The sequence below is a fragment of the Neodiprion fabricii genome, chromosome 7 (assembly GCF_021155785.1).
Source record: "Neodiprion fabricii isolate iyNeoFabr1 chromosome 7, iyNeoFabr1.1, whole genome shotgun sequence".
Lineage (NCBI taxonomy): Eukaryota > Metazoa > Arthropoda > Insecta > Hymenoptera > Diprionidae > Neodiprion > Neodiprion fabricii.
In genome coordinates this window covers 15,563,404-15,685,328 of record NC_060245.1, presented here as the reverse complement: position 1 = coordinate 15,685,328, position 121,925 = coordinate 15,563,404, and the positions used below count along the sequence as shown (strand labels likewise).

The 121,925-nt window shown below is 35.4% G+C and overlaps 8 protein-coding genes and 1 long non-coding RNA gene across 16 annotated transcripts; 4 read left to right on the top strand and 5 right to left on the bottom strand.

Moving 5' to 3' along the window:
* Positions 1-178: 178 nt before the first annotated feature.
* LOC124186328 lies at positions 179-1,856 on the bottom strand. The gene is made up of 3 exons (XM_046577942.1): positions 1,667-1,856; positions 991-1,584; positions 179-891 (listed from the first exon to the last, which is right to left on the bottom strand). The coding sequence occupies exons 1-3, from the start codon at positions 1,729-1,731 to the stop codon at positions 636-638; spliced, it is 915 nt and encodes a 304-aa protein (XP_046433898.1). The 5' UTR covers positions 1,732-1,856; the 3' UTR covers positions 179-635.
* A 6,495-nt stretch (positions 1,857-8,351) lies between these two features.
* LOC124186312 (oxysterol-binding protein-related protein 9) lies at positions 8,352-27,307 on the bottom strand. Of its 3 annotated transcripts, none has more exons than XM_046577898.1 (13): positions 26,859-27,307; positions 20,582-20,797; positions 17,919-18,149; positions 17,740-17,815; positions 17,591-17,680; positions 16,145-16,262; positions 15,590-15,744; positions 14,232-14,261; positions 13,999-14,161; positions 12,383-12,657; positions 11,910-12,304; positions 11,555-11,782; positions 8,352-8,472 (listed from the first exon to the last, which is right to left on the bottom strand). In XM_046577898.1, exons 1-13 carry the CDS (start codon positions 26,964-26,966, stop codon positions 8,380-8,382), a joined length of 2,178 nt encoding a protein of 725 aa, XP_046433854.1. In that variant the 5' UTR covers positions 26,967-27,307; the 3' UTR covers positions 8,352-8,379. The 3 variants fall into 3 exon arrangements, with proteins under 3 accessions (XP_046433854.1, XP_046433855.1, XP_046433856.1); XM_046577899.1 differs by having other exon boundaries at positions 15,635-15,744; XM_046577900.1 differs by having other exon boundaries at positions 26,767-26,894.
* Positions 22,218-24,840, top strand: LOC124186336 (elongation of very long chain fatty acids protein AAEL008004-like). Its single transcript, XM_046577967.1, has 4 exons — positions 22,218-22,403; positions 22,533-22,804; positions 23,519-23,821; positions 24,605-24,840. The coding sequence occupies exons 1-4, from the start codon at positions 22,358-22,360 to the stop codon at positions 24,767-24,769; spliced, it is 786 nt and encodes a 261-aa protein (XP_046433923.1). The 5' UTR covers positions 22,218-22,357; the 3' UTR covers positions 24,770-24,840.
* A 3,276-nt stretch (positions 27,308-30,583) lies between the features above and the next one.
* Positions 30,584-33,673, top strand: LOC124186335. 4 transcript variants are annotated; one of them, XM_046577963.1, is made up of 2 exons: positions 30,584-31,195; positions 31,692-33,673. In XM_046577963.1, the coding sequence occupies exon 2, from the start codon at positions 31,713-31,715 to the stop codon at positions 32,508-32,510; it is 798 nt and encodes a 265-aa protein (XP_046433919.1). In that variant the 5' UTR covers positions 30,584-31,195; positions 31,692-31,712; the 3' UTR covers positions 32,511-33,673. The 4 variants fall into 4 exon arrangements, with proteins under 4 accessions (XP_046433919.1, XP_046433921.1, XP_046433922.1 ...); XM_046577965.1 differs by having other exon boundaries at positions 30,585-31,232; positions 31,731-33,673; XM_046577966.1 differs by having other exon boundaries at positions 30,585-31,233; positions 31,720-33,673.
* On the bottom strand, positions 33,458-36,589 carry LOC124186323 (proline-rich protein PRCC). The gene is made up of 3 exons (XM_046577935.1): positions 36,103-36,589; positions 35,798-35,857; positions 33,458-34,677 (listed from the first exon to the last, which is right to left on the bottom strand). Exons 1-3 carry the CDS (start codon positions 36,502-36,504, stop codon positions 33,703-33,705), a joined length of 1,437 nt encoding a protein of 478 aa, XP_046433891.1. The 5' UTR covers positions 36,505-36,589; the 3' UTR covers positions 33,458-33,702.
* Positions 36,590-39,434: 2,845 nt separating this feature from the next.
* On the top strand, positions 39,435-81,544 carry LOC124186316 (probable ATP-dependent RNA helicase DHX35). 3 transcript variants are annotated; one of them, XM_046577903.1, is made up of 12 exons: positions 39,435-39,602; positions 41,759-41,973; positions 69,946-70,125; positions 71,145-71,285; positions 71,401-71,563; positions 72,666-72,827; positions 75,380-75,526; positions 75,972-76,113; positions 79,445-79,731; positions 79,845-80,150; positions 80,237-80,390; positions 81,064-81,544. In XM_046577903.1, exons 1-12 carry the CDS (start codon positions 39,572-39,574, stop codon positions 81,188-81,190), a joined length of 2,055 nt encoding a protein of 684 aa, XP_046433859.1. In that variant the 5' UTR covers positions 39,435-39,571; the 3' UTR covers positions 81,191-81,544. The 3 variants fall into 3 exon arrangements, with proteins under 3 accessions (XP_046433859.1, XP_046433861.1, XP_046433860.1); XM_046577905.1 differs by lacking the exons at positions 39,435-39,602; positions 41,759-41,973 and adding an exon at positions 67,632-67,651; XM_046577904.1 differs by lacking the exons at positions 39,435-39,602; positions 41,759-41,973 and adding an exon at positions 67,977-67,996.
* On the top strand, positions 48,248-51,607 carry LOC124186325 (ceramide phosphoethanolamine synthase). Its single transcript, XM_046577938.1, has one exon. It carries the CDS (start codon positions 49,101-49,103, stop codon positions 50,247-50,249), a length of 1,149 nt encoding a protein of 382 aa, XP_046433894.1. The 5' UTR covers positions 48,248-49,100; the 3' UTR covers positions 50,250-51,607.
* Positions 81,545-83,885: 2,341 nt separating the features above from the next.
* Positions 83,886-111,072, bottom strand: LOC124186309 (calpain-A-like). Its single transcript, XM_046577891.1, has 16 exons — positions 110,974-111,072; positions 110,718-110,838; positions 101,928-102,104; positions 99,454-99,641; positions 97,077-97,380; positions 96,828-97,009; positions 95,652-95,902; positions 95,132-95,289; positions 94,817-95,034; positions 94,651-94,693; positions 93,686-93,730; positions 93,322-93,451; positions 89,225-89,359; positions 84,524-84,651; positions 84,233-84,428; positions 83,886-83,978 (listed from the first exon to the last, which is right to left on the bottom strand). The coding sequence occupies exons 1-16, from the start codon at positions 110,979-110,981 to the stop codon at positions 83,893-83,895; spliced, it is 2,370 nt and encodes a 789-aa protein (XP_046433847.1). The 5' UTR covers positions 110,982-111,072; the 3' UTR covers positions 83,886-83,892.
* LOC124186347 lies at positions 106,973-107,998 on the bottom strand. Its single transcript, XR_006871637.1, has 2 exons — positions 107,747-107,998; positions 106,973-107,046 (listed from the first exon to the last, which is right to left on the bottom strand). It is a non-coding gene; the product is annotated as an uncharacterized LOC124186347 (long non-coding RNA).
* Positions 111,073-121,925: the final 10,853 nt, after the last annotated feature.

The following is a 121,925-nucleotide window of genomic DNA, read 5'->3' as shown; positions in this document are numbered from 1 at the left end:
TACATTATTGATAGTTTTTTTCAGATATATCTGGCTTGTACTCCTTTGCATATGTCCAACTGTTAAGCGTTTGGACACAAGGTAGACATTTTAAAAAACTTCGTCTAACAAATACATACGCAGCCGGAGACTGGAAGTGAAGAGTACAGGTGAAGGTATTCAGTTTTTTAGAAAAAGGTACTGTAGATTTTCGTTCTTCCATACACGTTATTAGCTCTTTCATATGTGATGGCAGAACCTATCAAAAAGCCAAAAAACCAAAACGGATACTGTTAATCATATTGAAGTTAGTAACGTCATTGTAACGATTCATGCTGAAAAAACACCGTTACTTCGCGATTTTAGACATGTCCGAAATTCAGTAGATCATAATAAAAAAAAAAACACTCATATTTTGAAATCTTAGTTCCTTAAACATCATTATGGTTTTTTCTCCAATGTTTCGTTTCGATAACATTACTAGCTTCAACCTCGTTACTTTTATTTTTGTATATTCACTATTATATGTACAATTCATTATAACATTTTTATTATTATATAATATACTATATGATGAAATCATAGCAAAAATATATAAATATGTACAATTTTTTTCCTTAGATACAATTAAATGAATATTATTAAAATCTCACCTTTCAACATTCAACAGCATCAAATTGTTCTCCTTTATCCAAAGTTTCTATCACATCAATCAAATCTTGCATTTTCCTTTCTTTGCGCGAGTTTCTATTATGAGCAGCTGCAATTCTAGACCTTTGATAAGCTACATAAGTTAGAAATCGATTCCAAGCGTCTTTGTTAACAAAGTCTTCTTGACATATATAATCTGTCTTAAAACCATTCATGAAACGCACTCTTTTCGCTGTTTTGATGTCATTGAATGAACGTTTCCTAAAATTATAATTTATACTACATATTATAATGAAAAAAAGAAATTCAATTGTTATGCATCAATAATGCATTTTTATTATTGTTGTGAAAGAGAATTACCTTTTCTTACTATTTGACTTAATACTTGAGATACTACCATTCAACGTTTCAGAATTATCGGAAGGCGGTTCTTGAATATACGTTTCAGTCGCTTTTTTAGTATTTGATTGTAAACAAATATCTTTTGACACATCACTTTCTCGGGAGTTGATAGATGTTATTGAGGAAACTTTATTTGGGCACATTTTAACGTCTTTATTCAGATGTGACTGTGCACTTACATTTTCAAGGGCATTACTTTTATGAAACTTAAGAGAATTTGTTAAAGTGACCTCATCTGTACACATTTCAGTTTCATTTGTATTTGCTTCGAAACTTATGTGTTCTGGTATATCATTTACTTCACAATAATTAATATCAATTATTGCATTCTCTTTTGTTTCATTTTCTCTTGGCAGATTAAGTAAATTAATATTTTTCTGTCTAGGAACAGCTTCTTTGCATAGCCGCTTTCTTTGTCTGAATTCATCAGAATAAAAAAATGATTCTGCATGAAAGTGATCACTGCATATGCTTGCAGTTTTAAAATTTGGAGTTTTTGATACATCTATAGCATCGAGCCATTTTTGCTTTATTGATTCATTTTTGGGAAACCTGCAATCACAATAGGTATCAATGTATATAGTGAGTAAGAAATTTTTAGGTTAGGACTATAAACTACAAATACAATACTTACATGTGAAAACTACGTTCACATCTTGGAATTTGTTCTGCTTTACATATCAGGCATGTTCTTGTCATTTTGCTTAGTATTTTCCGCTAGTTTCATACACGATATCACATTAAAGAACATTTCTTAACAACATCGATATGATAAATTCAACGGACGCGCAAATTTTTACTGACCATAATAATAACTGACGTCTCGCAGTTACATATAGGTATATGGAAAAACCGGGAGGTATGACGCTCGTCTATTTACTTAGATTAAGATGAGAAAAAAAGGGAAGGACCTGTAGTCGTATTTTATGCTTTATTTAATTTTCCTTGAATTGTCAAACGTTTTTAGTTTTGATTGTATAGGAAGAAGATGTGGGGAATTCCATTCTAGTGCCCAAGAATATAATACACATTTTCGATCATTTTTTCTTTTTTTTTGGGAAAACATTTTTTTCAATTTCCAAATTTCCTTAAGTTTTTGGTATTCAAATCGATTCTTAACAATTTTGCGCACAGGTGGGATTTCTTGAATTATTTTTCCCCTAATCCCAAGGATATTACTTATCTGAGACCACTGTCAATAGGCGAGATTCCGAAAATCATAAAATTAACTTTTTTTCTAATTAAAAAGAAAATCACTGACCAATAAGGCCACTAAGAGCTCGAAATGAAAATCTGAAAAAATTAGAGATGGTTTTTTATATTCGAATCCATTAACGTAAAAAATCTATTTAACGACCATCCTAATGGATATACATTGTATATGGGGCATTCCACGTCAAATTTGCAACCTATGTACATCACCCTCTTCGATTTTGATAATTGCTTAGTATGATGTTGCAACCACGGTTTCAATCGACTTAAAACTGTGTCGGAATTTTTTGCAGTTTTCTTTAGCCACCACTGAAATAGAAAAAAATTGAAAAACCAATTCCGAAAACGCTTCTTTTAAAATTCTGAAAAAATTCACACTGTTTTTACAATTAAAAACATGATTTTTAAGCACGACACGATAATGGGATCTCTATATTTACTATTGTTTTCGCAAGTTTTTAGTTTCATAACCTTATTCTTTTGAAAGACATAAGAGGTTTATAAACGTCTTTGATCTATGATGACTACTAGATCATTAAAAAGGGGGCAAAACGGGTGATTTCACTCTTTGTAACTGTACTATATGATATATAGGGTAAGGGGTTTAATTAGTAAAGGTATAATACGTAGGGTGAAGGGTTAAATCTTCACGGATATATGCATATGGTAGAGGGTTGAATATTCATGGCTATAAGAGCATATACTTAGAGTAAAGGGTTCAGTCTTCACAGGTATAACGGTATATTCGTGGAATAAAAGGTTAAATCTTCATAGCCATATGGGCATGAACGTAGAATAAAGGGTTGAATCTGCATAGGTATGCATAAGGGCGTAAACGTTGCAAAGGTAGAAGGTCGATCAATGATCGAAATTCGAAGGACGATCAACGGTCGAAGGTCGATCGAAGGTCGAAGATCAAACATCGAAGGTCGGAGGTCGAAGATTCTTTACACGGCGGCGGCGGTGATATCTTTATACCTATAATACGATATACCGTTACACCAATTCTCTTACGATACTGCAAATGCTAATTTAAATCCAAGATGATTTCAGCACACTAACAAGAGTTTTCTCACTTGTTCTAACTTTTCTGTATTCCCCATCGTTGTACGAATAAAAATTCGGGAAAAATTTTAGAATCATATTCAAAATATGAATGGATTGAAAAGAATACCTTCAGACTCCCCACCCTCTTCACCACCGCCGTCATCGACATTCAAACTGTTGCGCGGGGAGGAGGACCGTTTTGATGATGATGTGGAGGAGGAGGAGCTGCGGGGATCCATAGTGACGCTCATACGTTGATCATCGATCAAGAACAGCGTTTTCCGGATGAGGAGTAGGACAGTGATGAGGATACAATTATTATCGATCCTGAGATGGGAAATAATATGGTTCGCGAGTATCTCCTCGAACCAGCATCGACGGATAAGGAGGATGCTGAGAATGATGGAGATGCGGAGTGAGTGGAGGAGGATGTTGCGGAAGCGGAGGAGAATGTGGAGGTTGAAAAGGGTTTTTTGATGACTATGAAGCCGCCTACAGGCGCATCGGCATGTTCTTCAACAAAGTTAATCGCATCCGCGAACAGTTGGAAAATTTCAGCAGAGCCGACGATGAGGGATATTTTTCAGAGCACAGGATCGGTGTGTAGCACTACATTAAAATAAAATTCTAGTTTCTTCCTCACTTTCTCTGTATCCATCACTTGAATAGGTGAAAACTTTTTTTCGGGTTACAGATTTATAAAATATTGTTACAAAGGGTGAAATCACCCGTTTTGCCCCCTTTTTAATGATCTAGTAGTCATCATAGATAAAAGACGTTTATAAACCTCTGAAGTTGAAACATGCAATTCAAGTATACATAGACAAAAAGTGGCATTGATAAGTACAAAGTATATGCTAATAAGGTTTCACCGATTTAAAGTAAATCAAAATTGAACGTGATATGATGCACGTCTATCCCTTGTTCCACTCGCGAAACTAGTCCGAAAATTGATTTGAATTGATTATAATTCTAAATTGGATATAAGAAACTAACGACTGATATCACCTAAAGAAGGATTTTCTGGAATCAAAATTTTCAGTTTTAGAATAGATTTGTATGACCCTTTCGGGACTGATTAGATCCCCAGAAACGCAGAAAAGACATCAAAAAGAGAGTGGGATCAGCAGCAGAGAAATTCCGAAAGACAACTTCTGTTTTTCGGTTGTAACTCTTGATCCGTTGCTCGCAGCGTATTCGGACCGAGGGAAGCCGATTCCTGTCGCAAAGTTACGCCGACATAAGGCATTAAAGGATCAAAGAAGCAAAAATCCAAATGGGTGTCACCTGTTAGCCTTACTTGTTTAAACAAAAAATGGTCAGTCTCTAATTCGCTATGCGGGGAATCGACGGTTAGAAAAAGAATTAATATCGAAAGGAAAAACTAGTTTAAATTCATATCAATGATTTATTTTTGACGTTCAAGAAAACACTGTTGAGTGTGAAATTGTTATTCATAGAAATCAGATTCTGATATTTTATGAATGGTAGAATCGATACTTCCAGAGTAATTATAACTTTGAAAATAAAAGGAGTTGAACTTGATCGAAAATGAGTTATCAATTGGCTTATTGTAATGTGGAATAAAAGTATACTTGTGAGAGGTGACATACATCCACATAATCTTGGAGAACGTTGGTGAAAATATATATATTCAGTCAAGCTCCTCGCTAAAATTCGAAAACTCCAAAACTGATTACAGCGAGTAGAGCAATGCGATCGACTATTACGGGTAACTGAATTAAATATCAGTTTCAATTTCTTTGTAAATTTGGACTATAGTTTTTGATCTTTCTTCACCAGTTCATAAAATCATGTATTTACACCTCAAAACTCCTGGAAGCTAAGTCTTTCGAGATTTTTCAAAATTTTAAATTGCATTAGTTAAAGTAATATTTAAAGTGCAGGGTTCTGATGTTTCTAAGATTTTTCGGATAGTTCAGCAAAAAAAAAATAAACATCTATGCAGTTCACACATGGTAGAATTGAAACTTTCAGAAACCAAACTGCGAGAGAATGAGGATAATGCAGTATCAGGAGTGGAATAATAATAGGGTTTATTTATTATTTCGTTTCATCAAGTTTCAAATGACTACCGTGCCGAAGAAGTTTTGTTACATTTAGTTACATCGATAGTCGTTTCGTTTCGTTTCATTGAGTTTCAAATCACTCCCGTGTTAAAGAAGTTTTCACTTCAAAAAACACGTTTCCGACATGTCGATTGTAATAGCTAAAGTTGATAATTTTTCTTAAAGATGATAATAATAATAACCCTTTATTAATCAAAAATATGTTTGCAATACATGAGAGTAATAATAGAATAGAGCAGGGGGTTGGCAGTGGTAGTAGAAACACCCGCATTTACACTAGGGACAAGGGAAACTGCCGAAAACACAAAGTTCAATCTCACTGAAAATAAATGGGCACTTCATATTTTTATTTTCAATAACAGTTTATTTATATAATATTCAAGATTTTTGTAAAATTCATTATTAAAGATAGGAATTTCCACAGAGGAAGGAAAGTGTTTATAACGTACAGCAAAATGCGGAATTTTGTAACTATTTCATGAAACGTCAATTAATTGAAATTTTAAACGCTAGCATCGGTGTTAGCAAAAAAATGCTTCTGATACAAGTTGTGAGAAATAACTGTTAAGCAATTTTTCCGTTAAAAAATTTAATCTCCAAATTACAAAAATTATTAATTATATGTATCGCAAATGTAAGAAAGGGCTTAACCACTGCGATTCTGAATCTTATTTGTAAAACAAAAGTATTATATTGAACCAAGCAGAAATAAGTAAAAATTAGAAAAACGTGCACAAAGAAATTTCAAAAAAAAAGAGATTAATCAACTGTACCTATGACGGTTGGAAGCCTGGACTTAAAACTGCGTTTTTTTTTTGTAGGCTTCTTAATAATATACGATGAACGAGAATAACGTAAATTCCGATTCATTTCAGAATAACCCAATTTGATGCAAAATATCATAATGTGAACATAATGATCGTGCATACGTGTATAAGTACAAGAAAAGCATGAATTTTGGATTAATCGATAAGACCTCAAGGCTTTTTTCAGAGCTGAAAATCACAACTTTAGGGGTGTGGCAAAGAATTTTCTGTACTTACACGGGTACCCGCAAGTTTTTCACACTCGGCCATAACGATTTTATCCCACTGGACAAGCACCCAGTATAATAGGTGTAAACCATGTACTCCGAAATTATATCTATAAATTTTTCGAAATGCATTAGTTTCTAATCACACTAGTCAGTGAATGGTCACTTTTCGAATATTTGAAGTCACTTTGTCTCATCAAGGAGGCCGCTATGAGCCCAACGAAAAATATGTTTCTAATTAATTTTGCGATAAAATATTCAAAATAAATTGGCATTTCTTGGTTGAGAACTGCAGGAGATACAGATTTGAAAGATTAAGTTCACCGGCTCTCGACGAATACCATCAGCTCAGGAAAAAGGGAAAGAAACCAGATTCTGGGTAACAAAAAATGTCAACGCAGATTATAAAATAATCTATGAATATTCGTATGATACATACGTACGGATATACTTATATGTATATGTACATTACAATAATATTGTACTAAATTAATTACACATGCCTTAAGTTAAAACGTACGTAGTTTAACTGTTATACAACAGTTCAATGTTGCATAAAGCTGCTAACTGTTATAACCGAAGAAAGCACCGCGTAGGGCTCAAATGAAGTCTATGTTATGTTTATGATAGCAAACTTAATGATCTTCTGCAGTACAATTAATGTGTTGAATTTCAATAATGGTATTATAAGCTCTACAATAATTGAATAGAACAAATATTACAGTGGTAAATTACTCTTTTTACTCTTGTATAGCTATATTTCTTTCGCCCTAATTCAATTAGACATGAATTATTGCATAATAAACACAAAAACGCCTGATTACTCGACACAAAATCAAAAATATCTCTGATTCACGTTTCAAACGTACACACAAATATTAACAGTGACTCACAAGGCATTGGTACACGTTTCTGAAGTACACCTTAAAATAAATAACGTCTTACGTCCTGTTACACGTGCAATGAACACAGGAAAATTATTTGAGAATCAGCAGAATCTTGATTAATAATTTTGTACCCTATAGCGAATTCCACTTGCAATAAAGTGCGCACTCGGTATGATTTCTCTGGTTTTCTCGTTTCTCACACCAATTGACATTCACGGAATTTGTACTCGGTCTGCACTTTTTCTAAGCCAAAGTCACCATTAAAAATGTGTACCAAAGCCTTGTTCAGAGTTGGTGCATACCTTCCTTCAAATATTTTCATTATATGACATCTTACTTCTTAGCGATCGTAGAATACAATTCCTACTTTCAAAAATTATGTAATTGAAGCGATTGGCCATCTTATTGAAAAAACTATACATAGTATCCAAACCCAGGCAGGCTGTTTGGCCGGAAGAAGCTTATTCAGTCGCTGAAAGTTTCGTTTGACCAATTATGAAACGTAAAACCTCATTCTTTCGGCAATCGAGGGTATAATAAAAAAAAATTAGTTCTCTCACTATTACAATTAATAAATCGAAATTTCCGAACCGGAATGACCTTTTCAATCTACACATAACATTAACACGTTGCTTTGAGATCACTAAATAACTTTTGGTTTGGAAACTACAAAATACTTAGCATGGCATTGTTTAAAAGACAATCATGACACTTTAGGCGTGATCAGTATACATATTTGCATTATATTCCATCTACTCCGTCTTCTTCAGCTGCTAACAATAAGTCTGAATTAGCCCTCAAGTAATCCATGTCTTAAACTGCATTTCAAATACCAGCACCTAATTTACCTTGTTAATTATTGTGCTTTTCAAAATATATCTAATCATTTCAATCATGTCTGTTTTCTTCTTTCATTCGATAAACTATATAGCAAGGCATTTTAATTCTATCCCTTCAATTTACACATACTACAACGGTCATTTGAGACCTTAGGCATCACATCTTACGACATCATCGTCAAATTGAAAATCTATAATTAATATTGTTTTCTAAATTTCGTGAAGCATCTTCGGGTCCCTTACGCATCGTTGGTTTCCTTTGTAGTGACGGGCAGTCTGTCCGAAAGTGGTGATACATATGCCCAACCTCCATCCTTAGTTTCCTTAAAAAGCTGTTCCACAAAGTAATAAACACCTGAGTAAATCTGAGTCGAGAATTCTTATTAACAGATTGAGACTTAGGCATAGTCTCCAATGACCTGCATTTTGTCTCTTTACCCCCTTCATTTCGAACTTGAGGATAAATTGTTCTCAAGAATGGTTTTCTGATATGCTTTGAGAAAGATGGGACTATATTTTAAGGGAGTTCAAACCATACGAGAATTAAGGTTCAGTTTTTGCTAAAATTTGGCAATTCAATAGATTTATATAATTCAATCACCAGATTAAAATTTTGTATCGATTCACGGGATTGTTTATAAGATATTAGCAAATATGTCTTCGCTCATTTTACACCTATGCTTATGGAGGAATGGACGAGAATTGAAGTTATCAATTAAATTAGTAATGAAGTGACATTGAAATTGCGCTGACATTTTTTTAGGCAGTCGAAGCAAGTCCAATAATAATTCATAAAGGTATTTCAGAATTATTGACCACTTCCATGACATTGGATAAAATTATTTGAAAAAATGTATCCAGCTGTGCAGGCCATGACATGTTGTGACATGGCAACAGCGCATGACATGCGTAAAAGACGAAATTACTGTATTAGAGTTACTTTTTGCTTATACATTAAAAAAGTGGACACCATGCACGACAGATCTTGGAAGTATATAGAATGAGTATGCGAAGCTTTCACAATAACAGGACGCGACATTGCCAAACTCTGAAAAACTTAATACGCTTAATATGCTAGTCAGACACGCAGCTCAACCGAATTTTGTCTAGCTACGTAATGCCGTTAAAACTTCCTTAATCCTTACTTGACACACTGGGGTACAATCCCATATGAAATCTATGTAATTCCAGAGAAGTGTGTCAACTAAGGGTTAAGTGAAATAAAGCCATAATTTTTCCTCTTTCCATCACTTATGGAATTTATCATTTATATGTATAGTATATGTATAAGTCAATCCACGTCAAACCAAACGAAATTTACCAAAAATTTTCATCGATCTTTTCAATTGCTGTGAATTTTTTTTAACTACTAACGATGTTCTTTATAAACAGTAGCCTTTATGAACTTTTTTGCTTTCGAATATCTTTTTGTAATTAATCCCGATTTTGAAATAGACTGTATATAATACATGTAATATACAGCCGCATACACAATGTAATATACAGGTTATTTCAAAATCAGAATTAATTGGAAAAAGATATTCGAAAGCAAAAAAGTTCGTAAAGACTATTGTTTATAAAGAAGATCGTTAGTAGATATCACATATTTTAACTATTATAAAAACGACCATTTTCTTCCAATCCAGTTATGACCTATCATATCATATCGAGACGAAGAATAACCATAATGATACTGTATAATATAAATATAATCATATAGTTACAACATTTATATAAATTTAGAATAAATAGTAGTTTAGATGTAAGTTTGATATAGTATTAAGAATTCGTATCGTGTAGTTATATAATACAAAGAGTTTAATAAACAATTCAAACCAATCTGTTGGATTTCAATAAACATTATTTCCATTTTATGTGTGCTTGGTATAAGATTGATCCACGCCGCTTGCCAAATAACTCGATTGTCGGCGCGCGCGCGCGCCTCCGCTCGATTATTAATATTTAAAAAATACTCTCCGTTAATTCTCCAATTTGAAACTCACCTATCTGATAGTAAATTGATCAAGGAATATGCCTATATTTTTTTTTTTTGGAATTTTACAGCGCGGTTTCGATGATAAAAATCGTGTTTGAAAATTAATTGTTTATAATAATCTTCAATTGTTGCTATTATAAAATTTGTAGTAGCATGAAATGGAAGCCAAATTCCAGCTCTTTCAAATGAGCCCATGAACGAGTCGATCAGACAAATAGAACCTGAGATACGAAGATTTGAAGGAGAGCGTGTGTGGCAGTTTTTCGCATTTTGGGCAATTTTCAACCTGGAATAACTTTTCAAATAATAAAGGTAAAAAAAATAAAATAAAAAATTGTTCGATGAATTTATTTCACCCATGTAATCCGTTAAAAAAAAATTCACAACAATCGACAAGATCAATCGAAAAAAGGTGTTCGGTTTGACGTGGACTGACTCATATGTATCACACTATAGGGACATTTATTCACCATCAATTAAATCACCATTTTTCGTACCCTTTCAGATATTGCTCTAAGTATTACTTGACAGTAGTTTCTGAATTATTTTCAGACTTGTAAAAATGTTGTTTTCAGTTAACTTGTAATGCAATAGGTCTTGTATTTTCATTTTTACTGCAAAGACTGTTTCGAGGAAAATAAAATTGAAACGAATTCTTATGCACTCACATGTTATCACTTTTAGTTTTATACAGGGTGTCCCTAAATTGCCTCCCACGGACTAGCCAGCATAATACCTCGTTAAAATCCAACCGAGAATTTCTTTTCCGGAAGCTTGTCCGACGCATAGTTTTTGAATTATAAGCGATGGCGCTAGGCCAATCAGAGTGCACCATTTCATCTAGATTTGCCGCCACGGAAATTGCTGTTTTTTTCGTCTGGGTGAATTATTATTATTCGCATACGAATTAAATATCGGCACCTCCCCTCTCTCGCTGCTGTATCCCTTATTCTTGAGGATGCGCTTCTGTTTACACACACAAGTGTGCGCCCATGGATGTGCGGCCGGCAGCGTGTGCCGCGGCAACAATACCGAGGTCAGCGCTCGAGAAGGGGTACAACAGCGAGTGAGGGGAGGTGCCGATATTTACTTTGTAACCGAATAATAATAATTCACCCAGACGAACAAAACAGCAATTTCCGTGGCGGCAAATCTAGATGAAATGGTGCACTCTGATTGGCCTAGCGCTATCGCTTATAATTCAAAAACTATGCGTCGGACGAGCTTCCGGAAAAGAAATTCTCGGTTGGATTTTAACAAGGTATCATGCTGGCTAGTCCGTGGGAGGCAATTTAGGGACACCCTGTATAATCTACAAGGATATGTAAGAAACATATGGAAATATCAACATAGTTATCAACTTTTTTTCCTGTGTGAATTGACCATGGCATGAATATGAATCACGTGAAAGAATTTACCTTAGTCTGCCAGGGAACATTACTTTCCTTTCGCAGGCGAGCTTCGTCTCTTTGTCGTTGTTCGATCGAACACTTAGCAGCAGTAGCTCGATCCATATCATTTAATCTGAGTCCTGCAGTTACCTCACGCCATACTTTTCTCGATTCGCATTCTTCTTGTTCGCTAACAGGTATCACTCTTTTTTTTTCAGCCTTCAGTTCTCTCACGTCCGCAAAGAGCTCTGTTTTCTGTTTTTTTTTTTTTTTTTTTTTTTTTTTTTATTCCACAAGGAGGAAAAACGTTTTTAGAAACGGGCAACAAAAGTAATGAGATTTTGCTCTATTAATGTTCTCTGCATAACAGCTGAGCGCTTACCCCGTCAGACCATTTCAACTCCATAGTCCCACTCCACTCGCCATTGATAACGAGGAAAGGTTTTTTGTCGGCTGGCTGAAAGACCTGGCAAGTAACGCGATTGCGTTTTCCGCCATAAAAGGGTTTGGTAAGGAAATCAATGGTGGCATGATATCCAGTTTGGGCACAGGTTATTGTAACTGCACCTCCCAATTCAATCCATGGAACAGTAAGAATAGATCTTCCGTATCCATTAGGGAAAGTAAGAACATACTCTTCGCCGTGTTCTAGAACGCTGACCCATCCTTTACCAACGTTGTGCACACCGATGCTAAGGCCCAAAAATTTACTCTTGGTCCAAACATGGGCACTGAAGCTAATTTTCTTGGCGTAATGTTCAGCATAAAAAGCACTGACTGAAATTCAATTAGAGCAAGTTATTTTAGATATAAAAACTGTACAGATGTTCGACAGTTTCGTTAAACAAATTTTACCCGGAGGATGATGAGAAACTTGTTCAGAAACGAAGGTTAGTTGATTTTCTCGGCACCAAGGTACCGGCCCATCATTTACAGTATTAGTACTGGCCTTTGAAAGTGTGTCTGATTCAGTATCCTTTGGAAGGTCCCAATGACATCGAAACACTTCACCAAGGATCGGGTTGTACGGTTTTTTAGCAACTCCTGATTTACGTCCTGCATGGAAGCTGCAGAGATACCATCGTACCGTTTGCACCATTCTCTCTCTTGGAGTGGGCATGTCTGCTATGCTAAAACGCATGAATTCCATTGACAAGATCTATTGGCCATTCATCTGCAGGATTGATACTAAGAAGAAGTGATTCTTTCTACTTGAAGAATTGACTTAAAACTCATGATTTAATACAAATGAGTTGCACAACTTTGTTACTTGTGAAGCAACAAAAAAAAGAAAACTAGGTAATGAGGTGAGAATTGCCAAGTAGATCTCAAAGTAACTGGGCATGTTTAGATTAAATTTATTTCGAGTACAGGAAACTATTAATTTTTCCTAATTACAAAGTTTTTGTAGATCTAGAAACAATGGCATGATAATTGTATTTATAATCATGTCTGATCTAGCTTTTTTTCCGCGACAAAATTTAAACAATTCCCAGTGTGAGGTCCCAACTGAAAATTGGACCTGAAAATCCCTGGCGTTTTCAAGTTTTTCAGGGTGGCCACTCAAATTGGATTTGAAAGTCCTCTAACTTTTCCTGATCGAAATCTCAGACTTCTTGCTTTGACATATTCCATTTGCAACACTTCCTCTGCATTTTAGAAAGTATTGGAATTAGGTTGATCAAAAATAAAAAACTGAAGGTTGTAAATACCAGTAAATGGGAAATGTAGACCTTATCCATACATACTCACATCGTTATTAATATCATCATTATCAAATTTAGGAATTTAGGATGAAGGATAATCGAGAGAGTACAACAAGTGAAATAAGAATTAACAAAATAATCGAGTGAGCATAGCGGAACAAATTATCAGCTATTTTAAAATATTAGTAACAGTTGAAAAATTTAGAGATCGAATTGAACATCATATTTCGAGGAATTTCTTGGAATAACTGCAAGTATTTACTGAAATTCCCTGACACTTCAAAATTTTGTAGCTCTTCCAGACGAGTAGTCACCCTATTTTTTATACTTCAGAATCTGATTGTTTCTACATTATAATCAATAGAAATTCGAAACCGATAGATAAAAAAGTAAAGTTGTGCAAATATGACACCTTTGCATGTCGGGATCGAATTTTTCACGAATACATGTGACATTCTTCAAACTGCAGGTTTTTTTCTTCACCTTAAGAAAAGCACAATTGTTTAGAAAGATTAATTATTCTATTGTTTTGTATTCGTCATGAAAAATTAATGAGAGTACGTTTGATTTTTCCTTGAACTTCTTGCTCAAAAAAATTCTTTTAATAATTTAAGTCATGTACAGAAATAGCATAGTAGTAATTCTGTGCAAAAAACAAAGTAATTTGCTACAAGCCTTGTCTTTCAGCGTTATTTGTGGACTCCAAGTTTTGTATAAAAATGAAAATTATCATAAACAGAAATTATTCATAAGCAAAATACGTACCTAACAAAGAAATCTGGATGTGCAAAATAGTCTGCATACATTTCTAAGAGCGACCGGCGCTCTAAAATAAATGTGGGCAGAGCAACTTTGGTTAAATCCATACCAATCTTTACTTGCGACAACAAGTGTGCAACCACGGAGCCGTGACTTTCCATTGAATCCACTGTTAAATATCATGTTAAGTAGTAAGAATGATACATCAGTAGCATTGACGCATAAATCAAAGCATTTACCTTCTGGCTCACTTTCTTCATCATACAGAGCTGCAAAAAAAAAAGTAAAGTCTTTGGCGGACGTGTGATAGTTTTGTTGAGACACAGAGTTGACATGCACTGAGGCCTTTGAGAATCTATTACTCGAGAACCAGGCAAAACGCTACCTTAATTTTAATCCTCAAGCTTTAATGTACTGCAAAGTGCATACCACATTTTTTTCAGATTTGTGGGACATGGAGATCAGTGTTCAAAAAAATCTTCGAAAAATGAATTGTCAAATAAACCAATGGAAACTCAACTTTTGTCAACTTTCACCTCTTTTTTTTTTTTTTTATAAACCTACAAGATTTTCTACGCAATGTTTAAAAAAAAATTTGCTCACATATTAATGGTTAGCGACATGTCGATATGTCAATAAAAACTTGATAAATTTCTAATTGCAAATATCTTAATGTAATTTGCAATATTGGGTTTATGCTTTCATGAAAAATTGCCAAGTATCCTATGACTTATCTGCTTCATGTAGATTGGCCCTTATACTTTTGGCCATGTTGAAATCGAATTATTCAAAAAATCAAAAACCTCGTTCAAACTTGTCAATACTTGAATCATCTATAATATCATAGAAATTGCTTGGTTTTTATTCTCTGACATGTCGTACATCTGGAAGCATAGGTGTGAGAACCAGTAGTGCCATAATAAAGACTCTCGATTCAGGATTTATATCCATGAGCAGTATTAAAGTTTTTTTTCCCCAAAATTAAGCAATACACGTTTCTTTAATTATTTGACGAGGTGCAAAATACTTCGATGGATACGTGAATTTTTTGTTTATAGTCTATTCATACACGGTATTTATTCTACAAAATTAATGTGCAAGGACCATAGCGCCTCTACAACTTGGGTTTCGCAAAATGTTTCGAGTGTTGTTTCTTCAGATGGAGGAAGTTGGTGAGTCAAAAATAAATCCTTTTTCATTATTTTATTATGAGATAGTCGCACATAGAGGATTTATCAAATTAATGTATTTGCAGACTATGAAGATTTGCCCATGAATTCAAGAAAAAGAAATACTAAAATTTTAAATAAGATCTTAAATGTCAATTTCTGATTTTCAATCACTTTAAAACTATTAAGAATCTAGTATATTCGTTCGATTGCTCTTTGAAATGACTCATTGTGTACAGAAAACTATTCTCTAGAATCGTGAAAATACACTTTTTACTTAATGCCGTTAGTGTCATTGTTTGTCAATTTTTTGAGAATACCCTGCTATTAATTTTGTTATACAAAAAGTGACTATATTGCATTGGTTACGGGGGGGAAGAAATCTGTTCATGTAATTCGATGAAAAATAATACCGATTTTTGACTCACCGACCCCTTTAAGGTGGCATAAACTTCCATCAACCTTCAACTCACCATCGTAGTCCAAGGATCCATCACCTTTTGTGGGGGGTGGAGGAGGCTGTTTTCGGTTATCGCCTGAACTGCTTTCTTGTGTTTGTTGTAATCTATCATTTACCCGCCGCCTGTTGGATGATTTGGCGGTTAAGTATGTAAAATCCAAATTAAATAAAACACTTGTCGATAATAACAAATTTTTGCTGTGTCAATTTTTCTTGCAACATGCTTGCATCACTCGAATGGCACTCAGCGTGAAAAAAGGAACGAGTGCTTCTATTTGTGGTCTGCTAATGTTGTATTACTGACATGGTAGTTGAGCGATCAATTTGGTTTAGTTTAAGAATATAACTGAAAAATGTCTTGTCAATCTGTAATTAAAAGTATTGAAACTGACCATATAATATAATGTTCGGTTTGTTTCATGTGTAACTTCCATAAGATTTCAATATAGTAGATGTAAGTGCGTCATGATAAAATAACAATACTTTGTTGAATTTGAACATTCCAGGCATTACTGATACTTACAGAGGCAAATGATTGTGCGCCGAAGACGGGGATGAAATAATATCTTCTGTTGCATCAAAGTAATCGTCATCTTCGTCTGATGACGAGTACGAAAATTCTGGGACTAGAAGGTTCATAGCTAAAATAAAAACAAAAACAATGTGTTAGTATTATACAGAAATTACATTAACCCAATTACATAACCGTGAAATATGAATTTGAATGTTTATGATTTGTCTGGCAAGAATCTATAAAAAGTATTGTTGATTTAATTAGTCTGAAAGCATGTTTTCATCCATGAATCATATAACAATTTGCATGTTACAGAATAACACTTGCTCATATGTATGTTGATTCGAACCTGTAATAGTTTTTCCAACATTTTACCATCATAGTATACATGTTTTTTCAAAATTTGATCAATTTCTGTAGCAAGCGGCATTTTATTAGCTACGAATGGTTGAATGCTAGACGAAAATCAAGCATAATACGAGTATAGCATTCCCTGAAGGGTATCAAGCTCATCATCGGTCAGTAAGAAATATTATCAACTGAGAGTGTAACTGAAATTGATTTTTATACCGAGAATATTTCTACCAACCGTACCCTACACGCCACCTGCTGAAAGCCAGCGCCAACACACGCATTAGTTTTTGTTCGCAGCATTTGTCTGGCTACGCTCAGCTCAAGTAAAAGTTGTACATGTGTTGTGACTAGCTCTCAGGGGGTGGCGTGTAGGGTGCGATTTGTATTAATATTCTCGGTATAAACATATATCTCATTAACATAGAAGATTAGAGAACCGTGAAATCAAGTAAAGAAAGTCTCAGCAACTAATGATTTTAGAAATAAAATACACTTGTTCAGTTTTAATAATTCAAAAATCGTATTGTTTGCCCAATTTTAGTGAATTAGGGTTCCTTTCGATTGTAAATTAATTTTTAATGACGTGAACATGTTATTTAATAAAGTATAACTTTATAATTACAGTCGATAATTATTGTACTTGAAACGTTTGTGTAAATAACTACCGAACTGAAGATGAGATCTATTACAGGCATTCTGCCAAGAATTCATTTATAAATAAAACAGTCAATTTAATTGAACGAACCGTACATTTTTGGCATTTAAGAAATGATGTAATAATATAATTGCTCCGTATATTGATAATCTGTGTTACTTTTTATGAATTAAAATTTGCGGGTTAGACATTCTTTTTTTTATGTTAGAGAAATTTAATCGTACTATTTATATTCAACCTGACTGAGTTTCATTATGCATTTTGAATTAAATTAAAATTAAAGTAATAGATAATCATTTTTCAGAAACAATTTTACTTGGGACAATTATATTGCGGTAATATTTTAACAGATTCACAACCAAAATAATTCATGAAATTAAGAGTCATGCTGAGATTCTTGATGAGTTGAAAAGGCAAAACAGCAGAACAGTGAATTTCGAACTTACCATTTGGCAAGATTGGTACCCGTGGCTCAACACATTCAGAGCCTAACTCAATACCAGCCTGTACAGTGGCTTCGGGATTTCCTGCTGGAACTAGAAAAATTGAAATCTGTTATCAGCACTAAAACAGAAAATTGGAAAGAGATACTTACCATGTGTGAGCGTAGGCAAAATGTGGACAGGTTCGGCAGGACCTCGGTATATCCCATTCACTGGTATGGCTGTATTCTGAATAAATGTTTAGTGAATAAATACGATCAAAACTGAGCCCTGTCATTTCTGTATTGTAGTAAATTGAGATTTGGGAGAAACTTCGCAGAATTTCATATACCTTTGCAATTTGTAATTGAACAATGGTGTGCTTTACTGAATTCAGCATAGCATTCGCTTGAGTTAAAACTGCAGCATAAACTTCTTGCTTTTCATCTACTCCTTCCGCAGAGTTATGTATTTTTCCTTCGATCAACTTAATCTGATCAATCAACAACTGAAGATAAGCATCTGCTTCTGCAACTTTGCGATCAAAGTCCTGCTTAGGCGGTGGCTTCAAGGGATCCCAACGCTGTAAGCAAGTGTACTTATTTTTAATTGTTGTTTATATTTTGATTTTTATACATAGTCCTTAAGTATAGCAACGAATCAAGTCATTTATTAACTTCACTGCACAGTGTTTGTACACAAAATCTCGAGCAAAATAAAAAACGGAGCTATTGCGACTGTGTAGTGATGACTACCAAACTAAAAATAATCCATGGATGGAACAATCGAGTCCAAAATACTAATCGGACACGACCGAATTGAATCAGTAAAAATTAATCGATTGATCGATTGTTTCGAATTTTTTTTGAAACTGTGCATACGAAACCAGTTTCGTAAATTTCAGCATGTAGGCTTAGTATCTGAAAAGTTTTTTGATGATTTATAGTTTCATTCAAAACATTTTTCAATATCAGGTGAAAATGTTCATTTATATTTCACTTATTATATCAAATAGGTACTTAATAAGTAAGACAATGATAATAATTGATATTCTAATCACAGAAATTGATATTGTATTGCGTCGTTCATGGGTGTAAAAAACGGAACCAATTGTGAGGAAAAACAATCGATTATTTTTGAGGATTCTTACTACCACGTAGAACTAGCATTCAATGGATTAGGGTCGATAAGACTGGCTTTTGGGTCCACCACTTTATTAGTATCAAGATATGTCGGTTTACTCGTCTGAGAAGACCTCATTATAACATTCTAAAAGGGCTTTGCGTTGAAGCGATGAGATTCACAGGTATAGACACTTGTATTACCTCAATTGACATAACATTTCATAGTCTAAGTTAGATGAAAGAAGACTTCACGTAGTTGATATTAAACACACACGATCATACTTCTCCAAAAACTGTACATATGTATGTGCCAATAATATATTTTCACTTGGTGCAGAAATAAAGAAATGGCATGAATTCTACGAATTTACTATTGCAATGTCGTAGAATCTGTTCCATTTCTTTATTTCTGTGTCAAATGAAAATGTGTTGGAGTGATTTTGTTCAGAATTGTGTTTAGAATGGGGCTGTTAAGACGTTTTTTGCATTTGAGATACGTGAACTTCAGTCTCCAAGGGGGTACCCTGTTCGATTTTGACGTTGGCGTACATTTTGAACAAAAACACTACATTAAATTTTCATTTGTGGTTCATTTGAAGTAATTCAATGTTTTTGGGTATTTCAGGTGAATATTTACTTCTGAAAGCATGTGTATTAAGTATTTTTGAGGTCAAGGAATCCAATTATGACCATAAACAGTTATTTTTCCTTGCATTAATACAGTTTTGAGCCCTGGAAGTTGATGAATTTTTGATTATTTTCTCAAATGGCGTTACGGAACAAACTATTATCTTCTTTTTTTGGGATGAATTTTTCTTTTCAAAAACACTGAATAATAATATCTTTGAGACCAAATACACAATTTCAAGAATTACCGAGTCAATGTGATTTATTTTACAGTATAACTATAGCTTATATCATGGTTGGTTAATGTCGATAAAAACAAGGATGTGTGATACAAGCATGTTAACAAGGGCAGTACGGTCCCTTTACTCTCACATCGGGCCATCGTAGAGGTAATACTAAAACTGAGAATTGATCAAAATTGCAGATGTAGTGGCTGAATTAGAGACGGCAAGATTCTATGTAGATAATGCATTAAAGAGATTCGATGAACGGGTAATGACATCAAAAATCACCAAAATGTTAAATAATTTTTGAGGCAGTGTGAACTGTACATACGAACTGTAGATAAGTGAAAAGACAAACACTCTAGCCAGCAGTTTTGGCTTTTTGTATATTGTTTTGATATTTATTTTTCTTTATTAGTGAGCAAACTCTTGTCTAAATTGACAATACACAAGTGCCTATTTTTATGAATCCGATTCCTCCAACGCGAAACTCTTGTAGCAAGTTACAATAGATTCTCAGAGGAGTAAAATGATACTTTGTTACTAATTGGTGGTTGGCCCGAAAACGGGCTTTTTTACCCTAATCATTTATTGAGGAGTTTTGATTGCCACTGATCAGATTTTTCAAATATCTAATAAAATACCGTTTATTGTGTTTGAAATGGAATTTTAGAAAATAAAATCAGCAACATTCGATTGTTTTAAAACATTAAAGAAGTTGTATTGCATGTAGATCTTTTATACAGTCCGCTCCCAAATTGGTGAAGTGGCACTATTGGCAGAGTGCACTGTACATTGAAAACTGCCATGTAATACAGTCTCGAGTTTGGTATTTGTTCCTAATTATTATTCCAGTGATAAGTAATGCTGCTTCGCAGGGGTCACTGGAATGAACTCTTGACCAGTATTGTATGATAATTATGGCGAAGCATATTGTCAGGACTTAATCTTTTAAAATTATCTACTTTTTTTTACATTCATTGAATATTTTTTTAAACACAATGTTTTCACACATATCTGAAATATATAAGAGACTGTACCGCATATGAGTGTCGGAGTATAGTGTCTTCTAGAGCTCTGACCCAACGCTCTCGTTCGTCACCATCTCTTGTTTGGAAATGAAACGTTTTTGAATCATCTTTGGACGAGGAAGTTGTTATAGTGAAAGTACTGTCATCCTCGTCATCGATTCCAATCACAGCCCCTCGTAGTCTGACGCACCCACGTCGAGCACCTCGCATCATCTTCTCCTTGCTCTAAAAATAAATTTCAAATTCGCCGTCACAATATCGACATCATATCTTTATTTAATAAGTACCTAGAAAATGCTACCACCGGGTTCAAAGGTTGCCGATTGTTAATACCGCGTGACATCAATTAGAATACCATTATCATAATAAATACAGCTTTAGAAAATTTAGCATTTAATTTTGCACATTCGAAATATGAAACTGCAAATTCTATTCTTGGTGAGATTTGAAATAATTGAAAATGAAGCATATAACACTTTGTACCATTATTATTTGTGGATATAACAATGAATACAAACTATGTTTTAGGCATGCAAATATTTTATGAAGTTTGCAAAGGATTCTTTCCTCAAAACTGCACAGGGGTATCTGCTTTGCTTCGGAAGCTATCAAGCGGATTTTTGTTGCCAACTGAGCATTGGCCACACTGTCTTATGTATGTAAATAAATAAATGTTCTGCAACCAATGCACTCTCATTCAAGGTTGAATTTTGCAATATTAATGTAACAAAGCGTGTGCAAAAAGTAATGCTATTTTATAACTTGGGAGTGATCCAAAGCGCAATAAACCATAAACTAGGATGCACATAAAGTAAAACACACTTATTTAGCAACCACAAACCCTGCAGAGTATTATTAAAGTTATAAAATAGGGATTCTGGTCAATGTTTCGTTATAGCATTACACCGTGGCAAAACTTTTGCTGAAATAAAATTCCCTGACTTTTCAAGTAAAAAATGTCAGTATTCCCTGACGTTTGGCGGGTTTCACAATCAACGATGCACTAAATTGTGTACCAGGGAGTGAAAACATAGAAATGGAACAATATTGTTTCCGGCTCAACTGAATTCATAAAACGTAGTTGAAGCTTCTAAATGATTGAGTAAAAAAGAATAGAGAAAAGTAGTATAATATAATTCCCTGACTATTTATGGTCTGTTACTACCCAGAACAACCTAACAAATTTGAATCGCGTATTCTACATACGTGTGAAGCCAATGACTCGTAGAAAATAATAGAACAAATACTTAATTAATGGGTATTCGAAATGTTAATTTTACGTCCGATACAATTTGCCAACTGTTTCCGATCCAAAAGGAATATAACTGAGATTGTGAAAATCACGGAATTGCATACTTGTGAATTGAACGATTATTCGTATAAACAAGTGCAGAATATTTGTTAATTCCAAAGATGGTTTCTGAAACTCATCTACTTAAAAGTGGTTGCGTGCTCCTTGCATGATTATAGAGAATACGAAAAAAGCATTTTAGATTCAAAGGTTTGAAGGTGAATAAATATATACCAACTCATTCAAGTGTACGGATGTTACATATCATTAGAATAGAATGACGTACATTATAATGATACAGGTAAAGAAGGGGGGCATTTGCGAAGGCATATATGAAGCAACGTCTTGGGATTGATTAGGTTTACGTATTGTTCATTCATTATGATTGGATCGTAGCATGGAAAAGATTTCATACTTTATTGTTGCATGTAGTCCTTACAGTAAGATAAATAAATTTCATTGGTTGGTTGGCTGGGTTAAAACAATTCACAATTATGGGGCTAGCAGAGACATATTACTACTACAATGACGAAATAGCGGGTGAGTTGACTGAACTTCTTATAATACTAAATCAGTGATATTCAAAAGGCTTTTTACATGTATATATAATAACAAATTTAACATTTGCAATAAATATGTCAGTTCGAAATGAGGTTCAATTGATTTCAGATTCTCGGACCAACGACTGGTGGTTGATATCAACACCTTTGCCTGTGATGATAATAATAGCAAGTTATCTCTACTTTGTGTTATCCTGTGGACCACGCTACATGCGAAATACGAAACCTTATTTTTTAAGAACATTCCTTACATGGTACAATATTTTTCAAATCATTTACAACACATGGATAATCTATAAATTAATAACTGCTGGATGGCTAACACATCTCACCGTGGGTTGCGAGCCCATAGATTATTCGCTGGATCCAATGGCTGTACAAGTAAGATAGGATCCGAATCAAATCTGTGTATTCATATGTCCCAGTTAAATTTCATGAACGAAGTATGTAATTCCAAATTCGTCAGACGTGAATCAGGACTAGCGATCTTCCGATCTGATATTATTTGATCCCAAATATTCATGTAGAAAGATTTATTGTTTTAAATCTTTATATTCGAGGAAAAGTTTATGAGGTTGAAGTTAGTATCATTCATCTAACGATGCAAGTTTTATAAAAACCTTTATTTTCCAACATTAATTCCCAACTCTGACACCTGAGTCAGAGGTCAGACTGACCGTGATATTGAATGATCGAAACTCTGAATGGTCATCATTCGTATTGGTCGAAATGTTGAACGGTCAAAACTCTGCACATTACCAACCTTTACATATGCCGTTAATCATTTGGAATTTTTGTTCATTCGAATTTTCAACCTTTTGGATTTGCGATATTTGATGTAACGGTCAATGCGAACTGTGATAATTTGAAATTTTGACACGCAGCTGATTGGACTTGTTTGGAATTCAATAAACAGAAATAAATCTTGACTTACTTATATTCTGGAAACTCAAAAGCTTGAAAGTCATTGTAAAAATTGTATAATAGCGATTCCTGTACCAAAGTTTCGTTACATTAATGGTGTCAACTTCAATTTTGTGAAAGTTTGGTATGTCTGGGCATGTGCTCGATTATATCTTGACATTTCTCTTTTAGCAAGCAGAGGTAACCTGGTGGACCATGATTTTGAAAATAATTGATCTATCAGAAACAGCAGTGTTCGTTTTAAGGAAAAAAGATAGACAAATATCTTTTCTGCATCTTTATCATCATGTTACAACGGTGTTGATAATATGGATTTCAGTCAAGTACTTTGCAGGAGGCATGTGCACCTTTCCCATAATGGTGAACAGTATGGTTCATGTCATTATGTATACTTACTATATGTTGACAGCGAGAGGTCCAAGATTACGAAAAATCATGAGCTTTATCAAGCCCTACATTACCATTATTCAAATGGTGAGTTTACACCTTGCTTCGTAAGAGTTGAGAATTTATTACCAAAGTTACTTAAATCTGGAAATAAAATTTTCTGGCACTTGAAAATGTCTACAGGTATAATGAGAAATAGATTTTTATTCGAAAACTGCCGAAGCTGCTGTGAAAATTTTTTTTTTCTTACCACAATGTGAACTACAGAAAATTTTCATGACAAGGTTTCAAACAAAGAGAGTATTCTTAAAATTTTCAAGCCTAATGTTGTAGTACAGTATTCAAAAATATTACCATAAAACTTGAACTTGAAGCAATTAATACCGTGCAAGTTGTTTGGCAAATTTGGTTACAAATTACATTACGAATATTTATTAGTTTGTACTAGATTCGGGGAAAACTCTTGCGCGCGGCACATGAAAATTTTGCAAAACAATTCGTATAGAATGAATGTCTCTATATTTTTGTTTAAACGATCTAAAATTCAAACATAACTGTTTGGAATGTTTGAAACCTTTGAAACTCTTTTCTGGGGAAATAATTTTTTTAAATATCAATGATTCATATGTTCAAATTTACTTTCGGTTTTTCAGTGAAAGAGTTCATGAAAAATTTTTGTCTCAAAGACAAGTACAAATAAAGAAAACTTTCCACAATTTTATTTCTCGATTCTAAGAGCCAACTCTTTTTTGAATAAAACTTTGCATCTGATCCAGGCAAAACTCAACTTCTGAGAAATATAGAGATAGAAAAATTGAATGTTGATCTAACTCTCTATGTTTTATAAACTAACAGTGGTTCTTTGCACAGATTCAATTTTGTGTACTACTGGTCCATGCCAGCCAAGCATTGTCATCTTCGTGCGATGTTTCAACAACAGCAGCGATGGTCTACATAACAAATCTCTTCATAAATCTTTTCTTGTTTATTCATTTTTATAGAAAGAATTATACGTCGCAAAAAAAGACTGTTTGATCTAAAAAATGTATCAGCTTTTAATGTAAATTTAAAAAAAAATAATAATAATTATAATAATAAATTACGAACACTACATATTTTTAGGTTCTCAGAGCATAGCCTGGGGATACCCATTTCGCCTGAAACGATGTTTAATTTTTACTAGTTCATTTTCTCATTTTCCACTGTAATAGTGATTTGTCGATTTCTATTCAAAATGAAAAAATGAGTTGATATCATGTTTTTGACGGGATTTCCATGATGTTGAAGTTCGTAACAAATTATACATTTCTAGTAAAACTCCTAACTTCAATCTAGTTACAATTAATGATAGCATAATTAATACTGCAAAAAATCATACAGTAAGTTTTCGTAAACGCGGAACGATCCCGCACTCGAGGCTGGCAACTGGAGTTACAGCTCATGTTCAGGTTGAGCAACGTACCCTGCAACGGCCATCGCAAACCTTGCCCAAACATATGAGCTGTAACTCCGATTACCTGCCTTGGGTGATGGATCGTTTCATATTCGGCATAACTCACGGTATACATGATGATGTATAAAGGATATATTATCGATATTCGTTTACTTTGACTTCATTTCGGAGGATTTCAATTTACATTGCAAATCACTTGCAGAAGTCTCAATAATCGCCAATCAACAAAAACTTTTCTTCTTGTGTTTGAGTTGAGTTGATTATTTTTTTCATTTGTCATACATGAAAACAATGGAAAAATATATACATTCGCCCCAAAGTTTGCTTTCATAGACTTGGAAGAAATAATGACGATTTTATAGTATTGATAGCACGAGTCTACACGGATTTCGTGAAAATCGACCACGGTATCAAAAAAAAGACAATTATCAAACTCTAATAATTAATAACAAATGAGGGAGACCGCGTCTCACGGCAGTTATTTATTGGATTCTCCATGATGAATAAGTAATATCGTGCAAGTCAAATGAAAATCGAACTGTGCTATCGACCGCACTGATCTAATGAACGCACAGGGTGCTCAAGCCCTGTTTCGGCCCTGGCTAAGAGCCTCTGGGCTGCTAATGCTTGCTGCTAGTTTCAACCACATTTTGGTGTCTGGGATTCGCGTATGTCATTATTATAGATTGAATGATACTAGACACTGAAAAATTACTATTTGTCGAAAAAGTTCTATTTTACCGCCAAGAGAATGCTATTTCAAAATTAAAGAAAATCTATGATTTGAATCCTTCAGCTGATAGAAATCATAATTTATTTATTTTTTGAAATAGCATTCTCTTAGCCGCAAAAGCAAACTTTTTCAACAGATAGTAATTTTCCTCTGTTCAGTATTACTAAATGTATAATAATCACGTATACAAATTCCAGGCACAAAATCTGTGTAAAGTAACATAATTTAATTTGGCTAGATACTGAACATAAAATACTGTTGTTTTCTGATTAATTATATTTGTGTTTGAGTTGCTGAGGATAAAAAAATTCAAGAGATTTTTGTTTTCTCATAAATAGGCTTTCTTGAAGTTGGAGATGTATATGACCTAAACAGATCGATGCGTTACAGAAATTGGAAGCGTCCTAATGATGATGTCAGCGAATATGATGTATAAGAGTCGATATAGAAGACGGCAGATGAAGCAATTTTGTCAAGCTTTGTAAAATATACCCAAGATTGATCTCAACCTACAACGTATTCAACGTCCACTCAATTAAATTGAAGATATGTACGTGAGGGCACAAGTTTGTTAGCTGCACCTGAACTTTTCATTAATATATAAAAAGCATAGAATACGAATGTATTAAAAATGACATTAGTTTGCATACATATATAAACGTTAAAAACAACAAGCCATTTTGAAAAATGTGTGGGTGTGCAAAATATCGTGAACTTTTTAACAGCGATATAAAGCAATAACCGCAGATTTGTCAACCACAAAGCTGTATGTGCGTAGGGAAATAGTAATACACGTTCCAATCGTACATATAATTATTAGCTACTTGACGAAAAAATGGGTGTAACCTGTCATTGTTGTGTCGTTGGGTTAATACTGCTGATGTACAAGCTTCGGAATGACATTAATTCTCGGTTTATTAGGCAAAATAAATACTCGCCGTATAATAGGACAGAAGACCGGCATTGTCGTCGAGTACAAACCACCGATACTGCCATCCATTTACAACGTTGGTCCACTTGCTGAGCGAACCCTCCATCGTCGACATGTTTCTGAGGCTGCTATGTGCCCGCCTGCCCTATGATCCCGGAAAAAACAGGTGGGATCGAGGTCCAAAATTTTGGTGATTTTTGAACAAACTTGCAATCCAATTCCAAAGCTGCCGCTACGTAAGCGCTAGTGTTGCCTTTAGGGTCAAAGTTGGGACAAATTTAACATATCGTTTATGCGTTTTCTTTAACTACGTTCAATTATAATTGCTACGTTTGATTATAATGTTTCCACGTGCATCAAGCATTTCCAGAGTGCTTTAAAGCAAATATTGTCACTAACTAACACGAAGTGCCTTGATAATCGTCTGCTACCTTAAAAGCCATAACCAAATTTACGAATAGTGCACGGTCTATTGTCTAGCACCTATGAGTATGTAGATCAGTAATATTCGATGTGTTTTATATACCACCTTTCAGAAACGAAAAAACTGAAGGACTTATATGATTGGTCAATATTTGAAAATCTACTAATCGGCACCTTCTTCCAGACCTTTCGGAAAAGAAAGGTAGTAAATAAAACGCGCCCATTCTTAATGCCTTATTTTTCCGGCTAACTTGTTTTCGATCTAAAACAAAATGCAAGGTCGATTCTATACGAATTTTGTGACGACTGACGCCGCAGCCGACCCTTAAGCTAGATTTTCACGTGCAGCAAACAGTTGAACGCAACATACTGTGATTAGTCCTTTGACCTAAATCACCATTTGGTGACGTTTCACGCTTGGTGGTGTGGTCGATTGACCAATCAGAGCATGCTGTGTTCAGTTGTTTGCTGCACGTGAAACTCCAACCTTATATAACTTGATGGTCTATGGGTGCGTTCCAATATTAGCTCTCAACTCAGTATTATCAACAATCTTTATCTCTTTTGCGCTACCGAGTTTATGAATAGCTCTGCCTCATTTGGTGTCACTATGACAAATGATTAATCGAAAAAAAAAAGAAATAGGCGTTCTTCACGAAAACGAGAAACCTATAACCTCAAAAGAGAAAAATAAGCCGCGAGAAATGTAAACGTAGAATCCGATTCTTAAAGTGAAATGAGCTAGTTCAAGTTTATTAACCTTTAGCTTTCAAATTTTACTGACAATAATGTCGAAAATTAATTACATTATAATCGTAGGGAACTGACGTGAAAGGATTGATAAGTTATTGCCAATGGAATTAGCATAAGCTGTAACAAAACAAATAATCATAGCAAAGGTTTTTTTTTGCATTGTCTCTTCAACATGTCTTACCCGAAATATACACCTGCGGAAAGACTTGAAATGATTCGGAGATATTACGGCGGGCTTAGTTTCCAAGGTGTTCGTGATCACTTTGCTGCGGAACATCCAGATCGGCCCATTCCATCTGTTCATACAATTAGGTCCACTGTACTTCGACTTGAAAAAACATATTGCCTTGCCAATGGTCATAAAAAAATACCTCGCCCTCGGAGAGCTCTTAGTGAGAATGTGTGTCTTCTCATTTGTGCTGCGGTAACACAAAATCCAGCTGCTAGCAGTTCAGAAATATCTCGTCAGGTTGGGACTTCAAGATCTTCTGTTATCAAGGTCCTCCACAAAAATGGATATCACTATTCCGTGCAGTCACACAACAGCGGTATTTGGATCCATAGAAGGAATCAATCACGCAAACGAAAAGAGACTGGAGAAACTGGAGGAGCAGAAGAATCAGAAGAGACAGATGACTCGGAACACATGGATGACACAGAAGAGATTGAAGAATCAGAAGAAAGGGAAGCAACAAAATTAATGTTGGAGGCAAGAAACGAAGAAAAGAACGAGCAAGGTGATCTCATACAAGTAGTGAAGCAAGAACTTCAGCCTGAGGAATACAAAGATGAACCACAAGACCCATTGTTCATTGATATTGAGTGCTTTAAAGCAGATCCTGGATAATACATTATCATATGAGGTTGTGACTTTATTAAATAAGATTTTTAGATGATATCCATTTTGTCACTTTTATTACCAGATTTCTAGTTACCAAATAGATATCAGTGATATAAACATTAGGACAGATATTTGTGTTACGCGCAGTGATAAATACAGGAACTAAATTAAGGATATATTTTGCCTGATGAGCCCAAATTCTACAGAATGATTGATAGCTCGAATATTTTATAACTCACTCTTTTGTCACGAACCAGTGAGAAGTCACATTTTTCTGCCCGATCACAATGATGTAGATTTTTTTTAGTACCTTTATCCACTTTATCGGAGTGAAGCGATAAAGCGAAATTTTTTAAAATCAATATGATTGGGTGTGGAAAAGTTGTGGGTACATGTGTAAGTACACATACAAATACATAAAAGTACACGTAAATTCTCTTCTCTTCCCTTTTTCTGCCTCCACATCTTCTCATTGTACTCTAAACATCTTTCACACTGAATCAATTGTACATTCGAAGATCGTACAAGAAAGATTTTCAAAGGTTTGAATGTTATTTTGAATGTATTAAGAAATTAATTTTTTTTACTCCATCAAAACCTCTGTTGTCCGTGGTAATGTGGGAGGGTGTACCTCGGATAAGCGAAAACTCGGATAATACGGAAGAAATGAAAATTACGAAAATTTTAGTCATTTTACATATATTTGAAATGGTAAAATGAAATTTAATCACAAAAGTATGTAAAAGTAAAACTCTAACGAACGTAGATTAATCCTTGGGGTACAAAGCATTGTTACTACACATAAGCAACGAAATAACAGTCGCAAAATATTTCGCGCGTTCACCATAGATATAGCGGCTTCATTCATCTTATTCAAGTTTTTCCGTATCATCCGAGTACTCGGATAAGTCCGTTGCCTTGGGTAACACGGAGATTCGGTTGATCGAAGGTCACATAAACGAGGTTTTTCTGTACATTTTTCAGTTCGTCTTCAAGCCCACAATTAACCGGTCATAGTCTAATGTAAGTCGTGGACTCCTCATTACAAGCGAACGAGCGAGAACGGTTCAGGTTGTGAAACTTGAAACTCACTCGGAAACTCGCGAAAGAAAACTTATTCATTTATTTTTTTTATTATAGCTTTTTAAATTAATTTATTTCTGATCAAAATTTATTCAATGTCACTGTGTCGACTATTTTACAATATTTTTTATATTTGATTAAAAAATACTTAACCTTTTTGAGCATAATTTTACACAACTTTATTTCTATACATTTTTCTACAGTCTACGCAAATTTTTATTGTTTCCTGATATTTTTACATTCATATGTTACTAATTTTTGATCTACTTTTACGTATATGTCTCAAGTACACAACTTGATTTTTATGTATTTATCGACAGTTTACTGTACATAGTCTCTCGAAATTTTGCACTAAAATTCACAATATGTATATCTGTTATTCAATATTTACTATGTATTTAATACAATTTTATACGTAAATGCATAAATATAAGGTTCTCGATTTATTTTAAAAAATTTCGATAAGAAACATTGGCATAAAGATGGTATCGTATGGTATGGAATTAATTTCGCCGGAACGTAGGTCAGTAGATATACGTTTCAAAATTATTGTACGTTTTTATTATTACTTTGATTTGATTGTATAATGTTTATTTTTCATCGAAACAGCTATATGCTATTAGTAATGTAAGGTATGAATTCCGCATCATGTGAACCCACCAAAAGTGATATTTCTCAATTTTTAATTTCGCGGTTAATTTATCCCAAATATGGCGTCTGCCACACTGTTCCTGACCCTATAGGTATGTAACGATGTAGCTCTGCTATGTAGTACAAACTTAGAGCATATCATGTCTGTGGACCAGTCCCCTGACACACGCTGTTAAAAGTGGTTCGCAAAATGTCCCTCGATTCTGCCGCCAATCTCCACCACTAGTGGCGCTAGTACTTGTCTGACGAGCTAGCGCGCGGTCAGCGAGGGCAGCGAGCGTGTCAGAAATCTACTAGAGCCAAGTAGAGGAACTAAAGAACAGGGACAAAACGCGTACAATTTTTTAGTATACGAGTAGTGGTGAGTGTCAGGGGGCTGGACTTTACTATCTCTGACTAAACACTTTAAACGATAATTCACTCTGGCATCACTGTTCACAGCTGTTATGTCTTTCGGATCGTGGAGTTGGCTCGACTGGTTCAAGTGGACTCATGACATTTAAAACATGACAGTCAACGGTCCTCCCAAATAGTTGCAAAAAGCCATACGGAGAAAAGGAGAAAAAGGAGAAAAAGATCGGTTCTTCCTGTCTGTTAGTACACTGTTTAATAATAGAAAATTAGAACTAGGTAAAAAAAATCATTGTCACCCATTTAACCCGTCAAGTCCTCTTTATACACTAAAACCTAATATGAATAGGAATAGGAAAAGGGATCGGAAATAATTATTTTTCAGTCAACTATATACAGGTACTTTTCTTGTGAAATTTTTGCGAAGCTGCTTTTCATATTCCTATTTCTTTCTTTCAAAGTGTAAATGAGCTTTAATTTAACTGGCAACTATATTTTATCCATTTTAATCTGCTGTCCCAATGTATTCTTTTGATGTGTCACAGCCATGATTACTGATTAAAATCAAAAAAGCGCGATCACTTTACTTGCTGATGACAATCATTGAGAAAAAAAGGGTATACTGTTACAAATCATTTTGCTTGATTGGTATGTGAACTATGCTTAAGTTTAATATTCGAAATTTGATATGAGTAGAAATAGAAAATAATATTTCAAATGCCAAATTTTTTGCTTTAGATTCTTTAGTATTTTAGCCTGATGAATACGTTGGTACAGGTTTTGAAAGTGTCCAGGCACAAGGATATGGATACCAATTATATGTCAGCTAAAAATACAACATTGGAAAAGACTACGGATCAAGAAAATGAACATCTAAATCTATCTCAACTTAGGAAAGCAATTGATGAAACGGAAGCTGAGGACACGGTGCTTGGCAATGAGATATTGGAGCTACTAAAAGAGATTGAGATACGGCCTGAAACTTTTCCTGAGTATGTTAAAGAGAGTCTGAAAGATGTTTCAATGATACTAAAAGAATATGGATTATCTGATGTCGATGAAACCTCATTGTTGATAGCTATGGAACGTAAAACCATTCATGATAAAAAACGGCAGTTGTTAGAGCGAGAATCACGAACTAAATATAGGCAGTTATTAGACAAACACTCTATTCTTCAGAAGGAGCTGTGTGATTTAAAAGGCAATGTCAGCTGTATAGTAAATTCAATTGCAGAAATGAAAGATGAAATCAAGAATGATGATATTAGTTGCAAATCACAAACAACTAAGTTGGACGAGTATAATGAGTTGGCTTGTAAAATGGAAACTGGTCATGACAATTTAGATATGAAGAAATTTGAACCAAAAAAATTGTTGGACAAATACAGAAGGTTCATTACATTGAATGACCGCTTGGTAGAACTTGAGCAGACTTTAGCACCATACAGTGATTTACCTCCGAACTTATTACAGGCCCGGGCTCTCCTTAACAGTAAAGAGATGGAGTATAAACAAATATCAGAACAGTTTCTTTCGGCATCTTTGAGTAATATATAATAATTATCATCTTTTGTGTCAAAATACTACATTTTTTCTTCGATTCGTTCCTTCTAATGAAAAATTGGCTACTCGTTGTTTTCTGTCTCACTGGCTCCGATTTATAAATGAAAGGATGTAATAGTGATTGCAATCATATTGTTTGTTGCCATTAAATGCAAAAATAATCCAGAGCTTATGAAAAAAAATCTCGTAAGTAATTGTGAACAATTTATTGAAGATTTTATACATGTATAATGTCCTGACCGTATTTTCCATTCTTTCAAATCAATTGCTTTAACTTTATCATTTTTACTTATACTATTTCTTCTATACAGTACCATTACTATGGAATCATCAAAGAAATATTTTAATTTAATTTGTGTTTGCATTATTGCAACCACGTGATTTTAGCTCATTTATTTTGAGTTCAATTTGTATAAAAGGATTGAAAATGATTGAAGAAATACTTAGTAACTCTGTACAGAACCTATTTCTTTAATCCAAATTTTTTACATCAGAAGAGATGAGATAATTATGGTATCAGTAGACTTCGAACTATTAAGTATGTTTTCTATTGTCTTAATTTGTAACAAACCCCAGGTTTTTAAACAAGTCTTCACATTTACATCTAGCTATCTATAGTTTACAGAGTTTAACGTTTGTATACATTTTTTACATTTTGTCTAATTTACTTTTCTTGAATGTACAACTATTGATAGGTATGCAAAATAGGACAATAGTATAAACTATAGAACTGTATGTACCAGAAGTAGATTGGTAAACTGGGTTTAATTATCAATTATTGGTCGACATTTTTATAACTTTTATTTGTTTGTGATTACGAAAATTTTGGTATGAAGCCATATAACCATCTTTGAGGACACACCATCGTGATTCACCTATGTTAAAAATAGGACTCAGTTTGCAATACGGAAAGGGCTTTATAAATAAAAGTCACGTAATGGTTACAGCAATTAGAAACTCATTTTAATGGTGATTTATTCAAAGTCTGTATATGTTGGCCGACTCTAGATTAATAACTAAAAACATGATTAAAAGCCTGGTCATTTTATCATTTTATGCCTTACCGACCAATGTAGACATCCCTACCAAAGCTGATAAGAATTGAGAGCAATCTTTTGATTCAATTATCAAACGTTTGATCACACACTTTCTGTAGATCGTGGAGAAAAAAACCAAACAACACAGTCTAAAATCCGTACTTCGATTGAGTTTGTTTTCTCGTAACCCTATTCTGGGCCCACTGATTTTTCAATTCAACTTCCATAGCCTTAGCTTGATGAGCGAGGTAGGTAATTTGATGTTTTTTCTTCGATTGTGTGCTTGGGCCTGCTCCTTCCATAGAAACTGGTCTCTCAGCTGGTTCTTCGGTCAAAGCTTTGACGAGCCATTCCCTCTCATCCGGCTTAATATCTTCCCCGTTTATCTCAATGATGTTTGCTTCATCAAAGTCTTTATTTTTTCGTTTCATACCTCTTCTTCCACACAAATATTGAATAGCCTTATCATCGAATGCTACATTGCCCTGCGAATCAACGTTATATTCTTGCTCTGGTACCGGTAACTTGGGACCAACCTCTGTTTTGTTTTTCATTATTATCTCTTCCTTAGGAAGATTAATTACGTTACTTGTTAAAACTTTATCTGTAAATTCAACCGCTTTTGTGCCTTCATCTTTACATTCTATCAAAGAAGGAACGGTATTTCCCATTTTCGGTATTTCATTGTGCAAGTTATGTCCTTTCACTGCGAGGGTGTGAGTGAGAGTTTCAAAGATTGTATTACTTGTGCACGACTCAAGAGAAACTTCTTGCGGTTCTTTTAAAAGATCTGAAAGTTTCTTTTCAGAGTCATCAATGCATGGATGTATTTTTCCGCTATCCGCTAATGAAAAAAAGTCCACTGTATTCTTTTGAATTTTGTCTTTGACATTTCTCGTACCAATATCTTCTTCATCAGAATCTGAGTCATGAGTTATAGAAGTAAGATTAGGCTTAGTTTCTCCACTTGAAATCGTAGTTGACACTTGTTCAACTCTTTCTGACCGTAACACCGGCCAGGGCTTTGATACTTTTTTAACGGCATCAGGGATCAAACTTCTAATAGTGGCTTTCGTTTTTGATCCTTTTGGCGGAGGCAGAATGGCAAAGAGTCCTGTTCCTTTCTGTAAACCCATTAAATGTCTGCGTTTAGAGTTTAAACCAGTAACATTATAAATGTAGTATGAAAAAGTGTTTAAATTACGAATTTTTCAAGTTTATATGATTATTATGAGGCATCTCGCCAATCATTGAGAATTGGTTTTATTCTCATTCTGAAATAGTATAGAGTTGTGTACTTGAAGTTTCGATCAATCAAGCTTTATCGAAAGAAAGCAACAATGGATAGTTCATTACAACATTAAGCTGTAATTTTTACGATTATATACCCTCAAATAGCAATTTAAGGTTCACTGCTCAAAACTTTATCATCGGTATTCGATGTTAGTGAAGACTCAAATCTATTCAAACTGAATTGATTAGAAGTTTGGGTCCATACGGTGAATCTTTCATGAAACGGGTTCTTCCAAGCTGCGTGGTCATCTCCTGCACCAACACATGCACAATTCTTGCCTGAGAGTATTTGTCTGCAACGTACGTATCAGGTCAAATGTGCATGCAGTGGCAGTGTGGTTGGAAGCAGCCTGTATCAAGACAGATTCTTGGTACAGTGTTTCTAATTCATTAGATATAAGAAATTGTGGAAATAGACACTTGATATTATTCATCAACTTCATGAATTTAAGGGGTAGTTGAGATGACCCAAGTGCATAGTGCCTAGAATTATTGCTTCTCCTTGCACTGATAGATCCCTAGTTGAAAAATCAATAATTGTGAGAAGTGGCTTTCTAGAAAAAATTGAGTTTGAAGAATTTTGTTAAATAACTGGGAAAAAGTTATGAAGGTGCATTTTTAATGTGTATACAATGATAAAACTAACCAAGCAGATTATCGTTGTATTTTATAGACAACATTTATATGCCAAGACTTACATAAACAACACAGCGTAGAGACATCATATCCTATACGAGTAAGATATCCGTATAGATTTGATGTGTCTTGCGCAATCATTCATTTCATATGTTTGTACTACAATAACTCGAAAATATTTAACAATTTGATTGAAGATCGTGTCTCTTGAATTTTTTATGGTAATTCAGATTGCATGGGAAAAGCAACAGGTGCCAATAACTGTGCAAATACAAATTTTTAAAATAATTTTCTAATATGTTTCTATCCAGTTACCTCTGAAGGTTTTATTCTGTGCCTCTTCTTCTCCTCTTTTTCTTCTTCAACATCTTTGAACTGGCCAAAAAAGAAACAAAAGAGTAAATAAGAATGAATACATGATCATGAAGAATAATCGGCAAATTTGGAGTAAACACAGCACATGAATTGTAAAATAATAATGCAACATCATTGAAAAGAAAACTGCATACATAGAATAAAAGATCAACCCTCACATAGACGTGAATAAGGGATCAACTAATTGCCCAAATTGATTTAAAACTGCGAACAAAGTGAACAAGCTGGAAAAAAAATTACATTACCTCAGACAGCGAGGGTAGAGATATTTTAACTGGTGCACGAATTTTTTTCACCAACTTTTCCTGGGATATGTTTGTTTTGTTCAACGAAGATGTTACATTCTCCTCCACTTCGTCAGTGGGACCAATTTCAATTTGTTTGGGTTTTGGTAAATTTTTGAAAAGCGTTAGCTTTTCGGTTGTTGTTAATCTAGGGATCTCTGACACTTTCAATTCACAATTCTTATCATTGTCATCATCCAGTGAAGAATTTGTTATGCCAGTGACGTCGTTTGGAGCTGGTAGGTTCATAACCGTTCTAGAATTTTTAACCAACTTTTCAGCATTACTTTCAACAGATTTAATGGATATTTCGTCATCGTCAGCATCCTCATCGCTACTGTTATCGTAAGCGACCAAACTCATATTTAAAAATTTCCGAGATATATTTATAACCTATTTTGACATTTCTCGTATTTCTCACAGTTTTCTGCAGGGGCGAGTATAGAAATCGGAAAGTATCGTAGAAAGGAAACTTATCGTTGTGTAAGCACGACGTACACGAAGGTACAACAGAATTCTGCAAATACCGACCAACGTTACCAGAATGAAATTAGGATTCTCACTGCCTTTTGCTCCCGCAGAGGAAAGCTACTTTGTGCAGTTTTTCGTCAAAATTTCAACATGACGATACATTACTTCCAGGATCTCCAGGATATTACTGTCTGGCAAAGTGCTGCGGCGCCGCGCTGCAACAGCAAAAAGCTCCGAAAATGTGTCCGTAGTGACATTCAACTCAGAATCTGCGGTGATAATAAATATATATACATATTACAAGCTAATGTTGTAATATGTTCATCATATAACATTAACGTTTCTACCTACTTATATGTGTTTGAGACTTCCGATAATATCATTTTGTCAAAGAATTACGACTAAAGTAATGAGTTAAAGGATGAGGGAACCTGTAAAATGGTTTACAATCCATGTTGTGAGCGATAGCTACAGTATAGGTTTTCCTACTGTTCAACTTTTTACTGAAGTGGTTATGGAAACGTTGATGTAAAATTGCAAAACATGAATGTGAGACTCACAATAACACCGGTTCACACGAATTTTGAGTCTGGGTTCCAGATGTCAAATTTTGATTTCTTCTATGTAACTAATGAAAGAAAAAAAAAGGTTTTATTATATAAAGTTTGCTTTTGTAATAACCAGAACGAAATTTCGTATTGTAAGAAAAATGGTCTATTTTCCCAAACATTAATTGTAAATAACAATTGAACAAGCTTCAGTTTCGCATTGAGATGAATTTTATTCAAAAATAGTAATTAATAATAAACCATAAATGTAAAAGAAATGGTAATCAATGTTCAAAAATGAACATTTTTCTTACTTCTTCTATGTTTGTATGGGCTTTCCCGTATCAAACCCCAAACGTAATTTGCGATCATGCTTTTATTGATCTGTACCAGATAACATCGTTGGAAGTCCATCACATCTTGGTGTAAACTTTCTCCTTGTTCTTCTGAACAGTTACCCATATAAAGCTTGAATTGGCCCAAGTGAATATGTAACGTATGCACTTTAAGGGACATTCTGCAGTCCATGATTTTGAAGCCTTCAAATAATTTCAATCAATTTTTTATAATTTTCAGCTCTGTTCTTTCTGAGAAAACCATGAACTACTGCTACAAGGCTGTTCCAGGCTTGTTTGTCGCGAGTATTGAGTAACTGTGTAAATTCGTCACTGGCCATTACGTTCTTTATTTGTGTTCCGACGATAATACCCACCTTCACTTTGGCTTCGGATAATTTCGGGAAAAATTCTGCAAATATTGTAAAGCTTCACAATTTTCATATATATACAACAGAGGCATCAATACATCCATGGACTCTACAACTGGTTCTCATTTAACATTATGACAACCAAAAACTTCAGGACATATTTATTAACATAAAAAAGATGAAAGCAAACTTTATAAGTAATAAATGAAAATTTTGGTTATTATTCAATGTATAAAATCAAAATTTATTTATTCAAATATAAACTTATAAAAACAATATTTTTATGTCGACCAACGTAATTTTTTATGCATTCGAGTTTTTATGTGGTCTATCTGGGGTTTGTTCATTTGGGGTTGTTACGAACGGCACCTTTGACACACGCGACACGCGTTAACGTCAAGCTGCTTGCCCAGCGCATTCCTGCGAGGGTCGCTGCCCCGTATACAACTATATAAGTCAGGGAGTGCATTAACACTGAAAAAGTGACGCGATGGCTACTCTGCAGAATAACGGCCCCCACCGACGAAACCGAGCCGTAATTTGTAATCCATCGACACCTTCGTGTCAGTCGAAATTGAGGAGTGTGAGACCAACGGGATCTCAGCCTGGAGATAAATGAGTGGCGCACCCCATCGATCGAACCGGCCACTGGAAAGGACCTTCCATCACGCATAAAGGCAACGTGAGACTCAGAATTTCCTAACGGAACGGCTCGGCGAATCGGTGGTGTGTCCTAAGAGTCACCCTCGCGTTACCCAAGGTGGCCCACTCCTCGACTCAACTTCCCTAAATCGTAACGTAGTACCAAGTTGTCTTAAATCTCTTTGTCATTTGTAATAGTTTAATTGATTACCCTCTAGTGGTCCTAAATCTCTGTTTGTCATTTGCACAAATGTACTTAATTTATTTCATTAAACAAAATATAAACCATTTTTCGTTACAAGTTTTGCAGATAATTGGGAGATTATTAAAGGTTGGAGAAGTGCTTATAAACACCTACGATCCATCTATAAACGATTCCGCACAAGCAGAACTAATTTCAATTACGAATTGCAGGTGTTGTCAGGGAGTAACGTCTCGTGAACTCCCTAGACGAGTTTGTTTTATCAACGATGACTGAACTATTGATTCACAAACGACGTGAAATCACTTACAATCACCTACAAACGACCTGCAAATTATTCCGTACAAGCAGAACTGAATTCGATCGCAAATTGCAACTGTGAGGGACTAACAGCACGCGAATTCCCTAACCAAATTTGTTTTATCAATCACAACTGAACTATTGACTTACAAACGACAGGGAATCACTTAAAAACACCTACAAACGATTAAAAAAAGAATCAACTCATTCGGTTGTTAATGAGGGGCTAATAAGTATTTTAATGAGGCGGCCGGGGTGTGCACGGTGTGCAACAGAGAGGAATATATACAGGCCTCCCCCTCACTAGCGCCATCTTCCCAGACCCTGTGTAGAAGGTTGTGGTTAAAGAAGGGTTCAAGCATTAGCGATTCGTGCTCCAGGAGTGTGTGGTCTAAGATCACCATAGTTCGCGGTTGCATTCTGGTGACCGGTGTTGTGTATGAATCGTTTATCCTATCAATATCTTTCAATTCGTACAACATAAAGTGTCGAACCCAAACCATAGTGTGTCACCGCAGTAAAAGACTTGTAATATTAGCGCCATATCAGCTACTAAAAAAAATGAATATGAAACCAAAATTTTTAAGCCCAGGTAGGCGCGTTACGCATTAAATAGCTACTGGTATTTTTGAGGTTATGATCCCAGACATTACGTGAACGAACGATAATATTTTCATGTTAATTACAATTAAAATATAGTATAACTAGGGGCTTCGCCTCTGCGCGCTTTGCGCGCCAACCCCACCTCGGTGCTACGCGCCTCACTATTTCCTTATACAGTGTCTGTTAGACAGGTGAATTTATTTGTACTGATTTGATGACAGGTCCGCAACTGTTGATGGGTTGTTTCCGATCAACCCGACATTGCTCTTGGCTCCCTATGCAGGTCTGCTCAGATTGTTTTCGTAAACGAATCCACTCACATGTACAAAACCCCCGATGCCATGCATTCCCAATTGCATTTGGCGACTTATTTTGCTATAGTTATTATTTTCCCCATAGTAGAATTTCTATGGCTTCAGACCAATTAAAAACTCGTTATGATATTTGAGCCAGGGATATAAAATTTAATCCCGGAGATTCTGTCTGGCTCTTTCAACCTCGAAGACAGAAAGGGCGATGTCCGAAACTACAAAGAAATTGGGAAGGCCCTTACTTAGCGGTTCACCGGATCAAGGATTTACAGGATCCGAAAAAACCTATTTCTTCTTTGATATAACTCTCCTCGAGTTCTGTTTCATTACTTCTGCTGACATGTTTGCCAGTATGATACATTTGAAACGATACTCAGTCTCACCTCTGCGTGTCAATCTTGAGTGCCGTATACACAATACGTCAGCGCGCGAAAAAGACAATTCCCGTCGGGAATCATCTTGATAATTCTCGTTTGCATGTTTATTTTTTGCGTGTCAGAAACAGATACCTATAAAAATATATGTCAAAGACTGTCATAAACAGCCGATGACAGCTGTCAAAGGAAGTTTTGTTTGCTAGATTCTTTTTGTTTTGTTTTCGGCATCTCACCCCACCGCCAACTTCATGCGTATATTATTGTTATTATAATCTTTTTTATACTATTGTTATTATAATCTTTATACTATTGTTATTATAATCTTTTTTACCTGTTCATTTGTTCAGAACTTTTTTATTAGATAGAGAGATACTTGTAGTGTTGCAAGTACTTTAGCTGCTATTGTTGACACATAAAATTAATTAAAAGCGCATTACTAACTGACTTCAAGTCTTTCATTGTTTATCATTTGGGTGGCCTAAAATTAATCTACACATTTATTATTAAAATTTAATGATATGTCTTCTTTTGCAAATACTTTTGTGTCTAATTGGTTGCTTATTCGTGATAATCGAGATGAAAGTAACACCATGTTAATCATAAATGTAATCACAGTGATTTGTTATATGATTTATTATTTGACATGATCGTAAAACATCTGGTCTCTAGGAATTTTTTTTGAACTTCATCTTTATTTAAACATGTTTAAGACAGTGGATGTAGAAAAACGGTTGATAAATAAACGAAAACGTTAAACTAATTGGCAGTTGAAGGACTTATCTTGAAAGTTCAAAATTAATAATGATCGCCATTCCTCTGGTGAAAATTAGGAAGTGTCTGTAGATTGTCTAGTCTTACCTGACTTTTTACCTATGAGCCACCAAATGGGCAGTCTTCAAAAGTACTAAACCTTGTGTTAAAATTTCATACAAATCGGCTCGGTAATTTCTGAAATTATCGACAAAAAGCAAAGAAAAAATCTCTTTACAAAAGTGGTTTTTTATGAGCTCGTAATGTCTTAAGCTATACATATATTTGCCAGTGTAGCGAGTGAGGGTTAATAGATACTGACGTGAATGATCATTCAACAATCATTTTATAATGGGCTTTTCAGTATACATTTGATGTTTGTTAATGAAAATACCACTAAAAAGTGACTTCATGCTGAAACTACACCAAAATATCAACACTGAGCGTACTGCCACTTAACACGTACCTATTCTGGACATAGTGAATCCATTCATTTAAACGGGACAGATACAGTTACCGTTAAATGCCGAAAGAGGGCTTGCATTAGGATCAGAGTCGGATTGCTTTTGGTCCTGTAAAAAACTAATCATTCCATAATAAAATTTTTACTTTTTTTCATTCTGTTTTAATCTAAGTACTTACAAATAATTATTTCTTACAGTCGTGAAATTAAGATCTACAGCATTGCAATTTGATATAATTTTCAGGCGAGAGTACTTGGAAAGAGGACAAAGCAGACGTAGATGTGAATTCGGGGACACAATTCGTTTACAATGCTCATCGTTCGTTAGCTATAGATATGCAACGTCAACGTTTACCAATATTCAAGAACAGACATCACATAATATATTTACTAGAAAAGTATCAAACACTGGTTCTAGTCGGTGAAACCGGTTGCGGTAAAAGCACCCAGGTACCTCAGGTAAGCTTTATAATGTTATTAAATTTAACACATACTTTACATATACAGGGTGTCATAAAGGTTCAGGGACAACAGAATAACTTGAAAACTTCGAGTTGTAGGAAAACGTTGGGTACTAATGTAGTAGTTTTCCCTGACTATTCGGTTGTGACCTTGGATTTGATCTTGAAAATAATCTTCAAGGTCATTTCAAAGTCAGGCCCATTTGCTCAAGTGGGTCCCCATGGTTTTAACCTCGAAAATTAAAAAAGCAGAAATTTCCATGTTCAGCTATGTTGGGCACTGTAAATTTTGATGTATGAAGGTCATCTCAAGATTGAACGCTAGATTTAAACCGAGGACGTGAATTTCCCAAAAATGTGCTTGCCAGACTACAATGTTACTTGTAAAAGTTACAGAGGTCAGAGGGATACATCCAGCAATAAAGGTGGCCTTGATCTAAAGGTCAACGTCAACTCGTACAATGATTTCTATGATTTGCAATGCCTGTCACACGATGTCTTTGCCGCTACCATGAGATTTCAAGTGGTTGCAAATGATTTCTAATGATTCAAATTATCTTGATTGATTCCTCATTATCTTAAAGAATATTCCAGTTTTCTGTAAGTTTCTTCTGATTTTCATACAACTTCATTTCCGAAAGTTATCGAGTTTTCCAGACACGAAAGTCATTTCAAGGCCAACTTGAAAATTTTAAACCGAAACACTTGAACCACTCAGGTCACTCATTCCTGCACCATTTCCACTAACTGAAAGTGCATTTGTGCATGATTAGAGAATGAAGGTTCTCATGACACTGTCTATCACCTGATGTTCCTTTCCAAGTTCTGGAACCAGTGTCAGTTCTAATACCTCATTACTGTTCACAGTGTAAAAGGTAGCTTCGTTTCCATTTGAGGAAAATTATTGTTTTGGTCGATAAATTCTCCAGATGAGCCCTACCCCTCTCGTTGGTTTCCACACTGCCCCACACCCCGTGGTGAACATTAGCATCACATCCAACCAAGAATGGCCAGGGTCTCTCCTGCAGTAATCGATCAGTGCTCTAACTTCTGATCTTGGAACATCCCTATCGTGTGGAAAGTAATCCGTGTCTACTACCAGCTTTTGCTCCCTGTTTTTCAGACAGATGCTGGTAACTATTGCAACTAGGTTCATTGTGCTGTGGGTTGTAAGGGGGATAGTTACCACTCAACATTTGAAGTGCCCAATGTGATATCCGGTGGTAGAATTTTTCGCTCTTATTATTTCTGAGGTTAAAAGGATAGGGTCCCATTTAATAAAATTAGCTTGAAATTAAAGTGACCTTGAAAGTTATTCTCAAGGTCAAATCCAAGGTTACGAGTGGATAGCCAGCGAAAAATCCGATAATCACAGTATCCAACGTTTTTTCTACGACTCGAGATTGTCAAGTTATGACGCCCGATGCGGGACTTTTGGGATATGCTGTATAGTGAATTACCTCGCAGTGTTCGGTTATCAGAAAATACAAGGAAAGTTACAGTAAAAGTCAAAAATAGGATTTCTTCAGTCCTCCACAAATCAGACTCTAACGGGAACAGAATTTTGATAGCAGATTTCGTGACTTACCTCTACAAAGGACCCCATAGAATTCTTATGAAAATTGGATCCCGGTCGAATCGGCTGGATTTTCAGTATGTTATAGTACATGTCCTCCCGATCAATAGTTCCTGTGGACATAAGTCCCAAAAATCAGTAGTTTCCGAGGTACAAGCTTCGAACGAAAGATGTCCAAATGTTTTGATATAATATCTAGATTTCATGATTTTCATGAATTATTAAGCTCTAAGCGGACTTAATATCAAAAAAGTCATTGAAAAACTGCACGGTTGATTCTCAAAGATAGACAGGAAGCTGTGATTGACTCCATCAGTGCATTGATTCTATCCATGAACTCACTGGTTTACTGGATGGACGTGCAACGTCAGATTTCGCGTGCAGAACGAGACGCTCCGACACTTGCAATGATCGACTTGTCCTATTTTTCACGAGTGTACAGAGTCTACGAATCGACTGTGCAGTTTTTTAGTAATATGTTTCATTTCAAGTCCCCCTTGAAGTTTTGAAATTCATAAAAATCGCGTAATCCATAGATATCGCAAAATTCATATACTCCCCTTAGGAAGCCTGTCTCTGGGAAACTACTGATTTTTGGAATTTGTATCAAGGAGAATTTTTGATCGGGAAGATATGTGCTAGAACATACTGAAAATCCAGCCAATTCGACCGGGAACCAATTTCTATAAGGCTTCTGCGGGGTCCTTAACGGTCAAATAATCGTCTATTTTGTAGTGTAACATCTTGTCTGAATGAACAGAAAACAAATCAATTTCCTTCCCTAATTAAATATTTGGTAGCACGTAATGTTGGCACCGACATTGTACTTAACATTTATATCAAGTCTGTGATCAAAAATTGAACCCACGTGCCACATTGACATACCGACCGTATTAGCTCAGGTGCTAGCACTCGTGGCTGCGCATCAGGAGGACTCGGGTTCAAATCCTTGGCCTGTCAATTCGGTCCTGAGTGGCATCTTGCAAAAACGTAAGACGGGTCAAGCCGTTCAGGCGCCAGATTACTAGTCGGCGATTTTTCCGTAAATAGAATCATATATCGAACCGTCCGGTCAAACTTGAACCCCGAACCTCCTCTCTTGTCACTCAAATTTACTGTTATATCAGAGACAACTCTGTATCGGTCGTTGAACTTTCTGAGTCTGTTATTAACCCACAGCTCTTTGTATTTGGCGATCAAGGATGTACATTAAAACCTGAAAATAATTTTTCTGACTTTTCTTGAATCCCCAATTGAAAGAATTCCTTTTTTGGCTGATTTTTCTTGCGCTGATCAGATTCCAATTTGTACAATTGTTACGTCCTGCATACTCTAGATTCTTTTCCGACACTATTATGGCCATCTTAAACCCTGCATCTTTTTCCTATCGTCACCTTACTGCCTCAGTTTGCATACCGCATCAGCAGAATGCTTCCTCAACTCCTGCACTGCAACTAGACAGTCATTCGCATCCTACCACCCATATACGCCACTCTCAAGTCATCCTTGATGCGGCCAACATCTAAATCATCACTGTCGAAATCTTTGACCATAAATTAATTGTACTCTCTAAATTTAACTCCTCAATGCAAGTTCTCTCATTTTCTCTGATTCTTCGTACGTGCGCGTAGTCGACGGGCTACGAACCCGAAATAGGCCGTAATAACATCGCGGCTGGGTGTGGATGCGGTCATCGATAGCCGCTCGTCGTGATCACTATCATCCACCCCGTAACGCAATTATCGTTTCATTTTTCATACTTATGCGATAAATTTTTTTTTTAAAAGCGTCATTTTACAAATTTACTTTACCAGTTTCATACTCTTATGTATTATTTAGTATATTATATGCCGTGCGCATTCAGTGAACTGCCATAATCCGACCGAGCGCTGCGTCTACAATAGGCAACTGAAGTTAGATCTGATTTGTTCGTATCTCATACGAAAGTAAGAGGTGAAATCCTTTTGAACACCAAAAATAATCGAAAGCTCTATCTGACACGAGATTTAATGGATACAAATCAACTGGACACCGAGATTCCTTGTACACAGTCCGATTGGATACCAAGATTTATTGGACACAGTCCGAATGGACATCAGCGGTGTTGCGAGCACCGCCCCATCGGGCCTCAAAGATTAAATATTTAGACGCTCGATTAAAACCGAAATTGTCGGACGTAGAAAAGTAATGCTGAAGTCCCATTTACAAACTGATTATGTCGAATGAATCTTGGTGTCCGATCAAGGCTGTGCCCAATGAATCGCGGTGTCCAATCGGTCTGTTTCCATTGAATCTCGTGTCCAATACAGCTTCCGATTATTTTTCGTGTCCAATAACGCTGGTATCCAAACACGCTTTTCCCATGGTAACTACGGGACCCGTAAGTGCTGAGCAGAGGGAATTGTGGTCATACATATATTATAGATAGAGTAGCCAAGACTTGGGCGCCTCCGCCTTAAGTGGAAGTATGTGGCGAAAAGAAAGAGAGAGATCTCTTATTGTTAGTGCTTTTTTTAATACACACACGTCCTTTTTTGGTACATTTGTTACGTCATTAGAGAGCACAAAAATATTTTTCTTACATTTTTTTGGAACCTGGTGAGGCCGCCCAGCGTATGGACGAAAATTGGGTAAAATTCGATTTCACCACAATTCGTGGTGAACGGAAAGAGCTATATGATGTATCCAACGATGTTCCTGTCAATTAGGCCCTCCTGTATTGACTATCCCTCCATATACGATCAAATTGTCTAGGGCCGTTCATGAAACACGTAACGCTGATTTTTGGAATATTCGACCCATCCTCACTTCTGTGTCACGCCGCGACGTTCATACGACTCATCCTTCTGAAAATCACGTGACACAAATGGACCCCCCACCCCCACTCCCACCCGAACCCATTTGAATTTTACGGTTGAGTGAACGTGCCATAAAAATTTGAAATTTATTGAGGTTGCTAGACGAAAACTAGGAGTTGCAATAATTTCGTAAATAAAAGTGGCTCTCACGCCTACGATTACAATCACGATCATGAGCCTCTTTTATTTACGAAATTATTTGAATTCCTAGTCTTCGTCTAGCGACCTCAATATTGCATTGCAAAACAGTCTCACAGTGGCTCATTTTACTACTAATTATTTCCGCAATTGTGCAAAAGTTGCTTCAGTCTTTGGGGCAACGTAAGAGGAATTGTCAAGGTGCGATTTAAGCGCCTCCTGCGGTGTAAGCACGTATAGCGTTCTCCCCCCTCATCCCTATGATCTTACGATTCGCCGATGCCACCTTTTTCTCGGATTTAATGTCGGTTGAGGTTGGAAACGCAAAAACTCGGTTTTCACTCACTTCAAATGCGTGTTTTGCGAATTTACGGAATCTAATGTTTATAGCATGGAGGTTTATAGGTTACGATCGCCGCCCTTTTCTTTTCACATTTTGAAGCGAGAATTTCACTTTTTCCGGAATAGACGCTCAAATTGCTTTCAGACGATTCTTCTTACGTTACCTCAAAACTGGGGACAAGTTTTATCGCTGAGTGTTGTCTCCTTCCTACTACTCCGTGCATGCATCGTCGAAGTTTGAACCCTTTCCGATCATTTGTTCATTTGATATAGGAAGAAAACGAGTGAGTTTGTTCGGTCGGTAAAGATAGGACTGCTATATGAGCTTAAATATTGGGATTGTCATTTTATTGTGGCTCGTCTGGTGAAAAAAATCAAACTAATGCAACCAAGCTAACAACTGACAGTTGACTGTGTTTTTTTTGCTTGTGGATAGTAGAACAGGTATATTACTGATTACGTTTCATTAATTTATGTGACATGCGTCATTTGAAACCCCAATAATTACGATTTGCTTCCATTAAAATTAAAAACTCAGGTTATGTGATCATAAAATAGTGCCGAAAACCAGACTTGGACGTCATAAGTACATTTTCCGATAAAAGAAGAGAATCGGGAATGCTTTAGGGATTCGCCGCACTGATCCGTTTGGCTGGGGACCGTCGCATAGCTACTTGCGATCGGCCGGCCACGTATCACTCCACGTTTTCCGATGGCCACAATTTTTGGAATTTCTTATACCCTTACTTTACTTCTGTATAGAAAAAGTGCAGTGAAATCACAAATATTATACTTACATTTATTGCATATAGTAACAACCATACTTACAACCATGTGAACATCTGTGTACACCAATCTGGCAGTCGCAGGTCTAGAGTCTTACAATTAGTGTGAAAGGGATCTAGCTGAGAAAAGTGAAGCAAGTAATGAATCATGTTTGGCAAAGCGCGCGCTTTCAGGTACATACCTGCCTACTGCTGTAGTTACACAATCATGTATTTCAACTTTGAATTAAGCTTAGAAAATTATAAACCGTATTTTTGAGATATTTAACGAACACTTCGGGTAGTAATTTTGTTTTCGTTCTCTTGACCCGTTACATCAAGGTATCCTCTAAAGTAAATGCAGATTAACCGCCCCATATTCTTTCTAAGCAAGTATGCAACTATACATTTCTATAACCTGTAACGTGCTATAATTAATATAAATTCATTACTGAAGCTGGGTATTGAAGATACTATCATGCATGACGATAATGTGATACAATATCGCGGTATCATATCAAGATTATTGATAAAAAAAAGTTCGAATACGAAGACCTGTTAGGACATGTCACACCTGTAGAAGTACGCGTAGCGCAGACGCGCCTTGTTCCACGCTGACGCCTACAAGGCTGAGAGGCACTGGCTCATACATTTATTATCTAGCCACAACACTGTCAACCGTTGAACGATGAAGTGCGCGAATTTTACGTGTTCGAATATATGATGCTTTCCTCGGTCACAGATTCATCCCAGCACATACATAACTATTTATTATATACAGTGTGGAAAAAGTTTATATAGTTTAATTTATTTATTGCAGAGTGTAAATATAATGACCAGTTTGCATTTAAGTGGGATGTCATGTTAAACAAGGTAGAAAAATAAAAATAGAATTTTAACAACAACGTATCAAATGAAGACGTTTTATAGTCGAGATTGTTTTTCTTTTATGTCTCTCTGTTCAGAGTTTGATTTATAAGTACCAGAGAATAAGTGATTGCCATACAACCGAGCAACAGTTTATGATGACGATTTACACAGAAACGGTTCAAATTGTGCACCTGCGTGGAATGTTAAATCTTGCTTGTTCTAATCTTGTTAAATCATTAAAACCTGTAACGTGTTTGAAGTGACGTCAGTCGTATGCTTTAAATAGTGGTTTATACAAAACAAGGCTGAAAGCATTACAATAAACTGTAAGAGACTGACGGTTTAAGCAAAACAAGATTAGATACGAACGAGGAAAAATTAACGAGTTATTTTCGCATGTAGAGCGCGACGCTATAATTGAAAACACCGCGTTTGACATTAAAACTGTGAGATGTAATAATGTTTTGCGCGAGTTATGTATTCACCTTCAACGAATGGGAACTCCAGACTAATTATTCCTCTTTGTTACATATTGGTACAATTCTCGCGCGACACGCGCATTTAACGCGTTGAATGAATGCCCAAAACTACAATGCTCGGTCCGAACGCAGCTTGCAGTCGCCTCTTCTTGGCGCTCTTAATTTTAACTCTGAGCTACTTTGTGTACATGAACTATCTCCTCTTCGTCAGAGTCCGCGACTTCGCAATTCACCGAGATTTGGACGCGATCCCAGCTGATCCCTCCTACTACAACTCGTACATATCCTGCGACGTAAATCCGATCTGTGACGTAACGGTGAAGAGTTTGATGCTCGACAATCCGAATCACTACTTGCTGAGTCCTCTGGCCGTGATCGTTGACCGCGTGTTAAAGATCAGTGATCAATCTTGGATATCACCAAACAAAATCAGCGCTTTCCATGTGCTGGTGGCGATCGCTGCAGGAAAATGTGTGTCGAGTGACTCTCTCTCTCAACGCCGGTTTGGTGTTGTTCTATTTATGGTAAGATCGTGGCTAGACGACCTCGACGGACACGTGGCGAGGCGGAGGAAGAACATCCGAGGCGAGTATTCGGAGGTTGGGAGCAACGGTTACTGGGTCGATGGGATCTGCGACTCGCTAGGGGTATTAAGCCTCATCATCGGGGTGTATTACTTCATCAGAGTCAACCCCCCGAGGCGCAGCTACGAGAAGCTGCTTCCGGTCATCGAGTCAAAGGAATTGGGGTCCGGAATGCTGTACAAAAAGAAGTCGCCTCTGGGGCGAGCGGCGCCGAAGGTGCTGCTTCTCTTCGTTGGTCAGCTGTTGCTCAGTAGCGCCGGATGGAACCGGTACATCGCCCTGTATCAGGACCTGCTCGAAGGGCAGTCGTCGCAAGGACATCAGAACAGCGTTACCGGATCCTCGTTTCTGTTCACTCAGGAGGACATTCAGCTGACGGTTTTCCGAAGCGGCCCCTTTTGGGCGATCACTTTGTCCTGGACCCTTGTCAATGTTCATGCCCTGACGGATTACCTCCTCCTGGCCATATTTACCGACCGTCTCTGGGAATACGTCAGCTCCATTCGGTACCTGGGTTATGTGGTTTTGTTCACCGTATTGGGACTCACGGAGTATCATTACAGGAACCTTTATCAGGAGTTTTTCAACTCCGCGACGTCGGCCTACCTAAAAAGCGGGCAATCTTTGACGCCTGTTGAGAATATCAGTTACAGACTCACTTGACACCAGTCAGACGGAACGATCACGTCACCTAATTGTTCCAGGAAATCTTCGAGCGACAAGTTTTATGCACAGCATTCCTAGGATTTGATTTATCTTTTGAACGAACTTCGGTACTTTGTTTAACAACTCAAGTGCCCTATTTTAAACTAGTCTACGATGCCCGTTATAAATATTGTATCATTCTTGTTGCAGAAAATATTGTATAGATCTTAACAGCAAAATATTGATTGTGACAAAGGAATTTGATTACATACACTTATGTATGGGATCTATTCAATATTTTATTCATCAAAAACATTTTTAGTTTAAATACAACAATTTTCACAGTCTATACTGCAGTGTATATGGAAGTTACATAATTTTCATGGATTTATTATCGTTTGCTCAACAGTTAAGAAACTGCAGTTACCTACCTACTTCTGATATCGCGACCAAAAAAAAAAATACCACAAAGAATGTGATACCGACTTTATAGCTATACAAGTTGTGGTTTATAACGAACGCTACGTTTCAGTTCTGTATAGGACATTCTCCCAAATTTAGCCTCTTTTTCTTGGACGTTTATGAATTGCAATATTTTAACGCTACTCTAAAGTAGCTTTATGAATTTTTCCAGATTTTTATATCAATTCTTTTGGGAGATGAATTTTTTTTTGTACAATTCGCATAACATGGTTTTAGTAGGTCTGGTAATAAATTTGATAGTAGGAAAAAAAATAATTTTTTGCACCGAATTGTGCAATGCAATGGAAAAAAATAAGACTAATATTTTTACCCTTATTGTGAGGACGGTTTTGAGAAAAAATGATTGCAATGAATTTGTTTTACCTAATGAGCTACCTTTGATATACTTTTTAATTTCATATAAAGTACAATAAAAACAAATCAAAGAGAAAAATCGACATAGGGGGAATCGGTCATTAATGAATTTTTTATTTTGTTCGATAGTCTGATATAATTTTGTGCTTAGACTTCCGGCAAAATATTTCCAACACCATTCAATAGCTGATGCTCACCTTGCTGATTTTTTTGTAGGTTTTTTTTTATGTATCCCTGTAGATGACCCGTATTGCATAAATGCATAAATGTTATACCACATATGGAAAGAAAAATATTCTAGATCTTACGTATCCCGTGGTGAATGTATGGACAGCACTTTTTTGGAGTTAAATCTGCAGCAATTGTAGCAAGATTTACAAATCCGGTAACAAGAGTTACAAAAGCATAGTAAGAATTACAATATGCTTGGGTAGATCTATCACAATTAATGTAGATTTGATTCCAGAAGTGCGTAAGTGCTGACCATATGTTCACCGCACGGATGTAAGATCTGCATTAGACTTTTTCCATAGGGAAAGAGGGGGGGGGGGGGGGCAAAACGGCGTACTTAAGGAAATACTAAAATTTTGTGAGCGCCAATGTGTTAAATTTTCTTTTTTTTTTAGTTGCAAACAACGTAAATAATGTCAATTTTCAATTTCCAGTAAGAAAAAAATTTTTATTTTTGCGGGCAAAATGGGGTACCCCTAAAAAAAGTGATTTTTTTTTTTTTTTCAAGTAAATGAAATATGTGTAATAATTACTTTTTAAATTAACGTTAGTAATAAAATTTACTCTCAACATAATTTTAAAAAAGTTTTTTCTTGTTATTTCCATTTCTTTTATTTGTATTTTTTCGCAAAAAGTATACAAATGTTTTTTGTTTTAGCTTTTTAGTGTAAAATGATGCTAGATGTCATTTTTGACCATTTACGAAATTTGTTCGAAAAAAAAAAATTTTTACGAATTTTTTGGGGTACCCCATTTTGCCCACCTACCCCGTTTTGCCCCCCCTTCCCTTATATGTTAAATTATTCATGGAACACGATTACGGAGTTTGCTGTTACATACTTACTTCCGGCTTGACGAACACGTGTCATTTGTGGTTTCAACATCCTGGGAGTTACATCATCGACATTGGACCGTTAGATGTTCATAACGCCACTTGGGCGTCAAATCTCCGCCTGCAGAATTCACGTAGACAGATTGTACGTCATCCGTTTTAAGAGACGTAGGTACTACTGTCGAAACTTAGATGTAAGAATCGCAGTAAGAGTGGTCGCCTTCGTTGATAGCAAAGCAAAGGTAAACGAAATTGAAAAAATCATGGCAATTGAGAAAAGGTTTCAATTTTTGTAGACGTTCTTGAAAGTTTTCCGTGATCTGTGGTGGCATAAAAAATGATTTATGGGGAAGTGGTTGCCGTGTCGTCGAGGAAGTACACGGAATAAAATAAACTGTACTCAAAAAATGTGTGACATTTGTTTCTCCAAAAAACGTCGACAAACATAGACTGTGATATTTATCCAAATTGAATAAAATTATCTATTGTAACGTGGCGCTTTAGATCAGTCCGTCACAAGGGCATACAAGTGAAAGAAATATCGGAAAACATGTCCCTGGCAGGGTACTGCAAGCGAACTCGATACAAAGTAACTAATAAATTACTAGTCACTGATTCTTTCTTTCTAAATTCTGTATTTCGCGCTTCGGTGCAAGCAAACAAGCTATCGACGACAAAAACGATCCCGACCACCGATGGACCAACAGGACCCCTGATGACCTCAATTATTCTCCCGATGATCTCATCTACCGACTGTCCGATGTGCAAGCCTCGTTGTGCCTTGGAAAGCACAACCTCTCGTACCGCTTTGAGTACCGGGGTTAAAGGATATTGCGAAGAGCGCACACAAATCCTCCGGACAGCCGAGCGAAGAAGAAGCTTCTCTTGAAGAAACCAGCTGGCCACTTTCCCGGATGTAGCGAAGACAGCGTACGGCTACGTTTTCACGGGTAGCAAAATGCTGCCCGACAAGCGCCCTCGTGAGTTGATCACGTGGTTCATCAGTGGATCTCATTTCTGTTGATATTCGCATGCGATTCGTGAGTTCCGCCATGTTGGATGCCCCATTTTGAATTTTCAAATTTTGAGTTCAGATGCGTAATCAACGACCCAAGAAACGCCCGTATACCAAATTTTATCGAAATCTGTTTTCAGTGGGGAAATCCACCCTCTTGCGGGTACGGGTTAGAGTTGAGATGAAATTCTGAAAAAATAAGGGAATTATTTTTGAACAATTTGAAGCCGATTTAAGGGGTGAGCCGGTCGAAATTCAAAACTCACTTTTTCAAGGACCAAGCTAGTGCTCACCTACGACTCGCACCGCAAACTTACGCTTCTCCCGAAAGGACCGAGTTTGCTTTCTTGCTACACAATATGTATACTATGGCCGGGAGGGCATCACGCGTGTCTTCGCCAAAGCGTCCCCAACGACAGGCAACCAGCTGGTCAGTGAAGTGCCGCGACTGCAACCCCGTAAGAGCAGCTGTCAACGTCGAAGTCAAAGGGCGAATGATTACCCAACTGTCTGTAATCTGTGTAACCGCGTGGCATATTCATGACCGATATTCGCCATTAGAGGGATGACCTAATTATGGTAGGGAACAAACGGTCAATAAACTCGAAGAAGGATCACCTGACCGGCGAGCCGAACTCCGATCACCGTCCATTCATCGTCAACCCTCGATCTTGTAGATCTAGTTCCTCATTTAAATTCTTCCTCCCTTTTTCTTCTATCGGTATCGTTTGTATTCCCTACTGTTCTTTAACACTAGAACTACCGCGCTGGTCAAAATGACAGGTCTTGAAAAAATCGTTATAATAAAAAATGGTTATATCAACGTGATATGACATTTCTCTATTGTTAGGTATCTATTGAAGACCAGTTATTTTGCCTGGTTTTGGCAGAAATAGCTTCGTGTTAATTTCGCTAGTTCTAGTGTTCATACTTTTTATCATTTTGCTCTCTAGTTAACTTCTCTTCCTTTTTCTCCCGGTTACCTTTCCCGATTATTTTTCTTTTATAATACCGCTAATTTTATCTCAAAATAAAATTAGCGTCTGCATGCCCGATTACTGGTTATAGTAAGTCAGGGTTTTGCCTTCGTATCGTATCGTTACGAAGTTGTCCATATCTTTCCTTCTCTCGTATCTTAATTATCTTTTTGTTTGCATCGTGTGATGCCGGTATCTTTGTGAATCATAGTCCGCAGCTCTGAGTTAAGCCGTCGTGTGACTGCATGATTTCGTTAATTGATTCCGTATCTCTGAACGGCCTCGCAGCTACCGAATAGATAACTCTCTTATATCTTAATTTCTATAATTTTTTTAAATAATATTTTCGCAAGCGGCTTCTGTAATCTCTATCGTATTTCGAGCCGTCTGTTGTCTTTCCTTTTCTGAATATTTGTACCAGTAGTGCTTATTATGTTTTATTTGCTATTTTGCATGAATTTTTATCGTAAATCGAGTTCCTTGCAGTACATCTGAGCGTAGATTAAACCACCGAATAATAAAATTGGTTCTAATTAACAGCCAAATAATCAGTACCGTAGTGTCGTTCTTGGAAGAGTGGGTAAAACCACGTCGCCCAGTGACGCGTAGCTTTAAGTATATTTTTGCACATTATATCGCTTACACCGACCTACGTCTAATTTTCTCTGTCCATTGTCATCTTTTGTTAAAAGCTATCACTTCACTTTATTCTTTCAAAAATCACGCCAGCCACTATTTTTCGATTTATCAATCGTTGTTGACCTGTCAAGTAGAACCTAGAGAATTATTGTTAACTCTTGTAAGCTCTACTTGACTGACTCGAAACTTATAATTTCAATCGATAATACAACTGATTGACTGTTAATTTCCTTTGATTTGAGTTTATTTATTTATTTATTTATTTATCACCAGTTGCCTTAGATGACAGCAGTTTAACGTTACAATATATATAGACTGAAGGTTAGGCTAATCGTGTAGTATAATCCAATACTCCTCTACCAACATGAGTAAAGTCTTCATCTGTTCGTTACGTAATATATTTATAATATGTATAATATGTATGTAGATACGTGAATACATAACTGTAAAATTGTATTTTATTTGACGTAATATTGCCGACAAACCGTTTAAATCGAGTGGCTTAAGTTTGACCTAGTTCTGGCACTCTGAGCTGCTGGATTATTTTTGTAATCAAGGGCTTATATTTATGATTATCCACACACACACACACACACATAAAGCATTCCATGCGTAATTGACCTAACCAAAACTCCAATCCGCTCAAAACCGCGTCCTCGTGAGTGGACGAAAAGTATGTGTGATGTTTTTTTTTTTTAGATTATTAGATAGAGAGATTTTTATCCAAACTCCAACTGCTTGTACAAAGCGATTCACAACCGCAAACAAAGGCGTTGCCTGTGGTCCGAACCGATATCATGTGCGATAACACGATAAAATTGAACATTGTTGATTTTCATATATATTTTATCGACTAACGACGTTTATATGACTTCGAATCGAAATACACAAAAAATCACACATACTCTTGTCAACTGACAAAAAATTCTCTAGACGCTGGAACGTGAAGATCTAGCGATAACTTTTCCTTCAATTTTTCATTTTCGGAATGATTATGCCAGCTTCCCGTTTCTCCGTTTCTTTTTTCTTTAAACAGAGGAACAGAAAGTTAAGAAATGTAATTTAGACCGATTCCCCTTGATTGGTACAATTCATTTCTTACATGAAAAATTGAAAGTAAAAGTGACGTTTTTCAAAATTGTAAAAATCACTCCGTTTACATTTAAGTCAGATATTTTGTATATATTTTTAGTTTGTCATACTCTACAACACACTTAATTCGAGACGGATCACAATTATCAACTTGAAAAGCTGCCTGGCACTTGCCGGATTTATCCGTATCCGTACACCGTTTACACATGTTTTTAGGGCATACAGAAGTTTGTCGCATTACTACGATTTTATTTAGCGGCCAATATCGAGTAGCCATTAATACTTTATCGTATTTTTAACATGTTTATTTACCCACACACGCTAATTGTCAGCGTGGATTAGAAACAAAAATATCGTAAGGCACCTCAATCTATTTTATAAATGTTGACTGACGTGAAAACAGTTCTTGGGTTGAAACGTACATGCATGTATCCTACATTCATTTATATGTATATGAAATTACACATTATACACGCCAAATTCTGTCGGACATCCTGCGGAAAGTATTGCCTCATCACGAGTCAATAGACTTTCGTCGCATTTGTAAATACTGTTGAGAAGAGCAAAAAAAAAAAACACACACAAAAAAAAAAAATGAGTAAGAGATAAAAAATAAACTGCGGATTTCTTCAAGTTCAATTCTATACCTACGTATTATAGTTTTACAATATAGCTTAACATATAAAATACGAAATACGTACTATGCAGTCTTCATCAATTTACTATCTAGATATGTTTTATGATCGACATTACGTGAAGGCTTGTCTTATTTCATCATCCAATATAAAAAATATGATTGAGGTACTCTACAAGACTAACAATATCAATCCGTCAATGCCTCTGACGGATTCTAAAAGAAAGTTCAGTTTCACAAGATTTTCTTTTTCTATACTTTCGATTATTCCGGCTTTTCGTCACCTAATATACGGGGTGGTCGGTTTGAATCGCCTTAGAAAACTGCCTTAGAAACGGACAGAGCTATGATAGAAATATACAAAACTTCAAGGGTCCAGAGGGGAAAGATGATGTTGAGATGGGACGACTTGTGGAGTGTGGAGTCTTTTAAATTTTGCAAGTAACGTCTGATTTTAGATAAGGAACACGTACTTTGGATATGAACAGCCGATAGCAAGATCGCGGACGAATTCAAAGAAACGAAAAAAAAATAAATAAATAACGTATCTGAAGAAATAAATTTCTTTCTACTCAATTTCCGCACTTAATTATAGTCCCTCACCCACGCTAAAAAGTCTGTGATCGTAATTCATGATCTGAACCAAAATCATAAAGATTATATTATGTCGTTCCAAGCTCACCAATTTTCTATCTGCCAGATAACTCTTCAGCGTGGGTAAGTAGCAATAGATAAGTATAGAAGCTGATGAGAAAAATCAAAAACAAATAAAAAATTTCGTTTTTTCAGGAAAATATTAAAGAAATAATCTTTTTTCCCGTCTTCGAATTTGTCTTTGACTTCGCTATCAGCTGCTGCTGTCCAAATTCCGTGTTCTCTACCTAAAGTCAGATGACAATTAAAAAATCTCAAAAATAGCAAAATCCATTAGTCGAAAAGTATTGTACGAGACCTTTTCTTGTATCTCATTTCATTTCTGAATTTTATTCTACCATCCGCTTCTAAAATACCGATTGTATTAGAAATACCAGTCAAATTATGATTTGACTGTAGTTTGAAAAAATAAATAGTTACAATATTTGCTCAATGAACAGTCAACGTCAACGTCAGTAAACACCCAAAATATCAGTTGAATGATTGTTCGGCAAGCCCGGTATTAATATTTTTTCCGTAAAAGCTATCAAAATTGCAGTACAAACGATTGCGATGAAAATTCATCATGGGTTACACAAATATATCTTCCATAATTCTAAAATAACAATTTAAAAAATATCTTTCTCATATCACGCGCTCAAACAGAGGATAGAGTGTATTACTATACAAATCTTGGCACGAGTTTTCTATTCACTGAACGAAAATTCGAATAAAAAAACCTTGAAAACCTGCAACTCTATTGTTCAAAGTCGGGTATTTTTATTGATGATACCCGTCACTAATGAAAATACAACTTCAACGTTGCATTTTTTTCGTCTTATAGAAAATTCATCGCAGTGGTAAGTCGCATGAATTAGAGTGACCCCGCTAAAGTTACACTGCTGTCACCCTACCCTAGTAAAAATCCCATTAGACGCGGATAGAAACTTACAGGACGTGTGCCAAAAACCGTAAAAGAAATGGACAGGAAATTGTTTGTGTTTCTGTTTTCTGTACGGTGTTGGGCACAGTCTGTACGTATCTATTTGCATCTAACGGAAGTTTTATCAGGGTGGAGTTACTAGAGTCGAGATAAAGTATCGCAGGCGACGTGATGATCATTCAAATTTAATGTCTTCCTCGAATTACTCAAAGTAATGAAGAGTTTGAAGTTCGTAACGTTAATGTAACGATCCATTATTCGGAAAAATTGTTAGTTTCCAACTTATTTGAAATTGTTTGAAACTCAGTAAACCCTGCTAGAGCAAAAGATACTTATATGTTTTGCTAATTCAACCTCTTGTCATACCAAAGTTGCAGAATAGTGAAGGTTTTTATTTGTATGGTCGTTACGTTAACGTTACCTACTAACCTCAACCCCGTAACTGATGTCAGTGAACCCTGTGTAAGAAATAAAAAACAAAAATTACCCGTTGCAGCAGAAAAACGAAGAAGTGCACATGTGTGAGCAAATGATTGCTTTCATAAATTCGATGATCGTTTGCGAGTTCACACTCCCAAAAGTCCGCGAATTGTTCATATGTACGGATGCATTTTTCTTATGGCACTTTTGTATGATTCGTTTATACATATAGATGCGAATAAGAGAATTGGCACAGTTTTTATTCCAACAAATTACAATCACGTTTTATATCGGCTGTAAACGCAAATGTCACTTGACAGCGTTGATAACAGTATACGGCTAGTTTCTTCCCTGTTTCATCCTCATTGATGATGCTCTGCTTCGTGCCAGCTACAGCGGACGAATAAACTTACGGTGACGTCTTTAGTGCGAATAAAAAAATATATCTCATGACAGTGGTCTATTAAGCTCGACAAACCCATCGTTCCAACAATAAATAAAAACAGAACAATTGTTGTGAAGTTATTTAATTAACGACGCATACGAGTGTGACTGTAAATAAGTCAGCTAAGTGGAAAAAGTTCAGTGTCATGCGTAACTTACCACTTTCTGTTCATTTTGCGGTAAATCAAGACGGGTCAACTTTAAGACGTTACCTAGGTTGCATATTGTATTTTTGGATTCTCTATATAGAAAATTATACTTGCTTACGTCGGAGAGTAGGAGATATATCGTCGTGGGACCTCTTTGTCGGTATTTTTAGGACGGTGGATTATACTCAACGAATAGAACGTCTTATGCATGATTGCGTCATGCATTCCGCAATATCATGTAGGTCTATCACGTGCTCTTTGTGCGCGGCAATTTTTTTCCTTGTCCCGTTGAGATTTGAAAATTCTTACATACTTACAATTAGCTTTATTACTATGTGTACTCATGTTAGGTTTTATTCTCGACTGTCTAATTCATAATTTTAAATAAATTAAATGAAATTGAATAAACTTATGTTTGAATTTACGAAAGTTTGCGTGACTCTGCAGTAACGTGGTTTATAAGATTTACGTTGCACTTCTACTCGCAAAAAACCCTCTAGGTAGGTCGACCCCTCCGATATTTATCTAGTTCATGTATGTCGTAGTGCATCGAAAACTAAGAGATACATAATATATTTTTTTATCTGCTGATAAATGGTTTGGAGGGATGAAAACGACTCCCAAAGGTGAGCACCCACCGGTGTTTCTATTCATTATTAAATCATTTCGGCGGTAGTTTTATTCAAGTCCATTGAGTGCATCGAGAAATCACTCCGTTCGTTTTCGATGCTCCACAACGTATATACACTAGATAAAAATCAGAGAGGTTTAATTGGTGAGATTAGTATCATCCGCAATTCAATTCGGGACATGAATGTAGTTTAACCATACTTTGATGGCTTGCTTTTATCGATTAGAATTGGTAGCCACATTTTCATCAGTAATGAAAAGCTGACAATAACTTATCGTTCGAAATTCCTGAAGAACGCGGTTTCCCCGAAATTGATGAGCTTTGCGTTTAAGAAACCGTTATCGAAACTTTGAATGTATAATGTTGATCACGATTTTACAAATTGGGATGTTTCACCGAATTACATGCGAAGATCAATACACGAAGATGGTTGAGAGGATTTGGTAAAAATCCCAGAAACTCAACCTCGTCATTGCAACGATAGTTGAAAAAAAAAATGTCCTTCAGAAGTCGATTTTTTGGATGCGGAATGTTTTGCGCTATAGTAAATGTTTTTAAAATATTTGAAAAAAATTTTTTATGGCCCATGTATGTTTCAAAATGAGAAATTTTGTCATTCGGACTTTTTAACCGGACCAAACAGATTTCTGACTTACGCTGGTTGAATGAAAGAAATAAAAAAACAATCGAAAATGGACATTGAGAAAAATTTCGTATATTATATTTACAACGACTGATCGACTTTTTTTAGAATGACAAGAAAATGTGCAGGTACAAGTATAATTATTTAATGCGACTATAGTTAGTTGATACTACTTTTCCTGGTTATTGCAACGTCATCTGCTAGTTCAGCTTGCTACATTTTTCTAGTCGAGCTCTATAATTCATTTTTGCACTTACACTATATTATTACAAAAGTTATAAGAAAATATAGTACACCAGTGACCATCACCGAAAAGAATATTGACGTACTAGATTTTCTGGTTACCGCTAGTCTACTCATTTTCGTGTTTTGCTCAGAACTATTTATGTTCTTCGTTCATTTTTTGTGGTGAAAACGAAAATAGCTATCGATTGTACAGTAACCGTAACTAGAAATTTTTATCGGTGCAATAGTTCAGAAGTTCTGTACTTGGACACGTGCGTCTAGGAAAAATCTCGAATAATTTGAATTATTATCTCGACTGATACCACGAATATGAAAACAGACAGGTAGAGGTAAAGTGGGGGAATCCCTCAGGTGTATTATAACACAGCATAATTAACTACCTATAATGTAAAACGTAAATAGACGCCACTCTCGGTACCTACCGGGTGTCCTCTCGTTTGCACCGCAGTGCAGTGAGTTGCTCATCGGCTTCTTCAGCTAACTGGAATTACTTAATCGTGAACTGAGATGCGACGGTTCTAAATCAAATTGTGAGGTACGACGATTGGGGATTAAAATCTGAAATACGATGTTTTTGAACCGAATACTGAGATTCGATGTCATTCTGCTTAGTCGTCGATACAGTCTGAATAAAAAAGTAGGTTAGATGAGAAAACCTTTGAAAAAATCTCCATAAGTCTTATTTAGGTTAGTGTTGGCGAATACAAATGTAAGAACATTCCTATTTATGTAATAAAAATGAATCCGAGAAAATTCGAATAATATAATACAAGCAAAGATATTAACAATTTAAGAAGAAGTCTTGTACTTTTTTTCAAAAAGTTGTTACATTCACGTGGATTAAACTCTAGTGTCGTTTCGTCTGGTTTTATGTTTTGGGGATTATTCTGTTCACTGTAGATATCTTAAGAGATCGTCTGGAATAATTGTACTAATAGTTATCTCTCGAGTTATCTGCAGAGTTGATTAAAATGTATTTGTTCAAGTAGAATACAACGGATGTTCGTCAACAATTACATTTGCGTGTTAAAACTATACCATAACGTTAAATTTCTAAAGTGTTGCTCATACGATTGGTGGGGTTCTGATCAGCGTGCAAAAGCAGCCCAGAAACATTAGAATCGACTAAAAAATACCAGAGTGTGAGCATTTTTAACATTTTAATTACGAGGAGTTACTTAAATTGCTGATATTTCAGATCGTGTTTTGCTAATTTACTCAAAATTATTCCTGTTGCGTGGTAGGGATGTCATTTCATTTGTGTTTACCATCCTTCGCAAAAGTAAATTTTTAAATGGTTTTTTCTTTTTTTCAAACTTTTTAATCAGACGGTACAGTCCGATGTCAGTGAACAAAAAATCGATGAATTTTATCAATTTTATTACAAGATAGGCCGACATTGAGTATTTATCGAGTTACTATATTCGTAAGCAACGAAGATCTTTTTCAAAGTACGAAAATAGAAAACATTGCTATTACAGACAAAGGATCAAATATCGATGCTTCGTTCGAAGCTGCTTCAAAATCGTAAAATAAAATATCTGCAGAAAAGATCCTGTACGATATTCACTGTAGGTCTTTTACTCTCTAGGATAGATTTCTGTTGAACCGGAGGGCTCTCAAAATATATCAGTCTCAAACCCAACTCGTATATCCCCTGGGTACCTGTTAACGTCATTCGTAACCTCAAATAACAGTTCTTCTTTCCGTAGTTGCAACATCAATCTTAGAAAATGAGATCTGAGTATTTTATACCTCATCAGTTTAAATCCCAACTCGTACACCACCTGGTTACCTGTTACCGTCGTTCATAACCTCAAATAATAGATCGTCTTTTCGTAGTTGCATCATTATTCTCAAAAACTGCGATCGGAGTATTTTTAACAGCCACGCTTGCGACGATTTGGGCATGCCATTCTTGTTCGAAAAATGACAATGTTTTATGATGCAAATAATAAATAATAGAGAATATGTAAGTATCTCTTATTCCCATTGCGTGCAAACCATATATTTTATGTTTATTCCCGACCTAACCATAAAATTAACGTTCTTGACCTTGAAAGCGGAATGAAACATGAGATCATATTTCCCACAAATCCAAGTCCAGAAGAAGCGAGCGGCTTGAAAAAAAAAAAAAAAGAAGTGAGCGCAAACAATTGCTCATAAGATGCAGCGCACCGCCCAAATCGCGGCCAATTTAAAAGTCCCAATTTTCAGATAAATATTGCAACCAGAGTCAAGTTGGCAATAAAGTCCTATATGTAACACAGGAATAAACGTCAACTTTATTCCCTTGTTACATAATGTACTATTATTATTATTCACGAAGCTCAAGCTTATGATGACATGATTGTTTTTCATGTTTATGAGCCTATTGTACATGCATAATCCTCCCTATTTTAGTTTAGGTGGTTTGCCGGTACTTGACAATGCCGATCTCATGACGCCGCGCCTAACGTGTTAACTGTTGTTTGATCTTCCATGTGTTCATATTCCCTAATTGAATGCTCATATTAAATTAACTGTTTTTGAATTTGCAAAATTACATCAGCCTACATTCTTGTTTATTATGCGCTTGGTACAGCGAACATGACCTTGAACGTGTGGAAATAGTTTTATTGAAGTTCAACGAGTTATAAACGTATTGAAAGATTTTTCTATTTTGACATTTTTGCTAATTATCCTTACATATACCCAAACCACCCTATGACCGGCGTAAGAGCGGGACGAACAGGAGGGTGGCGAGTGACTTGGATACTCTGTTTAGTCACAGTTTGTTTTTATCTGGCATCCTAAGAACGACTGACTGTCGAGTGTTACATGAGCCTATAGCAGAATAGTATATTGTGATACGAGTGCGGGAAGTTGGCGATTCCTGATTAATGTCATTTGCTGCACTCGTCTTCGGCTCGTGCCATAAACATCTCGCTCATCGGCAATCGCCAACCCGCACTCGTGACACGTGATAACTTTGTAACACCTGTAATGGAAAGTTCGACCCGAGACAATTGTAAACGTGGTAGTTAGATGGCGCTAGTTGCACCGGTTCAGCTGAGTAAACTGTTGGGAAAAATACCATTTCCAGCATCTCGTGCACGTGTCGAGTGATGTCTTGCGTTCGTCTTTCTTCTTGTTGTTCTCTCTCTCTAGTTCCCCTTACGTCGCCGTGCTGCTCATTGAGGTCCGCAATCAACGTTTATTGCCGATCTCGCACTGGCTCGACCGGAGTTATCCGATCAGTCGGTAATTCAGGAATCTTGAAGTGAGGTCCATACACATGGACAATAATAAAAATTGGCCCAACCTTCCCAGATCTCTAGATCAATTATTTCAGATCTGCTACACTCAAAGATATCGCCTCATATACATAATCTTCAATACTCGCGTTTGACAGCTGAAGCTTGAGGTGTCCCGCTTGCATGGAAAGACGGTAAAGCTCACACATACGTAGTCAAACACACAATTTCCTGGGTGGTTCACCATTTTCTCTCGGTATCTCTATCAACATTTACGTTACGTAATATAATATAATCTAATCTAACAGATGTGTAAGAGGTTTCGTATGTTTGTATGTTTGTAACCGATAACGTCAGGAACCAGCGGGGATTTACATAAAACTCGCAGCGATGTCTTTCTTGTGTTTGCAGGAGTAACATTGACTCTATAAGTTATGCAAAATCAGTTTTATTTAGGTGAAAAAATGCTGCCTACGATACCAGAATAGCGCAAATCAGTATCGATGTATGCAATTGGTGAGTGACAAATTGCCAAAAAACGTGCATTCTGAATCCGATATTTCGAACTTCACCATATTCTGATGTACTGAAACACCGACATGTTCGCGGCAATTTTCAAAATTCCACGAAACTTCCCAATGGCATAAATGCTAATATGGAAGGCTGCAGCTCTTGGACGCACCTTTACGTCAATATGCTGCAATGGATGCGTTTTATGTAGAAGAGTGGTTATTTTTTTCTCACCTCTGATAGCATTCACGTAAACATGGATATGCAGTTGAGGGGTAGTCAGGAAAATGCAACGTGATGACGAATATGTATGAATAATCGGTGTACCTGATCTTCTTCTATGGGTTCGTGCAGTCCGTTGAATGAAATAAACACTCTTATAAAAAATTTAACAGCATCGATTCTGTACCGGCACTCTACTAGTATGACCAACGGTACAAGTAAACTTACGAATCGATTCCCACCTTGAAATTAACACCTCATAGTTTATACGTGTGCATAAAATCTATCTGTTATAATAACTAGAAAGTAGCCATGAAGAGAGAAATTCTTTCCTATACACCTTGTCGACTGAATGGGTGATAAAAGTGATACTTTCTACATTGCGCATGTTTGTTTTCTTCCTCGAATTAACCGTCGAAACCTTCGTTGATTGGTTTTTTTCACTTTTCACGAATATCAATGAGATTATTTACATGTTTTCATGAGTTTTTGATACCCACGATTGACCATTTAAATATTTGGGTTTGATTGTCGTTTAGAGTATCGAAAGGAAAGGTTGTTGCAGTTTCGTAGGTTGGCCTTAGTGGCGTTCTATGACGATGAATATTATTCAGAAAACTATTTTTCAGACATAGTTCTTGTTACTGTTTTGGAACATGTTTGGAATAATTGTAGTATGTAATAACAGTAAGTCTTAAATCCGTAATTTTAGAAACTGAGTTTACCAACTGCGGATGAGATCTTACCAAAAGTATAACAATTTCGTTTCTTTCCCTTAAACAGATTGGTTGATGCAATTTTAACTCTACACGGTGTAAACGGTATCGCAAAGACGAAGTTATACTTCGTAGGCCTCACTCTCTACGTACAAACCGTGATACACTTGAAGGTTACATTCTTCAGACTGTCATCGCCGTCCGAAAGATCGTTTCGAACGGCCGAATTTTCATATATTATTACTAGAGGGGCTTCGCGCGTCAACCCCCGTTTTCGAGTTTTGATGGAAGGGGGGAGGGAAGGCGATAAAAGGTCAGATTTTTGTAGGTATAGAGATGTATATGTATGAACGGTTAAGTGTCGAATCCTTGATTCCCAGATGGGTGTACATGCAGAAGGTAAAATATCAAGTCTTCACAGGTGTTGCGATATACTGTATGTAGGGTAAAGGGTTAAACGTATAATGGTATATACGTAGGGTGAAGGGTTGAATCTTCACAGATGTATGCGTATGGTAAAGGGTTGAACCTGCATAAGTATGCGAGTATATACGTGTCGTAAAGGGTTAAATATTCACATGTGTAATGGTATATACGTAGGCTAAAGGGTTAAATCGTTATAGGCGTAAGGGCATAAACGTTGCAAATATTGAACGTCGATCAATGGTCGAAAGTCGAAGGTTGATCAAATGTCGAAGGTCGATCGATGGTCGAAAATCGAAGGCTGAAGGTGAACGGTCGAAGATCGAAAGTCGAAGATCGAAGGTCGAACTTCGGATAAGTTCAGGCAAGTTCGGGTAACTTCGGCTAAGTTCGGGTAGGTTCGGGATTCTTGACACGGCAGCCGCGGTGGCGGCGACGGCGGAGGCGATATCTTTATATAATATAGAACGATTATGGTTAGGTTTAATGTTTTCTGAATCACTTATAACTCTAGATTAACACTCGAAACGTAGCTATATACCGTAGGGACCAAACTGTCGAATACTGAAAAAATAAGTTGTTTGATAACTCATAATAACATTATACTCTGACTCTTGTTATACTATATCACTAGCCTGTTGTCTTTTAAGGTAGTACCGTGATAAATCACTTTTCTTACAATATCTTTCAATTTTTGAATACACATAATTTGAAGTGTCCTTTATACGTAGGAATTTTTTTTAATAGTCTTTGCGGTACTAAATTTTTCAATATTAGCGATCAAAAGTCGTACAATTTACATGTATTCCCTATCCCGACCGTAGTTAGAGTGAGCATTTTATTTAATAACAGCCATACTTTTCTTAGAATTTTTTTTAAAAACTGAGAATCATTAATTGAGGATATAACAAGTAATTTATTAAAAAAAAAACATAAACAAGCCGTATTCATTTTTTTGTAAATAATTCTTAAAGTTTGTTGCTTTTAATGATTTTCAAACTTTCTCTCATAACCTGACCCGTGAGAAATAGTGACTTGGCAACGTTGCCCTACGCGGGAAGTTTAAAATGCCATAAAGGCCCAACGAATTGAAATAAATGTCGGAACTTTGCGGATATAGGTTACGGTACAGGTTTTAATCGCGAAGTCATTGTGTATTATTTTCAGTCTCCAATTATAACTAACCTCAAATTGATTTCATAACAATACATTTCTCTACAACACATGCTTGAGGGGCAAGAGATACTGAGTTAGAATGCAACGTTGCCAAGTCAGACAAAAGACGCAATGGGAAAATTTTTATACTTCTGCGCATGTGAGAGGAGGCGCAAAGGTGTACTGTATCTCAACTACTTTTTACTTTAGTTATGATGTTTTATACGGGGGATATTTCTCTGGAAGTTGAGGACTGCTGCTATCACGGTACTACCTTACCACATTTATCCAAAATTTTACACATCGTATTCTATGATCTGTAATATACTTTTAGCATGCAGGCTGAACATTTACAGCGTTTGAACCCTCCAATGTTGAAAAACAGTAGCTAATTTAATTCTACGTTAAAACTAATGGTATGAATTTACGAACGTTCAGAGTGACGTTCTACAGAACAAAATGACTCTCCAAACTATGTTTGTAAATTATGATAAGATAATATATATCAAGCTTTTTATCATCCGTATGAAAGAACAGTCAGCATTATATGAAGCATTCTTCGGAAACTAAGCCACCTTTTTTGTTGCTGACCTAGTAAAATTATTAAGGAATCTTTGCCTGCTGTTTGTTACACATCATTAGTTGAAAAGACTTTTTGTGAATTATTTCAGACTTATTAGTGCAACTGTTTATAAAATACTCCTTCGATCAGTTCATAAACATACTTGATAAAAGGAGATATGAGCAACATTTTTTCTTCTTCAAGGGTGACTTCTTATAGATTCTTTGGACGTATGTATAGATTTCCTTATAAATTCTGCCAAGGTGACATCGATTCGCGTTCTCAGAATAAATTCAAAAATGTAATTTCTTCGAGACATTAAAATTTAGCCAATCACGAGAAATATCGAAGAAGATCAACAGAAGCGGCCGATTTCATGTAAACAATTTTTCATACCTACTGGGATACATTATCGATTAATCAATGGGCATAGGCAGAGTGTTCCTTATTCAACGGTTGAGCTTTAGCCTGTGTTTGCACTCTAAATCAATTAATATTTGGGTTAAGTTCAACACATTGATATGGCCGACCAAAGTCGACATAGCTAGTGAATTTTGCGATATGAGTGAACGACGGTAACTATACATTACTGGTAAAAAAAAAAAAGATACTAACCTTACACACATGCATCTCAATTTTTTTTAAGATCGTAATTCTAACGTGCCTGATTGCCGGAATGATTTTGCTTGAAATACGCAGTAACCTACTCTGACTATTCCAAAAAATTCAACTCACGGTTTAAACACCGTACCTGCGCGTTACTGACTAAGATACGTGAGCCAATTATAATTTTCTACTGCGAAGATGATTGTTTTCTGGACAAATATGAAAAACTAAACAGTATTCGGCACCACCTAAATATAATTTATAATTGATTAAATTTTCGTTACAGATTACATATCATATGTTTTCTCTAACTACAATTTTTTAAATATTATACAGATGCATGAACGGATCTGAGTATTTAGGTATGTAGGTAAACTCAATAAGTATGTATGTAAACTAGGGTGGTCCTTAAGAAGAGTGTAGACAAATTTTCTCCGTTTCGCTCCCCAAATCGATTTCAAATAATTCAAAAAAGCTTCCCGAATTTTTTAGATTTTTATTCAACTCTTTATGCTGTCCCACGGGGCTTTTGTTTCACCAAAAGAAAAACACGGGATTTTGTGACCACTTTACATTTTATTTTTTTTTTCTACGGCAATTTTCATGGGAAAAATCTGTATCAAACGGGGATTTATCAAGTACTAACCGCCCCCGACGCGACTTCGCCCGCATCCAAATTGGTTGATCTATCCTACAACCGAATCTACCCTAACCACTTGCATGCATCCATCTGAAGTACGCTCATTTGTTCAAACGACTTGCGCGCCACCTATTGTAAAACGCTTGTACTAGTTCATAAACCTTTTCAGGCGTGAGGAACGCATACGGGACAAACAATGAAACATTCAGTTTTCACGGGAAAAACAAATAAAAAAAAAAAAATTTTATAACTCAGCAACCTGTGCAGGCGTGTGGACTACTCCCAAAGTTCCATTGTAGACGTATGAATGGTATAGGAATGCATACGAAGCAAACAGACAGACGGACATTCATTTTTTATACACATATAGATTATTGGTTCTCATCGGGGATATTTTTTCTGATTATCACGTGTTTAAGGTATAACTTACTTATACACGTGATTTTCAGACTTTTCGAACTGAAACCCATTATAAATATTGAGAGATGAAGCTATCGGAAGGAAAAAAAACACTCTCGAAAAGGGTAAATTACGCTCGATAAATCCCCGTTTGATTCAGATTTATCCTATGAAATTTTTCGAACAAAAATAAAGTCGAAAGTGATCATAAAATTCAATTTTATTCATATGGCGTAACAAAAGTCTCGTGAAACAGCATAAGAAGTTGAGATAAAACTTTGAAAAAATTTGGAATTGTTTTCGAATATTTGCAATCGATTTGGGGGTCGGGACAGAAAAAATCCTCGACACCCTGCTTAATGTGTAGGTCGTTGTGATTTTTAGCTTCGAAAGATTAATCTCGTATAGTTTTGCCAGTCATGTAGGATAGTGGACTATTTGTAAAAAAAAGCGAGAGCTTAATGCAAAAGAATTCGTGGGATTCACACACGGACTTGTTTCGGCAAGCTCCTTGCCATTGTGTTTTCGTAAAGCTTCAGTTTCCTCTCTCTGTGCATATACTAGTCATTACTAGTGGTTATTAGTATGTAGTATATATTTATATACTAATTCATTTATATTTTATTCTGATCTAATCACAAATTAATTCTTCATTTGTTATTGGCTAATTACATTGTCTTCCATCACTGGCGTTTAAATTCTGAAAATTCAACAGTTAATATAAACATGTCACAGATTGCAAAAATCCGGTCACACGAGTAACGATCGGACCTGTTCAATGCTGTTTTTGTGTTAAGATTCCCAGTCGTTCATTCGCAAGACAGATAATAGGACCACAGGTGTCCTTGCAATATTAACTCCATTGTGTGATTGATTCAGTATCTTTTGGAGGCCGGTTGGACTGGAGATGGCAAAATGATTGGTATCACGGAACCGAGGAGAGTAGCCGCCACCTCACTGGCCAATCGTGTTGCTGACGAACAAAACTGCGTCCTCGGCACTGTCGTAGGATATTCGATACGCTTTGACGATTGCACCGGCGAAGATACGAAAATTAAGGTAGAGTATAAATCCTATAATCTTTCTGGATATGCGAAACGATGAGAACACGCCATTTCTCCAGAAAAATGTAAAAAAGTTCGGCATTTCTCGCGAACTTTTTTTAAATCGAACATCGTATTCTGTCAGAGTCAAGGGGTTAATCAATCAGTTTGTGGAGACACCAGATGTCAAAAGATCCTACACGATTTCGGAGATTTCAGTGAATCCATATGTCTTCGTAAGATCCGGTCAGATTTTGTATGATTTCAAAGATTTCCGAAATTTCAGACGATGATTTCACAGGATTTCTGAATATTGCTAAGGATTTTGAAGAATTTCAAAACATTCCGATAGAATTTCAGAGAATTCAGATGGTTTTAAGTTGATGATTTCGTAAAATTACACTATTTTGTAGGATTTGGAAAGATTTCAGAGATTTTTAAAATAACTTCGCAGCAGTTCGTGATTTTGGAAATTTTAGAGGTCTCGGAGGTTTCATTTGATCATTTTACATGATTTCACATGATACCAAAGGAGTTTCAAATATTTCATAGAATTCAGGGACATCGCGTGATTTCATAGGATTTTTCAAGGTTTTATAACATTTCAAAGGATTTCATAACGTTTCATCAGCGTGTACTTTCACAAGTGATCGACCCCTTGGAAAGAGTTAACTTTTTTACATGAAAATCGCCCAGGTTCATGCATTCACTTCGACAATAAATCGGCAGGCTTCTTGCGGATAAAGAATCCTAGAGAGCTAATATTAAGACTTCAGGGATCATCTTATCTCTATGTTCACTAAAAGTGCCAGAAGTTACAGCCATGTCAATATTTTGCCCCCCTATTGTTGACCATTAATTCGTGAAATGACCGCGTTCCGAGTAAATAAAAGATCTTATCTGAAGCGATGATAAAACAAGGGAAAGAGGAGAAAATGATTTTGTCGCTTAATCATTAGGTATGTTGTTCATTTAACCAGTGTTACAGTTTTTGTGTCATCGATTAGCATCCTACAAATTTAATTTTTATCGCAGTTCATGACCGAAGGTATACTGCTTCGGGAAATGATGGGTGATCCTTTACTGACCAATTACTGTATCCTTATACTGGACGAAGTACACGAGCGAACCTTGCTCACCGACATCGTGATGGGATTACTGAAGAAGATAATTCGGGTGAGTCCAACATCCGTTAATCATACTCCGTCAAAATACCAAAATCGCGAATAATTTACGTGTGCGAATCTGTTTGAATTCCAATTACAATAGTCTCGGTATGTATCTCATACAGAAGCGACGAAGTTTAAAAGTAATTGTGTCATCGGCAACCGTCGATGCTGAACAACTTCGTGATTTCTTCAACACAAACACTTCGAAGGACACTTCAAAGGACTCCGCGACAATCATCAGCGTTGAAGGTCGCCTCCATACGGTAGACACCTACTACGTCGAAGGTAACGAAAGTCCTGTTTACTTAGTTTATTGTGATATTAAGTATTCGAAGGACATGGTCTATAGCCCTCGCAGCACGAAACGTCTCACATATTCTATAATATAATGCAATATTCGAAATAGCGGATCTAGATGGATATAAATCACTCGTTATTGTATTAGCAACGTATCACAGTATCGCGATACCCAGATAGATGTACAGAGTGAATTGCTAACGACTGGATGGTTTAATACGCATGCGCTAAAATTCAAGAGCAAGAGCAGTCGTTTCATCAGGGTAACCAACATTCGTAAATTCAGATGACAGACAGTTGTCAAAATTTTTGAGGTTACGCACATCGCGGCGAACTGTCGTCTAAATTCATGACGGTTGGTCACTCTGACAAACAACCGCTCTTGGATTGTAGCGCGTGCGCATTAAGTTTTAGCTGATAACAGATCATGCAGTTTTTCGAAATTCACTCTGTATATACATTTACATTTGAGAATTCTTTTCGAAATTGTACTCTCATCTGTATATATAGCGGTGTCACCACTCTAGCCACTTTTCAAGTAGGGACCTTTATTTTTACTAGTTAGCTGTTAACTGGTAAGATAAAAAGATGCTATATATTTCAAAAAAGTTATCTATATGTTTACACACTATGACTTAAACATTGGATAACTCCGTATTGGACTTCTATTATTGTACTTATTGAAGTTAGTTACTAGTACTACGAACCATCCAATAATAAGGTTTATTATAAATTACATTTGAATTGAAAATTACATGTGTAATTTGTAATAATGAGGGCGAAATGAAATGACAATGACATTTTTATTTTATGTTTAAGAGCGGAAGAAAATACAAATCTCATGTTTAATTAGTAATTAATGTGGATTTAATTATAATTTTTGCAAGTAATAGATATTTTGTGATTTGATCGACGTCAAAATGTTATTTTTACCCCACTTTACCTGAATTACAAAACGATAATGTGATTTCTTTTGCAGTTATTGTCGTTTTAAATAGAAATTACATATGAATATGATCTTTAAGTTGTAATTGATTAACTGCAATTTTGTCTATCACTTTTCGTTACACATTACCTTCATTTATTTCAGAACCAGTCGCCGATTATGTGAAAGCAGTCGTTGATACGGCGTTGAAAATTCACGTGCATGAAGAACAGGGTGACATCTTGGCATTTCTCACCGGAATGGAGGAAGTCGACAGGGCCGTTGATCTGCTTAACGAGCATGCGAAATTGATTATAGATGGCAAACGTAATTAGAAAATTCATCAATGATTCTACGATGTTGGTACCGACCGATGCTATACGAAACGACCTTATGCAAAATCAACCTATACAAAATCATCGTACTCAAAGCAAATCTATAAAAAAAATAAACTTCATATGCATGAACTATTTTAGAAAAAAGAAGAGAAATCTTAGAGCCTGAGATTCATGTAAAGCAGCTCGACGAATTTCAAAAACTACAGAGATCTCTATAATCTGGAGGTTACGTTTGTAGCAGTATTTTTTTTTTGAAATTAGTCTTGTTTCACTCAATGTACAGTTTTCTTTATACATTAACTTTGACTAGAAAAATTTTGTGTACGGTAATTTTCCGTTACACGAATTTTGAATTGGACGATTTTGTGTAGGGTAATTATACGTATGCATAATAATTTTATGCATGTCAGTCTGTATAGCGTATTTTTCTGCCGACAAGTTTGCTTTTCTATTTTTCCATTACAAGTGTTTTTTTTATCCTTTCTTTGTGCGATTTTTACAATTTTATCGCAAAAGTCAATGTTTATTCGAAACAGCCAAATGCTCTTCTTTTCACTGAACTGCTGCTCAATTGCTTATATTTCGTAGACGTCATTTGAACACTATTTCTCCTTTTCCTCCAATATATATGCCTCTTTATTCAATATTGAATTTAGTCTTCCTAGTTTTAAAAATTCTGTCGTGCTTATTATAAAATTCGACCATACATTTGCTTTGTTATTCTTCTGGCTTTTATCCAGACACATACTTTGTTTAATAATGTCTCCAACTAACTGCATTTGTTTCATTCATGGTGTGAAATTCGTTCGAAACACTTCTTTTTCTGCATTACAGCCACTTTATTTTTGTATATTCTTTTTACACCATACCTTTATTTCGTCCTATGGTAGTATTTTCACCCATGAGTCAACATGAATCTACGTAGTCCTGCTTTTGTTTTACAGGTATTTCCTTTCCTATTGTGTTCATATTCACTTTTTCTACTGCAATTATTTTATACATTCTTTCATGTGGCATGTTCGTATTTTTTCCTATCTTTCTCCTACCAGTAGATTTCCTTGTAGATGTGGCCCACAAATTCATATATTTCAATAATGTGTCATGTGTAAAATAACTCCTGCTCCTACTCTTCCATGTTCCCCTTGTGTATTGAAAAAATAAGACAACAATGTAGAACAATTTGTCGGTGTGAACGGTCAAATAAATGAAAAAATAATGAATTGACGTTTTGCTCTTTCATTATTGCAATTTTCGTTTAATTGTATTCTAATAAAAAGGTTTCTAAAGAGCCCGACTAATAAGTAGTTCTTTTCCAACAAACCTAATTGCGAACCGGCTTTCATCTTGATTTGCTTTGTTGCCTGGATATCTATATAACTTTTCGGCTGTGATGCCGTCTTCTATGTAATTGAATTTCTAAGGCCCCCCCATTAAGGCCGACACATCAATTCATAATTTTTTTTCATTTATTTGACCGTTGACACCGAAAAAACGTCCTACATACATTTCACATGATTGAGAAAAATTCCCTTCAAATAACACAACAACACTCTAAATAAACAATTTCCATCAGCGACCGTTTTTACTATTATTCTATTCATTTTCATTATTTTTCTGATCAGTGGTATAAAAGAATCTGGTTTAGGCTTATCTTACTTTATCTTTTCATCTTACTCACACTCGGACAAAAGTTCTAGTCATTAGGGTTTCTGCTAAAAAATGAATATTGTTCACCGCTTGGAGACGAAAATTTATTTTACCGAATGAAGTTTTGGTTAGCATCTGATTTAAGTCATTCAATTTTATTCATTTGGATAAAAATACATAAACTATACAGAGCTGTCATTATAATCCGTCATCTCGACGACAATTTAATGCAAATACTTTCATTACATATTTACATTTCTTTTATGGCATTTCATTCGCATACGACCGATAACTTCACAATAATACTATTATTATTATAATCTGAACGTAGTTATATTATCATCAATAACATTTTACACCGTCACTGAACTTTTAAGAAACCAATGTCATAAGATAATGTAAATAATACGTAGCATGCAGAGTTGATCAATCTTTGTCAGAAATCGATATAATAATTGCAATTTTGCCGCCACGAATCCCCTTAAAAATGCTTGAGAAAAAGAAATCAGATTTTTCATGGTCATCCGTATGTATTTGGAAAGCAAAGTCGAAATTTCCTTGTGCGGGTGAAAGTGTGAAAGAAGCACTTCACTCAAAAAAATCAAAATACGTTCATGGCATTGGCTCATTCTAATAATCGTGGAAAAAAGCGGCAATACATTGCAGTTTCAATAAGTTATCAACTTGCAATTTTTCGAAAGATATAACAGCATTGCATTGTAAGAGATTAGGAAATATTCTTTTTTTACTCAATGTCTTGCAACAATTTGTAGTGTAATAGCTAGTGTTTAACAGGTGGAATTGTGTTATAATTATGAAAAGTAACCACGGCGATTAATAGAAATATAGGGTTTAGTCGAATATGTGTGTGCCACGTAAACGATATTTTTTCAGAAAAAATCTTACCACTTCCTATGTATGGCTCTCTTCCGAGCACGGAACAATTGAAAGTATTTTGGAACGCCCCAAAAGACACCCGAAAAATTATCATCACGACGAATATAGCCGAAACTTCCATCACGATACCTGGCGTTGTTTACGGTAAAGTACCCCCTCTTTCTATTTGTTTCTCAAGGTTAGGATGTCGCAAGGCCAAGCAACATGTCTAGTTGACTCTTTCTAACTTTCCGCTCCTTTGTTTTTCAAGCAATAAGAGAACAAGAGACGTTATTATGAACACCCCGCAAATGAAAAGTTACGTTTTCTCTAGATCTCACGCGCTAGCATGTAAAATATAGCATTTCAATTGCGCGCATGCGTCAACTTTATTTCAACGCGCTGTTTGAAAATAGAGCAATTTACGCACGCTCAAAAGGCTTCGAAAATCGAACGTTCCAAACAGGCATTGGGAAAAGTTTTAATCATTATCATTTTTTGAGCTCGACAGGCATCTGAGCGGGAAGTTCGTAGGCTGGACATCAAAGTTACCAAATTGACTACTTGTTTATTAATTTTTTTGATCTGAATCATTTCACTCTGCCTCTAGTAATTGATAGCGGGTTTGTAAAAATCCGTTGGTTTGAGGTGGAAACACACACTGACAGCCTAATTGTAGCACCAGTATCCAAAGCATCTGCAAATCAACGAGCTGGGCGGGCTGGTCGTGTAAGATCCGGAAAAACGTACAGGTAAGGTGATCAGAGTACAAATAATCATCCAAGGAGTTGGTGTTTTTTTCACACTTCGCACCATCTATGGTGATGCAGAAAAAGCGGTGAATTGGTTGAAAATTACTTTTCATAATTTCAATGACTCATTACATTTTCGGACGTTTAGTATCCAAAAAACAGGTTTTCAAAAATATGTCAATCTTTTTGTTTCACGATGAGTCTCGTAAACGGATTGATGACAAAATGTGAAGTATGCAGGACTTTATATTTGAATGATGGGTATGAAAAGTTGCCAATTGTTTTTTTAATCATGGTTCGTGAAAAAAGAATTCAGAATTTCAATTGCTGATAAACTTTGCAATGATATCGGAAACGACAGAATGAAAAAATTTTAAATTCACACGGGTTTACATCAATAGTATATCTATATAAATGGATGGAGACGAAATGGTAGCAGGAAATTCGTAGAATTCATGCTATTTCTTCATTTCTGCGTGGAGTGTTAATGTATTGAAGTGTTTTTGTTCAGAATTTCGTAAACAATGGGGCTGTTAAATTGTTTCTTCAGGGTTCGTACGCAAAGGAAAAGTCAGGAAATTTGAAAAATAATACTGGAATTTTCAGTCTTTCAAAGAAATAAATTCGTTCTTATACCAAGTACAAGCGATTGAAAAAAAAAATTTGCACTCAAAATTTTGTTTCGTCGCACCACTCCATACATTACATGCATATTACTCGATACGAAAACTACTTTCATTTTTTTCTTATGGAAAATCCTAGGCTGTGTTTTGTAAGCTTATATCAGACAGTAAGTTAGTTACTGGGCAATATTGAAGGTATTAGTATTAATGTGTAAAAAAATGTCATCAATGAGCGGCATATTTCTTGGAAGGTTACTGGAAAAATCCTCTTTTCAAGTTGTAATATCTGAAAATGTTAGGAAATTTCGGGATCCAACAAGCGTACGAACCCTGATAATGCTGGAATCAATTCTTTGATGCACTATGTCGACGTAATTTTATGAGTGGATTAGATTGTGCGTAGTTCAAATACACCGCGAGCAACGGATCAAAAGCTACTACCAAAAAACATCAAATTTGTACGGGATATTTAGAACAAAGGGAAAGGAAAATGGCTAATTCATTTTTACTTCAATTCAGTTATAGTTTATTCAATATGCCTTGATTCTAGCACGAATGTTTGAGTCTAAGCACATAGTATATCAACAAGTTGCCAAATAGTATTAAAGTGAAAGACAAAGAAAATTTAAGAAAAGGAAAGTCTAATATACATTACTTTGACAGAATACGAAAAATGTGATATGTGATAGACCTGCACACGGGTGCATGTATCTACAGGATACGATATGTATGATATTATATTCTCACCATTTTATGTAGGTAATCTGTATCGATATGAACTAATAAATGATTTTCTCTGTATACTCTACGTATTTTTTTAGCTGTTGGTCCTTGGTTCTCTTCGATGTTTTTTTTTTTTTGCCTACCTGAGGGTCCAATTAGTATATAAACGGTCCAAAACCTATTTTTAACTATCCATTTTAGGCTTTGATAATACTCAAAATAAGTAACATTTTACTCTGTCAATATAGTCAACCGCTCCTTTTAAACTGTAATATCAACGGCAGCCTGTATGAGTGTAATGTATGATTCTTGATTTCATCATATCTAAAAACGCCTGATAAGCGACTGACGTCAGCTGTGAATCACAGCATTTATACATGGACAGAATCGCGATGTATTATTCATTCATCGAGGGGAAATTTCAAGGTCCCAAAAATGCCAGCAGGCACAAAGAAATCCGACAAGCTCGTATTGGTAAATTCAATAAAAATTCTGCAACAGAAACGACGACGTCTTGCCGCATAATTTATACTTACTGTGAAAAGAACAAGAAATAATGTTTAATAATGTTTTTCCGGCTAAACAGGGAGTCCAATATTCCGCGATAATTCAAACCATACGTCACTCACGGTAATTGCATTCTCTAGCTTTGTCACACTTCGAAACTAAATGCTTTTTATACCAAATACACCCATATCTATATACATATAGTTGCACATATTGAATTCTGGATGTTTGTACCCAGATCGTAGAGAATGTTCGTGAATGAACTGCATAGCTAGCTCTTGGAACAAGTCAACATGCAGCTCGGCGAAATGAATAATTGAAGTATAATATGTATGCAATTCTTTCCGATTTGAAAAGAAAATTTTGCTTGGAAAATAACTACAGGATCAATCTGGTTTTAAAAACTAGAAGTTTTCAAGTTCTACGATTTTTTTTCAAGTCATTGAGCATCTCTACTCTAACTTTACTATTTCCTATGGATGATAGTATGAAAACACTTTATAGCGTAAAATGTATAGATATTTTTCTCCACTATGGGAATACGTTTAATATTTTTCATAATCATACTTAGGTGCTCATATGGATAATACGGGGTCGAAAATTATATTACTTATTCATTTCGTTGATAGTAAACGACTATTTTGGAATAGGGGAATTTGACTTGAAGCAAATAAGTAATGTTTTGCTGTCTTGCCGTATCAGGGGGTCAAATTTCTCAGCTGAGGATTTGTTTCGGAACATTATTTGTCTGAAGGTTTTTCGCAACAAATTTCTACTTGTTGTTGTTTTCCCCATTATTTATAATTTAGTTGCCAGCGCAATTAATAAAGTTGATGTTTTTGCCAGGATTCTGCAATAAAAATTAGGTTTGAGAAAGAAGTATTTGTTTTGCTTACTGAAAAAAAAGTTTTCCGTAAATTTCATTGAATGTAATTTCTCGCTGAATATATGTAATCGGTTTTTATCAGTATATATCTGTAGCAATAGTTTGAAGCTTAAAGAAAAAAAAATAGATACTTACCTATCGTACTCTTGATAAAGAAAATTTTAACAAATATTTTACTTGAAACAACGTACTATTAGTATTTATGAATTAATTTACGTAACATCCGGATTAACAAAGATTTTTATGATTGTTCTGCAATTTAACGCTTGCAATCTTCAACATTCTGGATTCAAAAATTTATTCAAATAGCATGAACTTGTTAGTTCATAAATAATACAATAATTCGCAGTTTGATGAAATAACTAAAAACTTAGCTGGAAAAACATGAAACAAAAATTTGTAATTTAGGAATATAATAATCTGGTAAATACTAAATATTCGACTAACTCGTAATAAAATTAATAAAAAGTAACGATTTTTGACGAACCAATTTCGTCAAGGTGATCCATGATCAGTTACTGAAACTCTGGAAAAATGTGATCTCGAGAGCGATGGAATTGCAATGTCAATGAGATTATTTGTATATTTTCAGGCTCTACACAGAGGATGCTTTTGACAAATTTGTTGATGCAACTCCTCCAGAAATGCAACGTTCAGATCTAGCACCTGCCATTCTACAGCTGAAAGCTCTGGGCATCGATAATGTCTTGCGATTTAATTTTCCCTCACCGCCACCAACAAAAAATCTCCTGTGTGGCCTAGAACTGCTTTATGCTTTGGGGGCCATTGACAATAATGGAGAATTGACAAGTCCGCTGGGAGCAACAATGGCAGAAATGCCATTAGATCCTGTCTATGCCAAGTGTTTGATAATCTCAGGTAGGATCCTACCCTAGTGTCATAATTTAATGTCCCTCAGATGTAATTGTTTGTTTCAGCCCAAATTCTCAACACATTAGATGAACTGCTTTCAATGAAAAAATTGCTTGCAGGTACTATGGAATGCTCAGCGGAGATAACAATCATCCTAGCTATGCTTCAGGTGCAAAATGTGTTTACAATACCCGGAGGGGGTCAAGCAGCTCTGAAAGCACGAGTTGCACGTCGCAAGTTCGAAGCAGAAGAAGGGGATCTGATCACGTTGTTAAATGTCTATACGGCCTATGAGTCCCAGAAAGTAACAAGCTGGTGTCACCAGAATTTTCTCAATCACAAAACACTACGAAGAGCCACAGAAATTCGTACCCAGATGTGTAAAATGCTTAAAAAGTTGAATATTCCACTTATCTCTTGTCAAGGTAAGCAATTCCGTCGAAATGTGATTAAGTTTTATGGACGAGAGCTTGGTAAAGAGTTATTTACAAAGTTCCACTCTACTTGTCAGGTGACACCGAAAAGGTTCTGAGGTGCATTACTGCCGGCCTGTTTCCCAACACTGCGTATCTTCATTACACTGGGGTGTACAGAACCGTTCGAGGTAGCAGGGAACTTCACATTCACCCCAACAGCTGTTTGTACACTGTTCAACAGCCTCAATGGTTGGTATAGACATTTCCGAACATGAGTTTCAAAGAAAGGTAGAAAAAAAGAAGAAAATTTTGCCTCTTGGACGAAATGCTATGTATAATAATGCGGGGATGGTGGAACTAAAAATTTTTTCAATCATTTCTAATTTCAATCCTTGAATTTACACGTTGTTTACTAAAATGTGAAATTGAAATTCTCATGAATTTCAAATATCACCAGGTAATTTAAAACATTATCCAGCTGTGTTGGAAATCAATTTGCTTATCAGATTAATGCTAAACAGTTACATAACTTTGCTCATTCAATTTTTTTTTTTTTTTCAATCTTCGTGAAGATAAGTCATTGTCAGTTATACAAAACTTTTTTCCTTTTTATTCCAAGTAATTTAAACCAAAGAATATTTCACTAAAAAATTGCCTATGTGACCTTAAAATACCCTGATGATTCCAGGTTTTTCCTGAACATGGATACCCTGTAAAACCAGTAATGTTTGTAAATTGGAAATATAACTAGTTTAGAATACTCCAATTAATTTGTTGAACCGGAGTAAAAACTTGATCTAAAATACCTGAAATGTTTCAATGCATACATCGTTTTTTATTCGAGTAGCCACCTCGAAAGTCAATTTCCAACATGCCATACGATATTGTAAGTTGATAGTATTCAAATTCATTGTAATTCCAGGCTCATCTTTTGCGAAATTTTGCACACCAGCAAAACGTACATGCGAGAGTTGACAGTTGTAAAACCAGAATGGCTGGAAGAACTAGCACCTCATTTCTACCAAAGACGTGCCATCGATCCCTTCTAGCCCCCCAACGGATGAAAATGAATGGATCGCTGTTTTAAAATACATCATAAACGATGGAAGAATTTGCAAGCACTAAAACCATGAGAGAAGTTTCAATTTTTCCATCAATGACTTTCATTAGATAGAAAAAATAGATATGAATTTTGGCAACTAATAAATTGGTACTTTGTGTAAACCGAGTTGATTTATTTTTTGTTGTCGTGATCAATACTCGAACTGAATCCGCTTACTTATTTCTACCGATGCTGCATATTAAAAAGTTCTGTAAGTGATAAGTGAACTTGAAAATTTCCTGTACATCCTTAGAGTCTTGCAACGTTTTGAATACAAAATAGGATAATTTTAGGAAATTTGATGGAATATGATATTACAGGACAGGACAAGAAAATTAGGAACATTAATTATAGCCAACCAAAAACTGTTGAGCAAAAGATAGGAATTTATGTAAAAATAAATGGGACTCTTTAGTGGATTGGTGCAAGGTGCGTGAATTTAATAAGTATAAGAAGAATACACAAGTTTCCTAAGAAATATAAAAATAAGTAAGTTGAAATGTTTATCTATGTGTATGGTTTGAGTGAATGGGTTATTCGGCACGATGTTTTTGCAGTTTTGCATATCTGTAAACCTCGAGGACAGATAACTAACTTATGAAACTTCGTGATTAAATTCACGTAAATGTATAAAGCTTCAACTTTCAGATTTTCAGTGTGATCTGTTGAGTTCTGATTTATTATAAAAAAAAAAAGAAAAGGAAATAAATGAAAACAGTTGATAAAATATTAAGAATTCCGAAAATCATTTCGCGGAAAGATCAAATTTTTTGAAGCATACAGCATACAAATTTACTCAAAATCTAGAACTTGACTGTTTCTTCTAATGCATGAGGCAAACAGCCCTTGCATCTCACAATCGGTTTCTATCACCTGTATTATGACGATTTTTATCGAGTTATGTAATGCTAGTACTTTTCTTCTGTCATTTTTTCAAATGTAAATATTATCAATGTAATGACATTTATTTATTATCTCCAATACTTGAAAACAACTCTATGTAATATAAATATTTATCATAAATTAAATACTATATATGTAAATATACTGTATATTTTAAAGAAAATATCATTCTGATGCTACATATTAGACACAGTAGCGTTTATTGGTGCCTTCCACTCCCGGTATCCAATTAAAACTAATCCATGGTTCAGTTCTGTACGAATTGCAATTTATTACGTTGCTTAAATCAAGTATATTTCAAATGCCTTTCCGGCTATTGAGATTACCTTTATCAACCATGTCTCAGTCTTCATCTGATATTGGAAGTAAAAAGCTTAATGAACAATATGCATTCAAGCATAATAGGGATCTGGTTCGCGACGTTTCGATGCTCGAGCTACCTTAAGGCATTTTCTGGCGAGAGCTAACAGGAATACTCGAGAGTGCAACAACATGGTATATGGTTGAGCATGTATATATGTATTCTGGGCATCCATGGGTAGAAACCAGATATTACTGGTTGTATATATTATATACGCGATTTGAATTTAGCATACTGACTTATGAATAAGACAGACATGCGGAATGAGATTAAAAAAGGCTTTTTTAGTGTCACAAAGTAACTGCCATTTTGTAGACATGCAGCATACGAGTGGGATTTGAAAATTGTATTTTGTCAATCCGAATCCCACTCACTCACTGACCATATTTTTGTAGATTTTTTTATCCATAAAAGCTAGTTATAAGCATCAACTATATACTTTGCACCATGAAACCAACTCGCTAATCATAATTTAGATAGCTATCCTGGTCCTACTGCCTATGCCTTATTTAAAGAGGTGGGTTGGCCAAAATGGATACTTTTTATTAATTTCATTACAAGATACTAGCAAATTGAGTATTTATTGAATTATTATATTCGAACAAATCTACTAGATTTTTAACCATTTTAAAGCGATTAGAAACAAAGCTTCGGTGTTTAACTTTTTTTTCATAATTCGAGTAATTACGATTTTCGGATTTTTGTACTTTGTATAATGATTTCATAATTACTCAATGTATGACTATGTCGTGATGAAATTAATAAAAAGTCGTAATTTTTTGCCAATCAACCTCCTTAAGGTATCAGGATCCCTGTATACAGCCGACATAAATTAAACCTGTTTCTGTTTGACATCATCGTTTCTCCTGCAAATTGAACCAACTTCTACAAACTTTGATGTTTTCTCTTTACACACATAGGGGTTTATCATGCACCAATTGATGAATTGGAAAAAAATGATTATGCCCCGAAAGTGAAGATGTGAGTAAAATATTAATAATGTTCTCTCGATAAAACTGACTCTAAATATCAAGTTGGTAAGCCCAGTTAGCTCGAAAACTTGAATTGAATTAACACAAATGGATACACATGTACTTTAAAAATTATCTGTACATTTATGAATTGATAGAGTAAATCTGAAACGCATAAGCTTACAAACGAATATTTAGGGATAGTGAGTTATTAGTTACAATGAAAGAGATGATCAATAAAGCTTAACAGGTACGAAAAAAGGAGTTTGGAGTTTCGAAGAAATGAGAGCTTCAATTGTATTTAGCTTCCAGGATTTGAAAAATGTAGTACTTCAAAGTTTCACGTTGACCAACATCTGGTCGATAATTTGTTCCTGAGTTTGTGCTTTCGGTTGGCCTCTTTTTTATTATTGATTACGAATACAATGTCTTCTCAACCCATTCTTCCATTGTAAAAGTAGCAGTGTTTGTCTTATCTGGATCGCGTTCTCTGAATATATCTACAAGCGTGAGTTAATCATGAGATATTACGAATATTTGTTGTTACCAAAGAATCGAGTGTCGATTGTTAGTTACTAGTAATGAAGAATATGTTGTTGTTAGATTAATTAAAGTACCAATCCTTATGTTGTATTAAGTTTACTCTTCAAATCACGTCTAAAATTATACAATTTCTCGTTTTGAACTGACCACGAAGCTGTCTCATGTTTCTGTGAATCTTTTTTGTTCGTTTTGTTTTACCAATTTGACTCACCAATCATCGTCTTTAGACGTACAGCGCACATGATATAATCGTCGAATGCGATCATTCCATCCTTCGTTCCATAACGATGTACAAGTACGTTCAAAATATGATTATTCATGCGATAGCCGGCGCTATTTAAAGCTTGTCTAAGCTCGAACGCGCTCAAGTATCCAGAACCATCTCTATCGTATAATCTGAATACAACCTGAAGAGAAGAATTTGGTAACATTCATCATGAGTTATATGTATAAATGAGCTTGGCAAATTATGATCGATCGATTAGAAAGCACTTTTACTCACCCTCCAATTTCTAATGTCATTCCAAAGTGATTTGAACTCTTCAAATCCTAGTTTACCGGAACGATCTGTATCCAGCATGGCAACCATACTACGGCATATATCTTGACTGAAACCTTCGCTTTGCAATTCTGAAATAAGATATCATTGTAGCATGAACAGTCAGATTCATAATGTAGCTGACAGGTACTATTTTTTGTTTTTACGAATAGAATGTTTAGGGCTGAGTATAAAATATTTGTAGTAGTTATTAAAATTTATTCAATTAATAACAGATTAATTAGCTGTCAAAGTTGTTATATGCGGTATAGCTGGTTATAGAGGTCGGTTAATTAAGCAAACCTATGAAAATAGACAATTGTAGAATACTTATTACGAGTGACATATATCTTTCTTAATGAGTATCGATTTGTTACTACACGATCATGTTGTCAACAAACTGCTACATGTTTGATGAATTGTGAAGCACATACATGATCGCTACTTATCTATTGTTACCTGTTTTTTTATTAACATCTCTGTACATACATGTTACATTGTTACATGTTCAAGACTAAGCGTTAGTAAATAGGGGGAACTTCAGTTCACCAAGGTATCGCAATATCAATGACGCTAAGAATTTTTGCTGTCAGCTCACCCATAAGAACTAATTCAAAGTTATAGGGCCTTGTACAATGAGATTGAAAAAATGTGCCACTTGACAAGAAAACAATAATTTCCGGTGTGAGATGATCTTTGAAAATGAATATCTACTATTCTAATTCTCCGAAAAATATTTGAAAGAAGATACAGGTAAAAGTGGGTATGTTTTGGGAATTTTTTTCTTGACGACCAGTTATTCAATTTAATTGGAGTTCAGGTTTTCATATCAACCCTAACCCATGCCCGTAAGAGGATGGATTTCCCCATTTAACCCCTTCAGGGCCACATTAAATCCACCAAACGGGTTTCAATAAAATTTGGTATGGAGGGTCTCTTGGGTCGGTGATTACAAATCTGAACTATAAATTTGACAATTCAAAATGGTGGATCCATTACGGCGAAAAAAGCGAAAAAGTCATTTGATTTCGATAACACTCAGTGTGCGGGAAGTTGTCGAGGTCGCTGAATATAAATCTGAACTTGAAAACACAAAATTCAAAGTGGTGGATCCAATGCGACAACGTCAAGTAACTTTTGGGATTCTCCGTTCAGTAGATTCAACCAGGGTATGGACACTTAGACCTCCCCTCCACTCCTTATTCAAGCGCAGTGGACCAGGGCCATACCACAACAATAAGATGTAAAATTCCCATATATTAAGTTTAAGTGGTATCACTGACATATCGAGGCGTCCTCTGGAGATTTGATAATTGGCTTGTATGAAGTTAATGTTAATGATAAACTGTTTGAAGGAGGTTTGATTATTGTTTGTAAGTATCAACATAGGTCGTCGTAATCAACATGTACCAACTATTGTGGGAAAAAATATGAAATTCCTATAATTTTGTTAGTGAAAACTGTTATTATGTTGGCTATAGCCCAGTCCACACCGACGAATAATTTGCCTCAAAAACTGTTGAGTGTCCATACCCTGGATTCAACGTGCCTCTGGAAGGGGTTAACTGGGAAAATCCACCCTCTTGCAGGTACGAGTTAGAATTGAGATAAAAATATGAAAAAATAAGAGAATTCTTTGGAACCCATTTAAAAATGACCTTTTTAAGGACCACCCTAATATATACTCCCGTAAATACATACATATACTTTGTTCGACAAGAGACCAACCTCAATCTGCTGATAGGCTGTGGTAGAACAGGGAGAGCTGTGGTTGGTAAAATTTCCAGCAAAAAAAAATGATGCTATTTTGTAGGTCAAGAAATGAAAAAAATTTTTTCTCTGGTTTTATTGTGACCAATATTTTTGAACCTACTTAAGAGTATGTAGCAGTCCTACCTTTACCGACTGAGTAAACTCACCATTTTTCTTCCTATATTAAATAAACAAATGAACGGAAACGGTTCCAATTTCAGCGGTGCATCGATCTTCCGCAGCGGAATTCAAGAAAGTTACTCATAATTCGAAGATCGTCAATAAGATTTGTGGTTTTTTTCATACGTTACTATTTCCACATTCCCCGCAATTCAGGGGCCAAAAAGTGCATAGTTGTGATACTTTGCGCAATTAAGGAAAAAATTATAAGTAAAGTGAGCCATCGTGAAACTGTTTTCATGCAATATTGAGGTCGGTAGACGAGAACTAAGAATTACAATAATTTCGTAAAACCAAGGAACGTTCCAACCAAGGAACGCTCGACCGTGCGCCCAGCATATCGTAGGAGTATTTTTTATTTACGAAATTATTGTAATGCCTGGTTCTCATCTAGCGATCTTAATATTGCATGAAAACAGTCTCACGATGGCTCATTTTACACATTATTCTTTCCAGAATTGCGCAAAGTATCTCAGCTATGCACTTTTTGACCCCTCCTTTTCATGCGGCAAATGTGTGAATAGTGACGTGTTTCAAAAAATTACACGTTTTGGGACAATTTTTGAGATATGACTAGCTTTCCTGAATTCTGCTACGAAAGAGCGATGTATCGTTGAAATTTCAAATTCGAAACCCTTTCCGTTTGTTTGTTTATTCAATATAGGAAGAAAAAGGGTGAGTTCGCTCGGTTGGTAAGGGTAAGACTGCTACATGCTCTTAAGACTCATTCTCTTGAAAACCCGTTACAAGATCAGATGAAAATTCTGGACAGTGGAAAATCGAAGGTAAAAGTTGTGAAAGCAAATGTTATTGAAATAGGCTTTAGTTTGAAATTCATACATTTCTCACAGCGTGATAAGCACGACCATAATATATACCTGAAAACATAAATTCGAATGTTATAAACACAGAATGTAATAACAAGAATACATGACGTCCCGACACTCATATTAGTGAGATATCGTATTATACATTCAACAATGCTGCCATGATTAGTAAAGTTATACATACACGTACATAACGAAATTTGATGAAATAGTTAGTTCCTTAATACAATGAGGATTTGGTAATTTGAGCCATTCGAAACATTCAAGGAGATGATTAAACAATTTGAAATAATCTTAAAACTTCCTTATATTATACCGTAATGCACAGATGTCAGTGAGCAACATATACATATATATATATATGTATGTATATATATATATATATATATATATATATATATATATATTGTGCATATAATATACAATACATATAGGTAATGCAAAGTCTGTACTTTGCAATTTTCCATGTTCAAATGTTCCGTTGAGTCACAGAATAAAATTTGGAAATGGAACGTGGGGACGGAGGCTGAATTATTATCTGTATCTTCACCTATTGTAAACACACCAAACATACAAAGAGGAAACGTGAAACGCCACCAGAGTGTTACGCAGGGAAAATTACTCTAATGCGACAAAAACTTGAGAGGAGAAGCATAGCATGTTGAGACACAATCACCTTCGCAGCACTGTCAGCAACGGTCGGTTCACTGATTTTTGCACCCATGGACAGGACCAGTAAATGTTCACATACAGAAAGGGAAACGGTATGTCCGTATAATCAGACTTTTGATTAGAAACTTGTAAGTCTCTGTAGAAGTTCAAATACCGTGAGGTAAGTAAGTGTCACACATTTGGATTGCGGAATACGTATGAGTAAATTTTGCTTCTGAATATAATAAAAAACTACATTCGGAGGATGATTCTTTATCCTACTTTTCATCCCTGATAAAACAAATTCCTATGATTTTCTACAAAAATCTCTACGATCTTTAAGGAAATTTGGAACACACCTCTAGTATTTGAATACACTTTTTCATAGATTTCAGTGGTTTTTTTTTTGGAGACGTTTTATAGGTCATTGTAGAATGAATTGCATTTTCGCAACCGTTTTTCATATATGTAATGTTGAAATGCATATAATTTGTATCGTAGAATTCCTGTTTTAGAGATATAACAAATGTTAATTTTTTGGTAAGACCCGCCTATTGAGACAAGGTGAGTTCAAAAATGCACGATAGCGTCCCTAAATCCATCTAGATCATACACAAAAGATTAGAAGGGTCTTTAAACATAAACCTAAATTCTGCTAGGTACTTAACTTGTCTGCAATAAGTTAAAAAATACTATTTCATACTTTCTCGTACATATTCGTAATCTTGTCGACAATCATTCTTAGAAATTAATATATTTCCAGAAATTGTATGAAAAACCATCATTTCATTTTCGAGATCCAGATTTCCTTAATACTTTCAAAAATTTTCGGTTTCTATGCCAAAAGATTACGATGGGAATTCGTACAATTTTCCAAAAGGTGGCAAAATTTTATTTTCATTATAATGGCCAGTGGACTTTTTTATTTTTGTTATAAAATATTATCAACTATCATCATTTTTCATAGTATTTCGTACTCTTATGAGAATTTGTGGAGTTTAATTTAATTTGATTGACTTGATTTTTCAATAGCAATATTTCGTGGTTTTCTATAAATGAAATACAAAAAAAATAACCATTGTCTACAACTTACTATAATTCTATATTTTTGTAGAATAGCGTAGAAATTATTTTTACCAGGGGCGCCTAGAGTAAAATATCTTTGTGGAAATTCTTGTTTCACAGTCCAACGTGACGTCACATATTCATAATTTTTCGTCTATACTGTTAGGTGGTAGCTTGCAGAATACCTTACCTACAGGTTTATTGTATTGCTTGTAGTTACAAACAAGACCACAGAGTAACGAGATGAGCGTGTTGACAATGGACCATTCTCCTGGGGTGATTTCTGGGGCTCGAGCCTCGCTACGTCGAGCAGATGATGGTAGCTCTATGCGTAACACACACTACGAGTTAGCTAGACTATTAACATATATACATTTGGATTAATGTCCACCGCGCTGGCAAATATCAATTCTGACAAGATTTGCGTCATTTAGGTACTTTTTTTCTAGATAGTGAAGGTGTCGTTAATTTGTCTACGTATTAAGTGCAAAGAGAATCCTAGAACAATTGTATTTGTAACATCATAATGTAGAGGTATTTTAAAAGTCTACAAATTTATACGTTATACAGAACATCGATTTTGGGTTTGTACTCTTTTTAGAGTCTGAATATTCCCTCACTTTTCCAGGTAATCCAGTCGTCAAATAAGACTTTTCCAATAGCTTTTCAAGAAGCATATTCCTCAGTAATCGCTATTTTGTATGAACAACATTACGGTAAGTGTACCAGTTATTGACACGTTTAGAACCAATTATTGCACCTTTTATTTTAGAAAATTATAAACTAACGGCGCTAATTGTGAATTTCTCGACGACTAAAACCAATTGCCAGAGGGTTAGACACTATATTTTCCAAGCAAGTATTGGAAAAACTTTTTACTTCTATGTAGGAGAAGAAAATTCATTATTACAACAATGTTGTCATTTTGTTTGGCCTTTTTTATTAGCCAAAATTGCACCTCAAGACAGTTAATTTGAGTATCGAATGTCGTAATCAAGTTAAAACGCGATGATCAACAGAAATCGTCGATACTAGAGAATTTGTATCGCTCGAAATATGTGAAAGAAATGGCAGAAAAAATGTGTATTCCATTTCTCTAAATACAAACTACCTTGTTCTGAAGAGATGAAATTCTTGCGTTATTTATAACATTTATCGACTTATATCAGTTTTTCCACATGTGTACCAACCCTATGTTATCCGTTCGTAGAATGAAATATACATGCAGAGTGATTCTGACAATTTTCAGCAATCGAGAATTTTCACCCACTTCAATTTTCAAATATATATTTTGTATTATGGCTCTAGATCTAGGAGTGATTAAGTTAAGTTCTAGAGACACAGTGAATATTCGGTTCAGAATCTACGATTTTTCGAGTTCGCTATAGGTTGTTTTATAAATTTTTTCAATTTATAGCTGATACTTTGACTGAAATGATCATATGTAAAATTTCTCAGGGTTCAACCTTTTCTTGAACAAGCAGCATCCTTCAGTTATATCTCATACAATTGATGTCCAAGACATGAAATATGTAACTTTTCCAATGCTTTAAGACATAGTTTCATTAACTTTATCATCACTTCAAGCGTTAATTTTAAATAAATATCACCATAATCTTAATTTAGATTTGAGTGATGGTCGCTTTTAGTTTTGCAAACACTTGTGTACCCTAGAAGCTTCCAAACCATTCAGCGAACAAGTATGAAAAAATTCACCACAGATTCCTAGCCTTACGGCTGTGATACAAGAGATTTATTTGAAAATTTGTATTGGAATTTGATTCATAAACATCATATCCCACGTTAAGATTTCATTCCCAACATTTTTTAACACTGGGCCATTGCCGGATAGATCGGTTTAAAAAAAAATTAGGGTTTTGATTAATTTATAAATTGAATTTAAAAATATGATTTAATTAACTTTATAAACTACATTTAAACAGTAGTTCACAAAAAAGGAATGGAATATTTCGGATGATAATTACAGTAATTATGCCCTAACAGAATTGATTTAGCGAAAAAATATTAGATCTTAAACAGAATTCATACGTTTACTAGCAGCATATATTTTTTAATCAATCATGTGGTGCAGCTTAGGAAATTATGTGAGTATAATTTCAACTTCAGGTATGATGTCGATCCAAATTTTTAAACACGATGTTTTTTTTAACCATATTCTGAGATACGATGTTCTTGAATCAAATTTTGAGACGTTGCAATGTCGACACCCAAAATTCTGAGGTACACTGCTTTCGAACCCAATTCTCAACTACGATGTTTTGATCAGCCATTGATAGGCAATCACAGAAGCTTTGAAACAAATCATCAAAGGACTTGAGATTTCCTCTATGAATTGTTTTTTCTAAATCTTTCTCACGAATCTTCTCAACCCTCAGCGGTCGCACTGGGTCATTTTTGTTCCCAGAAACCATGTATTTCTTATCGGATGACTAACAAGCGCGACTGCAAAGGGTTAAAAATTTGAGTAATATCAAGCTTATTTTTATTTATACAGTTTTCGATAAATTTTAGCTACAAATTTTTGTAAAAATGTCTTGAGAACACTAAGACATTGAATTAAAAGCATAGCACTCAAATGTCTGAAATTTATATTTTAGTTTATAAATAAGACAGAACTTCCTTAATAAATTTTGAGGAAAAGAAAATCTTGATGTTGTTCCTAATACTTTTTCCCATAACAGAATTTTAGTAAAACTGGAGTGATAAGTCAATTTGTACTCTTGTTAAAAATATTAGTTGATTTGGAAAAATCATTTTCGGACTAAAAGAAACAAATCTCAGAGGTGAGAAGTCAATACAATGAAATAGCATTTTTTTTAAAATACCCCTCACAGTATGAATGCACATACAATGTATGTATTGTAGTCATTTTTAAACCTGGATACTATCGAAAAACTGCATGGTGATTTGTACTTAGTGACCAGATACCAATGCAAATTACCATAAAGTTTTCCCACAATCTACCAGTAAATAAAGTGAAGCATATGGTTGAACTTTGATCTGACTTACAGAAGAGAAATCTGAGAAAGACAATAGAAAATGGAGCTGTGCAAATAATCGATTAATCGTAAGCTTAAATTGATTATTTTATCGAATAATCGATTGGTCGTAGAGTTTGATTAACTGTTCTTCCAATTAATCGATTGATGGATTGCTCGATAACACAATCAATCTACAAAAGATGATTAATCGATTAACATGAAAAAAAAATAAGTTAAAAAAAAAAACATTTGAAACGACCCGTGACTCCAAAATACGATTAATCAATCAATTACACAACCCGAAAAAAAACCAATCTGATGCACCGAACCTAGGTGGAAGAAAGATCGAACAAGCAAAAATAACCCAAAGTTGAAAGCGCAATACGTTTCTTTCAAATAAAATCACGCTTGTTAGAAGAAATTTTTCCTTCCCTATTGACTACAGCAAGACCCGTTGTGCCTAATAATATATGAAACGCAACGCACGTTAATTCTCAAGACACAATGAAATATTATTCAAACCTATGAAGATTCCCATTATTTTTTATAGCAAAAGAATTCCACGTTTGAATTACTAATTTAAAGGATTCAATCGAACTCAAACGCAATGAACAGTTATTTAATCGAAATGTATTTATGCATATATCACAATTATTATATACGTGGCTCTCTATCGACAATTTATAGTTATTTATTCTCAGTCATTCTGAACAGTATTTGCATCTAACTTTACAGCATGCATTGAATCGTTTGTATCAAGTGAACAGAGCAAATTATTTGCATCCACAACGAGCCACATATATTAAATAACTAAAGTTAAAAGCATGAAACGATACTGTAGCTGTAAATAATGTATAAACAAATTTTCGTGAAGAATTCATGCGAAATGTTCAAGTAGGTTGTGAAGATATCCAAGTGTGAATAATTTAACATTCACTGGGATGAGTTTGTTTGTTTTGCAGTGTAATTGTAAAATACTTCGAATATTAGTTGAAGACAAACAGTTTTCAATGAGTTTTTCAACTGAGCATCTCTAGTAAATACAAGACTGTGTTCAAATTTAACACAGATGTTTATCATTTGTTTGAAAAAAAACAATTATTCAACCAGCACTTCATTGGATTTGCATTTTAAAGTTATTCAAGGTTTTCACAGCTAATGTTTAATGATTAATACGTATAATATATGTATAATGATAGTCCATCATACCTTTCAACAATATGAATATCCACCAACAAGCACACTTTCAATATTTTTGTACATAAAGATTAACTGTGATACAAACCTTTGCGCATAGCGAAGTACAAGATTTCTTTCAGTTCCATCCAATCGACTTCCATATCATCACCGGCAAGTTTTCTGAAGAACTCTCGTACTTTTTCCTCGTTTCTATCAGGCTCAGGCCGATCTCTTACCTGAAGGAAAAATCATCACGATTGTCTTGAGTATAAAGTACATCTAAAAAAAGTATACACTCATACTAACATCAGTTTTAGTTACATCTATACATTTCAACTATGTTATACTCATTCTTGTGCTCGTGCAAGGCGCAAAGTAGAAATTTAATAAATTTCGACGAATATTTTAATTGGTCACTGTGTAACAACCTTTCCCCTAAAAATTACTTTCTCTTTAATAATAATAATCACTGTATCTTCTTGCCCTTCTGGCCTTTCTTTACCATGGTTATTGACCTAAAAGCCAAGCGACACAAACGTGCAACACGTGATTAGTGATTAGTGACAGTATATCATTTAGTTCCCACACAATTATAATATTGACAATGCCGACGGGCTGGTAGAACTGAGAAATAAAAGTTTTTCCTTGAAAATCGTATCTTTAATATAGGAAGAAATAGGGTAATTTTGCTCGGTCGGTAAAGGTAGGAGTACTCCATGACTTTAACTGAAGATTTCCGTTGGATTGTCATAGTACTTCAGGCCCAAAGCGAGTGGAATAAGGGAATATTCTCTAACTTTTCATGCTGATTAGAATAAAGTGAGGTAATAATTGCAAAAGTGTTACATTTTAAACTATTTTATTTTCTTTGTAAAAGCGGAATACCCTAGATAGTTTATTAAACAATAAATATTTTCGAGGTAAGAAAAATTCATATTTCGTTGAAACGTATGGAAAGTGAGCAGAATGAGTTTCTACCAGCCTTGTTCAGATATATGTTTTTGTGATTGTTAGTACTACTATTTTTTCCACAAACATGCAGAGTCTCTACGTGATTTGCGTTGGCTGTGTTTCACTACGTAGCGGTATTCACATATGACTTGTGAAGTATGCTGCACACCTATAAGATTTATAGACTGGAACAAGAAATTTGACTGTTATCTGTAATAGCAATGTTCTTGATACTTTAGAAAATTGAAAACTTAAGTAAGATTCTGTCCGATCGATATTGAGTTAGAGGATATTAGGTGAATATTAAGCAAAATCAAAAGTGGCTGTTTTGTCGATTAGTTAGCGTTATCAATTAATATTTAAAATTGAAATATTAATGTCCAAACAACTCAAGTTAATTGTTTACGCTTTCATGCATGTTCTTAGATAATCTATACACGTCTGTTGTTATTTGATTTCAGAAAACAAAATTTATATCACATACCCTATCATCGACTTCGCCGATACCGATTTGTTCATCATTTTCCCTGCAATCAGAATTCAGAACTATAATATAATACATAAAATCAGCATCATCTTTGATGTTTCATTAACTCGTAAGTTGCAGAAAAATTGCCAATTTCGTTATTGACTGTGTTTTCATGACTTACTCCATGTTGTTCTGATTTTCAGAAAATACTCTCAATAAGAATTCGCCTTCTTCATGCGGATTAAAAGTACTGGGAACAATGCAGTAAATACCAGGCGGCAACTTGAATCGGCAGCTAACTTCACGAAGGTTAACGAATGACGGAGATTGAGCTACCGAGGCGTTGTACTTGAAGAAATTAACATCTAACGGCTTTGGTAATCTGTCGGGATCTTCCAGCTAAAAAAAACGGATTGAAAAGTCATTACTCACATTCTTCCAACAATATGTGAGATACTTTCCTCAAATTTTTCAAACATAGCCAATTGAAACTTACACGATACATGGCAAAGCCAATTGTCAGACAATCAGCACCCATCTGTCTTTGTGCCCTACGATTTTTCTGCATCAATGCTACGATAACCGTGCATTTGTCATCATCTTCATCCGGGTATTCTAATGTTATACGGTACTGGGGGTTGTGCCAAAAGGTTTCTAAGAATAGTTAAGAAATTCGCTTTAACAAATGTCATCCATCGTCAGGTTTTGAAACTTAACGATCTTTTGCATAGGCTTTCTTAATTATGGGGATTGTCACTGTATGGTGTAAAAAAATCGAAGTAATGTAACCAGGCTGACAGCTTGACCAGTTATTTCGCCTGTGGATGGTAGAACCTGTACATTATTTTTTACGTTTAAATAATTTATGCAACATGAGTAATTTGAAACCCTAAGAATTAAGATTTGCCTCCATTAAAATTAAACACTCAGAGTATCTGGTGATAGAATAATGCGAACAATTAGGTTCTGATGTTATGAGGATATTTTCCAATAGTAATGATTGTTTGGCAAGGTACCTAAAAAGTTACGGCATCCACCAGCTGTTACTCTGCGTACCCATTCCCCTTCAAATATGCTCATTTCCCATTTTTTTTTACCAGCGCTGAGATCACTGTCTGTTAAAGAGTCCGGATTCAAGTTACAGATCTCAAGCCGTGTGAAGTGATGCTTGAAATCTTGTAAAGAGATCCAAAATTCACCATCTGCATCGAACGTTAATCCCAGTTCCTCTTTCTCGTGATCACGAATTAACCTCCATTCAGGTGATCTACAGGACACATAATTTCAATTATGTTAGTCAGATTTCTTGGCAACGTTACAAGCATAAAAACTATGGCATTCTAACAATGAAGCAGGTATTACTTATCGTTTGTCACGACAATAACACAATGCACTTGCACTATAATTACTGCAGGTTAACTTCCGTAAAAAATACAGCCTGAAATTAACCAAAACTATGATCATATACTGATTCTCAATCTCTATGACATATGAATACTGAACTTCGCATTAGAAGAACAGTGACACGCCAATGGTCGTCATCTAATATGAAATCTATCTATCTATCTATCTATTCATCGGGATAATATTACAAATAATGTTCATTTATATCCTTCAATCTGATTATGAAAAGTACATGGTATATTCTCGGCCGCCTGTGTGGCTGATGGCGTAGCTAAATATTCGCGGTTATTTTGTATTCAATTTCAGGCCTCGTATTGTAACGCTCACATCGATAATTGGTAAAACTTCATGCATCGTTCTATGTTTTGATTCTAGTACTGTGCGCTATTAACACATCAAGAAAATTCCGAGGGGTAACTATTCCTGAATTAGTTGGTTGTACACAAGATTTGGGGACTTCTCAACTCTAAAGAACTGGATGACTCCAAGTGACTTCACAGGACATTTTTTTACGAAGTACACACTTCCCTTTAGGAGTGGTTACATCCTCAAGAAATCTTAAATTCCAATAGCCGCTCTAAGTATCATTCATTGAAGTGTTGCAACCCAGATATTTGTACACTTTTGATAGATTTAGAATACGGCAGAATGCATAAAAAAAAAAATGCAAATATGCACAAGGTTTTGCAGCCTATTTAAAATCTCTAATTTAATTCGTATCTCTGTAATTACTTTTAGATTATTTTTTTTATCTACATTGCAAGATTTTTTGCATGACATATACTCACTGATCACTCCAAGGTCCCTTCCATTCAGCCTCGTTACCCCATGGGTTCCTCAATCTCAATAAAGGAGTTTTTCCTACTTGATTTGGCGTCATGTTATCAACATACTGGACTCGTGTAATACTATAGGCATGTCCTCTGATTAAACCTTCTGGCGTTTCAGCTTCTAATACGTTTGGATCCGGCTGAAAGATTCGTGTGTGAATGTTTAGATCATCTTCACAAGATTAAAAGTTCGCTTTTGTCAATTACCTCCAGTGAACAACCCATTAATGAGTTTCTTTCATAAGCTTTGAGTAGAATATTGAACAAGTTTGGCGGTGTTTCATTCATTTCGTACAGCTCTGTTACTCCTCCGGTAAAGTCTTCCATAGCTTCACATGTCGTTCCTCCCTTTAAAGCTTCATACGAACCATGAAGCTTCGCGTAGGCTTTCTCAAGCAGTGCACTCCAAAACTCGTTATTTTCAGCTGAATGTAAAAACATCAATTTCCCTTGACTAGTCGGCAGGCGATCATCTATGACTACATCCACCCATCTTCCGTACTGCCAAAATCTAAGTGCAGAAAGCAATTGAAAAAATCAAAATTACCACTCATTGCAGGAATACATTTATCGGACGTAAACTCGCATGATACAAAAAAGTTTTTGGACCTTTTTATTTTGGTAAAAAGAAGTGATATCTTGCTCGACCTGTAAAAACTGATAGCACCCTATTACGGTGAATGAGCCATCCCGTCTAAATCAAAATTTCGGTAAATGGAAACCGAAGCGTTAAATAAACCTCCAACAGTTTTTTTTGTGTCAATAATAGTGAACCTGAATAAAACAACATCCCTTCTATGAAACAGGAATGCTTGTGAACAAATTCGAAAACACAAGCTGACATATCAACAATCTGAGGAAAGATTTTAAAATTAAAATGTTCAAAATGATGAAAGTCTGGTCGTTTTTATCTGATTATAATGTAATTGAGTTCATTTTACAATAGCTAACCAGATCCCTACAAACGGTCTGAAAAACATTCAAGAAGTCTTATATTGCGATAGTTATGGAGCACAAATACAGTAATTCGCGAACATTTGTACTTATACCAATCGATTTCTACCTACTTGAGAGATCATTATCCGTAGAATTTTTGTAGAATATCTGTAAGTAAGCCCATAAGCACTCACAGTCGGGAAGTTGAAAAATTTTAAATATATATACTGTAACTCTACTCAAATTTTTGATAACTTAGCTTGTGTTATTTCAAGTTGCTCAGACTCATTTTTATTACGCAATGAGGATGTTATTCCATGTTTGTTCGCTATCATTGGTACAAATATTAATGTGTGAAGTTGGCAATCCAAATTCAAAATTTATTAACAATTATGAGTGTGCTGACTCTCTCCGAAAGAGTTCTGGATTTCTGAACTATTTTCAAAAATAATTCTTTTCAATTATTACTGAAAAATTCATCATAACTTTTGGGGGTTCAATAACACGAAGTACCCCATTTCGAGAAAAATGCTATGTTGACTAGAGTGCCCGATAGTTATTCAGTCCCCAAAATTTACCGTACGTTGCATAAAATACTTTCTACTGACTTTTTTGATCGGCGATACGAATTTGAAAAAATAACAGCGCTGTCTCCGGTAGCCAGAGTACTTGAAGTCACGTTGCCAAAACTCCATTGAAAAAATCAGTACTGGCAATTTCTACAATTTTTCTATTCCAATTGTTATTCTACTAGAAACATCATCAATTGTCAATTCGTTTGTAAAGTGTACTGGTAAAAATCGTTTTAGATATATCGACTGGCGTGGTATGTACTATGATAGATGATGTATTGAGCAAATGGAAAGAACTTACGACGAAAAGAAGTTGCTGTTTGGAGAAATTAGATGAAATCGTTAAATCTTTACAACAATATTAAATACTGATTTGTAATTACATTCTGCAAATTTTCGCGTTTGAAAAACTTTTGTACCACATTGGACCTTCAACTGTCAGCATAGCAAATTGGCTACGTTGGTGATGCAGCTATTCTTTTTTTCAATACGTTTATTAAAATTTTAATTCAATAAATTCAGAAAAAACTTGACGAATTTAGAAATTCTGAAGGACATAGCTAAACCTGGGATTGATCAAAAAATAAATTCATGTAGCTGTCAAAATTGGGAAAACCTAATCCTTTGAGACTGCCATTTTTTTGATATTTAGACTCAGAAAAATATCAGGCAGTTCAAAACAATAGTTTGCTCGATTTTTTCCGAAATGGGGTGCTTCGTAAAGTTGGCCCCTCGAAAAGTCAATATTTTTCATTAATAATTAAACAGAACTATTTTTGAAAATATTCGAGAACTCCAGAACTCATTCGGAAAGAGTTAGCGCACACATAATTTTTATTGAATTTTTAATTTGGGCCGCCAACTTCACACATCCACAAATACACACTGTCAGAGATTTTGTAAAACACATTTTTCTTCTTCCGTAACTTTCCATCCAGACAATATCACCCATTTATCTTTAAAAAGATCCCACGCACCTTGATAGAATTATTGTTTGGATAGTAAATGAAAATATGCGATCACAAACAGTTTAGATGCAACATGAATGGTGTAACATGTCAGATGCTAAATTATACCTGAAATGGAATATCCCTGCATAGTTGTCTTCGAAGCTTTGATCTTTGGGTACAATTTGAAAGAATAAGTTTGGATGTAGTGTAAGATTGGCAACAGCTGCGAGGAGCCAGCAATCACCAAGCTCGCCCTGTTTTACGTCAAACCGTGAAAACCCCTCAACGAATAGTTGTGGATCGTGTGCAATTTTCTGAAAATAAGTGAACTCATTACCTATAGGTGTCTTTGATTGGTGAAATAGGAGAAAGAACGCAGCAGAAAATTCTTGTGACACACGATCTACCTGAAATTTCTATGCATCAAGATTGATTGAAAACTAAAATATGATAGTCTTGAGGATTAAATAAATCTTGGTAAGCTAGCCAGAAGCATGAAACGATGAACTTGGGGCTGTATATTTTACTGGTGCTTATGTTTTGTTTGTTGTCCGAAATGGGAATAAAAGCAAGAATTTCAGTTTTTAATCAAGCTTGACTAATCGAGACTTCCGATACATGGTACGAGACACTGCCTCGCTAATTTGTGACCTGTCACTGACATCGAGAGTGTCAGGCCTCCGGATCACGGATTCTGCCGGAACTTTGAGGGCCGTTTCTACGGTTCAAAATGGAAAAGTTCTGGTGTGTAGTTTCATCCATTGGGCTTCTCTTCAGTCCGGTTAAAATAATAATAAAGGAAACCTGTTATGTATTTTTGCCATAAATATTAATGTTTGTTGTCCTCTATTTTCGATTCGATGAAAAACTCTTATGGGTTGAACTCTATCGGGTTTATTATTATTTCAAAGCCATATAGTGAAGTTAGAATTCCAGATCTTCTGCAACCTAATTCTATTGAAAACTGAGCGAGAAAGACCCAATGGATGGAACCAAGCATCGGAAGTTCCAAATTTTGGGCCGAAGAAACACCATTGGAAATTTAAGCAAAATCCGTGACTTGGAGATCTGATACTCTCCTTTTGAATGTAAAATTACACACGAAAGAGATAATGAGACAGATTACACGGTCCAATTGTTCGTCTAATCGGTCAAATTTTTAATATCGTGCCGAGAAATTTGGCTCTTCATACATTCTAATAATTAGAGGTAAATCGAATGTTTTTAGATAGGACTTTATTTTGAATGTGATATCACGTTCTATGGCGTACAGTGCGACTAAACCGAATAGACAAATAATATACATGTAAATTTTTGAAAAAATGAAAAATATTTGGACCTTGGAAAGCTTGAGTATAAAAATAAGGAGAATACTGGTGGGTAGTCTCATCTGTTTGAGTTGAGGAAATCTTGTTATTTTATTTGTGCTATATCAATTAGTGTTATTTAAATCACAAGTATTAGAAAAGTAATCCGCGATATTTGTCTCTCTCATTATCGGCATGAATGAATCTTCTCAACGTCAATATTACAGCTGATAATACTGTTCGAACAACTGTGACAGCATAATTCAACGTAATCTGGTATTCTTGTTGCGTCGTTTTTTTTTCAAACTTGTAGCGCTAATGAGATAAGCTTGTTCATCGTGAGTTTAACGATAGAAACGTTAAAATTTGATAAATCTTATATCTGATCAACGTTAAATTAAGGATGGCTCCGGCTTTATTTCTTCTTGGCGGAAAAAAATGATGTCGCAAATTCCGAACGTGGGCAAATGTTGGGATGGTTTAAATGATGATGATAGCAATTAAGAGCCAGATCTGAAGAACTGTCGAGGGATAAACATTATTCATGATAAAATAAATTATATATTTGAAAAATAACATTTCACTTTGAATCATTTATGTTTTGTGTTATAGGTATAGTGTGACAAAAAATATTTGATTTATCTCCCGTGATTTTTAATTGAAATATTAAACTATACGAACATTCGTAGTTCACAATCAAATTATGCCGGACAGCACAAATTTCGAGTCTGGGTTCTAGATGTCCAATTTTGATTTCTTCCACGTAACTAATGAAAGAAAAACTAGTTTTCTTAGATAAAGTTTGCTTTTGTAGAAACCAGAACGATGTTTCGTATTTTAAGAAATTTGACCTATTTTCTCAATCGTTTATTGTAAATAAAAATTTAAAAAACTTCAATGTCGCATCTCAATCACTCTCATTTAAAAATTTAAATGCGAAGCTGAAGTTTGTTTAGTTGTCACATGCAATAAATGTTTGAGAAACTAGGTAATTTTTGGTAAAATCCGAAATATCGTTGTGGTTTCTACAAATCCAGACTTTATTTACTAAAATTAGTTTTCCTTTCATTAGTTGCGTGGAAGAAATGAAAATCTGACATCTAGAAACCGGACTTGAAGTTCGTGTTCACCGGTGTTACATATCAACGTAAAAATCACAAAAGCAAATTTTGTGAATATTAAATGAAGACGTTGGTTATTATTCAATGTATAGAATAAATATTTACTTATTTACATAAATACTCAAAAAAAATTTTTTTATTTTGTTCACCTTTGTTATTCGTTCATCCTTACCATTGGACGTTTCCATTCGATGTGGCGGTCGGGTTTTTTCGAAAAATATATGGAATCATCTTGTGCCGGGAACTCGGGGTCTTCGAACAGTTTTCCATTCGATAAACATTCCTGCCTCAGCTTGTTAAAATCTTGAACTGTTCCTCGTGCTCTGGTACCCGAGCCTCTTTCTCCGAGCTATGAACAACACAACACAGGTATGAGTCAATATTTTAACGATAGTTACGAAAGAATTACAAAATAATACGAAATTGTTTATATTCTTGCTTTCTTTCAAGAAGAATTATATTTTTTAGACTTCTCTAGATTTACAATTAGCTTAATTAACACTTAACTTCTACATGCATTATGCTGTGAATTAATTTCAGTGGATTTATTAAGAAACCTCGATATTACTTGAAAATGTTCGAAAAAGTTTTTATGATTGTAGTCTTATTGAAAATACTCTTTCACAGACACGTTGGTTCAGATTTTTCAGGCTTTACATTTCAGAACCATTAATTTCAACTGTTTCCCCAAGAAATTATAATTTCTATTACAAATCTTCCTTAGTTTTTCATAACATGTTATCGTCGAAAAACATGCAGAAACACCAGAACCCATATCGTTGCGGATTTGTAGTACAAAATGAAGTTCTAAAAAAATATTCATCCTCTAGAAATCGATTCTAAACTGCAGCTTGACTTTATCGGAAACGGTCAGAAGGATGAAAACTCAGATTTTTGAAGATTATCAATAGAAAGTGAAGTTTGTAGCGACATTGAGAAGTCCTTTGCAAATTCATTCGATTCTGATGTAGAACTCGACCTAGGTCAGTTTGTGTCGGAAAATCTGTAGAGAATTCATTCGAATTTTTCCAGAAATAATCCGAAACTTGTCTCAACAATATCCAGAAAAACACATATTGAATTTCTAAGAATCACTAAAAACAAAATTCCGAGAAATTGCTGACAGTAAGTTTTTTTCACTAGGGGTGTTATTGTTCAACGTAAGAATTTCTCTCACTCGGGTACAAACGACCCCAGTGTGTCAAGCATGTGATTCTCCAGAAGTGCGGCAAACAAGGGTTAATTATAAAAAACATCCATAGATGATAAAATTGCAAACCTTTGGTGAGGGTTCTTCTCACAACTATAAAATTCATTGAACGTAACTAACCTTATACAAAATCCATTTGATAACAATCAAAAACAAAAAACGAGGAACCACTTTTGCCATTCGGCCTAATAATTATCAAGAACCAATAGGCGTTAAAACTAAAATAAACAATTAAAAACCAATGGTATACTCGCTTATTTGACATAGAGGGAGACCACTTACGGTCAATCGCTGAACCTACTCATGCATTTTAAATTTAAACAAAACCAATATCTCTTATTCAACATCGTATCTTGCATGTAAGCCTATAAAGACGTCGTCTGTCTTACAGATCTCGACAATTATTGTGTCAGATGGCCAAAGTGGTTCTTCGCTTTTTGTTTTTGGTTGTTGTCAAATGCATTACGTATAATATAAAGTATGTTCAATAAATGTTATAGTTCTGAGTAGGGCCCCCACCAGAGGGCTGAAATGTTAACATCTATGGATATTTTTTATCATTAACCTTGGATACCAAGATAAAAATCCCTCGTTAGCATCTCATTGTTAATATGCACTGTAACACATCCAAACTGCGACCATATCAAAACTTGAACCCTAAAACGCTGGCCAAAAGTTGGCAAATCGTTTGTCGGTATAGTTTTGCCTACGTTATAGTATGGTTTTCCGATGTAGTTTCCATGAGTGGTGCGAGGCTTGTCGTCGTAAGTTATGTGAGTTGGGCGTGTATTTCCGGACGCGGATTGACGATAGGTGGTACATGAAGGCGCACTCGTATTGCGATTCATTTCGTTAGATTTGGTTCCGTCATTCGATTTGTAGATAGAGTTTATTTTCAAATCGGCTGTTCCATGCTGACGATAGTTTTTGAGGCGATAGTTCCCACTATTCGATGTATACGTCCTGTGATTCATTTCAGCGTTTGAAATGGCTTTGTATTGTTGTTACAATCTCTAAAGCTTAGCAACTCTTCTCGCACTATGTATTAAAATCAAGAGTATTTATATATCGGCAAATAAAACTTTTTTTTTTCTTCGAATTTAAAATGCAATGAAAACTCTTGCTTTTGTGCAAACTTTTTGATGCCCTGCGAGCTTTATACCCTAGCTTACTTGAAAGTGGGGAGCTTTACCAACGCTTTATCCAGCACAATATTGTGATAATGAGTGTCAAGCAGGAAACTCGAAATGATATTTTTAAGAAGTAGGAAACGAGAATGCCACAAGTCTGAGATTCCAAAACCAAGGTTTCATTTGTTTCCGCTTTCGTAATTATCGGATTAAACTTGTTAATTGTAAGTCAGTACGATAAAAAAATTGTATTACTTTCGCTGGAATTTCAAAAACTTCATGAAGCACAATCACAGTAAATTATCAAGAAAACATTTGCGAATTTGCAATTCTTTCATCAGTCTGTAACATTTTTTTCGTCCACAGCATTTTCAACATTCACGAAATATCTTATTCCAAATATCCTTCGTACATTAGATGAGAATTTATATTATAATCTGTACGGAATACGTACATATTTTTATTTCGTAAATATCAAGATAATTGTTTTTTTCTCACTACCAGTGCAGATGGGCAAAATTGTAGATGATAAAAATCTGTGTTTGTATCTGATGTGGTTGTCATTCAAATTTGAAAATTATGATCGATCAGAATAAGAATATCAATAATTACTTGCGAATATGGTAACTAGACCGAAGTTAAACATTAACCACAAATGTAATTTGTGTTTTATTCTGTCCCGAATACAAAGTTGAGACGTACATTGCCTTTTATTTCCACCAACTTACGCGAAGCAAACGTAATTTGTATTTTGATTTTTTCAAATTACAAACAAGAATGTTATTTTGTCATCTATTTTGTGAAAGTAATTAATCATTTACATATGCAATTTGTCATTATAATGTAATTTAATTATACGCGTGACTTGTAATTAAAAGGTAATTTGTAATTAAAATGTGCCGAATACCGTTGCCTGCTGACACTTATATTTCATATTTTTTATAGTAACCTTACGGTCTCTTTACTGTCTTCCTACTTCCGTTTGATATTTCAATTCTAGCCCTCATCGAGAAAAAATTTGTAAACTTATTGTAAAAACGGTATTATCCGTATGCTGACATTTTCACAAACGCTGCCATGGATTACCGTACGTACAATCCGAGAGAGAAGTTTTAAAAAATTAGCTCTTTGCTACAGAGAATACTTTAACAAATTAAATTCAAATCTTCGAGGTACATGGTCAAACAGCTCTAGCACGAGATGAGAAATAATCGTGAGGAGCAATTTAATCATTGAGTTAAGATCACGTAGAACTCCTACCTTTACCGATCGAGTCTTTTTCTTCCTTTATGAAATGAACAACCGAACGGAAAGGGTTCAAATCGCTCGGTAAGGTAGGAGTACTCCATGATCTTAATGGTGAAGCTACGCCCTTTTTTTCACCACACCCTTGTACTAGTTCTCTAGAGTAATCTTTCAAGATACAAGATATAAAATATAAACTAATACCAATTTCCCACACCATAAAATTACTCACCGTACGACTACCGTGTGTCTTAACTTTCTGCTTGAAAAGAGAGGAAAACTATTATTATATTCATTGTCAGCCTGATTAAAATAATTTCAACCTTTCATTGCATTTTCACATTTTGAGACCTCGAGAATCATTTCCAATCACAATGAGAATAATGCCATTTGTTGTAGTTACTAGGAAACTCTAGTGAAATGGGTATAGTTACAATAATAGTTCAAATTTTGTTGGTGTTACAAGAAAATGTGGTGCAAGTAACTATTTGGTGCGTTTATAGTTACCGGTACTACATTTTCCGGGCTTTAACATTCAATCGAATTGTTCAATTTGCTCCTACTTTTAGTTAAATAAGGCTTCGACATAAACGAATGGCTTCACCGTCATCAAATTATAGCAAACGTTACAAAAAAATCTAGTTATCCCTGCACGAGTAACCATAATCCAGAACACATACTAAATTTTCTGATCAAAGCTGCAAAACTGATTTTCATTTTCTACTCGGAACTATACTTTGTTTACGGCTGTTGTAAAAAATGAAAACAGTTGAAGAAGACACAGGTGAAAAACTTGAGCCGGATTTTTTTTTCTGCTTTTATCAATGAAAAAAATTTGGCAAGAGAGAAAAGAAATTTCAGTCAAGATGATGCGTGATGAAAATTGTCTAGTGAGAGGTTTATCATATTCTCCTTAACTTCAACACTCGGGAAAAATACGGAACGGTAAGATGAAAAACTGCTCCACAAGTCACACGTCATTGGCACGAATTTGATGAATTATTAATATTGCAATACATCAAAACCATTACCGGAAAATTATGCGTATTATGCCTGGTTTACACGCTATGATTATGCTGGACGGTGCGATAATCAAGGTACGATTATTACAGGATTTGCCACAGTTTTACAATTGTACCAATCATGGTGTGAAAAAAGATCCAGACCTTCGAAAATCTCGGCTCGAAAAAAAATCTTACCTCCTCTTGAATCTAGAAGACGGTCCTATGAACAGGTCTGGGCACTCCGGCTGTAGAACCGTGCTTGAAAATGAAGCCGATGTTGTGAATTTTCGCCGCTAGCGCTAGTGAGGGAGAGGCCTACTTAGTACGCATACACCGGCCACGGGGATGGCAGCGCTCCGGTCTTTGGTGCATAAATTGAGAAACACAGGCTTCAAGACGGTCACGCTGCGTTATATAGGAAGGAACTTGGACTGAGACCCAGACCTGTCTATAAGACCGTGATCCAGAACGATGACTAACCTCTAACTTCTGTGTACACGCTGTGTTCGTATGAAGCGTTGTTGTTGTGTGCACGCAAAACCATTGAGTAGAAGGGGATGAATCTTCCTCGGATTTCGCTAACGGAAAGTGGTCCCATTTTTCGGGGGAAAAACCGTTATTTTCCGACCGGCGCACAGTGGTCCGAAAGCCCGAATTCTTGGCCAAAACCCCCAAAACCGAAAGTTATCATCCGAGGTAAAGCTTCACATATTTGTCAATTGATAGCATTAGAGCTTTGAAATCCAATAGGGCAGATGTTCATATTCATTCCATGGCCTGTGGTAAGCCCTCGAAAATGACCATTGTCGAGACTCGCGCGGGACTGTGGTGTGTGCACGCTTTCGAGCGCACGAAAAAAAAGGCTGTAGTTTTTTCAATTTTCATCAAAATCGAGTCAACCAAAATGGATATTATTCCTCAAGGTAAGTGAATTACATGAATTTTGTGAATGAACCAAGTTTCGGAATTTATGGCGATGATATTAATGATGCAATACGAGTGCTGCAAAATAACCTATTTCATCGAATTGCATTACTATCTGTAGAGAATTAGTTATGATCCCCGGAGATCCTGCGGAGATCTCAACGATTCCTAGTGTGAAAAAGTATAGAGAATGTGAAACCGTTGGCTTCACCTGCTCGTTTTTGCTCCATTGGTCAAAAATACGCATTCTTTGAAGCAGCGTTTTGTCGACTCGGTCGGAGCCTTGTGGCCCGCCTCGTGGGATTAGTGTAGCGGGGCGACGCAGACAACGTCATTCATCGAAACGACGTCGATGATGAGAATTCAGATAGCGATTAGTATGTATCTTTAAAAATTGTGTTATTTTGTTTTATAAGAAAAAAATCTGTATGAATTAAAGGAATTAATTTACAAAATATCACTTTTAACAAAGTTGTACCATTTTTCACGAAATATTCCCGCCATTTTCGGTCCACCATTTTGAATTTCGCATTTTTACATTCGTTTTCGGAATCGGCGACCCCAAAAACATTACCAGTATGAATTTCAGCGAATTGATATCATTTTTCGCGAAAAACATCCGCCATTTAACGTCCGCCATTTCGAATTTTGCATTTTTGTTTTTTTTTTCGGAATCAGCGACCCAAAAAACATTTGCACTATGAATTTCTAAAAATTCGTAGCATTTTTTGTAAAAAATATCCGCTATTTCGGGGCCGCCATTTTGAATTTTGCATTTTTGCGTCCATTTTCGAAACCAGCAAGCCAAAAAACTATAGATATAGTAATACTAGCAATTTTCACTGAGAAATATTTGAGTTATTAGTTTTGACCAGGAATTCGGGCTTTTGAACCACTGTGCGGCGGGAACATTCAAATAGATTTAATTTGCAATACAGAATTCATAAGATTTATGGAAAAAGACAACATAGAACGCTACTGGTATTGCAATACGCAACGATATTACGTATAATCTTATAATTTAATAAATATATCAACCTTTCGTTTACCCATTTTTCCGATAATTGTGAAAAAAAGTTTCTTACTACGAAATGCGCAACTTTATGCATGAATATCGTCAAATTTATTACAATTCGTGTAACATGCAACTGGTGTCAACAACTCGAATTAGGAGGTGGAATGTGTATCTATACTTGGCTCAAAAGAGCGAAAGAAAATAAATTTGCGTTGATCAGAAAAATTAATTTAATTTAGAATCGATAAATAAAAATACAGTTAGGTATGTAAAATGTACTTGTGAAAACAGCATAGTTATTTAAGTGTAATATGCTTTACTTTATATTCATATGCTAGGTGAGTCTAGACTGCTCTCGTAGCAGTCTGAGTGTTTTTTTTTTTTTTTTTTTTTGTTATGTATAGCATCAAAATAGCATCGGGCAATTACGAATGTTTTACCCGTTGTTTATTTAATTGATAAAAAGTTTCATTCGTCAACAGTTCATATGACCTGACGCAACTACGATGCAACCTTCTTTAGTGCGGATGCGCAAAACGTTCCAAGTTCGATGTAAATCGATACGCTTATATGCAGTGATAGTCGGGGAATGTCAGGAACATTAAGATACTTCCATATTATGACACAGTGAGGTTAGCCACACGTGCGTTTTCACGCTACGATTATGTTGGTATGATTATGTCGACCAATCATAATACGCACGTGCAACTGCATTACGTCTTATATTCTATTCGATGACTTTAGTCACATTCGCTGTGAATGCGAACGTGAAAAATGATACCGATAAAACTACGTAAAATCGCAAGTTCGGACAGAGTGGGATTGCGATAAATTCAAAATATCTACAAATTCATTTTTTTAACGTTACTCTCACTTACACCACATCGTATTGCCGTATAATTGTATAATAGTTGGTGAATTTTTACTGTGTTACGAAAATATTTCGCTATTGTCATACTTTTCAAAACATTTAAAGTATATCATTCTGACTACCGTGCATTGTTGGGCGAATTTCTAATTAAACCACCACACCACGATAATGGGCAGAAAATTGTGTGTATTCTCGTTATTTCTTTTAAGGAAACGATGAAAAGATATATATTTATAAACTAAACGTTGCGGTCTGTAGCACCACGTAGCGAAAAGTTAATATCTCAAAAATTAACAAAATGGAGGACTACTACATTTTTTTCAAATATTGCAGAAAAAGTGAGTTGTAAAAAAAAATAATAGAAGTAGGCCTATGGTAAACAATTTCCCACGTGCTGCCATAGAGAATAGCTTTTGGTAGAATAGATATGACACGCCCCGTACAAATTAAAGGTATAGTTTTTTCCATTTGCTGTCAACCCGGTTGAAAAATGTAGTTTTGAGAAAAACGCGTTCAAAGTTTTAGTGATGGATAATTCATACGTGAAACTAAATTTATTAACTCACCGATTCTGACGTCTAATGCCTTCGATACATTCATGAGGCCCATGTAACCAGCGTTGAAAGTATAGAAGCAATATATTATCAGCGACAATTTCCAAATAATGGAGTTTAAACTCCACAGTCACGTGCTCGAAACTGTTTCACAGAAAATGCTTCATTTCCCTCAGTTTTACGAATTTCTTCATAAAATCTGGAGAGGCACTCTTGGAACATGCATCTTTAGGAAAAAAAAAAAACAAACAAAACGCAAGATTTCGCATTTTTATCGTGGTATTGTGCCTCAATTAAATACAAATTACAAATTATAATTTCAATTTCTATTTGAAAACGAAATCAATCGGAGAGTAATTTACATTATTGAAATGAAATCGGTTGCAAATTATTATTCCAATTTACCGTTGAAGCCAGAATCAAGTACAAGTTAGAAAATTAATTTATAATTGAAACGAAATTTATTCCACCGTAGATCAGAATATTCGTATTTGTGATGAGGCTGAAGTTAGTAACTTTATTGTAATGATTTACTTTGCGAAAAAATTGTTATTTCACAATTGCAGGGATGTCTGAAATGCAATAAATCGTCATAAAACAAAACTTATTCATATTTTGAAGACTTAGCTACTTCAAAGTCACTATAAACTTGCAGAATAGTAATGTTTCTTCCTCAATGTTTCGTTGCGTTAACTTTACTAGTTTCAGCCTCATTATTCGTTTCATATGTACTCGAGTGAACCACATCTAATCATTATCACTCATACGTGTTAGAAATGGTTCGAAATAAGTAGTTTGAAAATTATAATTTATTTGAAAAATATGTCAATTATTTCTGAAAATTGATTTCGTTTCGATTATAAATTACTTTCGAATTTGTAATTTGAATGTAATTAGGTGCTGTCCAAAACTGCTACGGCTGTGTGATTTTTTCGACAGTGGTAACTATTCTCTAGTCTATACAACATGACGGACCAAAAATGAAAAAGTAAACGAAAGGGGGACGTACCACTTTGATGTTACGAAGTGACGGTAATATACGTCTAATTTCTGCAACCTTTTTCGCGAAAAACTCGAGTCCTGAATATCCTTCTTCATTCTCGTTATCATCATCATTATCTTCGTATGACCTAATGGGGTAGGATTCACCATTGTCATAATCGTTGCCTATCACAAACGAACTGAACCGCAATTTAAACGAAAACAATTCTTCACTATTGAGAATAACTATTCATTTATTGTCGTAGATTGTACCGTTTACTCACCAGTGCATGGCAAGTGTTTATTTTGAAATTATAGGTATGGTTACCGAATCGATGGCACGGTTGAATGGTTTTGCGTGTAATTGCTCGACGTGACAGTCCTTTATCACTAGGTGTACAGGAAGGATCGTAAACTCCGCTATCAACCAAATTAACTGCGCTCGACGGACCGCGATAAGGGTGAAACGCGAGCGTGCGTCACGTTTCATCCGATCGCAGACCGGCCGTGATGAGGTCACATCTGATTCATTACGAACTCGTACTATTTAAATTATAATTATAACGTAACGCTATTGTGTAACTTTTATCAGGCGAAAACATGGCTAAAATTCACATTTGGCTCCGGGAACAGCCTGAGCCATATCTATTGGATAACCGCACCATGTAAGGTTTGAAAAATTATCTTCAGTCGCACGAATTTGCATGACGGAATTTTTAGAGGGGCCAAAAATAATTCCGGTGACCCTCAGCTACTCTCGATATGCATGCCATAAGAGTCAAGAGTATTCGTAATAACGGCCTTTGTTTGACAGGCTACTTTCCAGGTTCAAATTGATCGTCATCACCTGGGCGGTTTTTAGTTCTCACGGTCACCGCAGCACGAATCGGCGCTTATGGTCGGGCGCAAGGCAAACTCAGTAGGAGTCCGACAATATTAATTGAAAAAAAGCGCATTATCCATTACAGAAATAATGGGCAATGCATCGAAACTAGGACTTGTAGTTACTTGAATAAATAACAATAGTTGATAACACAATTGGTAATTACCAAAGCATTCATTAATTGATTCGAGTTGCATGAACCATTACAGTAAAACCTCGATTATCCGAACCAATTGGGACCAAGAATAGTTCGGATAATCGAAACGTGGGTTTTTCGGACGAGATCATGAACAACACCTTTTTTACATAAAAACATTACATACATATCGATTAAGATTTGGCATACGTATTGACGACTGAAAAAAGTCGAATAGCTTTTTTTATATTTTTTTTATAAAATCGTCAATTTTATATTGACGAACGGCTGTAGCGCGTTTTTGCATGCCCGCAATTCTCGCAAAGATACATTGTTGCTCACAGCGGTGGCAGCGAGCAAAAATGTATCTTTCACGCCAACTTTCGGATAACTGAGTGTTCGGATAAACCAAACCGTCGTTCGGATAATTGAGGGTTCGGATGATCGAGGTTCGGATAATCGAGGTTCTACTGTACTAAATCAATGAGTAATTTATTTAAATTGCATTAACCATTACTGGTATACTGAATAATACAGTGAGCCATTGTTAGTTACTCAAATAATGCATAATGGGAAAAAATTGCATTATTCATTGAATATGTAATGAATAATGCAACGATGCCCCATTATAAATTGTCGGAAAAATCACAATAAAAAAAGAATGCATTAATCGTTGCAAAATTAATGAGTAATGCAACTGATAGTACAATAATAAAACAATGTATTTTTCATAACCCTGAATCTGACCAGCTGATCGCAGTTTATACCCAAAATGATTATAAATTTTATTTTTATTTTCCTGGCGTGAAAATGGTATATATAAAATTACATTTTATTTATAATTATTTCCAGAAACGTTAACTGCAGATATACTTATATCCTCAGTCAACGCAAAATGAGAGGTCATCAACTGGGCACTTTTTAGTTCGCGCAGTCACCGCAGCACGAAGTGGCGCTTATGGTTGAGCACAATGCAACTTCACCGGCTGATCACTATTTCCACGCAAAATTATTATAAATTCTACTTTTATTTTCCTGGCCTAAGAATGGCACGAATACGAATATGTTTTGCTTATAATTATATCCAGAATAGGAGGCATCTCTCACCGATGGACATTACTGCCCGCAAAATGCTTAAAATACGAAAATGGTGATGCGTATTGGCAAAACATTTAATTTTCATAAATAACAAAATACTAATTCAACGTACAAGAGAAAGAAATTGACTGTTCACATTTGGGCCCGATTCCATTTATTTGTTTATTGAATAAACGAGAAATACAAAAAAGATGATTCGCTTAGGAAGGGCGGGCCTGTTGCAAAATAAATCTCACCTTCAGTAGCCACTTGCCCGCATTGAAAGTCGGCTTACAATTAGTTCAGTTCAGTGCGCGTTCATAGTAAATACGACACAAATGTACTGGTCCAGGATAGTTAGCTCGAAAAGTACGAGATATCTACAAAATGGATGGGCCAGCCAAATTTTTTAGGATAAGTGCAGGGTCATTAGAGATGCCTAAATCCGTCGGATTCCAACAAAATTTCCTGGTGCTTCGTCCGCCATCTTGAAAAACGGAAAATCGTCGATATCTTTGCTCCTACTGGTTGAATTTGCGTTTATTTTTACAGTTTTGTAGGAAAAAATATTGTCCATAACTTTTGTTGGAAGAATCTTTTAAAATCGGTGAAAGAAAAAACGTTACAATAAAAAAAGTTCTATTTATTCATGGTTACGATTGTTTCTTGCCATATCGCCCCTTTTAATTCTATCCGAAAATAAAAAAAAAAAAAACTTTTAGAGGACTCAATTTCCAAAAATGTTTACATAAATTATATTGCGATAACTCAAACATTACCTGACATAGAAAGCGTCAGAGTTGTCTTTTTTCGTAATAACTGAAAAGAATCCGAACGCAACTGAGTACGGTCAAAGTCCCCACAATTTAACTAGTCGCGACTGGCACGTTCCCATATTTTCATTTTCTCCTTCAGCCCCCACTCGAAACTACCGACAGTGTGAAGGTCACCAAATTGAAATACGGAAACGGTCAAAATATGGGAAGTTAAATTATGGGAACTTTGACTGTACTCAATTGCGTTCGGATTTTTTTCAGTTATCATGAACAAAGACAACTTTGACGCATTCTATTTCAGGTAATATTTGAGTTATCGCAATATAATTCATGAAGATATTGTTTGAAATTGAGTCCTCTACAATTTTCATTCAAATAATTTTTCGATAAAATTAAAAGGGGGCAATAAACAATAGTAACCATAAATTAATGGCACTTTTTTTATTGTAACTTTTTTTCTTTTACAGATATTAAAAAATTCTTCCAACAAAATTGTGGAGAATATTTTTTCCGACAAAACTAAAAAAAAACGCGAATCCAATCAGTAGGAGCCGAGATATCGACGATTACCTATTTTTCAAGATGGCGGACGAAGCACCAGGACATTTTATTGGATTCCGGCGGATTTAGGCATCTCCAATGACCCTCTATTTGTTCTAAAAAAATTTGGCATGCCCATCCAATTTGTCATTTTCAAACCCAACTATCCTGGACTATACTGAGTTTCCGCGTGCTTGTGACCAAAATAAAAAATGTTTGCGGGAACTAAACACGATTAAAATAAAAAAGTTTTATAGTTCACTTGTACTTTTAAAAATCTTTGAAGACGTGAAAACATTAGACATAACCTCTGAACAGGCAGCTACTAGCCACCGACCCTTCAATAAGATCATAAGATGAAGTTCCAGTCAATTTTGACAAAAATTGAACATATCTTCGCAATGATGCGTTTACTATGATTTTTGGATAATGGAATCTAACAGTCACGAAAATCATCGAAATCGTGAAGTAATGAAGTTTCGTGCGCACGTCTCACTTATGTTGACCATTCTGCAAGACTACGCATCACCGGTGCAATTCAACCGATGATAGCCCCATTCTATGTTCAACCCTGAACAGTGTATATATGCAAGAATAATTGGGTTTCATGTAATAATTGCACCGCAAAGAAGAACTTGCAATTGCGGGTAGTTGAAGCATGATGGTACAGAATTTCCGACTCATGATAGAGGCGGTGTAAATGACAGTTTTGAGGCTGTGACAATCGACCGTCAGAGCACGCCACAGTCAAATTGAAGAAATGGACAAGAAATACCGACAGATCTTATTGTTAGAATTTTCAAGTCATTTAGAATTTTGAGATGATAGAGTTCTGATAGGGAAGCGCCTCTTGATAGAACTTACATAACTTAGAATAATTTAGACGGAGTGCCAAATTATTTAAACGTCATAACAAAACTTCAAGCTCTTCCAGTAGCGCAAAGATTAACATAGATCAGGGACAGTATCTAAAAATACTGACGGCAAATTTAGTTTCTTTTATTTTTTTTAACCCTCCGCCGGCTATCCATGACGATGTCGTCATCGGTTATTTTTAACCCACTTAGGAGTATCCGAAAATTCCCAAAAATTTCAGGAAACCAGTTTTGGGTCTCATCTCAATATTCCAAAATGTTCGACCAATCAAGAAATAGAAATTTATAAACAATGCAAAACGACTAATCCCGACCATTCCACTAAAAAATCGATATCTTGAACCCAAATTTCTATTAAGAAAAAATATTTTGGGAATTTATTCTTGATACTGTGGTCTTTCAAAAAAACCTACTCACATTGGGCTCAATTCCAAAAAAACTATTTATATCACCACCTGAGAATGGGCTACTGCGAAAGGAGAAGTTTCTCATAAAATTAAAGTATTTCTGAAAACACAATGTATTTATCGCAAAAATATGTAATTGATTATTGGAAAAATGAATATCGACATGTTATATGACAGTTCAGACTCGCTTCGTTCGTGCAAACAACCTCTAGCAAGGTGAAAAAACAGTTCGCACAACAGTGTCATAACATACAATTTAGGTAAACTTCATAAATAGGGTCAGGAACTCTGATTTTCAACGAGAAAATGTGGATTTTATATGTGTCTCAAAAGTCGAAAAAACTGACGCCGCCAGCTATAGGTGACGAATTCGTTCACTTTCAAGCTTCGAACGGTCGCCCGGTCGTAACTTCGCAAGGTCTTGACGCATACTAACGTGTTTGCGCTTGTAGCGTATTCGCCATGAAGTTATTTTAGGTGCGAGGCTCAAGCCGCATCCACCTTACCTCCCCCTCTCGAGATACCAGGACGTGCCGAAGTCAGATATGACGATGTCGTCATGGATAGCCGGCGGAGGGTTAAATTATATCGAGGCAATTTCTTTATTTTTTTCTGTTACTGGTGTTCTTTAATTGATTAAAAAGTTTTGTTGAACGAATCTACCTTTCTGTCCGACAGAGTACATATAAAATTCCATCTTTATTTTCGGTCAGAATAGCAGACGGTAAGGAAGATCTCCGTAAATTGATCGGCTCTGGTTTAAAACACCCGAGTCCGGGGAGGCTGCTGGACAATTCCAAAGCAGACAGACATCCACGGCTTAAAGACTCTTAGCCTAAGGTTAACTTTCGTTTAAAATTTAATTTGTAAGCACATTAACCACGGTGGCATTACCCGGTTCAGGAGGGAAGCGGCTGTCGCTTGAAAACATTGTATTGAAGTTAGTAATGTTATCATAACAATTCGTGCCGAGGGAAAACAGTTATATCACGATTCTGGAACTCTCTAAAATTCAGTAAACCGGAATAACATAAAACACATTCATAGTTCGAAATCTTCATTCTTTAAAAATCGTTATAAAATTAGGAAAATAGTGATTGTTTACTCAATGTTTCGTTACGATAATGTTACTAACTTTAACTCGTCTCTTCAAAAAGGAGCTCTTGCTTAATAACCCGAATCTCTGAAAATCGCGCTCTGACTTGAAACCCCGAGTCTGCGAGGCGCATATTTAACTAGCGTAGGCTTTTTTTCGGTTCGGCTAACCCGATCCTTATTTTTTACCATCTAAGAGGAAGCAGTTTATGTCATTTATCTTAATCTTTATCTCACACGGTAAAGACACTCACAATACCGTGACGATCTCATACCGCCAAGTAGGCTCCGAAAATCCGCACACATCATACTATAGCATTCTTTTAAACGTCAAAGGAAAAAACGCGAAAGTTATATCTGAGTCAGTTTTTACTTTATAGGTATAAAGAAATATATCCTAACCGACTCCACAATGCTCATTGTTAGTTACTGGTTAATTTATGAAAGACAAATACCCCCCGAATTTTATGGTTTCAGATCCAGGGTTTTTGACTGACATAAGGAGGCAGTTTTCTACATTCTAACTCTCAGGGGGGTGAAAGAGGTAAAATGGGGTTTCATGGATTCCTCAATATTTTTCCGCTCAAAGAGATATTGATTCGATTTTTGCTCAGAAAGGTTAACTAGACAGAAGCTTAAATACAGATCTAAGCATTTTCGGTTGGTCGTTTCCTGAAGAGGCGAATCGTTAGGTACATTAACATCAAGTATTTCACTTTCATACATAATTGCGATTTTCATTACTTCGTCGACAAAACAAGTCGATTTTGTGTCAAAATGTACAAAGAATAAAGTGGCACGTATGAATTAATCAATCAAAATTAAAAAAACTCGCTCGCTCTGTAATTACAAAAATTATCTCCTTTGCCGATATAATTAAACTTATAATCTCATACGCGGTCGGTAAGTGTAGGACATTTCTATTAACCCAACTCCTTGAACGCTTTTTCGCTAGTTTCAAATACAATGATAGTTGGCTGTCTGTCTTTAACGATCTTTCGTCAATGCTCGCGGCAGTACACATAGACACGGTCTTACATACAGGTCTGGAAACTCGCTCAAAATTTCAATGGTGGGGGTGTCCTCTTATAGAAGCACCGGCCGTTTCGCCTAGTGACCACGAGTGTCGCTGCTATCGAGGGAGTCCGGCTGTGTGAGAGAGATGGAAACAGGTTTCAAAACCACGGACGGTCAACAACCTGTTTCCATCTCTCTCGCACAGCCGGAATCCCTCGATAGCAGCGACACTCGTAGTCACTAGGCGAAACGGCCGGTGCTTCAATGAGAGGACATACCCCCACCACCAGAGTGTCCAGACCTGTGTGTAAGACCGTGGGCATAGACTTGCAGTTTTGGTCAATTCTTATTACGAGGATAGTGACTTTTGATTTTCTTTTTCAAATGAGTGCCAATGAAATTTTGAATAATCCAATACATTACGAATACGGGGCCATCATCCTTTGACATTCTTCACCAATAGCGTATATTCCACTTCTCTTATTGTTGGAAACATTGATTGAAAGAAAAAGACAAGCGAAAAACAGACCAAAAAACATGGAGTAAAAAGGAAGTGTGAGCTGACAATATTAAAAAAAGCACACTCCAAAATCAAACATGTACGTACACATAATCAATTATTCGCGAAACTATGGACTGACTAATATTACAGCAGTCTTCAGTTTATGCAACCGCCACTACGTGTCGCTGCTACAAGTTGATCCTTAATATAAACAAAAAAAAAAAAAAACCGCCACCGACAACGGTAGCTATATTTATATAAATATTGATAAAATTCAGTTTTTTATTTTACATCCACTTTTCTAGCGACCTGACGAACAAACTCTGACTCACTGACCACTTCCATGTTCCACCCGTAACTCATCTTGCGTATATTTTATCCAAACTAATCATTTGTTCAAATTCAAATTCAACCAATGTTTGTAGTTCATAATTATACTCCTGTAATTCACTTGAATGCCTTTGCATCAATCTCTGCCTTCGTTTAGGATATATATTTTACAATTCACCAGCTAATTCACAATCAGTGTAATTTTTACAAATCCGTTTGCACCTCATTTGTCCAATTATTAATCAGCATCGTAACATCTTGAAATAAATGCTACAAATTTTAGTTTTTTGTAGAAGCTTAAACTTTTCCTATGCATCTATCATCGTGCTCTTTCTGAAGTCACTTTGGTACTATAAAATTAGGTCATCATTGTGGTTTACATTTCGGAATACGAATGAATACTGACTTATTCATGGAATAGCTTTCCGTTCGACAATAGACAGACGGATATTCAAATCTACTATTACCCACGTTTACCTAAACCGACAAGATGCCATCAATTTGATTGCTTATATGTAAAATAAAATAGGTATGCTTTGACATGTACCAAAAATACATATCACATGATGTTTTCTTTACATTTTAATACAATTAGTATACCAAAGATGGATAGTAATCGCTCATACATGAAACATTGTAGGGATTTCATCGACGTAATAAGAGAGAAACAGACGGTGCAAAGTCGAATTTTTTACACAGTGTCTTATGAGAAAACTGCTCTGGAACGCTTTTGTTTGAAAAATAAACGTAAGTATTTCATATTTAAGAAAAAAATATACATCTGCAGTATATTCTACAGTTGTGCTGATTTAAAATATTAGGATAAAACATGAGACCGTCGAGTTTATTAGAGCGATTTTTCTACAATAAAGAGGTTACGATGTCCATTCTAGATTGAAAAATTTGAGATAATCGTAAATACAGGACGTTTAATGAAAGTAATAATTATCTCCGAGATCACAACGTTGTTTAGAACTCTTTTCAAATAAGATGCGATGCAGTTTGGAAAGGAAAAGTTTTCGGTTTATCAAGGACATCTTTTTCTAACCGGTTCAAGATTAGGATACTACTAAATTTACTACCTACGCAAGAAATAGAAGCGAACCAAAATGTGTAGAAAAAGAAACCATTGGTGCATGCAACAGTTTGTTGTTGATGAAATATCACGGAGAAGAAGGATAACCAATATATGGAAAATTACTCGAACATGCAATCGCGATTATTCGCGGTAAATGAATTTTTCACCTCGGTTTATTTCAATTTTCTGCTCAGGGAGACATGAAAATCTTTTGGTTGCCTAGGCTTCATGATGCGCACGACTTTGAGTAAGAATAGTTAACCAATTCCAGCTAGACTCTAATGAAAGGAGTTGATGGAGGGCTAAATGAGCTCTCTCAAAGTCTGCTTGAACAAGGTTATTATTCAATTTTCGACTATGAAATTAGCATCATCCGCAATTCAATTCGGGACATGAATGTAGTTTAACCATACTTTGATGGCTTGCTTTCATCGATTAGAATTGGTAGCCACATTTTCATCAGTAATGAAAAGCTGACAATAACTTATTGTTTGAAATTCCTGAAGAACGCCGTTTTCCCGAAGTTGATGAGCTTTGCGTTTAAGAAACCGTTATCGAAACTTTGAATGTATAATGTTGATCACGATTTTACAAATTAGGATGTTTCACCGAATTACATGCGAAGATCAATACACGAAGATGGTTGAGAGGATTTGGTAAAAATCCCAGAAACTCAACCTCGTCATTGCAACGATAGTTGAAAAAAAAAATGTCCTTCAAAAGTCGATTTTTTGGATGCGGAATGTTTTGCGCTATAGTAAATATTTTTAAAATATTTGAAAAAAATTTTTTCATGGCCCACGTATCTTTCAAAATGACAAATTTTGTTATTAGGACTTTTGAACCGGACTATACGGATTTCTGACTTACGCTGGTTGAATGAAGGGAAAAAAAAACAATCGAAAATGGACATCGAGAAAAATTTCGTATATTATATTTACAACGACTGATCGAATTTTTTTAGAATGACAAGAAAATGTGCAGGTACAAGTATAATTATTTAATGCGACTATAGTTAGTTGATACTACTTTTCCTGGTTATTGCAACATCATCTGCTAGTTCAGCTTGCTACATTTTTTCAGTCGAGCTCTATAATTCATTTTTGCACTTACACTATATTATTACAAAAGTTATAAGAAAATATAGTACACCAGTGACCATCACCGAAAAGAATATTGACGTACTAGATTTTCTGGTTACCGCTAGTCTACTCATTTTCGTGTTTTGCTCAGAACTATTTATGTTCTTTGTTCATTTTTTGTGGTGAAAATGAAAATAGCTATCGATTGTACAGTAACCGTAACTAGAAATTTTTATCGGTGCAATAGTTCAGAAGTTCTGTACTTGGACACGTGTGTCTAGGAAAAATCTCGAATAATTTGAATTATTATCTCGACTGATACCACGACTATGAAAACAGACAGGTAGAGGTAAAGTGGGGGAATCCCTCAGGTGTATTATAACACAGCATAATTAACTACCTATAATGTAAAATGTAAATAGACGCCACTCTCGGTACCTACCGGGTGTCCTCTCGTTTGCACCGCAGTGCAGTGAGTTGCTCATCGGCTTCTTCAGCTAACTGGAATTACTCAATCGTGAACTGAGATGCGACGGTTCTAAATCAAATTGTGAGGTACGACGATTGGGGATCAAAATCTGAAATACGATGTTTTTGAACCGAATACTGAGATTCGATGTCATTCTGCTTAGTCGTCGATACAGTCTGAATAAAGAAGTAGGTTAGATGAGAAAACCTTTGAAAAAATCTCCATAAGTCTTATTTAGGTTAGTGTTGGCGAATACAAATGTAAGAACATTCCTATTTATGTAATAAAAATGAATCCGAGAAAATTCGAATAATATAATACAAGCAAAGATATTAACAATTTAAGAAGAAGTCTTGTACTTTTTTTCAAAAAGTTGTTACATTCACGTGGATTAAACTCTAGTGTCGTTTCGTCTGGTTTTATGTTTTGGGGATTATTCTGTTCACCGTAGATATCTTAAGAGATCGTCTGGAATAATTGTACTAATAGTTATCTCTCGAGTTATCTGCAGAGTTGATTAAAATGTATTTGTCCAAGTACAATACAACGGATGTTCGTCAACAATTACATTTGCGTGTTAAAACTATACCATAACGTTAAATTTCTAAAGTGTTTCTCATACGATTGGTGGGGTTCTGATCAGCGTGCAAAAGCAGCCCAGAAACATTAGAATCGACTAAAAAATACCAGAGTGTGAGCATTTTTAACATTTTAATTACGAGGAGTTACTTAAATTGCTGATATTTCAGATCGTGTTTTTCTAATTTACTCAAAATTATTCCTGTTGCGTGGTAGGGATGTCATTTCATTTGTGTTTACCGTCCTTCGCAAAAGTAAATTTTTAAATGGTTTTTTCTTTTTTTCAAACTTTTTAATCAGACGGTACAGTCCGATGTCAGTGAACAAAAAATCGATGAATTTTATCAATTTTATTATAATATAGGCCGACATTGAGTATTCATCGAGTTA

Excerpts from the sequence above, each read along its gene's own strand:
- LOC124186328 (XM_046577942.1), bottom strand. The coding sequence starts at position 1,731 with ATGACAAGAACATGCCTGATATGTAAAGCAGAACAAATTCCAAGATGT. Across the intron at positions 1,585-1,666 it reads TGTGAACGTAGTTTTCACAT|GTTTCCCAAAAATGAATCAA; the intron begins GTAAGTATTGTA and ends TTGTGATTGCAG. Across the intron at positions 892-990 it reads AAGTCAAATAGTAAGAAAAG|GAAACGTTCATTCAATGACA; the intron begins GTAATTCTCTTT and ends TTATAATTTTAG.
- LOC124186335 (XM_046577963.1), top strand. The coding sequence starts at position 31,713 with ATGAATACGTTGGTACAGGTTTTGAAAGTGTCCAGGCACAAGGATATG.
- LOC124186312 (XM_046577898.1), bottom strand. The coding sequence starts at position 26,966 with ATGTCGACGATGGAGGGTTCGCTCAGCAAGTGGACCAACGTTGTAAAT. Across the intron at positions 18,150-20,581 it reads TACTCCGACACTCATATGCG|CGTTGGGATCCCTTGAAGCC; the intron begins GTACAGTCTCTT and ends ACTTGCTTACAG. Across the intron at positions 12,305-12,382 it reads AGTTTCTCATCATCCTCCGG|TCAGTGCTTTTTATGCTGAA; the intron begins GTAAAATTTGTT and ends ATTGAATTTCAG.
- LOC124186325 (XM_046577938.1), top strand. The coding sequence starts at position 49,101 with ATGCCCAAAACTACAATGCTCGGTCCGAACGCAGCTTGCAGTCGCCTC.
- LOC124186336 (XM_046577967.1), top strand. The coding sequence starts at position 22,358 with ATGGGGCTAGCAGAGACATATTACTACTACAATGACGAAATAGCGG. Across the intron at positions 22,805-23,518 it reads TGGATCCAATGGCTGTACAA|CAAGCAGAGGTAACCTGGTG; the intron begins GTAAGATAGGAT and ends TTTCTCTTTTAG. Across the intron at positions 23,822-24,604 it reads ACATTACCATTATTCAAATG|ATTCAATTTTGTGTACTACT; the intron begins GTGAGTTTACAC and ends TTCTTTGCACAG.
- LOC124186323 (XM_046577935.1), bottom strand. The coding sequence starts at position 36,504 with ATGAGTTTGGTCGCTTACGATAACAGTAGCGATGAGGATGCTGACGAT. Across the intron at positions 35,858-36,102 it reads CTCTACCCTCGCTGTCTGAG|TTCAAAGATGTTGAAGAAGA; the intron begins GTAATGTAATTT and ends TTTTTTGGCCAG. Across the intron at positions 34,678-35,797 it reads ACAGAATAAAACCTTCAGAG|AAAGGAACAGGACTCTTTGC; the intron begins GTAACTGGATAG and ends ATGGGTTTACAG.
- LOC124186316 (XM_046577903.1), top strand. The coding sequence starts at position 39,572 with ATGAATATGAAACCAAAATTTTTAAGCCCAG. Across the intron at positions 71,286-71,400 it reads TACTGAAGAAGATAATTCGG|AAGCGACGAAGTTTAAAAGT; the intron begins GTGAGTCCAACA and ends TATCTCATACAG. Across the intron at positions 80,391-81,063 it reads ACTGTTCAACAGCCTCAATG|GCTCATCTTTTGCGAAATTT; the intron begins GTTGGTATAGAC and ends TTGTAATTCCAG.
- LOC124186309 (XM_046577891.1), bottom strand. Across the intron at positions 97,010-97,076 it reads TAATGGGTTGTTCACTGGAG|CCGGATCCAAACGTATTAGA; the intron begins GTAATTGACAAA and ends CGAATCTTTCAG. Across the intron at positions 95,290-95,651 it reads TGGATGCCGTAACTTTTTAG|AAACCTTTTGGCACAACCCC; the intron begins GTACCTTGCCAA and ends AACTATTCTTAG.